Source organism: Eutrema salsugineum, unplaced genomic scaffold (genome assembly GCF_000478725.1).
Source record: "Eutrema salsugineum unplaced genomic scaffold, Eutsalg1_0 scaffold_1, whole genome shotgun sequence".
Lineage (NCBI taxonomy): Eukaryota > Viridiplantae > Streptophyta > Magnoliopsida > Brassicales > Brassicaceae > Eutrema > Eutrema salsugineum.
In genome coordinates this window covers 11728293-11847004 of record NW_006256909.1, presented here as the reverse complement: position 1 = coordinate 11847004, position 118712 = coordinate 11728293, and the positions used below count along the sequence as shown (strand labels likewise).

At 36.7% G+C, this 118712-nt stretch overlaps 20 protein-coding genes, 1 long non-coding RNA gene and 1 pseudogene across 31 annotated transcripts; 17 read left to right on the top strand and 5 right to left on the bottom strand.

Annotated features, from left to right (window-relative positions):
• Nucleotides 1-1336: 1336 nt before the first annotated feature.
• LOC112081962 lies at nt 1337-2065 on the top strand. The gene has a single exon (XM_024149037.1). It carries the CDS (start codon nt 1337-1339, stop codon nt 2063-2065), a length of 729 nt encoding a protein of 242 aa, XP_024004805.1.
• A 10058-nt stretch (nt 2066-12123) lies between these two features.
• Nucleotides 12124-17088, bottom strand: LOC18028816 (ABC transporter B family member 9). The gene is given in 12 exon segments (XM_024149719.1): nt 12124-12768; nt 12863-13126; nt 13212-13478; nt 13557-13785; nt 13883-14477; nt 14564-14837; nt 14924-15449; nt 15545-15783; nt 15996-16217; nt 16295-16495; nt 16497-16616; nt 16813-17088. Coding segments are annotated over 12 exon segments (3846 nt in total). The 5' UTR covers nt 17077-17088.
• A 1991-nt stretch (nt 17089-19079) lies between these two features.
• On the top strand, nt 19080-19412 carry LOC18028815. The gene has a single exon (XM_006414455.1). The coding sequence runs from the start codon at nt 19080-19082 to the stop codon at nt 19410-19412; it is 333 nt and encodes a 110-aa protein (XP_006414518.1).
• Nucleotides 19413-20572: 1160 nt separating this feature from the next.
• Nucleotides 20573-21978, top strand: LOC18028814 (disease resistance protein RLM3). The gene is made up of 2 exons (XM_006414454.2): nt 20573-21079; nt 21166-21978. Exons 1-2 carry the CDS (start codon nt 20769-20771, stop codon nt 21425-21427), a joined length of 573 nt encoding a protein of 190 aa, XP_006414517.2. The 5' UTR covers nt 20573-20768; the 3' UTR covers nt 21428-21978.
• Nucleotides 21979-28096: 6118 nt separating this feature from the next.
• Nucleotides 28097-32151, top strand: LOC18028813 (protein SUPPRESSOR OF npr1-1, CONSTITUTIVE 1). Of its 3 annotated transcripts, none has more exons than XM_024148813.1 (5): nt 28097-29071; nt 29196-29504; nt 29663-30039; nt 30437-31580; nt 31675-32151. In XM_024148813.1, exons 1-2 carry the CDS (start codon nt 28241-28243, stop codon nt 29442-29444), a joined length of 1080 nt encoding a protein of 359 aa, XP_024004581.1. In that variant the 5' UTR covers nt 28097-28240; the 3' UTR covers nt 29445-29504; nt 29663-30039; nt 30437-31580; nt 31675-32151. The 3 variants fall into 3 exon arrangements, with proteins under 3 accessions (XP_024004581.1, XP_024004580.1, XP_024004579.1); XM_024148812.1 differs by having other exon boundaries at nt 29663-30145; XM_024148811.1 differs by lacking the exons at nt 28097-29071; nt 29196-29504 and having other exon boundaries at nt 29665-30145.
• Nucleotides 32152-32426: 275 nt separating this feature from the next.
• On the top strand, nt 32427-34584 carry LOC18028812 (plant UBX domain-containing protein 5). The gene is made up of 4 exons (XM_006414452.2): nt 32427-32996; nt 33352-33646; nt 33824-33919; nt 34034-34584. The coding sequence occupies exons 1-4, from the start codon at nt 32494-32496 to the stop codon at nt 34421-34423; spliced, it is 1284 nt and encodes a 427-aa protein (XP_006414515.1). The 5' UTR covers nt 32427-32493; the 3' UTR covers nt 34424-34584.
• A 306-nt stretch (nt 34585-34890) lies between these two features.
• LOC18028811 (serine/threonine protein phosphatase 2A 59 kDa regulatory subunit B' gamma isoform) lies at nt 34891-37600 on the top strand. The gene is made up of 3 exons (XM_006414451.2): nt 34891-35293; nt 35430-36793; nt 36876-37600. Exons 2-3 carry the CDS (start codon nt 35621-35623, stop codon nt 37251-37253), a joined length of 1551 nt encoding a protein of 516 aa, XP_006414514.1. The 5' UTR covers nt 34891-35293; nt 35430-35620; the 3' UTR covers nt 37254-37600.
• Nucleotides 37601-39117: 1517 nt separating this feature from the next.
• Nucleotides 39118-40522, top strand: LOC18028810 (ribonuclease 3-like protein 3). The gene is made up of 3 exons (XM_006414450.2): nt 39118-39615; nt 39891-40034; nt 40148-40522. Exons 1-3 carry the CDS (start codon nt 39172-39174, stop codon nt 40409-40411), a joined length of 852 nt encoding a protein of 283 aa, XP_006414513.1. The 5' UTR covers nt 39118-39171; the 3' UTR covers nt 40412-40522.
• A 3401-nt stretch (nt 40523-43923) lies between these two features.
• On the top strand, nt 43924-46296 carry LOC18028809. The gene is made up of 3 exons (XM_006414449.2): nt 43924-44193; nt 44571-45842; nt 45939-46296. The coding sequence occupies exons 1-3, from the start codon at nt 44011-44013 to the stop codon at nt 46167-46169; spliced, it is 1686 nt and encodes a 561-aa protein (XP_006414512.1). The 5' UTR covers nt 43924-44010; the 3' UTR covers nt 46170-46296.
• Nucleotides 46297-48014: 1718 nt separating this feature from the next.
• Nucleotides 48015-51965, top strand: LOC18028808 (CSC1-like protein At4g15430). Of its 2 annotated transcripts, none has more exons than XM_024149481.1 (12): nt 48015-48312; nt 48595-48941; nt 49027-49182; nt 49279-49414; nt 49512-49613; nt 49698-49817; nt 49898-49978; nt 50071-50411; nt 50493-50738; nt 50820-51144; nt 51229-51462; nt 51615-51965. In XM_024149481.1, the coding sequence occupies exons 2-12, from the start codon at nt 48628-48630 to the stop codon at nt 51834-51836; spliced, it is 2277 nt and encodes a 758-aa protein (XP_024005249.1). In that variant the 5' UTR covers nt 48015-48312; nt 48595-48627; the 3' UTR covers nt 51837-51965. The 2 variants fall into 2 exon arrangements, with proteins under 2 accessions (XP_024005249.1, XP_024005247.1); XM_024149479.1 differs by having other exon boundaries at nt 49276-49414.
• An 11174-nt stretch (nt 51966-63139) lies between these two features.
• On the top strand, nt 63140-66450 carry LOC18028807 (linolenate hydroperoxide lyase, chloroplastic). Its single transcript, XM_006414446.2, has 2 exons — nt 63140-63653; nt 65279-66450. The coding sequence occupies exons 1-2, from the start codon at nt 63240-63242 to the stop codon at nt 66317-66319; spliced, it is 1455 nt and encodes a 484-aa protein (XP_006414509.1). The 5' UTR covers nt 63140-63239; the 3' UTR covers nt 66320-66450.
• A 1526-nt stretch (nt 66451-67976) lies between these two features.
• On the top strand, nt 67977-69384 carry LOC112081846. Of its 3 annotated transcripts, XM_024148570.1 has the most exons (3): nt 67977-68657; nt 68961-69012; nt 69157-69384. In XM_024148570.1, exons 1-3 carry the CDS (start codon nt 68322-68324, stop codon nt 69354-69356), a joined length of 588 nt encoding a protein of 195 aa, XP_024004338.1. In that variant the 5' UTR covers nt 67977-68321; the 3' UTR covers nt 69357-69384. The 3 variants fall into 3 exon arrangements, with proteins under 3 accessions (XP_024004338.1, XP_024004336.1, XP_024004337.1); XM_024148568.1 differs by having other exon boundaries at nt 67978-69012; XM_024148569.1 differs by having other exon boundaries at nt 67988-68657; nt 68961-69384.
• A 2291-nt stretch (nt 69385-71675) lies between these two features.
• Nucleotides 71676-73703, top strand: LOC18028806 (senescence/dehydration-associated protein At4g35985, chloroplastic). The gene is made up of 5 exons (XM_006414445.2): nt 71676-72375; nt 72756-72868; nt 72960-73126; nt 73208-73292; nt 73392-73703. Exons 1-5 carry the CDS (start codon nt 71749-71751, stop codon nt 73543-73545), a joined length of 1146 nt encoding a protein of 381 aa, XP_006414508.1. The 5' UTR covers nt 71676-71748; the 3' UTR covers nt 73546-73703.
• A 2052-nt stretch (nt 73704-75755) lies between these two features.
• On the top strand, nt 75756-77633 carry LOC18028805 (BI1-like protein). Its single transcript, XM_006414444.2, has 4 exons — nt 75756-76143; nt 76695-76808; nt 76971-77128; nt 77222-77633. The coding sequence occupies exons 1-4, from the start codon at nt 75852-75854 to the stop codon at nt 77426-77428; spliced, it is 771 nt and encodes a 256-aa protein (XP_006414507.1). The 5' UTR covers nt 75756-75851; the 3' UTR covers nt 77429-77633.
• A 119-nt stretch (nt 77634-77752) lies between these two features.
• On the top strand, nt 77753-81149 carry LOC18028146 (F-box/LRR-repeat protein 4). Its single transcript, XM_006414442.2, has 8 exons — nt 77753-78118; nt 78653-78898; nt 79069-79475; nt 79719-79904; nt 79989-80181; nt 80269-80345; nt 80420-80570; nt 80675-81149. Exons 1-8 carry the CDS (start codon nt 77843-77845, stop codon nt 80969-80971), a joined length of 1833 nt encoding a protein of 610 aa, XP_006414505.1. The 5' UTR covers nt 77753-77842; the 3' UTR covers nt 80972-81149.
• Nucleotides 81150-81205: 56 nt separating this feature from the next.
• LOC18028147 (UDP-glycosyltransferase 84A1) lies at nt 81206-82943 on the bottom strand. Its single transcript, XM_006414443.2, has one exon. It carries the CDS (start codon nt 82838-82840, stop codon nt 81398-81400), a length of 1443 nt encoding a protein of 480 aa, XP_006414506.1. The 5' UTR covers nt 82841-82943; the 3' UTR covers nt 81206-81397.
• A 2888-nt stretch (nt 82944-85831) lies between these two features.
• Nucleotides 85832-92871, top strand: LOC112082223. Of its 6 annotated transcripts, XR_002896871.1 has the most exons (6): nt 85832-85982; nt 86402-86590; nt 86683-86931; nt 87384-87420; nt 88635-88713; nt 92813-92871. XR_002896871.1 is itself a non-coding variant. In XM_024149678.1 (5 exons), exons 2-5 carry the CDS (start codon nt 86473-86475, stop codon nt 88651-88653), a joined length of 423 nt encoding a protein of 140 aa, XP_024005446.1. In that variant the 5' UTR covers nt 85832-85982; nt 86402-86472; the 3' UTR covers nt 88654-88913. The 6 variants fall into 6 exon arrangements, 3 of the variants coding, with proteins under 3 accessions (XP_024005446.1, XP_024005445.1, XP_024005444.1); XM_024149678.1 differs by lacking the exon at nt 92813-92871 and having other exon boundaries at nt 88635-88913; XM_024149677.1 differs by lacking the exons at nt 88635-88713; nt 92813-92871 and having other exon boundaries at nt 87384-88117.
• A 609-nt stretch (nt 92872-93480) lies between these two features.
• On the top strand, nt 93481-95874 carry LOC112082224. The gene is made up of 3 exons (XR_002896874.1): nt 93481-93639; nt 93714-94168; nt 95713-95874. It is a non-coding gene; the product is annotated as an uncharacterized LOC112082224 (long non-coding RNA).
• A 255-nt stretch (nt 95875-96129) lies between these two features.
• Nucleotides 96130-96914, top strand: LOC112081961. The gene is made up of 2 exons (XM_024149036.1): nt 96130-96788; nt 96908-96914. Exons 1-2 carry the CDS (start codon nt 96130-96132, stop codon nt 96912-96914), a joined length of 666 nt encoding a protein of 221 aa, XP_024004804.1.
• Nucleotides 96915-98151: 1237 nt separating this feature from the next.
• LOC18028145 (UDP-glycosyltransferase 84A1) lies at nt 98152-99889 on the bottom strand. Its single transcript, XM_006414440.2, has one exon. The coding sequence runs from the start codon at nt 99828-99830 to the stop codon at nt 98358-98360; it is 1473 nt and encodes a 490-aa protein (XP_006414503.2). The 5' UTR covers nt 99831-99889; the 3' UTR covers nt 98152-98357.
• A 10893-nt stretch (nt 99890-110782) lies between these two features.
• On the bottom strand, nt 110783-112529 carry LOC18028144 (UDP-glycosyltransferase 84A3). The gene has a single exon (XM_006414439.2). The coding sequence runs from the start codon at nt 112333-112335 to the stop codon at nt 110884-110886; it is 1452 nt and encodes a 483-aa protein (XP_006414502.1). The 5' UTR covers nt 112336-112529; the 3' UTR covers nt 110783-110883.
• Nucleotides 112530-116713: 4184 nt separating this feature from the next.
• Nucleotides 116714-117563, bottom strand: LOC18028142 (annotated as a pseudogene).
• Nucleotides 117564-118712: the final 1149 nt, after the last annotated feature.

The following is a 118712-nucleotide window of genomic DNA, read 5'->3' as shown; positions in this document are numbered from 1 at the left end:
CAATCGGCGCTGTCCCACCTTAGCGGGTGATTCTTTCCAAGCGGTGGTTCCTCCATTGTAGCAGCTGTTTGTCTTCCCTTCTGGCCATCATTCTCAGGAGTTTCCAGTAGATATCTGTGGTCTTTAGCTCCCAGATCATAAGCCGGTCAGAAATCCATTTGGCGAAAAGGTATTATCTAAAACTATAGATCCTAATCAAAGTTTTGGTTTTTTTTTTTTTTTGAAAACCCTAATATGGATCGGTTCTTTTCATGATTCTTCATCGTCTTTTTCGTTTTTAAAACCATAACCAAACCGATCCTCTTTCTTCTTGTCAAAACCCTAATTGGTTTTATTTTTCCTAATCGGCTTTATCATATAAAACATAAACCATAATGCTTTGTTCAAACCCTATACCGATCGGTCCTAGCATCATTTAAACCAAACACTAAAATTCCTTGCAACCGAAACATAAATCTTTGCAAAACCCTAGATCTAAAATCGTTTTGGTTTGTCTATCGTTAAACCGAGATTAATCGGTTTAAATCCTAAACCGATCGGTTATTTATCTTAGATCCGATCCTTGAAAACCCTAAAACCGGTCCATGCAAGCTCCTAAATCCTAAACCAATCGACCCCGTAAACTCTAAACCAATCGATCCACCTAAACCGTTTATAAACCGATAAATTCTAATCCTAAATCGATAGGGTTTAAGTTTAAACCGATCGGTTTTTCCTAATAAAAATTAAACCCTAGCAAATCCGTTTAGTTTAATCCCTTAACCGATTAATAACCCTAATAACCGGTTTCCAAAATTAAATCTAATTTAACCGGTTTTGTTGTTTAATCGATCAATCCGATCGGTTTAAGCTTAATCGGTTAATTTCAAATTAGTTTCCAAAATCAATTTGGAAAAACTAGTAAACCGGCTAGGTTATAAACCCTAAGGTTCGATTTTAGAGTTCCCTTATATAGCAAGTTTCCTAAAATAGCAAGTTTCCTAAAATGGAAAGTTTTCCCAAGAATACCTTAAATCCCTTATTCCAATGATCATAGTCTCATACTATTGATTATTTAACATAAATTATTATATGTTTCAGATGTCAAACATTCAGAAGGTCGAATATGAGGTACTCACTGTCTCCGGAGATAACTACCTCAAATGGGCCCTAGACACCAAGATCTACCTCAACTCAAAAAGTCTGGGTGAATGCATCAAAGATCCCAACACCGCGACTCAAACAGAACGGTACTCGGCGATATTTATTATCCGCCATCACCTCGCTGAGTCTCTCAAGCAACAATACCTCACTCTTGAGGATCCACTCGAACTTTGGGTGGCACTGAAAAAGCGATATGACCATCAGAAAACGGTCATACTGCCCCAAGCCAAGTTCGACTGGAAGAACCTACGGTTTCGAAGATTTCAAATCCGTCGAAGAATTCAATTCCAAACTCTTTCGGATAGTTGCACTCATAAAACTATGTGGCGAGGAGGTCACTGATAAGGATATGCTAGAGAAAACATTCTCTACTTTTGGCACTCCCAATGTTGTTCTCCAACAACAATACCGTGCCATGAATCATAGCACCTATGAGGATTTGATATCTTGCTTACTGCTTGCTGAGAAAAACAATCAGCTTCTGTTGAGGAACAGTGTCATGCGGCCTCCAGGATCAGCCCCATTGCCAGAAGGAACCAGAAAAGAGTCCAACTTCGTCCAACGTAACAGATCCTCAGATCGTGGACGTGGACGTGGAAATGGACATGGACTGCGCGGCAGAGGACGCGGTAGACCGAACCAAGATAACCGACCTAACCTCAGTTTTGGTCGGGGTAAGGGTCGTGGTATCAACAAACCGACCCAAAGAGGCAGTTCATCTAGACCAACTCCTTGCTCAAGATGCGGAATGACTAATCATTGGGTCAAGATCTGCCGTACTCCCAAATATCTTGCTGAGCTCTACCAGAAGTATGGGAAAGATAATCATGAGGCTAACCTGGTTCATCAAGTCAATGAAGATGACTCAAAGGATGATAAGATTGATGGCATGGATTATGAGCTCTCCGACCTCCTTGATTGATCTCAAAAAAATCTGAATTTGTTTTTCATTACTCCTTAAACTTTTATCTTTTGTTTTTTGGGATTTATTGTCTTTACTTTGGATTTTTAAGACCTTTTGCTTTTACATTTTAATTTATGGAGTAATGTTTTATTTACATCTCATTTTTGCATGTTATTGAATTATAATTCTTGTTTAATAAAGATATGCAAGACAATATGGATATCATTGTGGATAGTGGATCGAGCCACACCATTCTAAAAGACAAGAATTACTTCATAAATTTAGTAATCAAAACCGCAAACATTAGCACTATAGCGGGTAGTTCGAGCCTAATAGAGGGCCATGGCCAAGCTAATGTGCTGTTATCAAATGGCACATATCTAGACATCTCTGATGCCTTATACTCACCCAGTTCTAAGAAAAACCTATTGAGTTTCAAAGACATAAGATTGAATGGTTTCCATATCGAAACTCAGGATGAAGGGAACAAAGAGTTTTTAATTATCACTAAAATGATAAATGGTCATAAACAAGTTTTTGAAACTATACCCGCCGTATCTACTGGCATTTACCATGCTAAAGTCAGTATGATTGAGGCTAATGCTGCTATCAAAGCACGGTTTTTAGATTACACTATTTGGCATGATCGCCTGGGTCATCCCGGTGCGAACATGATGCGTAAATTAGTCCAGAATTCTAAAGGGCACAGCCTTAAACCAAATGGTATTTTCCCTCAGCACCTCAAGTGCACAGCTTGCTCACAAGGGAAACTGATTACCCGACCTTCACCAGTCAAAGTATCTAAAGAGACCTTGAACTTTCTGGAAAGAATCCAAGGAGACATATGTGGACCAATTCACCCACCTTGTGGGACATTCAGATATTTCATGGTCCTCATTGACGCATCGACCCGCTGGTCGCATGTCTGTCTACTCTCTTCTAGGAACCAGGCTTTTGCTAGGTTATTGGCCCAAATCATCAGATTACGAGCCCATTTTCCAGACTTCCCATTAAAGACTATACGTCTTGATAATGCTGGTGAATTCACTTCCCAAGCGTTTAATGAATATTTTATGTCCATGGGGGTAAGTGTTGAACATCCCGTTCCACATGTCCATACACAAAATGGATTAGCTGAATCCTTCATTAAACGAATTCAATGGGTTGCTAGACCATTACTCATGAGGTCACAACTCCCGGTCTCAGCTTGGGGACACGCAGTCTTACATGCCGCTGAACTAATACGCATACGACCATCTAGTGAGCACAAATATTCACCATCCCAATTGCTAACGGGTCATGAGCCAGACGTCTCCCATATTAAAACATTTGGGTGTTCAGTCTATGTACCCATTGCACCACCACAGAGGACTAAAATGGGACCTCAAAGGAGGATGGGAATATATGTTGGTTTTGATTCTCCCACCATCATAAAATATCTCGAGCCAACTACAGGAGATCTGTTTAAAGCCAGATATGCAGATTGCCGATTTGATGAATCGGTATATCCTAGATTAGGTGGTGAGACAGACAAGCTGGTAAAAGAACTTTCATGGAATCAAACATCCACACAATGGCAAGATCCTCGGACTCTAGAATGTGATTCAGAGGTTCAAAGAATTATACATTTACAAAAGCTAGCTAATCAATTGCCAGATTCCTTTGCTGACCCGAACAAAGTTACCAAATCGTACATACCAGCTTGTAATGCACCAGTACGAATAGATGTCCCCTCAGGGAAAAGTCAAGTTGCTACAGAGTCTGACGCACGTAAGAAACGTGGCAGACCACCAGGTTCCAAAGATAAGAATCCCCGGAAATCAAAGAAAAGTGCAATGATTGAAACCGGGATTCAAGAGAACACGGATACAGCCTCAGCTGATACTTACCCTATCGAACCATCTCAAGAGGTTTGGGACGCCAAAACTCAAGGTTCTGAAGGGATTGATAATAATGAGATCTCAATCAATTATATCATATTCGGTTCTCTATGGAACAGAAAAGATGTCGACATGAATGAAACTTTTGCATACAAGGTAGCACTTGAGATTGCGCACACGCAAGAGGATCTAGAACCCACGTCTATAATTGAGTGCACTCGTAGATCAGATTGGCTGAAATGGAAAGAAGCCATAAACGTGGAGTTGAATAGTTTAAAGAAACGGAATGTGTTTGGTCCGATCTTAAGGACACCATTCGATGTTAAACCAGTGGGAAACAAATGGGTCTTTGTGCGTAAAAGAAACGAACTCGGCGAAGTCGTTAGATACAAGGCACGCCTTGTAGCACAAAGATTCTCACAGAGACCCGGAATCGATTATGAGGAGACTTATTCTCCAGTGGTGGATGCAACTACATTTCGATTCCTCATAAGTCTGGCCATAAGAGAAAACTTAGATTTGCGGTTAATGGATGTTGTAACCGCATATCTTTATGGACCACTGGACAGTGAAATCTATATGAGATTACCAGATGGTATTGAGCTCAAAGATAAGCATGCATCTCGTGATAAACACTGCATTAGGCTGAACAAATCCTTATATGGACTGAAACAAAGCGGACGTATGTGGTATAACCGGTTAAGCGAATATCTCATCAGAGAAGGCTACGAAAACGATCCGATCAGTCCATGCATCTTCATCAGAAAATATCAAAACAAAGGATTTGTAATCATAGCAGTATACGTGGATGACTTGAACATCCTCGGAACATCTGGTGAAATCGCCCAAACAGTTGAATGCTTAAAAGCAGAGTTTGAAATGAAAGACCTAGGCAAAACTAAATTCTGTTTGGGATTACAACTTGAGTACGTCAATGACGGAATCCTTGTGCATCAATTGGCATACACTGAAAATGTACTCAAGATATTCAATATGGACCAGGCCCACCCATTGACCAGCCCAATGGTTGTGAGGAGCCTTGGATTGGATAGTGATCCATTCGGTCCAAAGAAGGACGATGAAGAAATCTTCGGTCCTGAAATGCCATACCTCAGTGCCATAGGAGCATTAATGTACTTGGCTAGTCACACTAGACCAGACATCTGCTTTGCCGTGAGCCTCTTAGCTCGCTTTAGTTCGTGTCCAACTCAAAGGCACTGGAACGGTATTAAGCACATCCTTAGATACCTTCAAGGTACTAAGGACTTGGGATTATTTTATTCTAACCATAACAAGGATGGTCTAGTTGGTTTTGCTGATGCAGGATATTTGTCAGATCCGCACTGTGCCCGGTCTCAAACCGGTTATGTTTTCACGCATGGAGGAACAGCCATATCTTGGAGATCCATGAAGCAGACTATTGCCGCTACCTCATCCAACCATGCAGAAATCTTGGCCATTCACGAAGCTAGTAGAGAGTGTGTTTGGTTGCGGTCCATGACTCAGCATATCCGATCAGATTGTGGTATGGACGAAGATAAGGAGCCTACGGTGATGTATGAAGACAATGCAGCTTGTATTGCTCAACTCAAGGACGGCTACATCAAAGGTGACCGGACGAAGCATATTCTGCCCAAATTCTTCTTCACTCATGAGCTACAGAAGGATGGTCAGGTCAAGGTTCAGCAAGTCCGATCAAGCGAAAATTCAGCCGATCTATTCACTAAATCATTACCGACTTCTACACTCCGGAAGCTCATTCATCAGATAGGAATGCGTAGACTTAGAGATCTACAGTGATGCCTAAACCAGGGGGAGTAATGCGTGTTGTACTCTTTTTCCTTCACCATGGTTTTTCCCACTGGGTTTTCCTGGTAAGGTTTTAATGAGGCAACGTTCCCCAGCGCATTATAGAGATACCGGTTTTGTGACAGGCACGGTTACCTTGTCCAAGGGGGAGTGTTATAAACAAATGGACTTCTAGTAACCGGCCCATTAACCATCAGGTTAATGTCTCATGGCCCATTAGGGTTTCTGATACATTAGTTATGTAATGTATATATACACTGTTTATGGAAACAATAAGATAAGAGTTTGAGTTTTTCCCTTAATACTCTTACGTATCTTCTTATTTTTTTAGTAATTGCACTAAAAGTATAGAACCTCTATAAATTAATACTCAATATATTAATAATTAAATTAATAAATTTTGCTGGTATCAAGTCGGATCAATGTAAAAATTCATCAAATTCGATAAAATAATAAGATAATAATTTTTTTTGAAACATTTATGTAAATATATGGTCCCAACAAAAACATAAATTAATAATTATATAAATTTATGCAAATATATGTAAATTTAATATTCTAAAATATGACTAATGTGTTTGTTTTTAGTTAAAGTTAAAATTTCATTAGTTCTCATCTCTCTAATTATTATATCAGTAGTTATTTCTTATTGCTGTTTTACTATATGTACATTCAAAATTTATGATGATTTTTTGATGTGATAATTGATTTTCTTACATGTAAATATTTTTAAATGTATTGTAGTGTTAGCTTCAATTTTATCATCAATAATACTGATAGTATCCATATTTTTTATAAATTTTAAACTTATGAACATGTATTTTTATCTGGACAATCCAAGATGGTGAAAACCTATTTTATTGTGATAGTGATGATTTTTAATCATAATTTATATTATAAAATATAATAAAATTTTAAAATATAACATTATTCCAAATAGATTTTTAGAAAATTATATGCAGAAAGCAATTTTTCTCTATAAATTATTAATATTAATTTATCTATAAATTAATATCACGATAAATTAATAAAATATCATGGTCCCAACATTATTAATTTATAGAGGTTTTACTGTACTTTCAAAATTAAGCGTCCAAAAATGGTACTGTTATAGTAAACTGTTCATATAAAAAAAACTAACAAACCTCTATAGTTGATTTGGTGCTGTATATAAAGTTTCAGAAACAAAACTTATATGTGGGGACCCTCACAGATAATATGTGTCGAAAATCCAGTTGAGAATATTTTTTTTTTGTTATTATATTTTGGAATGAAAATATTTAAATCTGCAAAATACACGAAATATTAAGTCTTATCACTGCAAAATACACTACTATTAGATTTCATCCCCATTTTTGTACTAAATTTTTTAGAAGGATAAAACAAAACCTATCAAAATTTGTTGATTGTAGCATTCTAATCATTCATGAGACTGCAGCTCATCCAGATGAGAGTTTTCACCGTAGATAACTTTAATAAATATTGTGTTGAATAAGTTATCTGTTAACATAAAAACATTAAGTTATGATGATAACTTTGGATGACATTTATCTGCTAATAGACTTGTTTTTTTTAAGGGAGAAATCAGGTTTCTATTTATTGATATTAACTTTACACTTTTAGTTAGTATCCACCGGTAAGTGATATGTTTTTGCAATTGACATTAGTAGCCGTCTCTGAAGTCTATGTACATGGTATATTTGCATTAACATTCGCCATTACCCACCCAAACAAGTTATCTGCACACATAAATACACAGTTATCATTATTTTATTGCCCTCATTATGTTTCTGATGTATGTATATATATTTTTATATTATTCTCTTTAATAATATTTTAAAATAAGAGGGTACTTATTTATATTTATTATATTTTGACAGTTAACATTAAAAGTTATCTTCATACCAGAGTTACATGTTAACAATAACTTAGTTATCACATTTTACAACATAAATGTTAAATAACTTCCTTATACAGATAATCCAGAAATAATAGATAACTAATACAACACAAAAGAATCTCACCTTTCCGTTGACTATTTTAGTTGTTGATAATTGAATTAATTGCCACTATCAAGTTACCCGATAACAAAAGATAAATTCTGTAGTTTTTTTACGTTAATCGAAATAAAATATATTACAGAAATCTATACAGATTTTATCTGCTATAATGGACGGTCATGATCAATTGGCTGGGTGTTGCTAAATATCTTACAAAATTTATATTGTATTTTTTAATATTCTATCACATACATTGAAAAGAGCATTATATGGGCTCTACAAAATCTATTTCTCTCTGCTATAGGGGTATCTTTGTCTAGAATGAAATATCATTATTGTATTTACTTCATTTAGAAACATTACTTCTCATTCTTTTAATTAATAAGTCATCCTGATATTCAACCATTTAACTCTATTTTTTTTTCTTTTAATTTATCAAGTCTTTGGATAATTTTTTTTTTGAGAAAGAGAATTATTATTTTTTCGCAACATAAAGATAATTTAACAATTTTATTCATTACTAGTTCATTGCAACGCTAGTCGCTATATTTTTCAATGAAAGTTTTTCATCCTATCACTTTGTTTTTTGTAGTGCAAGTTTGTAAAGAACCCAAGAGTTCTTCAAAAGCCATAACCTCTTAAAAATTGTTTCTTCGGTAATTACAACAAATATATTATCAAATTTGGGATTTTGAAGATCATAACATAACATTTTCTCCACTATTCTAACATCCTTCAACTTTTTTCCATTTTTTCTTCTCGAACGCGTTCGGTCTACCGTCTGTTTTTTTAGCAAGAATCACTATTGTATTGCCCCGTGTTAGCTAGCTTTTTTGTTTAGGGACGTCAACAGTCTTATGTAAATTTAGTTTAAAAAAAAAGACTCCTAATTAGTAAAATAACTAGATACAACTTTGACGTCCTGTGCATCCTCATTTAAGCCTTCTTTTGTTGTTGTTGTTGTATACAAGTTATGAAGCTGTTCCTATTTCTATTAGTTTCTCTTTTGAAAAGTTTTTTTTTATAAAGAGTGAATTTTGACTATGACGGGATCAAATCAAATTTTAACGATAAAATTGTCTCTCCAAATGTTACACGACGTATTCTGTTTTTTTTTTCTTTGGAAAAGCTAATTTTTGCTTTTTGTTGCCTTTTTTACAAAATAATGATTCATTTTTGGTATCTTACAAAAACTATCATACGTTTTACAAAATATTGACTATTGTTGCCTTTTTCTTACAAAATAACCATGCGTCAATGTTTGTCTCCGTTGATGAAATTTAGAATCTTCAAAAACAAAAACAAAGTCGAGATCAAAAGCAAGTAATAAGGGCTTTAAAAGCAAAACTGAAATTAACCACAATTCAGAAATTTCAAAATTTTGGCATCCTTTACCATTACACTCATCGTTAGCAAAATTTGGACCAACAACTTGGGATCTTGCGGAGTGTTTTAGAGAGTATTTCTAATAGGCATGTGGTTGATCTTAATCAATCTTTAAATTATCACTACATTTTAGTTAAAAGAAAAACAAACATTTCTTCTAATTTAGCTGAGCTAAACTGGGTGATTGCAGTATATTCGGACCTGTAGTTAGTTCACCAAGTCAGGATCCATCCGTCGCAAGGGAAAGGGGATCTATCAAGTGATTTTGTAGTTTTTATTTTCCATTTTTAAGTTTCATGAATATTATGTTAGAAAATTAAGATCTTTAGGCTTGTTTCTTTGGATTGGTTGTGTGTTCACTTATCTTCTTATCTTTGCCATTTGAGGAGCCAAAGAAAATTATTACCTCTGTCATGGCGCCGGCATAGATGGCGGTGAAGTTTTTTAGATCACCTTAAACTCTTCTGCCGTATACATCCGTAAGAAATAGGTGAGTCCGAACCTCACCATTCTCTTTTTTCTAATATTTTTGCAAGTTGGTGAATGTTTGTTATACTCACGAGGTGTGGAATATATAGAGGACCGTGATTCTAGAGTTTTCTACTTACTATGATAAATGAAGATATTTTGATGGTTAAATCTCTGGTAGTTAATGTATATTACTTTACTTATTTCTCTCTGTTCAATTAAAGTCTTCTGCAGCTTTTTTTTGGAGGAGTGTTTCTTATAGACATGTGGTTGATCTTAATTAGTCCTTAAATGATCACTACATTTTGGTTAAAAAAAAAAAGAAAAAAAATTCTTCTGATTTAGCTGAGCTAAGTGATTTTGTAGTTTTTTTTCTATTTTTGAGTTTCCTGAATATTATTTGGGAGATTCTGATATTTAGGCTTGTTTTCTTGGATTGGTTGTAAAATTTTAACATGCTTTTTTTAAAAAAAAAAATTAACATGTGAAGTAGTAATTGTGCGGTAATTGTGCACTTCAAGCAATGTTGTTATCACTAGAAAAACCCACATGGTATAAACGTATTCTAAAATATTTATATTAAATCGAAATAGTATTTGTAATAATCCTACTGAATAACAATGTCAAAACGTTTATAAAACCATAAACGTCTTCGTTCATTTTCTCTCACCCTTTGCTTTTAATCACAATACAGTAATTCCCATTTTCTTTTGAGTTTTTTTGTTTCAAAAATTTCAAAAAGATGGTGAAGTTTGATTTAACAACTTGGCTTGAAACATATACAACTTCAAAATACACCATGATGTATACTTTGGCCAAAGGTTTACAATTTTGCCTTCTTAGGGTGTTGTTGTACATTTTAACATTTCGTTTGTTGTACACTTGTACTTCAACGGAAACCAGGTTTTTACAGTAGTGGGGTTGTACATTTATACTCTCACACCAGAATATCGGTACCTTACCAGTACATTGACGAGGTAGCAATAGACGAGCCCCATAACAATGGATGCCTTGAGGAGATGGAGCTTCATTGCGTGTTCACTTATCTTCGCCATTTAGAGAGCCAAAAATATCATCGCCAACAATGATGTCGACGTTGTTGAAGAACTTGGCTTTATATCTCCTCGCTGTGGTGATGTTTATACTTCAACTTGGATCCCAGTAAGTACATCTCTTCCGTCGACCATACGTGGGCTCGGAGATGTGCTGGGTGGACTGGCATCGTTTTCACGACTTTCTCCTGCATCAATGCTGCGGTAAGACCCAAGCACAAAGGAGTAAGGATTTTTTATGAAATTTTCATGGTGTGTTTGTACACAGCTCTGTAAGCATTGTTCTACTACATGTTTCAGCAGATAAGTATTGTGTTCATGGTGGTCGCTGCTATTGGTGTTGTTATTGCATTACTGGATGTTCTTACGACTCGATGTTATAGCTCCGTGAATGAACCCGAAAACCCAGATTTGTAGGCTGTTCTTGATGCACTGGAGAAAGAATCTGGTAATAACTGTCCAGGTCTTGCTTTGATTCTGATCTATCAATGCAGAGGACCCAGCTACTTTATTTAATTTCCTCATGTCTCTTAGACATGAACATTGATGTCTCTTACAACATCTCTTAAAAATAAATATTATTATTTTAATCAGTGTTTTATGTAAAAGTAGAGAAAACGTCGCTTATATTAGAACGCATAAGAGACGTTTTTAAAACATGTAAATGCATATGATTGGTTCTTCAATATGGAGGAAAAAAAATATTTTTTCCTTCCTCACCTTTTTCCTAACACATGTTTCATCATTATTCTTTCCATTTTAATAAAAAATATTAAAAAAGTTTATTAGGAGATCCAATTGAGTTTCAACGTCTTAATCTTTTCTTTTCCCTTATTAATGTTTTTATTGATGTTTAATTTTGTTATTTGTGTTTAATGTTATTTGTTTCGCTTTGTTTATGGTTTTGACCAAATTTTGTAATGTGTAATTGTCTCGGAATTAATGACATGAGAGGAAGTTTTTACCTTTTTTAAAAAAATGTTTGCAATTATAGTACGTAACATTTTCAAACTCTAGCCAAAAAAAGGAGAAACTTTCCCAATCATTACAAAACATAAATCAACTGATTATCTACATTTATTTTTATAAAAAGGTTTAGTATTGTGAATAATAAAATATAAGAAAGTTATTTAAGTGAGCACAAACTCTCTGATATCAAGATCAGTGGCTCAGAGCAGCAATGAAAAAAAAAAAATAGTAAGATTACGTACGGATTATACAACATCTCTGTTAAGTCTTGTCTAAAACCGTTTCTTGCGATCGTTAAACACTTCCATAACTGAAAACCAGTGTTTTGCTTTCTTAATCAGAATTTTGTTTTGCATATCCTATGATCACTACTTCGCTTCCATATATTACAACTTTTGTATTTTCTGTTATGTGACGCCTATCTTGAAGTTGATTTATATAGGTTCAATGCAAAAGAATTTATTCAAATCAAATGCAGAAAATTGCTAGATTACATTTAGCAAGTACATAACTTAGTTGGAACTCATGTGAAGCGCGACAAGCGAAGCATACGCACCACCTGAAATCTTCATTAGCCTCTCGTGTCTTCCTTTCTCCACGATCACACCATTTTTAACAACTGCGATCACGTCTGCGTTCTTAACCGTACCGAGCCGGTGAGCCACCACCACTGTGGTCCGGTTCACCATCACCCTCTCAAGTGCGTCTTGCACCACCCGCTCAGACTCGGCGTCTAACGCACTTGTCGCCTCATCAAGCAAAAGAATCTTAGGATCTTTAAGAATGGCACGAGCGATCGCGATTCGCTGCTTTTGACCACCTGATAGTTGAACGCCGCGTTCCCCAACCGACGTTTCGTAACCCTCAGGCAATGAGCTGATGAAGTTATGCGCATTAGCCGCTTTAGCTGCGTTTGTGATGTCTTCCTCAGTGAATCCTCCGGTTTTGCCATAGACGATGTTTGATCTAATTGTCTCGTTGAAGAGAACTGGTTCTTGGCTAACCAAACCCATTTGTTGTCTTAACCAGCTCAATTTAAATGACTGAATCTCGACATTGTCTAGAAGTATCTTGCCTAAATCTGGATCATAGAATCTCAAAACCATGCTTATCACAGTCGATTTCCCACTTCCACTCTCTCCCACCAATGCAACGGTCTAAAAAATCCAAAAAAAAAAAACAATTAAACTTGTAAACCGATCGGTCTGACTTAACCGAGAAATACTCTGTTTTTTTTTTCTTTTGACCTACCTTGCCGGAGGGGATAACCAAGCACAAGTCATGAAAAATCTGAATATCTGGTCGCGTCGGGTAACGGAAACTAACGTGTTTGAACTCGATGTCGCCTTTCACGTTAGCTAACGTTGTTCCTTGATCTGAACTCGAGTCGATCTTCGGTTTACTATCAAGAATATCAAAGATTGAAGATGCAGAGTCTTTGGCTTTGGTTGTGTCAGGCGCTAATGCACTAGTATGAGATACTCCTACTGCTGTGACCGTTAGTGCAAAGAAAACCTGCAAAATATAAACCACTCAAAGATCATAAACCAAAAGGATGAAACCAAAACAAGACTAAACCGAATATTTTCTTGGCTCTTACATTGAAGAATTCTTTAAATGTGGCTTCCTCATGCTCAATCATATACGAACCAGCATAGAAAGTTAAGGCATTGATGCAATAGAGTACAAAGAATGAGAAACCATAACCCAAACCGTTCACGAGTCCTAACCGGACACCTTCATTCTTTGCCCCTTTGCATTTTGTTTCATATAAATTCATCAGTTTCTTCTCGGCGCAAAAGGATGCTACCGTCCTTATGCTGCTCACTGCCTCGTTTGCAACTTGGCCTGCCTCTTCATACTTCTCCTGAACCGAAGTAAAACCGGATCACGAAAAACACATCAAAACCGGTTATGGAATTAAACCAAAATGTTAAACACTTACTTTTGCGTCTGCGCTGAATTTGCTGAGAAGCTTTGTCTGAAGGTATCCTTGGAAGACAATAACGGGTGAAACAAAAAGAACAATGAAAGCTAACTTCCAATTAGCCACAAACGCTATTATCAAACCAGCAGCAACATTGGTTATAGTTTCAACGATCAAGGCCAATGCATCACCAACTAGACTTTTTACTGTTGAAGCATCTGTTGACAATCTCGATCCAATCGCACCGCTAAACAAAACGCAACATGTCGAAGAACGTTATATTTGGTTCATCCAAGAATAAAACAAGACTGGTGAGATTTTGAAGATAAAGATCATGTATGTACCTTGAATTTGCGGTATTGTCGAACCAACTAATCTCTTGGTGCAAGACTTTATCGAATGTCATCGACCGGATGCGTTTGATTAGTCTTCCCCCAGCGATACCAAATAAATAGTTCTGAATTGGAACTGATACCAAATTAACCAAACCAAGAAGAACATAAATGATCGACCAGAAACGTGCATCTTTCTTTAATTCATCAGGAGGCTCAAAGAACATGTTGATGGAGCTTGATAGTAGATAACCAAAGATTGGGTACATTGTGCCATGAACCATTGCAGCCACTGAACCGAGCAACAGAACCGGGATCTCTGCCTTGTTGAGGCTAGCAAGTCGTCTCAACGATACTTTCTTGCGCTTCAAGGCCGCTCTGTTTTCGTTAGAGCTACTATCGTGACGTTCATCGTTTAGTCGACTTCTCGAAGAGTGTCTACTCATCCTTCTTGATGAGAGTCTACGGCTGCTAGTTTGACCAACTTGCATATGATCACTCTCGAAACTCGTTTCATTTCTCTCTGATTCTTCATTTGATCCTTCTTGTAGACGGACAAGCTGCGAGTAAGCTCCCTCTGGATCTTGAATCATCTCCTCGTGAGTTCCTATGCCACAATTTCAAAAACATTATGGAATATTGTTATCATTATACATATACAAAAAAATGATTACTTTGGGCAAAAGATGACACCTTTTTCGATTATTTTTCCCTCGTGCACAACAGCTACCATGTTTGCTGTTCTTATGGTGGTTAGCCGGTGAGCCACCACGACGGTGGTTCTATTAGCCATTAAGTTTACTAGCGCATCTTGAACAATGTGTTCAGATTCTGCGTCCAAGGCACTTGTAGCTTCATCAAGAAGAAGGATTTTAGGGTTTTTCAGAATCGCTCTAGCGATCGCAATCCTCTGTTTCTGCCCGCCAGATAATTGTGTCCCCTTCTCTCCTACCATCGCGTCTAAACCCTGTAAACTCACCAAACAATGTTACAAATTCTAAAAAAAAATATGTTTCTTGGTTCTAACTAAAATTAGATGTATAACTCAAGCACCTCTGGGATATTTCTAATGAATTTAGATGCGTTAGCTAGCTCAATCGCAGTTCTAATCTCATGATCAGTTGCGTTTTCTTTTCCATAAGCAATGTTCTCTCTTATTGTGGTCGCAAAAAGTGTAGGTTCTTGGCTAACAAGACCAATCTTGCTTCTGATCCATTTTAACTTAAGCTTCTTTAAATCATTGTTGTCTATTAGCACTTGTCCTGCTTCTGGATCATAGAATCTCTCAATAAGACTAATCACTGTCGACTTCCCGCTCCCGCTTTGTCCCACTAGAGCCACGGTTGTGCCACTCGGTATAAACAACGAGAATCCAGCAAATATCTGCACTTCAGGTCTCGCCGGGTAATGAAAGTAGACGTCTTTTAGCTCGATGTCTCCTTGAATCTCCTCTAAAACCATACCGGTCGGGTCATAAGCATCAATCTTTGGGTTTCTTTTGATTGTCTTGAACATTTTGAAAGTCGCAGCTTGTCCAGACGCAAAGGCGTTAAGACACGGAGATGTCTGCCCTAATGACCTACAAAAATGTGTGAGAATTAAACTTTCCCTTGTGGCGCAAGAACGCTTTGAAGGTAATGTAAATTTTGTGTGATATGAGATGTTTACACTCACATTCCTCCAGCAAGGACCGAAAAAATCACATTCACAACTTGGCCACCATCATAACCTTTCTCGACCATAAGCTTGGCACCGTACCAAACCGCGAAACCATAGCTACTAAAGGTCACAAACAACATCACGCCCATGCCTAGACCCGAGATCAGCCCTTGTTTAACCGTAGACTTGTAGGCAATCTCGAGCTTTCTATTGTATTTGTCTATCGCTTGTTTCTCTCCAGTGAATGCTACCACCTGAAAATCTAGTCTTTTGTTATGAATTCACATGCAAGTGGATCAAATATGAACTCATAAAGCGTTAAACAATGAAAATTAAAAATAATTAAGTCATGTTCAAAATTTCGCTACGCGTTATACCAGGCCACTCAACCAAAATTTTGAACATTGACTTAGAGAAACAGTTTTGAATTACTTAAAACATGACAGTTTCAAATGCGAGAACTTACTGTTCTAATGCCACCTACGGCCTGGTCCACCACGTTTCCAGCTTCCGCATAAGCGGCTTGTCCACTACCAACCATTTTGGACATGGTTAGGGCTGCTATTGCACCTACGGCCACGATCAAAGGGATACACACCATAAGAATCAAAGTGAGTTCCCATCCCCTTATGAAAGCCACCACGAATCCACCAAAGAATGTTGCTATCAGCTGTATAAATTTCCCGACCTGCATAGTAAAAACGATCCATATTTTTTAGTATCTTGCAATGAAAATGAGAATATAAACACACACCAAAAAAAAACCTTTTCTCCCATGGCATCTTGAATCAAAATGGTGTCTCCAGACATTCTTCCAATGACTTCTCCTGTGCTTGTCTCAGTGTCGAAGAAGCCAATCTCTTGTTGTAATATCGTCTTTAGGTATAGACTACGAATTCTAGTGGATTGACGTTCTCCAGTAACCACCCAGCACGAGACCTCTGCATAAGAACCAATAAGATAGGTTTAACTTGGACTGTAAGTTAAGGCAAACCTGAGGGGATAAAATAGTTTGAACAAGTGTGGGCTTACGTAGAAAGGAGAAGACACATGCATAAACCGCAAGATAAAGAATCTTCACTGCAATCTGAAATATATTTTTTTCAGTAACATTAACATTGGAGAAAGAAGAATAACAAACTAATCAGAATATTGGTTTATGAAGGAGGTTAATTGAATTTTCATTGATTATTTTCTAAGTTGAGATGGTTTTAAGCGATTTAACAATCTTTCATCAACTCACTAAGAATCTGAACAAAGCAAGCTTAAGAACCTTAACTAACCTTGGAGACTTCTTTAAAAATTTCAAAGGAGCCAAATGCGTTGACGATCTGGCCGAATAATAGAGTCAAAAGCGGCTGAGTCAGGCCGTTGGCCACGGCGGAGATGGTTCCTACAGTCATCAAAACTACGTCGTTTCTGTCAGCAAACGAGAAAAGCTTGTAAAATGGCACTTTCTCATCTTGCACTCTGCTCTTCTTGCTTTTCTCTTCCTCCATTGCTTCTCTTTCATCTTCCTTTAAAATATCTACCTTGTCTTCCTCCATAATTTTTTTTTTTTTCGAAAAAAAAAAGATTCTACGGATAACTGTAGATTTTGTTTTTCTTCTTCTACCAAATAAAAAATCTAAACTTTAGACCATTTATATGCACATATAATCATAAAATAGTCATAATTGTTTAGCTTTTTTTTTATAAAGAATACAGAATACTGGGGGTCCATTATTATTCTTTTCTTAAATGGGTTTAAAATTAAGGATAGTTGTTTCTTTTCTTCTTGTTTGGGACAGCTAAGGATAATTATTTAAAGGGTTTACAATACAGAAAACATAATGGTATTCTGATGGGAATTTACCCGGAACGGATCTACTCATATCTTACTGCGTGCAGCCCCCATAAGAAAAGTATTATAATTATATAGAAGTATATAAATTCCGGCCAATAACTTAACAAAACTTATTTATGCCCATTGTTAAATTTTAGTCTGCTTCCATATTTCACATGATTTCATGATTTTTTCCTTTTTCATAAGTTTTTTTTTTCTTTTTGTATTTTCGAGTACTTAATATTATTCTAGTTTTTGATTTTCTTATGATTTCTTGACAGTGTAATTTATAACAAAGTATGATTTTTAGAAAATTATTAAGAATATTTACTTTATCTTTTATCATAAATACAATAAAAATCTTCAATTATCTTTTCATTTTCATATATATCAAATAAAATCATATTTCTTATATAGAATAAAAAGATTTTAGGAATTATTTAATCTATTTTTACTGTTTCTTTATTTTTTATGATAACAACTGATTTGGTTTTAGTAACTAAATTTTTATTAAGATTTCACAGTTTTAGCCATATTGATAAATAATTTTAGGGAGATTTTCTTCAAGTTTAATTTCTGTCTCTGTGTCTTCCCTAAACTAACACATACAAATTAAGGGTAGTGTTAACAATCATAGTTAACATTCTCTTAACTTTTTCCATGAATTAGGAAACAAAAATTAGGACATTACTTATAAGTTATAACACAACAGCCCATGTAGTTTTGACTATTTGATAATATTTTTTGAGGACGATGGATTACAAAGAAACATGCCGATTAAGTTATAAACAAAAAAAAGTTGCGGATTACAAGCCACAATGTTACCGTTTAACATTGTATTCTTAAAATTAATCGCTTAGGCGCGACCAAAACCACTAGGACAAAATATGAAATATAATCTCTATGTAATATTTTATCCATAAAATATCTCTTATCTCTTTTTAATTTTGTAAACGTCTACAGTACAATGCAGACATCTGTTATATGAAGAACATCTCTTATAGATACTGCCGATTTTGGGGGAAAAAAATAGGGGTTTAATTGGTTTTATGAAAAAAAAAAAAAATTTAGAAAAATTTATAAGTTAAATTAGACAAAAAAATTTTGAGGATTTAAAACAAATGTTTCAATTGGCTTGGCCCAGATCCGGCCCTGCTTATAGACCTTGTCCAAAATGTTAAATCCTAAACACCGTTTAATCTTTCTCGACATTCGTACAGCGGCGAGTTCATACATCACCTACGTCGACGAGTGCTCGATCAAAAGCTAGACAAAAAAAAAAAGATAAAGCGTCAGATAATAGCTAACTAAGAGCATTTTATCCAATAAATACAAAAAGTATCCTTAAAAATGTTATTTCATATCAGAACATGTTATTTCTTCCAATTATTTCTTATTTTATTTCCACTCTTTGTCCGTAGTCATATACATATAAGAATATCGACCGACGTACGTGATTAATCTTTTATGTATTTAAATATCTAAAAGCGTGTATGAGTACATAAGTATATATCTAATTCAAATACGTACAAAAATAAAATAGGAATTCAAATCTCATACTCATGCAAATGCTGCGCGTAAATCGTGTCTCTTTAATTTGTCTGTCTATGTATACACACAAAAGAGCTTCTGTGCTCATCAACCTCTCTCTCTATCTATCAACATTTCTCTTCTTTCTTTTTTCTTTGAATTAAAACTATATCTGGAGGGTGACAAAAATTCCAAATGGGAAACTGCTTGAGAAGCGACAAGATTCTCGCCGGAAAGGAGAAAATTGATGATCTGAAACCCCAGCCGCTGCATACATCATCCAAAGAGGAAGAAGAATCGGAAAGGGAATCTACTATGATCAAAGTGGTGGTATCAAAACAAGAACTCAGACAAATCTTGGATCACGGGGGAGGGATAAACTCTGTCGAACACTTAGTTCATGTCCTAAAACTCAAAGGTAAAAACATCTCCAAAGTCCATGTACAAGAAGAAGACGACAAAAGAGGAGGTTGTGACGATGGAAAATGGAGACCGAAGTTAGAAAGCATTCCTGAGAATTATTATTGAACTGATTAATACAAATCATCCTTTTGTTAGTGGTATTAAATATATAGAAACTAGCATACAGTATAATGTCATCTATTATGTCATTGTGGTGCATTAGTATACTCAAACCTACGCAAAATCGTGGAAAACGTTATATGAACTTTATAAATTCATGTTTCATATTTATAATTAAATTATTTGACCAAAAAAAAATTATACTCATATTATATTTTATCCCAACTGTTTGTGAAACACAACTAAACATTAAAAACTAACAATTTTGTAAATTAAGTTTAAAAGTATTTTGTAACAGTATATAAATATCATTTTCATATCTAGTACATTATATTATATTTTCTTCTTATTTTTTTAGGATAAACTATCTATTTTTCGTAAAATTTAGCATATTGTATCATATATCTCCTGAATTATAGCTTCTGTCTATAACACACCAAAGTAAAATTAAAAACCTTAACCCCCCTTCTTCTCAAAAGTTAAAAACTTATATCCCCCACAAATTCAAAATTCAAAACTTCAGAACATACAAGTCTGTTTTTATTCGATTAAATGCTTAATTACCAATCAACTATATCAACCATTTCAATTTGATGTTAAACCTAAATTAAACTTGGTTACAACCAAATCCAACATAATTCTCCGGCCCCAAAAAACAACCCAATTAAAAAAAAAAATCTCAAAAAAATCATCTTTCTCCAAATTTTATATCTGATTTGCCCGTAAGATTGATTTCAGGAAGATAATCAAGAAAATTTTTTTTTTATCTATTTTCTACATTTATTTTTCGATTTTGATTTTTATAATTGTTATGAAAATTATTAAAATAATAATTTTAATTAAAATAGTTAATTTTCAAACGATTTATATATGAATTATGAGTCTTGTGACTGTGCTTACTTGGCTATAGGCCTATGGGCCATAGGTTTTATTTATTTATTTATTTGTTCAAATTGCCTACGGCCCATGAATAGCTCTTCTCTTTTCCTCTCTTTTTTTTTGACATCTATTTTCTTTTTCAATTGACGGATAAAAAAAATTTATGGTTTGAATGGAAAGTGGAAAATCAGCTCGAAATTTCCTTAAGTCTTCTTCAACGCGTCAATCAACGCTGCCAAGTTTCTCCTTGAGTCCTTCCTTTCCCACTATGTCTCTGCTACTGTTACAATACTGTCCACACTTCGTCTCTATACGAGTTTCAAAATCTCTTCTCTATCATTTTCCATGGGGCTTCTTCTTCCTCTTCTCGTACCTGGAGATACGATGTTTTCCCGAGTTTCAGCGGTGAAGATGTACGCAAATCATTCCTCAGCCACCTTCTCGAGAAGCTCAATCGCAAATTGATCATTACATTCATAGACCATGGCATCGAGAGAAGCAGACCCATCGCACATGAGCTTTTATCGGCGATTAATCGTTTTCTCAAAGAACTACGCTTCTTCGACCTGGTGTTTGAATGAATTGGTGGAGATCCACATGTGCTTTAAGGAACTGAATCAAATGGTGATTCCGATTTTTTACGATGTGGATCCTTCTGATGTTAGAAAACAGACCGGAGAATTCGGAGAAGGGTTTGAAAAAACTTGCAAAGGCAAATCAGATGATCATAAAGAAAGATGGATCCGAGCTTTAACAGAGGTAGCAAATTTGGCCGGAGAGGATTCTCGGAATTGGTATGTTGCTTTTTAATTGTCTTTGCATAGATTTCGATTGTTCTTACGATTACTTCTTGATTGGGTTTTTCACCATTAATATTTAGGAGTGATGAAGCAAACATGATTGAAAAAATCGCCAAGGATGTGTTGAATAAGCTCATGACATCATCAAATGATTTTGGTGACTTTGTTGGGATTACAGCTCATTTAGAGAAATTGAATTCGGTTTTGAGTTTGGAATCTGAGGAAGTGAGAATGGTAGGAATTGTGAGGGCTTCAGGGATTGGTAAGAGTACCATAGGAAGAGCTCTATACAGTCAACTTTCTGGTAGATTCCACCATCATGCTTTCGTCTCTTATACGTGATACGATCATGGACCCGGAGGACGACCCAGACAAGGGAATCGAGGTTCCGGAAGCACATTTGGCCGTACCGGATGGACCTATGACGCGATCCAGAGCTAAGAAGCTGGCAGGGACGGTTCAGGCTGTTCTTAATGGGATCAAGATCGGACCAGGCGACCCAGCATCACCCAAGATTGTGACCGTGCTCATGAACGCCGTAACTAATCCGGTCCGGGTGATGGCTTAATACTCTTTTTCCTTACACCCGGGTTTGTCCCAATGGGTTTACCGGGTGGGGATTTAATGAGGTTAAGTCCATTGCCCATCTCTCGACCTAGGTTTGTTTGCGGTCTGGTTCATGGATCGGCAGCGCAAGAGTCATTTCGGCTTGGCAATTCAAGAGTCAGTCAAAGGCCAGCCGAAGAATCAGTCATTAGCTTATTTATTTCAGTTAAAGACTTTATTAAATTTTCTGTAATTTTTGAGTTTGTCTCTTGGACTACTCCGCCTGCTATATAAAGGCTTGTACCCCTTCTCATTTTCGCCATTCACTTATCAAATAAAATTGAGATTTCTCCTTTGTTCTTTTTGAACTTTTCGATTCCTTAGGTGGTTAGCCTCTTGAATCATTTCGGTTTATCAAGTTCAATCCATAGAACTTGACGCAGCCTTCGCCTGCAAAGTTTAAGTTTCCGTTAGTAGTAATCGGGGTTTAGGGATTTTCGGGAATCCATTTCCCACGCCCTAACATCCTTTTACCAGCGAACTCTTTCTCTTTTTCCTCCCCCTTGTTCCAAGTTATTCTCCGCGAGTTTGGGCCTAAGGATTTTTGGGATTTATTTCTCACGCCTTAGCATCTGCTCCGAGATCCAGCTGGAGTCAAGGATCTATCCATCTGATACCGACCAAGTGTGTGCCGTTCTTTGGGAATTCGTATCAAGTGGTATCAGAGCCACGCACTTGAAGAAAGCGGTATTATCTATCTTTTTGTCTTTTCAAATTCCGTCTTATCCTTTCTTTCTTTTGTAATTCCAGATCTATCTAAAAAAAAAAAAAAAAAAAAGAAGTTTAAAAAAAAAAAAGATCTGTGGAAAATCAAAAAAATTATTTTCTATCTATCTTCTCTTCATAATTGCTTGATATTCTGAATTGGTTTAGAGATCTACATCGAGTTTTTGATTTAGTTCCCTTAGAACCAAGGAGAGTCTCTTGAGTGTTGTGAGATCCTTAAGAGAGTTGAGTGAAACACCGAGTGAAACACTTTGCGAGAATTTTTTGCTAACTTGTTTGTTTGTTTGTTTTGCGAGGTATTATATGTCTTCTAGCGACGATCCATCCACTATTCGGTCAAAAGAAGTAAGAAAAGTCACTATGAACCATAGGCTGGACCAGATTACTCAGCTGCTGGATCACATGAATCAGTGTATGGAACGGTTGGAAGTGGACCAGCCTAGACGGGACAGAGGAGCTGATCGCAGTGATCAGGAGGACCCAACCCGGAGGGAGAGAAATCATAACCGGAATGAGTTTGTCGGAGACAACCCATTTTACGCTGACGGACATACCTCGGGTGGTAGTCAGATACGACCCAGACGCGGCCGAGAAGATAGATGTGGTCAAAACAATTTGCCGAACCACGGTCGTGAACGAAATAACCCAGATCCAACCCGCGGTCGTAACCGGGACGAGGCTCGACAAGACCGTAATGATCAAGGCCGGGGACAATACGAACCTGAACCAGTCCAAGCCCGAAACGACAATGACCTTGGAGGCATGAAGCTGAGGGTCCCATCTTTCTATGGTACAACCGATCCAGACGCGTTCCTTGAGTGGTAAAAGAAGATCAACATTTTATTTGGTTGTCAGAACTTCTCAGAAAGAAAGAAGATCAACCTGGCCGCCACCGAGTTCCATGGGTACGCGGTAGACTGGTGGGACCAAGTTGTTACCAACCGGAGAAGGAACGGTGACCGACCGGTTGAAACTTGGGATGAGATGGCACGAATGATGAGACGCAGATTCGTACCAAGCCACTACCATCGGGAGTTGCACACTTGACTCAGACGTTTGACCCAGGGATCCAAGAATGTTAAGGAGTATTACCAAGAGATGGATCGGCTAATGCTAAAAGCCGATACGGTAGAACCAGAGGATGCGACAATGGCCCGGTTCTTGAGTGGCCTCAACCGTGATATACAAGACCGTATGGAGTTGCAGGACTATCAGGACATTGGCGAGATGTACCACAAGGCAGTACTAGTGGAACAACAGCTGAAACGCAAAGGCACCAACCGACCCGCATATGGTTCCAGTTCGCGACCAACAGATAAGCCGAGCTACCCATCTCGATCCGATGCTAAGCCCATATCGGATTCCAAACCCAGCTCTTCTACACCCGACTTCAAAGGAAAAGCCGAGGCTACACTGGCTAGACACCGCGACATCGAATGTTTTAAGTGTCGAGGTAAAGGTCATTATGCTTATAAATGTCCGAACCAATGAACCATGTTGCTTCTTGACTCAGGTGAAATCGTGTCCGATGGAGAGGATACTGGACCGATTTATGACGATGAGGAAGATGAGGAACGAGCAGCAGAAGGTGAATTGCTCGTTGCCCGGAGAGTCCTACTAGCTCAAGAACCCGTAAAAGAGGAAGATCAGCGCGAGAACCTATTTCATACCCGGTGCTTGGTAAAGGGTAAGGTCTGCAACCTGATCATCGATGGAGGCAGCTGTACGAACGTGGCAAGCACTACAATGGTGGAGAAACTTGGCCTGGAGACGCACAAGCACCCGCAGCCTTATAGTCTCAGATGGCTAAACAACCAAAGGCACCTGAAGGTCACCAAGCAGGTCTCGGTTTCATTATCTATCGGACGGTACGAGGATGAGATCATGTGTGATGTGTTACCAATGGAAGCTGGTCATATCCTTTTGGGCCGACTTTGGCAGTATGACCGCAAGGCCATTCATGATGGCTTCTCCAACAAATACATGTTCGAACACCAAGGCCGCAAGATCACCCTAGCGCCTTTGTCTCCGCAAGAGGTCTACCTAGACCAGATCAAACTCGAGCAAAGCCACAAAGGAAAAAGCGTTGTGAGTGACCATCTAAACACTTCCACTAAATCTGAGAGTGAGAAAAACCCCAGAAACGGCCTTAGAGAGTTTACCCGTGAGAAAAAAAATCCTTTTTGTGAGGCCAAGTGAACTTAAGCACGCCGTGCTTACGAGACAATCCTTTGTCTTGTTAATGTTTAGAAATGCTTTGGCTAGCCTTACTGACCGTGAGCCGGATCTTCCGAGCAGCGTTTTGCCTCTTTTGCAGGAATACAATGACGTCTTTCCAGAAGAAAGCCCAAGTAGATTACCTCCCATCCGCGGAATAGAACATCAGATCGATTTTGTTCTTGGTGCGTCCTTGCCAAACCGACCCGCGTATCGAACCAACCCTGTTGAAACAATGGAACTACAGTGGCAGGTCGGAGAGCTGATGGAGAAAGGACATATACGAGAGAGTATGAGTCCTTGCGCGGTCCCGGTCTTACTTGTGCCAAAGAAGGATGGCACTTGGCGTATGTGTATTGATTGTCGTGCAATCAACAATATCACGGTAAAATACAGACATCCCATTCCTCGTTTGGATGATATGCTTGATGAATTTCACGGATCTTGTCTTTTTTTCTAAGATAGATTTGAAAAGGGCTATCACCAAATAAGGATGAAAGAGGGGGACGAATGGAAAACAGCCTTTAAGACAAAGCATGGGCTTTGTGAATGGTTGGTAATGCCGTTTGGCTTAACCAACGCCCCTAGCACTTTCATGAGACTTATGAACCATGTCTTGCGGTTGTTCATAGGCGTTTTTGTCGTTGTGTACTTTGATGATATCTTAGTCTATAGCAAGAACTTGACTGAGCACTTAGAGCATTTGCGGTTAGTCTTAGAAGTGCTTAGGAAGGAGCAATTGTTTGGGAACTTGAAAAAGTGTACTTTTTACGCGGATAGTGTTGTGTTCCTAGGCTTTGTTGTAGGTGCCAATGGGGTCCAGGTCGACGAAGAGAAGATCAAGGCGATCAAAGACTGGCCCAGTTCCAAGACGGTTGGAGAGGTCTGAAGCTTTCATGGCCTGGCCGGTTTCTACCGACGGTTTGTAAAGGACTTCAGTACCATAGCAGCGTCTCTCACCGAAGTAATCAAAAAGGACGTTGGATTTAAATGGGGCACGGCACAAGAAGAGGCGTTCCAACTCCTTAAAAACAGGCTAACTCATGCACCTCTACTTTCTTTGCCTGATTTTATGAAAACCTTTGGTGCGGTCCTAATTCAGTGAGAAGCTTGGTGGCGCGACCTTGAACTATTCCACCTACGACAAGGAGCATTATGCCTTGGTCCGTGCGCTCCAAACCTGGCAACACTACCTCTGGCCAAAGGAGTTTGTGATTCATACGGATCATCAATCTCTTAAACACCTCAAGGGCCAGCAGAAACTGAATAAGCGGCATGCCAGATGGGTGGAGTTTATTGAAACGTTTCCGTACGTGATCCAGTACAAACAGGGAAAGGAAAACGTTGTGGCCGACGCCTTGTCCCGCAGATACACCCTGATCTCGACCTTAGACGCCAAGGTCCTCGGTTTTGAAATGATCAAAGAAGCTTACACCTCCGATCCAGATTTCCAGGAAGTTTATCAATCCTGTTCTAAATTTGCCACTGGAAAATATTTTCGGAGTGATGACTTCTTGTTTTATGAAAACCGTCTTTGTATACCTAATGTCTCCCTTCGTGATCTGCTTGTTAGGGAAGCTCATGGCGGCGGTTTGATGGGACACTTTGGAATGGCCAAGACTCTTAGTGTGGTCCAGGATCATTTCTTCTGGCCGCATTTGAAAAGAGATGTGGAAAGAATTTGCGGCCGATGCATCACCTGTAAGTATGCGAAATCCAAAAGCCAATCCCCAGGTATGTACACTCCCTTACCCATTCCTAGCTCTTCTTGGATGAACATTTCTATGGATTTTATGTTAGGATTACCAAGAACTAGGACGGGTCGGGATTCTGTCTTTGTTGTGGTCGATAGGTTCTCAAAAATGGCGCACTTTATACCTTGTCATAAGACTGATGATGCGTCTAATGTGGCTGATTTGTTCTTTAGAGAAGTGGTTAGGTTGCACGGAATGCCTAAGACTATAGTTTCTAACCGCGATGTTAAATTCCTTAGTTATTTTTGGAAAACACTTTGGTCAAAACTAGGTACTAAGTTATGCTTTTCCACCACTTGCCACCCATAGACCGACGGCCAAACCGAGGTCGTTAATAGAACCTTGTCCGCACTACTTCGTTCTGTTATTAAAAAGAACCTTAGGACGTGGGAAGATTGTCTACCACATGTAAAATTTGCTTATAACCATGCGGTTCATTCTACTACATTTTTCTCCCCGTTTCAAATGGTTTATGGTTTTAACCCTCTTACTCCTCTTGATCTTACGCCTTTACCTATGTCTGAGCGTGTAAGTATAGATGGAAAGAAAAAGGCCGAGCTTGTCAAGCAGATTCATGAGAAGGCCAAGCAGAACATTGAAAGGAAGACCGAGGTTTACAAGAAGCATGCTAATAAGGGCCGGAGCCAAAAAGTGTTCGAACCAGGCGATCTAGTATGGGTCTACTTGAGGAAGGACAGGTTTCCGGAGGAAAGGAAGTCCAAGTTATTACCTCGTGTGGATGGTCTTTTTACGGTCCTTGAGCGGATCAATGACAACGCCCATAAGATTGATTTACGAGGTAAGTACTTAGTCAGTACCAGCTTCAACATTTCTGACCTTATTCCCTTTGTCGCAGATGGACCAGACTTGAGGACAAGTCCTTTTCAAGAGGGGGAGGATGATACGATCATGGACCCGGAGGACGACCCAAACAAGAGAATTGAGGTTCCGGAAGCACATTTGGCCGTACCGGATGGACCTATGACGCGATCCAGAGCTAAGAAGCTGGCAAGGACGGTTCAGGCTGTTCTTAATGGGATCAAGATCGGACCAGGCGACCCAGCATCACCCAAGATTGTGACCGTGCTCATGAACACCGGCTGTAACTAATCCGGTCCGGGTGATGGCTTAATACTCTTTTTCCTTACACCCGGGTTTGTCTCAATGAGTTTATTGGGTGGAGTTTTAATGAGGTTAAGTCCATTGCTCATCTCTCGACCTAGGTTTGTTTGCGGTCTGGTTCATGGGTCGGCAGCGCAAGAGTCATTTTCGGCTTGGCAATTCAAGAGTCAGTCAAAGGCCAGCCGAAGAGTCAGTCCTTAGCTTATTTATTTCAGTCAAAGACTATGAATTTTTCTGTCATTTTCGAGTTTGTCTCTTGGACTACTCCGCCTGCTATATAAAGGCTTGTACCTCTTCTCATTTTCGCCATTCACTTATCAAATAAAATTGAGATTTCTCCTTTGTTCTTTTTGAACTTTTCGATTCCTTAGGTGGTTAGCCTCTTGAATCATTTCGGTTTATCAAGTTCAATCCATAGAACTTGACGCAGCCTTTGTCTGCAAAGTTTAAGTTTCCGTTAGTAGTAATTGGGGCTTAGGGATTTTTGGGAATCCATTTCCCACGCCCTAACATCCTTTTATCGGCGAATTCTTTCTCTTTATTCCACCCTTTGTTCTAAGTTATTGTCCGCGAGTTTAGGCCTAAGGATTTTCAGAATTTATTTCTCACGCCTTAGCATCTGCTCCGAGATCCAGCTGGAGTCAATGATCTATCCATCTGATACCGACCAAGTGTGTGCCGTTCTTTGGGAATTCGTATCAATACGAGAACACACCGGGATGATTATGGCATGAAGTTGAGTTGGGAAGAACAGATTTTATCAGAAATTCTATGTCAAAAGGACATAAAGATATCTCATTTAGGTATGGTGGAACAGAAGCTGAAGCACAAGAAAGTTCTTATCATCGTTGATGATGTGGTCGATCTTGAATTACTAAAGACCTTGGTGGGACAAACTAGATGGTTTGGATCTGGGAGCAGAATTGTTGTGATAACTCAAGACAGGAAACTTCTAAAGTCTCATAAGATTGACCTTATTTACGAGGTGGAGTTCCCATCGGAAGATCTGGCTCTGCAGATGTTCTGTCGATCTGCTTTTGGGCAAAACCTTCCTCCTTATGGTTACAGGGAACTCGAAGTTGAAGTTGCAAAGCTTTCGGGTAATCTTCCTTTGGGTCTCAATGTCTTTGGTTCTTCTTTGAGAGGGATGGACAAGGAGGAGTGGGTGGAGATGCTACCTAGGCTCCGAAATAGTTTGGATGGAAAAATTGAGAAAACATTTAGAGTCAGCTATGATGGGTTAGATGGTGAAGATCAAGATTTATTCCTTTCCATTGCATGCTTATTCAGTGGTCGTAAAGTCAATCACATAGAAAACTTGCTCGGAGATAGTGCTAAGATTGGGCTTAGAATGCTTGCTGATAAGTCTCTCATACGTATAACACCATCAGACGAGACTGTTTCTTTTCTATCTATGCAACCAGACAAGACTGTTCAAATGCACAGTTTGTTAGAGAAGTTAGGAAAAGAAATTGTTCGTTCAGAGTCCATTAACAATCCAGGAAAACGTCGGTTCTTGGTGGATGCAGAGGATATTTGTGATGTACTTACCGATCATACTGTGAGTTTTCACATATGCTTTTCTTGCCTGACTGACTCTATTTGAATTTAAGAAAGTCATATGGTGTTCGGTCATTATTGTGATTGTTAAGATGCTTTCTTTTTTGTGTGGATTTTTATTTCAGGGCACAGAGAATGTTCATGGCATATATTTTAACATGTCAGAAATCAACGAGCCGTTGTTTGTAGATGAAAATTCATTCAAAGGAATGCGTAATCTCAAATTTCTAAACTTTTACAAAAAGAGGTCAAGGGAGACTGGTGAAAACAGATTGTATTTACCTCGAGACCTTGTTCATTTTCCTCGTAAAGTCAGATTGCTACATTGGGATGAATATCCATCCAAGAGTATGCCTTGTAACTTCAGGGCGTAGAATCTGGTCAAAATCAAAATGATTGATAGTAAGCTTGAGAAGCTGTGGGAAGGAACTCAGGTACTACATTTAACGTTTATTTCATAGTCTTCCACTAGATTAGTTAGTTTTCCATTCCATTTGAAACAAAAACTTGTAATTTTTCATTCTTTTAGTTAATGAAAATATATGGAGGAGGCACCATGTCTGTATTGTTTTCTCTTTTTTTTTTGTTTCAGCTTCTTCGAAGTCTCAAGAAGATGGATATGCGTTGGTCTGCAGATTTGAAAGAGATTCCAGATCTTTCAAAAGCCATAAATCTCGAGAAATTGAATCTTCGGGGATGCACATCTTTGGTGACACTCCCTTCCTCAATTCAAAATCTGAATAAACTGCGGGTATTATCAATGAAGGGATGCTCAAAGCTTAAGGTTCTGCCCGCTGATGTCAACTTGAAATCTCTTGAAAGCCTCGATCTTAGAGGATGCTCTAAGTTGAAAAAATTTCCTCGGATATCAAGGAACATTTCAGAGCTTTTTCTAAGTGAAAATGCGATAGAAGGAGAAGAAGATTGTTTCTGGATTGAGAATCTCTCTCACCTTGTTGACCTCTACTGGTATGGTGTTCCAATGAGATGTATGCCTACCAACTTTCACCCTGAATATCTCACTGAACTTGAAATGAGCTCTAGCAGGCTTGAAAAGTTATGGGGAGGTGTTCAGGTATTTAATCGCAATTCATTGTTAATGTTGTGATTATTTTGTGTGCTCAGGAGGCAAGGCAACTTTCTTGTATTTTGCCTGTCTGTTATATCATCATTAGAGATTTTAATCTTATCATATAACAAATGATGATCAATCAATCTAATTTAACTACTGCAACACATGCAAGGAACCTTTCTTACCTGTTGGATCATTCTTCTTGTTTGCTGTATATGGGAAAAGATTGTATAATTTATTAGTGCTCTTTTGGTTAATTTCAATTGTTTAAGATGTCTCTTGTTTCTTTTTCAGTCGCTTGGAAGTCTCGCAGGGATGGTTTTGTCAGGATGTGAAAGCCTGAAAGAAATTCCAGATCTTTCAAAGGCCACCAACCTTAAATTGATGGAACTCGACAATTGCAAAAGTTTGGTGATGCTTCCTTCTTCAATTAGGAATCTCAAAAACTTGACGATCTTGAGCATGAAAGGATGCATAATGCTCGAGGTGCTACCAACAGACGTCAACTTGGTATCTCTTTGTGACCTCGATCTCAGAGGATGCTCAAAGTTGAGAATTTTTCCTCAGATTTCAACTAGAATAGAAAATCTCTATCTAGACGACACTGCGATTGAAGAAGTTTCTTCCTGGATTGAGAAGATGGGGCATCTCGCTAAACTAACGATGACTCGGTGCAAGAAGTTAAAAAATGTCTCCCCAAATATTTTAAAGAAGATACGTATTAATGCAGACTTTTCAGACTGTGGAGGAATCACAACAATGCATGATCAGTTACCAACGACTATTACTTCTCAGATTGTGGAGGAAGTTATTCCATATCATCTGAGTTCCGGCATGCCGAATTTCAATAATTGCTTCAATTTGGATAGAGATGCACAGGAATTCATCCTACAATCAGTCTTCTTATGTGCTGTTTTACCAGGTGGAGAAGTGCCTACGTATTTCACATATCGAGCTTGTGGAAGTTCCCTGACTATCCCTTTATCTGAGAGCTCTTTTTCTCTTAAAGCTTGCATTGTGATTGGACCTCCAACTCACCCCGAAGATCGTCATGCAGACATCGGAGTTCGCTGGTTTTTTTCGAGGCAAAAAAGGCATAATTCCTTTTTGCAATGAACTGGCCTCATGTAATATGGATCTTCTGGCTTCGTTCTTGTTTCAGCTCTCTGAACAAGAATTCGTTGAATCGCCATCTGAACTGAACGACAACGGTGTACAACTTGAGTTTTACTACCACAGCTATGCTTGTTCCTGCGACAACTTTGGCCCTGACCGCAACACAGAAGCTTGTTGCCTTTTACCTCAGAGGATTAAAGGATGCGGAGTACGACGGGTCGTGAAGTTCTCTTCCTTAAGGGATGGGATATCAGAAATAGAGGACAACCTAGAGTCCAGAGAGAGTGATGAAGACTGTGATAGAAGCAAGAAGCGGATGCGGGTAAAATTTACCATAAGTTGAACTGAAAACTTCTTTTTCTTTTTCAGATTCACCTAGAAATTAGTGTATAATCACTTGATTTATTATGATGCAGATGACAGTTGCAACATCTCAAGAACCTTCCAACTCTCTCTACGGCCAAACTGCAGTTAACTCGGAACTGATGGCTCCGGAATTGGAGCTTTCCTTAGGGCTGGTTGGAGTTTCTGCTCTGGTATCTTCTAGAAGCAAGGTGCCCTCACGATCAAGGAGCTTCCATGATGATGATGGAGTATCACTGTCTCTTTCCCTTACTCCTTTTGATCCCTGTCTCGAGAGAGAATCTTCGTATTTTGATCCCATGATAATCGAACTACAAGACACAGGAACACCCATCGAGGATCCTTCATTGTCTCTGCAGACTGTAAACTTTTTAAGGTAAATGAAACATTTTACAACTCTGTTTTTTTATCCTATTTGAGGATCAACTTGTGATCATCTCCCATGACTATTTAGATAATCACACATTCACACTATGTTCTTTTGGTTTTGTATAGTCAGATCATATTCCAGTTTATTTCGGATTATTCAATGTAAATTTTTTCATACCACTCGGAACTCGAATTTTGTAAATTTTGGTTTGGTTTTGTTCGGTTTAGTGATTTTGGTTCACTAGTTTGATTGATGTTTGATAAACAAAGAAAATGCCCAACTGAAGAGTGAAAAGGCCAAGCCTTTTGGGCCCATTAGAATTGAAATCGTTGATAAATAATGTGACGACGTCGTTTTCTTACAAAACGTATATAAAGAGAAAAGAAGTTTGACGGTCCCGTAAATAAAAGGAAATATATTCCGATCCCGAAGATATATAACAAGAGAGAAGAAAAAGAAATCAGGAAAAGAAAAACTAAAAGAAAACAAAAATTATCGAACGATGGAGGAAAACAAGACGATGACGATGAACGACAAACTGATCACCTCTTTCCTCGAGATCACTTCTTCATCAAGAGAAGAAGCTACTTTCTTCCTTGAAAGTCACCGATGGGATCTAGACGCCGCCGTCTCCACCTTCCTCGACAACGACGCCGCAGCCGCCGCCGATTTACCAACTGGCCCAAACCCTAACCTTCCTCCTTCTTCGATTCCGGCTGCATCTCCTTCTCAATCTCAATCTCCCGATTACTCTCCGTCTGAAACCTCTCCTTCGAGGTCACGATCTCCTTCGCCGCCTTCCCGCGACGCGCCTTACCGTCTCCGATCGAAAGGCGCCGCCTCGCAGAATCAGCAAGCTGACAAACCGTCGGGTAGCCGGAGTACTAGGAGCCGTCAACACGCTGGGAACATCCGTACCTTCGCTGATCTGAACCGTTCTCCGGCTGGTGGTGCAGGTAGTGATTCTGATGAGGCGCAAGAGTATTATACCGGCGGAGAGAAAAGGTAAATTTGTGTACTCATTGTTTTTCTTCTCATTGTTTGTATCCGATGAATTTTTTTCACTTTTATGAGCATACTTAGCACTGTGAGTAAACCTTAAGAAATTTGGGGGAATGGTCATAAATTAAGCAATGTGCTTCCTGGAGGAGACTAATCTATGCACAAAGATGAAGAATTGTGGTATTGATGGATCAGTGATATTGTAGCGATGGCCATATCTTGTGTATAGCTGAATCCATAGGAGAGAGACATGTTCAGACTATATTCATTTGTTTTGTGTGGGCTTTCTGCTCGTCTTTTCAATTCTTTAAAGTTTCTTTGTAGCTAACAGAGATTTTGGGATTGTGCATGTTTTTAGTGGGATGATGGTTCAAGATCCTAGGAAAGCAAAAGACGTCGATGCACTTTTTGAGCAAGCTAGGATGTCAGCTGTTGACAGACCCGTGGAACCATCAAGACCAGCTTCAAGAAGCTTCACTGGAGCTTCGCGATTGTTGTCTGGTGAACCTGTTTCCTCTTCTCCTCAGCAACAGCAACAGCAAGACCAGCCTCAAGTGGTTATGCACTTCATCACTTTCTGGAGGAACGGTTTCACAGTTGATGATGGTCCTTTAAGAAGGTTTGATGACCCCAATAACGCAACTTTTATGGAGGTAATATCCGTACCATAGAACTCGAATTGATCGGTGTATTCTGCAAGACTGAAATGGACTGCTCCTATAAATCAATATTGTTTCACTGATGATAGACACCTAATACATTCAGTTTCTTGCTCTTATCGCGATTTACTTGGACACCAGGAATCCTTATTATATTCATTGTCTTTGCAGAGCATTGCGAAGTCAGAGTGCCCTCGTGAACTTGAGCCAGTAGACAGGAAGATCCGTGTTCATGTCGATCTCATCAGGCGTGAAGAGGATTACACAGTAAGTCTCATTCTCATTCCCTTCCTTTCAATAATACTCTAGACAATTCCAAGCTTTATTCGATGAAGGCCGTATTGTCAAGGTTTCTTAGTTTGTACCTCTCTTGACACACAGGAGCGGTCAAAGCCCAAAAATCCGTTCCAAGGTTTAGGAAGATTACTAGGAGCCAGCGGATTCGGATCAAGCTCTTCAGCTGCAGAACCACGAACTGTACCCGCTTTTATGAACGTAGCACCTGCACCATCAAGAGGGCTCGTTGTTGACCCAGCAGCACCTACTACCTCGATCCAGCTTAGATTGGCAGATGGCACACGGCTTGTATCCAGGTTCAATAACCACCACACCATCAGAGACATTCGTGGGTTCATCGACGCTTCAAGACCAGGTGGCTCCAAAGAGTACCAGTTGCTAACCATGGGGTTTCCTCCTAAACAGTTAACAGACTTGGACCAAACCATCGAGCAGGCTGGTATCGCTAACTCGGTCGTCCTCCAGAAAGTCTAGTTTTTTTTATTAAGATCTCTTCAATTCATGTATCTCTCTGCTTTGTTTTTTTTAATCTTCTGCAATTGTGTAGCTGAGTCAACTATTTGGTCAACGCTCCGAGGATATGTCTCTGTAGGATTTGGATATTATTGAGGTTCATCAAATCTTTATTTCTTTCAGTATCTTGGCATCCCTTTTTTGCAAATCAATTTTGGATCTTTGGCTTCTAAATCGCATTACTAAACGACTCAACTACCAAATCTTTTTTTGAGACAGAATTAATCGTGTTAATCCAATAAGTTATGTATATAAGTTTGGGACTCGTGAATTTACGAATTGACCAGTTACTTCTTAAACTCCACACACATATACGCTCCCTGAAATCAAGGACATAAAGGTAAATTGACCTACCTGCCCCTGCCCATCTGTCGATTCTCTGGTTTTCATTTTCCCGTCTTCCAAAAACTTCTTTTTTTGTGATTAATTTATTTTTCTCTATGTCTGTTATTCGGAATCCGAAGGAAGCCAGAGATTTACAGTGAAATTCAAGGATATAGAGAAAGAGATAGCGAGTGACCATTTTATTAATTTTTCCTATTTTTGTTTCATTACAACCTTAATCCTCCCTATTCTGTTCTGTATCTTCCCAGATTTCCTCTTGCTCTGTGTGCTTCGTTGCCTTTTTCTTCTTTCACCTCTCTCTCTCTCTCTCTCTCTCTTGCTCGATTCAGTTTGGTGGGAGAAAAAAAAAGAAGCCGTTTTTTTTACAGGGTTTTATCACAAGATCCCTTTTTCCTCGAAGCTGGCATTTTTTTTAGGGTTTCTTTGATTTCATCTCGAGTGCCCACCCAGATCTCTCTTTCTATCTCTCTACTCATCTCCCAATTTGTAAGCTGTTCCTTTATCGTTTAAGTCTCCCAAGTTTACATTTTTCTTATTTTACTGGATCTTTTTGACTTAATCTTCAATTCAATTTGCGAGTTTATGCTTCCGATTTTGAAATTTTTGATTCGTTTGCATGCAGGGATGTTCAATGATTAGGGTTTTTATTTAAGAATCAAGAAACTTGGGTTTTAACTGGTTTAGTCGACAAAAGTGCTGAAAACTCTGACGTATTCTGCTAATTTAGGCCTTTGATTTTCTCGTGGCGAAGTAGACAAGAAAAAAGAGGGTTTTAGCCCAATTTGGAGGGCGATAATTAGGTTCTCTGTAACTATGATCAAGCAGATATTTGGGAAATTACCCAGAAAACCTTCGAAATCATCGCACAACGACCCGAATCCAAACGGAGAAGGTAGAGATAATGTGTTTATGGAATCATCTACATCGAATTCACATGGAGCAAATGGCACTGTTCCTGCTTTTCCACCGTTAGTTAACAACAGAACCAATCAAGCCAATAAACCATCGGGAGCTGGTGCGTTTCCGGTTTATGAAGCTTTGCCAAGCTTCAGAGACGTTCCTAGCTCGGAGAAACCGAACCTGTTCATCAAGAAACTGAGCATGTGTTGCGTTGTGTTCGACTTCAGTGACCCATCGAAGAATCTCAGAGAGAAAGAGATAAAAAGGCAGACTTTGCTCGAGCTTGTAGACTATATCGCAACAGTTTCAACAAAGTTCAGCGACGCTGCGATGCAAGAGATTGCGAAGATGGCTGTGGTTAATCTCTTCAGGACGTTTCCTTCCGCGAATCACGAGAGCAAACTCCTAGAAACGCTTGATGCAGACGATGAGGAGCCTGCGCTAGAGCCGGCTTGGCCTCATCTTCAAGTTGTCTATGAGCTTCTCCTCAGATTCGTTGCCTCGCCGATGACCGATGCGAAGCTTGCAAAGAGGTATATCGACCATTCTTTCGTATTGAAGCTTTTGGATTTGTTTGACTCTGAAGATCAAAGAGAGAGAGAGTATCTAAAGACGATTCTGCATCGGATTTATGGGAAGTTCATGGTGCATCGACCTTTTATCAGAAAGGCCATAAACAACATCTTCTACAGATTCATTTTCGAAACTGAAAAGCATAATGGCATCGCAGAGTTGCTGGAGATTCTTGGAAGTATAATCAACGGTTTCGCTTTGCCGTTGAAAGAAGAGCACAAGCTCTTCCTAGTCAGGGCCTTGATTCCACTACACAGGCCTAAATGTGCTGCTGCTTATCATCAACAGCTTTCTTATTGCATTGTTCAGTTTGTAGAGAAAGACGTCAAGCTTGCTGATACCGTCATTAGAGGCCTTTTGAAGTATTGGCCAGTGACTAACAGTTCCAAGGAAGTTATGTTTCTTGGAGAGTTGGAAGAAGTTTTGGAAGCAACTCAAGCTGCTGAGTTTCAGCGATGTATGGTTCCTCTATTCCGTCAAATCGCACGATGCCTCAACAGTTCACATTTTCAGGTACGAGTCTCGGTTTTGTTAATGTCTATAAATACTGCTAATATGTTCATAAAATCATCACAATGTTGGTTTCTTTGTTCAGGTGGCTGAGAGAGCTCTGTTTCTGTGGAACAACGACCACATAAGAAACCTGATTACTCAAAACCATAAAGTGATAATGCCAATTGTGTTCCCGGCTATGGAGAGAAACACACGGGGACATTGGAACCAAGCGGTTCAGAGTCTGACTTTGAATGTGAGGAAAGTATTGGCGGATACAGACCAAGTTCTGTTTGATGAATGCTTAGCAAAGTTCCAAGAGGAGGAAGCGAAGAAAACCGAGGTTGTAGCCAAACGAGAAGTAACATGGAAGCTTCTTGAAGATTTGGCTGCTTCCAAATCCGTGAGCAACGAGGCAGTTCTTGTTCCAAGATTCTCGTCTTCGGTTACTCTTGCCGCTGGGAAACCTTCTGGTAGTTGAAAGCTTTCTTGCTCTTTTACTATCAACAAGAATACTCTCTCAAAAGAGTTGGTATCGATCCATTTGAGCAATCAGGATCGGTTCTTGAAGGGAGAAACCAAAGCGCGATGATCGAAGAAGAGGGCAGTATCATCAGTGAATACTTTTTCTTAACACTTCTTCAGGTTTCTTGATTCATGATCTTCTTTTTTATTTTTTTTATTTCTCAGCTCTTAGAGGAGTTGAAAAACAGTATGTGGTGTAAGAAAAATGGTCTATAGATATAGTTCTTGAGAGGACGACTAAATATATTTATTATTCGTATTGTATTGTGGAACGAAATTGATCTATGAACACAGTTCATCGTTTTTCTTTTGTTAGCTGTATGCTTTTTTGCATTTTTTTTTACCTCTCTTTCATGCTTGTTTTTGTTATTTCTTAGATCAAATTGCTCATTTTAATGAATTTATTCATATCTGTGTTTTTAGTCAATGAGTTGATGATCAATGTCATACTCGAGGACAACTAAAACAACCCAATATATACTTAATTTTACAAAGTCAAAAGTCACCTTCTTTTTTGTTTCAACTTTCAATTTGAAACTTCTTTGCATGTCGTTTATTCAAAGATTCCTTATTGACTTTTAAATTAACCCAATTTGCAAATACTACATGTCCTTTTTGTATTAAATTGCAAGGTTGAACATGTCCCGAATTTAAAAAAAAAAAAGAAGATTAATTTGGTATTTATGAAAAAATAAAAACATCTCATATGCGTTTAATCAACTTTGAGACGGTCGTCTTAAAATATCCACGTACAAAACTAATTTTCAAGACTATTTAATCGTTTTCCCTTTGTTTTGTTTTTGTTCTTTCTGTTTCACACAAATTAAATACATCTATTAATTATATTCTTTATCACTTAATTATAATTAGAAGAAGTAAGAAATGAATATGATGAAACTGAATATAATTCATATTAAAATTATTAAAATAAATAAATATGATATATCATTAAAAAACAGATATAATAAGAATAAAAATGAACATGATGAAGAAAAAAAAGTTTCATTCTTATTAGAAGAGATGATGTATAAAGTATAATCATTAAAAAATTATTTAAATGTTTACACAACCAACTGACAAAAATATATTTAGTTCACATAAAATCATTTCATATTAACTATTGTTTTGGTTTCCACTATAAATTTGTTGTTAATTTTAAAGCACACATTTTATTTATTAGTTTATTTTTAAATTAATATATCAAAATAAAATTTTTATTGGTTAAACAAGAGAAGAAAAAATATTAAATTTTAAAGTTTATTATTCTCTGTTATTTTTAAAGAACACATATATAATTGGAATAAAAGTTAAAATGATGAAAAAAATATCTTCTTGATTTAAAAAAGTGAATGTATAATATTTTATCATCATGTCAATACTATGTTTAAACAGTATTATTTGATTAATTTATAAAAAAATTTAGTTAGTTTAAATATATTAACTTATAAATGTTTGACCAAATAATACGTTTTTGAAATATGATATATTATATATAAATTCAAAAAAACCGTTAAACCTTATAATTTACATAAAAATTATTAGATTAACACCATAATATTTTTAATATATAATTAAAACCCTAATATATAAAATTTATATATTAATAAATATAATTGATTGCATATAATTTTTTATCAACAAAATATTCACGCTACGCGTGGACACAAAATTTAGTATATATATGATATTAATTAATAATGATTTTTCTTACTTCTGGCTCCTTACAAATTATATAATGACCAACTATGACAATATTGAAGAATTCATAACAAAGAAGACGTGTATAAAAGGGTATTAATTAACAAGAAACAAACACCAAAATCAGAAAGAGACAGATCTTTCTCTCTCTCGCTCTCTCGCTCTCTCCTGTCCCTATGGGAACGCAACTCCCAAACGCAGACGCTGAATCCTTCCAGCGACTGCTGAATTTGAGCCTCGGAGCTAAAGACAACAACAAAATAAACGGATCAGGAGCCGCAAAAATCTCCACCGATCCAGACCAGCCCCCTTTGGACATCGAGTTCGTGGAGAAGATATTGAACTACGAATTCAAAAACAAGAGTTTGCTGCAGCAAGCGTTCACAGACGCATCTTTCGATGATAACTGCGTTTCCTACGAACGCCTTGAATACTATGGAGATACGGTCTTAAATATGGTTATGACCAAATATTTGTTTTCTCGTTATCCGGATTCTGCACCCGGTTTGCTGACCAATCTCCGAGCGGTCAACGTTGATACCGAGAAATTGGCCAGAGTCGCTGTGAAACACAATCTACATCTCTGCCTCCGTCATAAGAAGCCCTTGCTTGAGGACCAAGTAAGTCACTTTTGTTAAAAAACCCTAGTCTTCGTTGACTTTTCTTATTTGCTCTTTACCTTCCATTATTTTTTCTTGGGTTAAACTTTCATCATGTTTAATTTTGATTGAATGATTAGATATATTTACTTGAACGTGTGAAATGACGTGAATTATTTTCTAGGCACGACATTTACTCTTCCAATAATTTGTGTACATGTCGATTGTCATTAATAAATTAATTATAAAGTATATTTACATCATAGTTAACACATATCGCGTGTTGGAATTTGCAGATATTGGAATTTGCAAAAGCAATAGAAAAATATCCATTACATTCTCGTGGTCTCTTGAAAGTCCCTAAATCTCTAGCAGACATAGTAGAGTCTACCATTGGAGCTCTCTTCATCGACTGCGACTCCATTGACACCGTCTGGAAGGTGACTGCATTTTTATTTCATAACTATTCTTTAATTAATTAGAGTGATTAACTATATACATATGATCTTCTAATCGATGAAATTTTTCTTGGTTAAAAATGGTAAAATTATAGGTGGTAAAACCATTGTTGGAGCCAATAATAGCTTTAGATAAACTGGAGAACCATCCAATGACAGAACTCAATGAGATGTGTCAGAAGAAGAACTTGAAACTGAGGTTTGACGACAGTACTTGGGAAGATAATAAAAATGTTCGTGTCTTTATTGAGGATCATTTGGTTGGACGTGGACACCATCTTGTCAAGAAAGATAGTGCTAAAAATTGCGCTGCCAAGAATGCTATCGACAATTTTTCCAATTTCTTTTCAAATCTTTAAAATATATATTTATATGGAAAATCCAGTTCTCTATAACAAATTGTATTGTTGTTTTTGTATTTGAGTCAACTTGAATAAAAATAACCTTTATCTATGAATGATTTGCTTGAACCTAGCAGTGTTGAAAATCATATACACATAAGACTACCCAAGAGTAGATCGTTTATCTAAAAGTTTAAATATTTGTGTACTTAATTTGTGGTTTCTCAGAAAAGAAGTGTTCTTAATTTGTTAATTTATTAATTTTATCTTAACTCATACTGTAATTTGAAATAAACTAGAAAATAATGAATTAGTTTTCAAAACAAAATTACACATGAGGATATCGAAGAAGAAGACAGAAACATTACAAGAAATCAAACATGAAATCCGCATAATATAAGCATTACTGATAAACAGGGCTGTGCCCATGTTAAGAAAATAGAAACACTCCCCTATGGGCCTTTGTAAATATATGTTTTTTGGGATATATATTTTGAAATTGACATTTAGTTATAGTAATAAACATATTCTAAACTATTAGCTAGACATAAATCCAATTCAACATATTTAAAACATCTTTCGTTTCTTCAGTTTTGTTTTTTATGATATCTTTTTTAATTAAGTTCAGTTAATTAGAAGATATTTGTGACTATATATGGTGCTTATTATCATAATTCATTCTAATATATGACTAAGAAATCAAAACAAATTGTTTTTTGATAAAAGAATTCAAATGTACTTTTATAAAAATTTGAAATGTCTTATCGACCGAACAAAATGTTGTACCGATAAGACTTTTTTCAGTCAAGAAGAACGTTACATATATTATGTTATATGCTTAGAAAAAGATAAATGATTTTTCTAAAAACAATTTCCATGTTAAAATAATTTATTTTCTGTATAAAATTTAATACTATTTCCTCTGTTTCAGTTTCTAGGTAATTTTAAAATTATTTTTATTTCTAATTAAGTTTTATTTTTGACTTTTAATGCAGAATTTTAGACAAATTTTCAGTTTAAACTTTATTATTATAATATATTAATAAGAGAGATAAATTATGAAGTGTATAGTAAAAAATAATATTTTAATTTGTGTGAATAATTTTAAACAACCTATAAACAAAAATAGAGGGAGTGGTAATCAAAATATAATGTTAATATGAAATAATAAATTGTTATTTGCACTAAAAGTATATCAAAAAAATATTGAAATTTTAATGGTAATGAATATTTATTTAAATTAGAATGTTATTATGGTTGTTTATGATCTATAAAATGCTAGGAATGATTCTGCTGATAAACATGACAGTGATAATGAATGATACATAACAAACATTTTGTTGGAATACTTATACTGATGATTTTGGATGATTTTGATAAATGAAAATGCTCAGCTTTTACTGCCATATATATATGGAATGTGACAAGCATGTTCTAATGTTATATGATCATTCTTTTCTTATTTTTCAATTAACAAAATAGGATTATTATAAGAAACTTGTATATATAATTTGAGAAAGATATATAGGTACGAGTATAAAAGATCATACTGGTGAAATAATGATTTGTGTTTTACAACAAATTTCTTATGCAAATTGTCCATAAGTATAAATGAGTCAACTCCAAGCGATACATGTGTAATGTATTTTTGTTATACCAACAACATACTATATTTGGTGTATCTTACTTTTGCATTTATTTACTTTTCTTTCATTCATAAATTTATAGTTGGAAAAGATTTGAGCCCCACACTGATTACACAGAAAATATTAACCAAATTTACAATTAAAAAGTTAGTATATTGTTTTTTTGGTTCATAACATAGTTTAATCTTTAACTCTCCTTTCTTCTCAACATTTCTCCTTTATTCTTTTCAACTCTCAACATTTCTCTTCCATCATCCTTCTTTATCTCAAACATGAACATGGCTGAAAGAAAATGTTTCAGAGATTTTGTTAGCACGTGAGCTGATTAATCGTAGATGAGAAGAAAAGATAGTTGGACTCGTTAAAGACCAATATTTTCACCATAAATCACTTCGATTCAAATCACTAAAACATATGATTAGAAGAGAAACAGAAACTAGACGTTTTTTTATTTGGTTTTTGCCATAAGGTTTGATTCAAATCACTGTAAATACTTCTCTTCCTTTTTATTTCTCTATTTGCTTTATTTTTCAGTTTTATGCTGGACATTTGTGGCTGTGGATCTTGTCACCTCTATAAATTTAGAAGATTGAGCATCAAGGAGATGTACTTTCACTCATTCTAGAGCCTCACTCATCCCCAAGCCAGTGTATTCAACGAATTGAATACATCCATGAACTTCTCAACATTTCTCCTTTATTTTTTTCAACTCTCAACATTTCTCTTTCATCATTTTTTATTTCAAACATGAACATGGCTGAAAGATAATGTTTTAGAGATTTTTCTAGGATCATGGACACATGAAAGCCTCCATGAATTGATGATTGATGATTTTTTGAAACTATGTAAATGTTAGCATATCTTTCATACCCCCTTTTCTTTATAATACTTAGTCATAGCGTTTTTTAATGCTTGTACACTTTTTTTGTTCAGAACTCGTGCAATTTTATATACAAATTCTTGAGTGTTTCTAACTAAATTTGAAAGAAATACTAAAAACCATATTGTGTGGTTTTTCTCATCATCAGTTTTCTTTCTTTATTTTCCTCTCTTTTTGGCTAATAACATATGATCCATAGTAACTAAAATCTATAGAAAACAAAACCAAAATAAAAATAAATCTAAAATTGATCTTAAACTATAACTATTTATAGTCATAATTTCTCACACAATTTTTTTCTAAAAAGCGAGTATACTCATCAACTAAAAAATGCAAAGAAAATCATGAACATAGTTATCGATGAATTTGACAATATTTTGTGGTGGATGATAATGACAAGACTAAGAGGAAATGACTTGTCATATGATCATAGTAATTGAAAAGAGATATTCAAATATTTTGATAATCAAAAACATAAAGTATGACTAACTAGTTGACTAAAATATTTTTATAATTTCGTAATCATAGTTTTTAACAATGACTTATAGAAAGAAAAAAATTAGAACATCTAGGATTTATTATTTTTAAAGTGTGTTTTAAAGAGCTACTTAGTCATTGGGTCCTCTATGCTCTGTAATATTTTTATTTTTATGTAATCAATAAACAAATATTTTATCAAAAGAAAAAAGTGTGTTATTCTGGTAAGAATTTTTTTTTATCTCGGCCAATGCGATTATGTTTTTAAGTAGCAGGTTGGTTTTTATCTGTGTGAGTGTGATTAGTATAAATTACATCTGGATTGATTGCTAATTTTCTGCTAAAAACGCATGATGATTATTTTGCATTTGTGACTTGTTGATTGGGTTTCAAAGATTGTAACAGGGCCGTAAAGGACTTCAAGAGTGGCCCAGATCGTTCCAGAAACTCAATTGACTATTAGAAATTTAATAAATTAATAAATATCGTAAGATGTCTCGTCTCGTCTCAGGTATATTTCTTGAAGAACAAGAGAGAAAAAAAGGTTCCTTTTTTCCTCAACTTCATTTTTTTTTTTATCTTTGTGTTTTCACCAACCTTTCGAATTATCAAAGATGGATTTCGAGCTTAGATCGGCGAGGGAGAAGCTTGAGAGAGAGCAGAGAGAGAGGAAAGAAAGAGCGAAACTGAAGCTCGAACGAGAGAAGAAAGCAAAGGATGCTGCGAAAAGGCAACGCGAAGCCATTGAAGCTTCTCAGAGAGCCAGAAGGCTTGACGCCATTGAAACCCAGATTAAGGTCCGTATCTAGCTAGTCTCACGCTGCTCTTATCGTTGGTTTTGGAAGTTAAGAATTCGATTCTCCTAGGTTTCTGGATTACTGGTAAAATTGGGATTTTGTTGATTCGAGAATCGGTTTTAATAATTCTCTGCAATTGGCATTCTAATTTAGATCTTATGATTCGTATTTATAGAAAAAAATGAGTCTTCTTCCTTTGGGAACATAGCAGATTTTGATGCGTATAACTAATTTTTGACATTGACCCATCTTGCTTTGAAGCTCGTAAGATCTAAATTGACCATCTTTTTTATATTTGTTAGCTTACTGCAAATTTTTGGTAGCTTGATAGTTTGTTATTGTGTTCTCTCTGATTATTGAATTGATCCTGTCTCCAGGCTGATCAACATATGCAAGAAAGTTTAATTGCTGGAGGAGGTATAGTGTTTGAACGAGTCTTCCAGGCTGTTCATTTCCAAGGCATTGGTGATAAGATAAAACTGCCTCCATCGTGTTTCACGGAGTTGTCTGATCAAGGAGCTTTCAATAAAGGTCCTTTGTACTTTGAGCTCTCTGTAGCTGACCACACTGATAATCAAAAGACAACACACTCTGGTGTTCTTGAGTTTACTGCTGAAGATGGCACCGTTGGGCTTCCTCCACACGTTTGGAGCAACTTGTTCTCAACACATGAACCAATGGATGTTCCTTTGGTGCAGATTCGTTATATCCGTCTTCCTAAAGGCAGCTACGCAAAGCTTCAACCAGACAACCTTGGTTTCTCAGATTTGCCAAATCACAAAGCCATCCTCGAAACTATTCTTCGTCAACATGCTACACTTTCTCTAGACGATGTTCTCTCTGTAAGTTATGGTCAGGTCTCTTACAAGCTACAGGTTCTTGAGTTAAAACCTGCCTCGAGCATTTCGGTTCTGGAGACTGACATTGAGGTTGATATAGTTAGTCCAGATATAGTTTCGGATCAACCGAATCAGCATGTGTTGAAGCCGCTTCAGTTTGGGAAATCCGAGTCCGGAACAGTTGAGGAAGGACGATATGATTATTATAAGTTTGCAATTGACGAGGCTATTGTAGAGAAGGTAGTTGCAGGAAACATCAAAGTTATTGTAAAGATAGATGTGGAAAAAGATGGAGCGGATACTGATCTCTATGTATCAAAGCACCCAGTTTTATTCCCTTCTCTTAATCAACACGAGTGGTCTTCACACGACGTGGGTTCAAAGACCTTGATCTTGGGATCAAAGGAGAGAGCTTTAAGCTCAGGGACTTACAGTATAGGTGTTTACGGCTTCAAAGGAACAGTCGAGTACAAAGTTTCGGTCCTAGTTCAAGAAAGCAGCGATGGAGTTAAGGTTGGGGAACGGGCTTTATCATCTTCATCAGATGTCGATACAGTAGAGTGTAGGAACTGTAAGCATTCAATTCCAAGCAGGAGTATTGCGTTGCACGAGGTGTATTGTAGCAGACACAACGTTGTTTGTAATCATCCGGGATGTGGAATCGTTCTCAGAGTTGAGGAGGCGAAAAACCATTTGCATTGTGAAAAATGTGGGCAAGCTTTGCAGCCAACAGAGATGGAGAAACATTTGAAAGTCTTCCATGAACCACTCAGCTGTGGCTGCGGGATAGTGCTGGAGAAAGAACAGATGGTGCGTATACTAAATGGTCATATACACGAGTAGTTAACATTTTACCTTTTGTTGTGTTTCTGTTTTTTTAACCTGAGATTTGCGATTTTGATGCAGGTTCAACATCAAGCAAGAGATTGTCCTCTTCGGTTAATCGCGTGCAGGTTCTGTGGAGATATGGTGGAAGCGGGTAACTCTGCAGCTGATGCTAGAGACAGGATGAGAGGAATGTCTGAACATGAGAGTAATTGTGGTTCAAGAACAGCTCCTTGTGACTCTTGTGGTCGATCTGTGATGCTCAAGGAGATGGACATTCACCAGATTGCTGTTCATGGCAAGAGTAGCTAATTCGGTTTCCGCCATTGATATGGAGAAGAAAAATGCTTGTAATGATGAAAAATTGTTAGTTGTTTGAACAGGGAAGCAAATCCATTTGTAAGCAGTTTGTATTATTTATGATTCTTGAGAGTCAAAATCCGAAACAAAAAGGTCTCTTTCACTTACGGATGAGTAGAGCCCAGAGACCTCAAATGTCTAGTTTCTTTACTTACCAAATATGTCGAAAATTTGTAGGACACCCCAAAAAAAAAAAAAAAAAAGAGACAATGAAGCTTAGTATGTAAGTATATATACCACAGTGGGACAATGATTGATAGTGATTGTTTACTAAATTATTCGATCGAGAGACCAACTTTGCTTGGTGATAGTTTCTTGATATATCTTTCAGTCCACTTTTTTCTGTGGTTGAAAATAGAGCAATGACGAAGAAGAGCTTTTGTATTTTGCAAGTTATCCAAAGGAAGTTTGAAACAAAATAACTCTCTTTCCGTTTCAAAATTTGACACGCAGATTACTTTTTTTTTATATAAGAAATATACAAATAAACAATTTTTCATATACCAGTAATTCAATGTAAATAATTAAATTTTAGAATTGTTAGTTTTGAATAAGGGATAAAACATTAATTAAGTGAAAATTCAAGTAAATTAATTTTGAAATAAAAAAACCAAGTGTAAACTGATTTTTTTTTTTGTAAAATGATATATTTGTTAAAAGAAGAAGTAAAAAATTGTTTTTAAAACGGTATTCTTTGTAAAGCTGAAATTTTGCTTTCAATTTCAGATCATCTTTTGACCACGCATTCTTTCGTTCTTCGTTCTGGAATTTTTTACTGGTTTCCATTAGTACGTAGTGTAATAGCTATTAAACAAATATTAATTTCTTGGTTTTATTCAAGTGGATCCAGATCTTTCTTTCTAAAAGGAGTAAACGCATATTTAATTAATATTATATTCCCCTCAAGGCCTCTACCTTTATTATAGCTCGAAACATATTTAATTAGTAGTGGTAGTTATAGAAATGGCAGTAGTACATTATTAGAGTAGTAAAGAACATTATACCAAATTTGTATGAGTGGGAATATAGCGACAACATTCATATAAAGAAACTAATTTTGGTCTAGTAGTTACTTGCATTTAAAATTTATGATAATAAAAAACATAGAAAATAACATGACACTAATTTGAAGGTTATTATTCTTGACGGCAAGTTAACAGTTTAACACACTCATAGTTAAGAACATTAACTGTACCATTCAAAGATTTTCTTGGAGAATAGAACCAAGAGAATACGTACAAAAAAAATATTTAAATAATCGATATCTTAGCAGGAAAATTCTGAATTCTATACAGTATTTTGGCAAAACCCACCCCACTAAAATACGGGAATGCAGTTTGGCAATCCAAAATCTTTATATATTTGGATACCGACTTTTATGATATTGAATTATCCACCGAAAAGAACTATTTAAAAAGATAGAAAATCTCAATATAGTGGTTGTGACATTTTGTAAACTAGTTCACACTTGCTAAAAAGTACTAAAAACTAACCGTCTTTCTTTCTCTTTATGGCGGGTCCATAAACTTTGTATTATCCACGTATTTTTAACAGTATAGCTTTAATCAAGAAAGCCAATAAATGATCATAGCCACTTGTTTTATGCACTAGAAACAAACGAAAATCCAATAAATCATTATTCATAAAAAAAACACGGAAAAGAAACGTTGGGAGACGATTCCAAAACACACTCCAAATTATGAGTGCTTACTATTATTTTCTTGTCATTTTTCTTTTGGTCACGGTTTTAGTTTACTCTTGAGTCTCTTTCATATCAAAGGGCATCTTAATTTCTCAAGGAAATCTCTTTTTCTTTCTTTTTTATTTCCTGTAATAAATACAGAAGGCTCACGTTTTGCCAAGTGCGCAACAGTTTCTTCACGGATTTAAGCAATTAATTCGCAGTAATCTTTAGTCGAACGAATCTTCAGACATATTTCCTAAAACCCGGCAAGAAAAAAACTGATTTTTCTCAGTAAATCTCCAGATACACGACCTTCTTCTTCTTCTTCTTCCTCTGTTCTGTCTTCGCCAATTTGGCCTGAATTCTTATTACAAGAACACGAGAGCTTTGTCTTTTTAGCTCTTTCAGAAGGTAATGGAAGAGAATCTTGTTTTTTTGTTGTTCTTTTTTATTAAAGCTGGTTTCTTCACTTTACTTTTAAGCGAATCTGGTTTCTTCAGTGTTCTTGTGACTGTGACCTATGGTTCTCCTGTTTGTTTCGATGCTCTTTGGGTCAACCACTAACAGAGAAAGTTTAGATTTTTTTTTTTTGTTTTTTTTTTAAATTTATTACATCAACTTGCAAAGTCTATGATTCCCCAGTTTTGTCTGATTCTGTGTTTCTTCCTTTGAATCCATTTCTTTCTTTTTCAGGTAGATAAAGACAGTATTTATCTTCTTAATCTCATGGCTACAATAAACGATATTGGAGTAGCAGCAGCAATCAATATAGTCACAGCAATTGCTTTCTTAATAGCTTTTGCAATACTCAGGATTCAACCAGTAAATGACAGAGTCTACTTCCCTAAATGGTATCTCAAGGGCTTAAGAAGTAGCTCTATACAAACCGGTGGCTTTGGAAGCAAATTCATCAACTTGGACTTCAGGTCCTATGTTCGATTCCTAAACTGGATGCCTGAGGCACTTAAAATGCCTGAACCCGAGCTTGTCGATCACGCAGGACTCGATTCTGTTGTCTACTTAAGGATCTACTTACTCGGGTATATATATTTTTTCAAAGCTCTTTTCCTAAATTTCTCTAAAGCCTTTTACTTGACGACATTGTTTTTGATGGAAATTTTGCAGGCTCAAGATCTTTTTCCCAATAGCTTGTGTTGCTTTTACAGCAATGGTGCCTGTTAATTGGACAAACAAAGGATTGGATCGGTTAAAGCACTCTAATTTAACTTACAGTGATATTGATAAACTATCTTTATCAAATATACCAAATGGATCAGCGAGGTGAGAGATACTTTTCCCAATTTGGTGAAATTTTCTCTTTTGTTGCAAGAGTGTAATGTTAAATATGATAATTTATTGGTCTTCATGTTCCAGTAGATTTTGGGTGCATCTGTGTATGGCTTATGTCATCACATTCTGGACATGCTTCATGCTGAAAAGAGAGTACCAGAATATAGCTTTGATGAGGCTACAGTTTCTTGCAAATGACCAAATGAGACCTAACCAGTTCACTGTAATGAAACTTTGAATCTTTTGATCCTCTTGAGTTTGGTGTCTGATAAAATCACTCCCTTCAAAGCTGAATGCCTGGTTGTTTCCATCAATGTTAGGTGCTGGTAAGAAACATTCCTACAGATCCTCATGAATCAATCTGTGAACTTGTTGAACATTTCTTTAAGGTCAACCATCCAGATCAGTACCTCACTTTCCAGGTAAAATCATCTTTTTGGATTTTCTGATATCTCCATCTCTGACTTAATTTCTGGTTTGACGATTCTCCATCTGCTTTAACTCAGGCAGTCCACGATGCAACCAAACTCTCAGAATTGGTTAAGACGAGGAAACAAATGCAGAATCTGCTCGATTACAATAATAACAAACACATGAGAACGCTATCTAAAAGGCCAGTAATAAAGGTAAACTCACATCTGCAGAAGCTTTAAGTTTCTCCTTTTCTTGTTTCTTTTTAAGACTCATTGTCAATGTCTACAAGCAGATGGGATTTCTTGGCTGTTGCGGTGAAGAAGCTGATGGAATCAAATACTACACATCAATGGTTGAGAGTCTAACAAGAGAAGTAAAGCGTTCATCTCAACTACTTAATTCTGTTGCTTCTAATCTTCATCCTCATTTGAAACATTTACTCAAACTTGCTTTGGATGTTTTCAGATATCTGAGGAGAAAGAGAGGTTAAGGACTGGCACAAAGTCCATAGTGCCTGCTGCTTTTGTATCTTTCAAGAGCCGTTGGGGAGCAGCGATTTGTGCTCAAACTCAACAGTCAAGAGACCCAACAGAGTGGATAACCGAGTGGGCTGCAGAGCCACGTGACATCTACTATGACAATCTGGCATTGCCATATGTAGACCTTAAACTTAGGAGGATCATAGTCGCAGTAGCATACTTCTTCCTCACCTTCTTCTTCATGATCCCAATAGCATTTGTACAGTCACTCGCCAACATTGAAGGGATAGAGAAGGCTTTTCCTTTCTTGAAGCCCCTTATTGAAGTGTATGTCTCTGTCTTAATCTCCATGGATATGCCTCTGTTGATAGAATCTCTTACGCTTTTTTTCTGGTCATCCTTGGACAGGAGATTGTTAAAGTCGATCATCCAAGGCTTTCTTCCTGGTATCGCCTTGAAGATATTTCTCCTTTTCCTCCCAAGAATACTGATGCAAATGTCCAAGTTCGAAGGTTTTGTAAGCACATCCTCATTAGAAAGAAGATCCGCAAGTAGATTCTACATGTTCCAGTTCATCAATGTCTTCCTCGGAAGCATAGTCACGGGGACTGCGTTTCAACAGCTCAACAGCTTCCTTAACCAGTCTGCAAACGAGTATGTTCTTTTAAAAACTCTTCTTGGCTCTATGTTACACCAAGAAAATCTCATATCTTTCTGACTTGCTTTCTTCTGCAGTATTCCAAAGACAATTGGCGTCTCGATTCCAATGAAAGCTACCTTCTTTATAACATATATAATGGTGGATGGATGGGCAGGTGTTGCTGGGGAGATACTGAGGTTGAAGCCGCTCATAATCTATCATCTAAAGAACACTTTCCTCGTGAGAACCGAGAACGATAGAGAAGAAGCAACTGATCCTGGAACCATAGGATTCAACACTGGTGAGCCTCAAATACAACTCTACTTCCTTCTTGGTCTCGTTTACGCAGCAGTTAGCCCCATCCTTCTTCCCTTTATCATCGTCTTCTTTGGCCTGGCTTACGTAGTGTACCGTCATCAGGTGAGAGATAACTGAATCGTCCTGGTTCCTTATTCCTCCAGAGTTTAAGCATTGTTGACTAACAATGAAAGGCTTCATTTGCAGGTTATAAATGTGTACAACCAAAAGTATGAGAGTGCAGGGAAGTTCTGGCCTGATGTTCACAGGCGTGTCTTGACCGCACTGATTGTTTCTCAGCTTCTCTTGATGGGTCTTTTAAACACCAAACAAGCTCCTAAGTCCACTCCTTTGCTTCTTGTGCTTCCGGTGCTGACCATTGGGTTCCACATGCACTGTAAAGGCCGTTACCAACCTGCTTTTGTCACATATTCTTTACAGGTCAGTTAAAACAACAAACGAGGTTTAGGGTACTAGAAAAGTGTCCGGCATATTATTTGATACGTCAGGAAACAACCTGCTTTTGTCACATATTCTTTTTGAGTGAAAGCAGTAAAATCTTAGCTATCTCTTTTTACCTTTTGTCTTATCAGGAAGCCATGGTCAAAGATACACTGGAACGCACACGTGAGCCAAACCTAAACCTAAAGGCTTTCTTTCGAAACGCGTATGCACATCCAGAGTTCAGGGTTGGAGAAAACTTAGAGAAAGAGATGGCCGTGGAGAAGCCTCACACAACACCGGAGCTAGTGGCCACTAAGCGTGGCTCATGGAGGAATACTTCTTTGCCTAGCAAACATAGCTGCCCTGCCTGATGCTTTTTTCTGTTGTACATTTACAGGTGATTCTTTTATGTTCTGAAAGGAAGTTTTCCCCTCATTGGAAAAATGTACATATGAACGAGTGTATATATCATTGGAATAGCACACGAGAAATTACTGTCAGAATTGTGTCATAGGATTACAAAAAGGAGAAGAAAAATTACTGGAATCTTACATACTTGGATATGGCATGATTGCTATAAATCCTCAGGTTAATGACATCTATGATTACATTGATTTCAATTCACTCGAAAATGCTCTTCCTGTACGTGTCAAGTAATGGTTGAAGGGCTTTACGACCACCAGCACAAGCAAGAACTCGACGCAGTCTGCATTTAACCCCATCCTCTGGGGTGAATTTCATATCTAGCATGCTCTCAAGAAGCGGGACTGCATCTTTAACCTTGCTCAGTTGAAGGAAGCTGCATATAATAGTGTGGAACAGAACAGAATCAGGTGAACAACAATTTAGCTCTAAATCATAGAACAATGCTCTGGCTCTTCTGATAGCATCTTATGTTTGCAGAGGGCATTGATAAGTATGTTGTATGTTACAACATCTGACACCAATCTCATGATGTGATTCTGGTAAAGATCTGCCCTTGATCGACACTCTAATGACTAGAAATGAGAAGGATAGGCCTTGCAATCGAACAAAGTTTGAATCAAGGGTTAGGGAAGCGAATGGACACACACAAGAGTTGCTGAATACACTTTCTACGCCGGCTTGAATCTCCTAAGTGATATGATGCACACAAAGTTGATTCAAATTGTTTGATGGATATGACACACCAGCAAACACGATTTTATTCTTTGAAAAGAGTTTGAGAATAAAAAATAAGATAGTTTGATACAAAGAGATACAAGAGAAATAAAGAAGAAAGAAAGAAGAGATGAGTCTAGCAAACATTAAATACACAAAAACACAAGCTCGCAAGTTTGAATTTGATTTAGATGCTTCTCTTGTTCGACACAGTTTGGGTTTCAAGGCTTTGTGGACTTAGAAAATATGAGATCCATTATTGTCTCATTAAAAACCAATCTCAAGAAAACCTATTGGGACAAAACTTGAGATAGGGAAAAAGAGTACAAGCCTGGATTTCAAATCCACTAAGCCGTCTTGGACTTGCATCACAATCAAAGTGCTTGTGACCGTCTCTTTTTCCTCTTGGACCGGATCAAGACCTTTGATGATAACTCTAATGGTTCGCTTAAGTTTCCTAGTCCTTTATCGAGTCATTGGGCCGTTTGGAACAACTAAAGCATCTCCTTGATCAGCTGCTATTTCTTCAGCTTCTTGCTCTTCATCTTCTAGTTCTAACTCCAAATCTCTATTGCTTTCCAGAATCACATCATCCCCCTCTTCTTAATAAAGATTTATCTTCAAATCTGGATCATCTGCATAAAAAGGAGCAAAGTCAGAAACATTGAAACTAGGACTGATATTATACTTACCTTGGAGATCAAGTTGATAAGCGTTGTTATGAATCTTCTTTGTAATCTTGAATAAACCATCAACCCTCGGCATAAGCTTTGATCTCCTTTCGGCTGGAAATCTTTTTTTTCTGAGATGAACCCAGACTTGATAACCAACATCAAAGATCATCTCTCGCCATTTTTTATTGGCTTGTTCAACATAGAGCTTAGTTTTTTCCTCTATATTTTTCTTGGCTTTCTCGTGAATCTGTTTAACTAACTCGACTTTCTTATGCCCATCAATGCTAGCTCTTTCACCCAAAAAAATGGGAGTTAGATCCAAAGGAGTTATAGGATTAAAGCCGTAAACAATCTCATATGGGGAAAACTTAGAAACAGTATGCATCGAATGATTATATGCGAATTCAACATGAGGCAAACCTTGTTCCCATGACTTAAGATTTTTCTTAACTAGTGCATGCAGTAAAGTAGACTAAGTCCTATTGACTACTTCAGTTTTCCCATCGGTTTGTGGATGACATATAGTAGAAAGCAGAAGTTTAGTACCTAGTTTAGACCACAATGCTTTCCAAAAATAAGTATCACGATCAGAAACAATGTTCCTAGGAATGCCATGTAAACGAATCACTTCTTTGAATAACAAGTTAGCTACATGAGATGCATCATCCGTCTTGTTACATGCAATGAAATGAGCCATTTTTAAAAATTTATCCACTACAACAAATATGGAATCTTTTCCTGTTTTAGTCCTAGGCAAAACAAGCACGAAGTCCATAGAGATGTCAACCCACATATGAGAAGGAATATGTAAGAGAGAGTACAAACCGTGAGGCTTAACCTTAGACTTAACCTGTTTACAAGTTTCACATCTCTTGCAGATTCTCTCCACATCTTTCTTCATGTGCGGCCAGTAAAAGTGATCCTACATTACTTTCAAAATCTTGGTAATACCAAAATGACCCATAAGATCTCCTCTGTGTGCTTTCCTGACTAAAAGATCTCCTCTGTGTGCTTCCCTGACTAAAAGATCTCGAATAGAACAGTTAGTGATGCATAAAAGGTTGTCATAGAAAAGAAATCCATCTTGCCTAAAATAATGGTCTTTGGCAAACTTTTCACAAGACTGGTATTTCTCTCTAGAATCAGAATCAGATGCATATAAGTGTTTGAGTTGCTCAAATCTATGAGCTTAGCATCAAGAGTAGAGATCAAGGCTTACCTCTGAGACAATGCATCGACGACCACATTGTCTTTACCTTGTTTGTATTTGATCACATATGAAAATGTTTCTATAAATTCCACCCACCTTGCGTGTAATAACCCATTCAAGAGATCAGAACGCGGTCAATGAAAAAGCTTAGAAAAACAAGGAAGCAGCTAAGGTTAATGGTCAAGAGCTTTAAGTTTTAGCTATAGAAGTTAAGTTTTCATCTAAGGAAGTCAAATATTTAGTCGCGCGGGTGGATTGGTGGCTCGTTTCGATTCGATCGGAAGGTAAAAAATGGTTTGGTCAGAATAAGCTGCTCGATGACTCAGCAGCTTGACTCAGCAGCCTGCTTGCCTGCTTGCCTGCTTGCCTGCTTGAGCAGCTTAGACACACACCAGACACGCGCCGGGAAAAGCTTTTCACGCAGCGGGATAAACCCTGCAAGCATCGGGATACGCTCTCCGCGCGCCGGTACACGCCAAGCACGACACAGCAGCTCCGTGTCCTGCTTCACCTGTTTACGCTTCCAAACGCAAATACGACGCAGCTGCTCGGGAATCTTTTCTGCAAGCACGACACAGTTGCTCCGGAATATTTTTAGAATCTCCATATTTCCCTATAAATAGAAGCTTTAGGATTTAGTTTCTAATATAGAAAATAGCAGCAAAGCTCTGATAGAAAAGTTCCGGCGACCGTGACCGCCGTCGACCACCGCGAACCACCGTGCGAGTCATAGTCGGGTTGCTAGTCAGGATCAGTCAGGTATGTCATTTTAGTTCGAAGTCACCTGTCTAACCTAGTTTTTTGTGTTGAATCCAAATCTGACCTCTGTTTGGCTCGGTTCTGGTCGGATCTCTATAAAAATTAAGTTATGTAGGTGAACAAAGAGTTTATCCGAAACCATAAGAAACTGTTATTGTCTGGAAAGGCCAAGGTGAGTCTCGGTGTGGGTTTGCTTGTTGTTTTACTGCAAAGCAAGTAGAAATATATATATATATATATATATATATTGCGTGTTGCATTTGCGATATGAATCCACGGCACGTGCACTAGCACATATTTTAGTGTCGTGTGGATGAGAGATGTGAGTTTGATGCCATGTGACGCTTCCCTCAGCCATGTGATGTGATGAGATATCCGGCCTTGCAAGACGGATATAAGAATGTTGTAAAATCTCGGGTTTATGAGTGATGCATGAGAGAAGACAGTCGCGACTTTTTAGCTTGTGTGGCTGGAGTCCGATTTGTGCAAAATGTGAGATTTTTCTTTGTGCGGGATCCGGTCAATAGCATCTGAGAGATTTGGCGTTTGAGTGTATGTTGGGTGTATGCATGTATAATAAGTATATATTATCATGCATCTGATGTGAGATTATTATTGTTGTTGTGTGATGCATGTTTTGCGTGATGTTTGGGGTTTTTGGGTTATTGCTTGAACGGTTAGGGGGAACCGAACTCACTGAGCAATAAGTGCTCACGACTCTACTTATTTTGCAGGTGACCATAGTGGGTAGCCAATTTGGACAAGAGAAGTTTAGGACCGTTGGTGTAGATTTTGTGCCTTTTGCAAAACCAAGTATGATTTAAGTTGTTTTCGTTATAGTGTTTTCTTAGGGGCGCCCATTATATAACAAACAATGTAGTAAAAGTATGTTTTATAAAAGTTCGGGATTTCGAATGATACTAGTCTTCGTCCGGGACGAACCAACTATCGGACATGTCTCAGGTTGAAAAGCTGGGAGACGCATTTGGTAGGAACAGCGTGTGCAAACGTCGACCTTAGGCTCTTGGACGTATATGTTCTTGTTTGATTGGTGCACGACTAAGAATCTCGGGCCATCAGTCTGTGCGCACAACAGTAGCACCATCGATCCGGTTTGGATTCGAACTGTCGGCCGTGCATGTTCTTGTTTGATTGTTGCGCGGCCGGTCATTACACTCGGATCTAGACCGAGTCGGCGGTGTTACATTGCGTGTCTCTTGTTGAGCTTTGCTGCCCCTTTAAGTGTTTAAGAGACTCATGATCCGTGAGTATGGCGAACTCTTTAGGCCATAAGTAGTGTTACCATGTTTGTAACGCTCGAACCAAAGCATAGATCTCTTTGTCATATGTGGGGTAATTCATGGTAGCACCTCCAAGCTTCTCACTAAAATAGGCTATAGGCTTTCGATCCTGCATCAAAACAGCACCAATACCTATTCCAGAGGCATCACATCCGATTTCAAATGTTCTAAGAAAATCAGGAAGGACTAAGAGGGGAGCATTAGTTAGCTTATCCTTTAAAGTCTGGAATACCTCCTGTTGTGCCTGCTCCCACTTGAATCCTACTTCTTTCTTGATGATCTCAGTAAATGGAGCAGCAATAGTGCTAAAGTCCTTCACAAATCTTCTATAAAACCGGCCGATCCGTGAAAGCTCCTCACCTCACTCACGGTTTTAGGACTTGGCCATTCTTTGATTGCCTTTACTTTCTCCTCGTCGACTTTGGTTCTATCTGCGCTTACAACAAAGCCTAAAAACACCAGGTTATCTGTACAGAATGTGCATTTCTTAAGATTGGCATACAATTTCTCCTTCCTAAGCACATCTAAGACAGATTTCAAATGCAAAATATGATCGTTTAGACTTTTACTATAGGCCAATATGTCATCAAAATAAATGACCACAAATACACATATAAATGTCCTAAGAACATGATTCATTAACCTCATAAAAGTGCTAGGTGCATTTTTAAGCCAAAAAGCATGACTAACCATTCGTATAGGCTATGCTTAGTTTTAAAAGCGGTCTTTCACTCATCGCTTTCTTTCTTCCTAATTTGGTGATACCCACTCTTAAGATCTATTTTAGAGAAAATGTTAGACCCATGCAAGTCATCAAGCATGTCATCATATCTAGGGATAGGATGTCTATACTTAACAGTTATGTTGTTAATTGATCGGCAATCAACACACATGTGCCAACTTCCATCTTTTTTCGGCACAAGTAACACTGGCACGGCACAAGGGCTCATACTTTCTCTGATATGGCCTTTCTCTATGAGCTCATTCACCTGTCTTTGCAGCTTTTTAGTTTCTACTGGATTAGTTCAGTAAGCGGGTCGGTTGGGCAAAGAGGCTCCCGGAATGAAATCTATTTTATGTTCAGCCCCTCTTATTGGTGGAAGTTCTTTTGGATTATCCTCAGGAAACACGTCCTTGTAAGCCTGCAAAAGATCAGCCATTTCCCTCGGTAGCACCGGTGTAATGTTACGAATACTAACAAGTGGTTTTTTAAAAACAAAAAAATAAGACTGGTTGCTTGGATATCAAAGCTCTACATCACCAGCTTTTAAAAAGAAGTTTGATGGCTTAGCTAAGGATTTCTTCTTCTGTTTGAGTTGAAGCTGATCCTGATACACTTCTTGAAGTGTCAATGGCACCAGAGTACTTTTCCTGCCATTAAAAAGAAATGAGTGTTTGTTAGTGAACGCATCATGTATTACCCTCCTATCTGATTGCCATGGTCGGCCAAGAAAGATATCTCCAGCCTCCATAGGCAACACGTCACAAAGAATTTCATCTTCATATTGGTCGATGGTTATAGGAACCGAAACTTGACTGTTCACTTTCAGCTCTCCATTTTCAGTAAGCCACTGTAGCTTGTAAGGTCTTGGATGCTTCTTAACACTCAATCCTAACTTTTTCACCATAGCTTCACTTGCAACGTTAGTACAGCTGCCCCCATTGATGATAAGGCTGCAAATTTTGCCTTGGAAAAGGCACCTAGTTTGGAACAAATTCTCTCTTTGCTCTTGTTTCTCAGTCTTTGATTGAACACTTAGAGATCTTATGGCAACTAACAACAATCCTTGAGCCGGCAGCTCCTCATATTCGGTCATAAGTTCAGGTTCGGATCCCTACTCTTTGGATTCAATATCTCCATTATCCCTTAGCATCATGACTCTTTTGTTGGAGCACTCGTTGGCATAATGACTTTGCCTTGGAATTTGAAGCACTTGACGTCTTTGGCACGGTTTGTGGATGCTTTGGTTTTGCCTTTGTTGTCTGGTTGAGACACATAAGGTTTTGTTTCAGGTCTTGGCACTGCAAGTTGCTTTCCTTCTCTTTGGTAGGAGTTTGGCTTTTTCTCCTTCTGATAACCCGGTCTAGAAGTTGTAGAAACAGCTCCATAACTTGGCTTCATCACACGCTTCCTCTTGAGTTGCTGTTTGATGAATATGGTCTTATGCAACATTTCCTTAATCTCCACATAGTCCTGCATCTCAAGTCGGTCTTGTTTATCTCTGTTTAGACCTCCTAGAAATCTTGACATTGTGGCTTCTCTATCCTTGGTAATATCAGCTCAGCATAAGGGTTTCCATCTCTTGAAAGTACTCTTCAACCGATCAATTCCTTGAGTTAACTTTTTGATCCTCTGATGCAAATCCCTATGGTAGTGACTCGGCACAACCCTCTTCCACATGATAGTTTTCATTTCTTGCCAACTCGCAACAGAATATTCTCCATTCCTTCTCCTAAAAGTAACCAACTGATCCCACTAGTTTAAGGCATATTCGTAGAATTCTCTAGCCGCGACCCTCACTCTATTGATCTCGGTGTAATGTTAACAGTTAAAGACTAATTCGATCTTCTTCTCCCTCTCTAGATAAGAGTTTGGATCATTTTTGCCATGAAACGAAGGGATTCGCAGTTTGATTCCACCTAAATTATCTTGGGGAGGTATAAGCTCTTCTCTTGCGCATCTTTGGCATCGATGATGACTTCTGAAAGAACTACTATCTCGGCTGTAATACGCCTCAGCCGCATCATCTCTTGGTGGTCTAAGTTGCTCTCTGGTTCTCTCAGGAGATTGCATGTGGTTCCTTATCCTTGTTTCTCTATCGGTTTTCGCATCTGACTGTTGCTGCATCTCTTGTTTAAACAACTCGAATTGAGCAGCCATCAGTCCTTTATCTTTGCGGTCATGGCCTCCATCAGAATCTTGTTGTCTCGCTGTTGGATTGTCTCTTCTTCTTCTGTCATGATTTTCCTGAAACCACAACACAAAATAGATCACTATCGATTGGTTCTGTTTGATGATGACTATTCGTGATCCCCACGAAATAAACCAGATTCTATAGATTTACTCAAACTAAGAATCCTAATAGTCACTTTAAGCACTTAGAGAACAGATCAATGATGGAAGTTGAAAAGACAAATTGAAACTGATGCAAATATGAAATTATCAGTCAGTTTATAGTACAGAACAGTTAGATTTATATGTTTTGTGATGCAAGCAAGTGAATACTCAACTGATCTAACATAACGATCATAAATCACGGTTGTAACAAAATTTGTAGTTTTCTCGTAATCGAAATGATAAATAAAACAGAGAGAAAACACAGATATGAATCGACACAATGATTAGAATGGTGCTCTAATACCACTTGATGTGATCCTGGTAAGGATATGCCCTTGATCAACACTCTAATGACTGGATATGAAAAAGATATGCCTTGCAATCAAACAAAGTTTGAATCAAGGGTTGGGGAAGCGAATGGACACACACAAGAGTTATGGAATACTCTTGATACGCCGGCTTGAATCTCCCAAGTGATATGACACACACAGAGTTGATTCAAGTTGTTTGATGGATATGACACACCAGCAAACACAATCTTATTCTTTGAAAAGAGTTTGAGAATAAAAGATAAGATAGTTTGATACAAAGAATTATAAGAGAATATAAAGAAGAAAGAAAGAAAAGATGAGACTGGAAAACATTAAACACATCTCGGATATAAACAAAACACAAGTTGGCAAGTTTGAATTTGATTTAAACGCTCCTCTTGTTCGGCACAGCTTGGACTTCAAGGCTTTGTAGACTTAGATAATATGAGATCCATTCTTACCTCATTAGAAACCTATCTCAAGAAAACTCATTGGGACAAAACTTGAGATAAAGAAAAAGAGTACAAACCTGGATCTCAAGTCCACTTAGCCGTCTTGGACTTGGATCACAATCAGAGTACTTGTGACCATCTCTTTTCCCTCTTGGATTGGATCAAGACCTTTGATGATAGCTTCAATCGTTTGCTTAAGATTCCTAGTACCTGATCGAGTCATTGGGCCGCTTGGAACAACTAAAGCATCTCCAAGATCAGCTGCTAGTTCTTCAGCTTCTTGCTCTCCATCTTCTAGTTTTAACTCCAAGTCTCTATTGCTTTCTAGAATCACATCATCCCATGTCTTGTATGTATCACTTCTCAGTCTCATCCCCTCACGTCTCATTCGTCTTATGAACTGTATGTTACAAACATCTGGCTCCAAGCCCTTGTCCGGGATTTCAACAAATATTCTTGCTTCTTCTAAATTTTCTTTTTGAATAAGACCATCAATGAAAGAGCACTGTAATGATTTATGGTTGGAGAGCAATCAGACTTGTATATTACATTGATGACTTCTTTGGCAACTTCTGAATCTCCAGCTTGGTTGAAACGCGGATTAAACCGGTGTATAGAAAACTATTTTGTTTCAACCATTTATAACTGTTCACATTATTAGGTCAATTAGCCTGGACCGAGCCGGGTTGAACAAAAAAAACAACGATTGACCTAATAATGAATTAGTCTTATAACGTAAGCAATGTTAGTTAGAACCGGATTTCAGATTTGGCAGCTCGATTGTTCAATGGTTTAATCTACCTTTGTTGTGCAGGACAACTTTAGCTCAATAATGTAAGGTACCTTGATACTGATAGAAAGTTGACATGATATGGTCCACTTTTTTTTTTTTTGTTATACCTAATTCTAAACGATAGAAAATCTCGTGATGGTGTGAGTATAAATGTGTCAGTTGAGAGTGAAGTTAATTCCTGACTTGGGACCATAGGTTTGTTTATGTCCATGTTACCTCTCTAGAAACTTTACTTGGTCTTCTCTCTCAGGATAAAAGCTTCTTAAAATCCAATGAGTCTTGAAAGCCAAATTTTATCTATCGAAAGAAAGTGCTTCAATTCAGGTTAACTTTTGAAAATGGGTATTGCTTCTAGTTTCTAAAGGGTTAAATCTTATGATGAAAATTGCAATTAATTTATGCTAATTCGGCAGGATTTTTTTGTTTTTTGCATCGCGTTAAAAATTTCCTGTAATTTGTTTCTTTTTATTTTGGTATTCAAACCCTTGACCAACTAGAGGGAGCTTCCACATTCAGCTGGATTTAGTATTTTTTTTTGTAACAAATTTAGTATTTGTTTTGCTAGTAGAATTATAGTTATTCCAAATTTTCGAATAGTTCTCTCCATTCCTTTTTATATGATGTTCCAAAAAAAAATTTTATTTTTTTTGGTACTAGTGTGTGTAGTTGTCACTGTGCATGTTGACAAAACTTAGAAAAAAACTAGACTATCGGTGAAAACGAGCATGGAGCCATCCTGGACCTCTTAGTGCGAGGTACGATTGAAAAGTCGTGGTAGTTAAGAGTAAGATATTTTTTTTGTCGTCAAATAGACGACATGTGTTTCTCAAAATTTTCTTATGATTTCAGTTCACACAAAAAGTTGAAGGAAGATCTTCGATTTGTTACAACTTCCAAACATGTGGTAGCTAGAGCGTACTCCAAGCAAAGCCGAAACAGGTACACACGTCACACGTGACGCACTCTGATCTTTGTCGTTAGAAACTGTCTTCTTCTGTCTAGCTACTACATATGTGATTGCTAATGTTCACTGATTAATAGTGATTATATCTTTCCTGTGCATTTTCGTACACATAAAATATTGTTATCAAACTTTCGACCCATTATACTTGGAATCTCTAATCATGAGCGTAAATAATCTCCTACGAAACATAACAAGGAATGTGACTTAAGTCTGAAAACATTAATATCTGACTTTTTCAATCTCTAATCTATGAGCGTAAATATATAAAATAAAATAGGCTCTCTTCTCATGATCTATATCATCAACTCATGACTCATAATTGTGCCATATCATGATCCACATCATCAACTTATAGTAATATTTTGTTTTTTGTTCAAATATCTCGTAATATTAGCAATTAACATATTATGATAAGCAAATTGTAGATATCCCAAAATATTAATTAACATTTTGAAAACCAATATTTAAGAGGATGAATGGGTGAGGTTCTCAAAAGTTCTCGAAAATTGAAAGAGTAGACATTGAGAATGGCAGAAACATAATAATAAAAATTATATTTAAACGTGTTTTGTCTATGGTTTAATTATCGCATTGATAAGATAAAATACCAGAGAATAAAAAAAACTCTAGAAGGATTATATAACTAACTACAATATGCATCTATACTTAACTCTTATAGTTCTGAAATGGTTGAGTAGATTCTTAGCCCAACATTTAATTCATGAACAAGTTTTGGTATCTTGGCATTTTCTTCTAACCAAAGTAAAAAAAAATAATACAAAATTTTGGGCGAAACACGGATCAGTTAACAAATAATCTTGGAACGCACTAACAATAAAATCGGTTTACATTGAAACATTAAAAATAAACTATTTAAATTACAGTTGGACGAATAAAAATAACTTTAAATACTTTTATAGATCCTTTTAAGTTTTAACAACAATAAACAAACCAAAAAAAAAAAAATGTACATGCAAATGCAAACAAACAATTCAGGGAAATATCCATAATGTTCTCTTTGTTTATTTATTTCTCTCCCCATAGACAATAGAAGCTATATCTCAAATAATTTCCCAAAAACTTCAAAGCTCAAAAAAATTTTCTTGAGGACAATGGCTTCTGCTTCACCGCCACCACCGTCAACATCCCTAACATCACAACAACCGCCTTCTCAGCTTCCCCTCCGTGCGATGCCGGGATCGTACGGTTGGCCATTGGTGGGACCGTTATCGGACCGTTTAGATTACTTCTGGTTCCAAGGACCTGAGAAGTTTTTCAAGACAAGAGCAGACAAATACAAGAGCACTGTGTTCCGTACAAATATCCCTCCGGCGTTTCCTTTCTTCGGCGACGTTAACCCTAACATCGTCGCCGTCCTCGACGTCAAATCTTTTAGCTATCTCTTCGACATGGATCTAGTTGATAAAAGAGATGTTCTCATCGGCGATTTCCGTCCTAGCCTCGACTTCTACGGCGGCCTTCGTGTCGGAGTTTATCTCGACACCACCGAGCCTAAGCACGCCAAGGTCCGTACATACCTTTGCGTTGCTAATTGCAAGTATTACGAGTTATAATAGTAATATCATCTAACGTTATTATTATACAAATTTTTTTGTATAAGATTATACTATGAGTGCTACTTTTTTTTCAATAACTGATACATATTTTTATCCATAATATTTAATTTTTTAAGATAAAAAATGTCGCCATACAGAATTTTAAGAGGGAATTTATTTAATATTTTTATATATATTGTAATAATTAACCTATGTTTTAAAAAGTTTGAAAACTAACTTAATATTTATTAGACCATCATTAAATTTGAGTATTTTACAAATACAATTTAAAAAAAAAATTCAAAAATTAGTAAAATTGCATAGGTAAACAAAAGAAAAAGACAACGTCTCCTGAATATACTTAGGGCTTGTTGATAATCACTTTTACTTTTAATTTTTACTGTAAATTTTTAGTTTTAAATACTTTTACAGTAAAAACTGTAAAAATTAAGTAATTAACTGTTATGTTTTAAATTACAAATAATGTTTTATTAGTCAAACATATAATTTACGCTAGATTTAAATCTTGTTAATAACATTAATAAATTATCAAATACTTATATTAGTATATGTAATCAATACAAAAAAAAATAAAAAAATACAACATAATTGAAATATTTTTTTTTATAAAAATAGATCTAAAAAAAGCTGAAAAAGAAGATTAAATTAATTAAATTTAATTCATAATTATTTTTATATAAATGTACAAAGTCTTTTGAATAATTCTGGGAAAAGAAGAAATATAAAAATAAACTAAATATATTTCTTTTATTATTTATTGTGTAAAAGCTCCTCTTATGAAATTTTTAGAATTCATGACTAAAAAGAAAAAGTCTGGTTTCTAGAATTTCAAAACTAAAAAATATTTAAAAGTCTATTTGATAATAAAAAGACTTTTAAAACTGTGAAATGAATTCCACAGTTTACGCCAAGCAACCCCTAATTTTTTCTATAACTTGTTTACCTTCCAGCATAACATGTTACCTTTTAAAAAATTATTTAGTTTTAGAATACATATATACCACACTATCAAGAAAAAAAATACTCTCAAACTTTGACTTGCTTCTTCATCACCTTCAAAAGAATTATTCTCAATAGTCTGCAGCCTGTAAACATATATATTATCAAGTTCAAAATGATGTCATAGATTGGAATGGTACTTTTATGTCTCCTTGGTATTAAATTGATTAGTTTCTAACAATGATAAGAGAAACCATAGTACATAACTCTACATATGTAGTTATTTCAATTACAACATTTTTAGTGAATCACCTTATCATACTCTTTTGCTGCTTATTGATTTTTTTTTGCTGTTAGCAGCTTCTATTTTCTCTTCATTATTCATCTCTCATGATTTTTTTCTCATTTTTCCCAACAGAACAACAAAAAGTTCTGGTCTAGAAAATTTTAAATAAACCTTTTCATGTTTAGAAATATTCTATGTGTAATATATATATATATGATCTTTTAGTAATTTTAAATGCAAAATTTTAATTTTTCAAACTTTTCAAATTTAGAATTTGTTTTTAAAATAGACAAAAAAAAATTGGAATATTAAACCAAAAACATTTTGAATTTTTGAAATATTTAAACAGGTAAAAAGTTTCGCCATGGAAATACTAAAACGAAGCTCGGAAGTATGGCTACGAGAACTTCTCTCAAACCTCGACAAGTTCTGGGAAACAGTGGAATCCGACATTTCTAAAAACGACGCTGCTTCGTACATGTTCACTCTCCAACGCTGCATCTTCAGTTTCCTCACCATCTCCCTCGCCGGCGTAAACCCCTCCGTATCGCCGGACATCGCCGAGAACGGGTGGAAGATGCTCAATAAATGGCTCGCGATTCAGGTCATCCCCACCACCAAGATCGGCCTTCTTCCGCCGCTTGAGGAGATCTTTCTCCATTCCTGGGCTTACCCTTTCTTCCTCGTCGCCGGAGATTACAAGAAGCTCTACAATTTCATCAGCGAACACGCTGGAGATGTTCTCCGGTTAGGTGAAAAGGAATTCGGGTTGACCCGAGACGAGTCGGTCCATAATCTCCTCTTCGTATTGGGTTTCAATGCATACGGGGGCTTTTCCGTCTTTTTACCATCTTTGATCGGGAAAATTGTCGGGGACAATACCGGCCTCCAGGAGAGGCTGAGATTGGAAGTCAGAAAAATCTGCGGGTCCAGGTCGGGTTTGAATTTCCGGACGGTTAACAAATTGGAGCTGGTGAAATCTGTGGTTTATGAAACGCTGCGTTTAAGTCCTCCAGTTCCTCTTCAGTTCGCACGTGCCAGAGAAGCTTTCAAGATAAGCTCACACGACGCCGTTTTTGAGGTAAAGAAAGGCGAGCTTCTCTGCGGCTACCAACCGCTTGTGATGAGAGACGCTAACATCTTCGACGATCCGGAAGAATTTAAACCAGACCGGTATATTGGTCAAACAGGATCTGAACTGCTTAATTATCTCTTCTGGTCTAATGGTCCACAAACCGGTACGCCTAGCCAGTCCAACAAGCAGTGTGCAGCCAAGGATATGGTCACGTTCACAGCTTGCTTGATCGTTGCCGATTTGTTTCTCCGGTACGATAAAGTTACCGGTGACGTCTCGAGTATCACGACCGTTGAAAAAGCTAAATTAGTATGATTCATTAATGGATTATATAATTAATCTTCACCTGTTTAATATGTTCGTAGTGTATAATCAGTTTATAAGCTAAAATAATGCGAATTGAAACACAAATTACCATGTCATGTCAGTGGGATTATTATTTAAAATTCTTTTATATATTAGGGATTTTATAATTGCCAAAAACAAATGTGGTCAGGTTGGGTCCTTGTTGACAGCAAAATATATCGCGCCTCGATTAGCACCGAATTTGAAAAACTGTGTAATCAATAACTACTGACCAGACCCATTGAGAATCTTAACCATGTTACGAGCAGATAATAATAATTTTACTCTTTAATTCTATTTTTAATGGAGTATCAAATTAATATGTTTTTTTTTTCAAATTAATATGTTTTGTGTTTTGTTTTTGTTTCTTATCTTCAAATCACAAATTATGTTTATGATGATCATTCCCACTATCCTAACTTTAATTAAAGTCTTAAATGAAGAACATAACAATAAAAAAAAAACAGAGGAGGGAGGCTCTCAATTACTTTTGACATGTGATCTGATGGACTCCATCACTTCAAGGTACTTTCAAATGTAAAATAGATCCTACATAGAAGATACCGTATATGAAAAGTTGTGTGGAATAGGATGAGTATTGAGAATCAGAGAGTTAATGAGGGTGGTGTTAGAAGATGGTACAGTCCCCAAGGCTTACTCTAGATTATGGTCTATATTGGAGGCAGAGAGTACGGCTCTTGTTTGGGCAATGATGTGGTTGGGCTTTGAGAGTGATTCAAATTTTATTCAGGTTATATAGCCTCACCTCAAGACTGGCCATGACTTCAAATTAAAGACTTACTTATTGAGATCATCAAGACGCAGCGTATAGGTTAAAGGAAAAAAAGACTAACATATACAGTACATAGGAGAATATTAGAGTGTGCGAGTAAATCAAATAATTTGATGGAGGAGACACAGCACAACAATGAGTTTCTCGGTGGTCTTGTTCCACAATCCTAACTCTACCATTACCCACTTACCATCTTGGGTCCAGAAAGAAAACAAAGTTTCTTTGTATGAAAACCTGATGAAAGTTTCTATGTTTTCTTTCATTTTTGTATTATTAACAATTAAATGATTTTTTCTCAGATTAGTGTTTTAGCAATATATACTTTAATTTAAATACTGGAGAAAACGACGTATTTCCCCCTCTATAGTTTCATATAGTAACAGATCTACACGAAGTTTTGACCTCGTCATATATCTCCTTCTTAAAAAAGTTGTTAACCTATTTTCCTCTAATTCAAAAGTTTGTAACCATAATTGTTGGTTTGATTTGTTTGTGGCTTAACCGTATATGAAATCGTATTTTCCAATTCTAAACCATATTTTAAAACCCAACCACATTAAAATCAATTTATAACCCGACCCAACATGACATCCTCTTCTCGTTACAATTTAAAAAATCCCCAAATCAGGAAACCCTAAATCACCTTTAGACAGTGATGTTTACTGGGCAAATGTTCTTCTTCTTAATTTCTTGACGTGAGTAATGACTTCAAAATCGAATCCCACTAGTAAAGTCAACGCATTGATTACTTTTAGTTATTTTTGGTCACTATCATCCGTGAAATCGGATCGAGATTTAGATGAGCAGCATTTGTGAAAATTATTGAATAGAGAAAAAAGAGTTGCTTGCAAGATGAATTCATTTCCATTATTATAAACTAAATTAGCAATCTAGTTATGAAAATTACAATTTTGATCATTCAAATATGATGTTCGCCCTAAAAACTCTCTCGGGCACACCTCCCTAGGCGCCTCCTTCCTTTGCTCAGATCTAGCTTCTCCTCCTCTCTCACCGGCCGTTTGTCGACGCTTCGCCTCTCCCCTCCTCCTTTACTCAGATCTGCCTCCTTGCGTCGAGCCTTTCTCCGGCCTTTGGCCGTGAGAAAGGGCCGACACCTTTCTCCTCCGCGTCGTCTCGTCTTCAGTCTCTCCCATCGTCTCGTCTTCAGTCTCTCCCATCATGTTGCTCCTTTGCTTCTCGTCGTCAAGCTGTTTTCACACATCATCTCGCCGTCTTGCCGTCTCCATGACTCGTTGGATGGTTGATTTTAAAGCGATGCGCCCTCCTCTGCTCTCCTCCGTCATATCTGGCTTGTCGTCGCCAGTGAGTCTTCCTCTCCTCCCTGCAAGGCTGCCCCTCATTGTTTGTCATCTGTTACCCAAAAGATGCCTTTCTGCAGTTGGTTTTGGAGATTTCGAAGCTCGCTTCTGTCGGACCACCACCATGATCGCTTTTCTCAGAGGGTTTAGCTCATCCTCCGACAATACCATCTCCTTTCCTCTCCCGGTCCTCCAGGTTTGCTCCTGCTCTTCACTCTCTGTTTCCTCTGCTTTGGAATGTTATCGGATGATTGTTGAGTGGGTAGCTCTGGTTTTGTGGAATCTGGGTTTGATTTGTTATGTCATGATGGTTTTGGTCTCCTTCGGTTCCACTCTTCTGCCCTGTAGTGGCATACTTGTCGCCTTGGTGAGATCTTTTACTGCGGTTTGCAGTGTCTTTACTGTGGAATACAGTGTCCTTACTGCGGTATGCAGTTTCTCTATTGTACTCAATCCGGTTTTTGGTGCTGTGAGTTTGTTTTCTTTCTTTTGGTGGCAGATTGAAGATGAATCAAACATTACGTCTCCTCCGGTGATTCAGGTTCCATCGGGTATTTGTCTTCCCGTCACCTCCTTTATGGAGAAGTTTCTCTTTCCAATATTTCCTCCTTTGTTGAGTGGTTTGGATGTTCAAGCATCGTCGGTATTGCAAGGTTCTTCCTCCCGGCTGATGGTCTTCTCTGCTTGTGATGCAGTGTTTGTAACCCTTTGGGTTGCATTGGATGCAGTCTTTCAAGAAGTTCATGAGATCGTTTTAGTTTTTCGATTTCTTATGGCTTTTTATGAGTTGTATTGTCAATCTATCTTTCGGCACTTGTTGCCTTGCTTTCATGTATTCTCCCTTTTGTTGGTTGTACTTTTTACTCTGTCGATAGAGTTTGAGGCTTCTAAGTAATGAAAAAAGTATTTGTTTGACCAAAAAAGTTATGAAAATTACAGATCGCGATATTGTGCTTACACAATACCAATACACTGGAAAAATCCAAAATCATATATGGGAAAAAAGATCTAATCATCTCTAAATTAACAAATTAGATACAGATTTACAAAGATCAGAGATTTAATTCGGGATTCGGGATTGAGCAGTCCATAATCTCTGGATTTGAGAATTGAAATCTCAATCACTTTGACTAAGGTCTCAAACCCTGATCAGACGCGCATCTGCTCCGGACTGTGAGAGAAAGGTTGAGAGGTAAACAAATCCAAGAGACGGAGAAGACAACAGAGATCCAGCGAGCTCTGGAGAGAGAGAGAGAGAGTTACACTATTTTTGGTAAATAGTAAACCAATGTAAATTTTGGTTTAGGTGTTTATTAGTTTTGAACTTTAATTTCACGGCTATATACATTTAGAACTTTTGAATTGGAGGGAAATAGCTTTACAACTTTCTTAAAAAGGAAGGAGATATATAACAAATTCGAAATTTCGCGTGGATCTGTTACTATATGAAACTTTAGATGGAGAAATACGTCGTTTTCCCTTAATATTGTGAACGAAAAGTATTTGATATATCATTTAAAAAAAAGTAAAACCAGTATGCAAAACTCTAATATGTATTATGTTAAAATTACTTTTCGTTTAAGCTCAGTAAGCAATGAACAAAATACAAAGAAAAACAGGAAGAAATTTAGATAGTTAAATCATATATATATTATATATATATATATATATATTAACCCCAATAAAAAAGATCTTAAGACTCAGATTATGGTCCAACAAGATGTTTGACGTTTTTATGTCTCTGTTTCAAGTATTCAGCCTCGCTTCTTCATGGATATATGCCAACTCTCTTGCTATCACAAGGCATATTTTCTTGATTTCTTCTTTGTTTTCCAGTCCAAACTGATTTGAGTTTGCTGGAGACCTATATATTCTGAAAATAATTATTCAAACAAAATTTGATCTCTAGATACTCATTATACACTAAACGAATTACTTGTAAATATATAGATGTTTTTAAAAATGACTAATTAAAAGAGTGTTCTAGCAAGAGTTCCCTAGCAAGACTGTGATTCTAGAAGAAATAGTTTAGATGAGGATGCTACAACACAGAGAATCCCAAGATATATCTCTTTCAAGACCGATCCCTATTCGCTTGCTTTGCCTTCTTTGAGATTCACAATGATAATAGTTCTGTTGCTCAATATTTTCTGTAATCAGATAAACATTTCTTCTGTCATCTTATTATGTATTGTTATAAATTTGTTGGTTTATGAATGATCTAAATCTCATCTTAAACTTTTGTGCATAAGCCAATTCTTTCACATGCATGGTATTTTCCCTAACAAGTTTTATATTTCAGTTTCATACTACGATTGTGTTTAAATCCAAGTTATTTAGGTCCCTTATGTAAGATTAAGAGTTTTCTTTTGTCTAAAATCCGATTGTCGTTGTGTTTTTAGTTTCCTCTAGTTTGATAACGGAACCGAATAGTGAAATTTGATATATGAGTTTTCTTAGAAATAAATAATTCTGATTTTATTCAAAAACAAATAATGATAAAATTGAAGTGAATTTTGTAATTGATTTTAGACCTGAATTTCTAAATGGTGAACAAATTAGAGTTAGTGAAATCCATGGTTTACGAAATGCTACATTTAGGACCTCCCGTTTATAAGGTATAAAAAGGCAAGCTTCACTGCAGCTACCAATTGGTGATAAGAGACTCACATATCTTCGATGATGTGGAGAAATTTAGACCAAACTGATATGTTGGCTAGAACGGATCTGACCTGCTTAATTATATCTCATGGTCTAAATGTCTGATGGTCCACAAACCGGCATGCCTAGCCAGTCGAACAAGCAGCAAGCAGCCAAAGACATGGTCATCGCTGATTTATTTATTTGGTACGATAAAGCTACCGGCGACATTTTGATTATCACCACAATTGAAAAAGTTAAAAATGTATGATTCATTAATGGATTATGTAATCAACATTTTAACTGTTTAATATGTTGGAAGTGTATAATCAGATTCTAACCTAAAATAATTCGAATTGAAACACAAATTGCCATGTCAGAGGGATTATTAATTAAAATTCCTTTATATATACGGGATTTTATAATTGCCAAAAACAAATGTGGTCAGGTTGAGTCCTTATTGACAGCCAAAAAAATATCGCGCCTCGATTAGCACCGAAAGTGAAAAACTATGTAATCAATAATTTCTTGTTTTTAATAATTCACTCGATAAACACACAAATGAAAAAACCCGATAAAGCCTTAAAGAAAAAGAAAAAGCCAATCTTGAAAATATCAGAAACCACAGAGCAAGAAACAAGAACGCGATGAGATGTTTCAGATCAAAGACTCCAAGAACCGAAACACCACCACTTTCGTACGGACAACAACAACAAGAAGCCGTGTTCTCATCTCACCGAACCGCGAGAGAAGAAGTGCTGTTGCAGATTCAGGGATGCAGAGCCCATCTCATCGACGGATCCGAAGCGGTGGAGCTAGCCGCGGGAGACTTCGAGCTCGTACAGGTCTCAGACAACGGCGTAGCTTTAGCTATGGTCGTGAGGATTGGAAATGACCTACAATGGCCGGTGATTAAAGACGAGCCAGTGGTGAAACTCGACTCTCGTGACTACCTATTCACGCTTCCGGTCAAAGACGGAGACCCACTCAGCTACGGCGTCACGTTCTTCCCCATAGACCAAAACGACGTAGTTTTCGTGAACAGTGTCGAGTTGCTAGACGATTTCTTGAGAGAGAACTCTTGTTTCTCTTCTTCGTCTTCTTCTGCTTCTGCTTCTGCTTCTTCTTCTTCGCGTGGTAGTAATGGAATCGACTGGAAAGAGTTTGCGCCTAAAATCGAAGATTATAACAACGTTGTGGCTAAAGCCATTGCTGGAGGGACAGGGCATATCATTAGAGGAATGTTCAAATGTAGTAATGCTTACACTTATCAGGTTTATTTTTATAATCACTCTCATTAAATTCCCCCTGAATTAAGGCTTTTAGATTTGGGAGAATTAGAAAAAAAATGACGCATTGACCATATGTTTGGGGAATTAAACTTTCTATAATCAGGTAATAGCAGCTACAAGTTAATTACGGGATAATTCGGGTATCTAAAATTATTATCCAAAGTGTATTTTTAGATATAACTGGTTGGATAATTTAGTTAATTCGAGTATTTAAAATCACTATCTTAATCTCACTAGATTTGGTAAGAGCCGGCTTTAGACTATTGGCATCATTTCAGATGATTTTGAGAAATTTTTAGTTTGAATTTTTTTTCATTGTTCACAAATTCTTGAATCTTGGGTTTTGTTTTATGAGAGAACAGGTTCACAAAGGTGGTGAAACTATGATTACAAAGGCTGAGAAGAAGGGTGGTGGTGCGTCGTCACAAAGAAATGCAACCAAAAACAAGAATCAAATCAACAAGAATCTTCAACGGTGAGTATTATAATCATTTTATTTCCCATAAGAGTGATTCTTTTTGATATCTTTTTTACTCTTATGAAACCATATATATATGCATATATAGAGTGAGGAAACTTTCGAGAGCAACCGAGAAATTGAGCAAGACGATGTTGAACGGTGTGGGAATAGTGAGTGGTTCGGTGATGGCTCCCATTGTAAAGTCGAAACCAGGGAAAGCTTTTTTCTCAATGGTTCCAGGGGAAGTTCTCTTGGCTTCACTTGATGCTCTTAGTAAGTTTAAGATTATTTAGTTACTGGCTAGCTCCATTTTGATGATAATACTAAAAACACTTTATTTGATTTCGATATTAGATAAGATATTAGACGCTGCTGAAGCTGCAGAGAGACAAACTCTTTCTGCTACGTCCAAAGCTACTACCAGAATGGTTAGTGAGAGGTAAGTTTTCACTTTCAAAGTCATCAATTTAGGATCACATTTTTGATTACATCTTCAGTACATGTCTCACATGAAGTGAGGATTATATGACATGGACAGGTTAGGCGAGAACGCCGGTGAAGCCACGAGAGATGTGCTAGGCACGGTGGGTCACGCAGCTGGTACTGCGTGGAATGTGCTCAAAATCCGCAAAGCTTTTTATCCTTCCTCTTCACTCACATCAGGAATCTTGAAAACCGCTTCAAGAAAGTGATCTGTGTTCTCTACTCTTATTCGCCGAGTTACATTTGATCAGTACTATGTATGTCTTTATGTTTGGATTGATTTTGTGGGCAGAGATTGTAAGGTTAAAAACCAAAATTTGCAAACGTGTAAAAGTGAATCTTACTCAAACTAAAAGATCTCTTTTCTTGACCAATTGTCCGTCATGCATGTGTGTTAAATAACACTAAGTGTTAAAGATGAATCTTCTTGAAACTATGATTAAACATACAACTTACCTACCAAAATCCAAAATAATCAATGTAATATGCCTTCTGTTTTACAAAGAATGCCATTCTAACATTTTGTTTTTGTTTCATAAAGAGTGTCATTTTTGTGTTTTCAATGCAAACTTTTTCTTTAAAGTCTAATTTTAACCCTATTGTTTTTATGTATTAATTAGAGAAATAACTTTTGTTTAATGTATTAATAAGGGGTAAAACAGAATTTTTATTAGTTTTCTTAATTTATGTGAAATATTTCAAAATGATACTATTTGTAAAACAGAAGGAATACATGTTTAAAATTGAATAATATGAGTATATACCAACAAATAACATGAAAATTAACTTATCCTGAAAAATACTATTCAATCGACATTGTTAACTGAGAAATTCCTAATAAACCCCTAATGCATTTATTTTTTCATCTCTTTTCTGTCTCATGATGTGGGTCCAGATAGAAGAAAAAATTGTCAGGAAAATTTATGTCTCTCTCATACACAATCGATTGCGTTTTCGATAGATAATTGGTAAAATAGAAAACGACCGCAAAAGAGAAAGAGAAAATCAATGACTAAAACATTTTTTTAGGAAAAATCACCTCTAACTAAATTTCGCTCTATAATTCGAAAGTGATATCCTTGTTGTTTATCTGATGATCATTTTGATTCCGGCATTCTCTATTTTGTTTCTAAACTCAGACGGTCTCCATTTTGATGTGTTCTTCCATTTTTGTTGAATTGGTATCTCGATATTTCTTTTTCTTCTTTTTTGGATTTTCTCAAAAAATTGCAGATGCTTTCGTGTTACATTACTAACTAGTATGTTAACATATTAACAATAATATTGTACTTATAACATTTGGACAATACTTGTTATTATTGTTACCACGCTACCAAATATCGGATAACACGCCAACAAACACTACCTATTATTGTTAACATCTCAATAAATCTATGATATTTTTGTTAGCACGTTAATACGTATCATATAATTTATTGCACTATAGTAACATACTATGTTAACATGTTACAATATTTAGACATTATTGTTAACTAGTAGAGATATTAACATATATCATTGTTAACAAGTAGAGATGTTAACATATATCATTGTTAACATGTAACAATAAGCATTATTAACATGTTAACTTGTATTACATATTATAATCCGGACAAACGATAATACTCAAATGTAGTTATCGGATATATATATATATATATAAGTTAGCAAACGATGACCATAATACATAGACCATTATGTCGCATCTACCACATATGATACACTATATCTTATGGCATGTGACATGTGTCATTATCCAGAAGATAGTTATCAAAACTATCTCTAACCCAACTGACGATCATTAAATGTTACTGTCAATTAATTTTTTTTATTTACAGTTATAAATTATAGTGATGTCAATTGGATATAGAGATAATAATGTGAAGTTTTGCTGATATACCATAAAGCACTTAATTTTTAATTATTTTTTATTATATATTCAATTAAGTTGTAACTTTTGGTATATACCAAAATAATCCTTTAAAATTTTTATGCGACCTAAATTTTGGAACTATGGAGTTTCAGTCATGTGAGAAATATATAGTCAGATATGAAATTGTCATCAGATCAAAAGAAAATATAAAAGAAGGCAAATAACAAATTTGATATTACGTTAACTAGTAAGACTTTTCAGATCTTACTATCGTCAAAAGTCAAAACAGTTCTTTGATTTTATTATGTTTTGGAAACTTTAGTTATGTATCTGATTGTATTTCATGTTGTCTATTTCCTCCTCTAATCTGTTTATTTCGTTCATTAAAAACTTTAAAATTCTAAAGCTTAACAGCGACGTAAATAAATAACATAATGGTATTATGACTATACGCGTTATCGTAACAAATCTCAACCGCTCATCTTGCCACGTGTACATCATCTTGTTGGAGGAGGAGGGAAATGACTCGGCTCCTTCGGGGCAACGACGGGAATATATAATTCTCAAAAATCCGAAACTCAATTTATCCCAAGTCCATCAGATCTGCTTCTCGAAGACCGTTTACCGAATCTGCTTTGAGCCATGGAGAAGCCGTACGGATACGCGAGCGTGAGCATGAGCGGCATAGATCGCGCCGGCGGGAAGGATATTGACCTGGAGATGGGAGTCGGAGAGGCGACGCTTTACCCAGGGCTTAGCTTCGGCGAGAATCAACTCCGATGGGGATTCATACGCAAGGTCTATGGGATTCTCTCAGCCCAGCTCCTCCTCACCACGCTTATCTCCGCCGTCGTTGTCCTTAATCCTCCCGTCAACGATGTCTTGACCGCATCTCCCGGCCTTCTTCTTTTCCTCTGCATCGTCCCCTTCGTCTGTACGTAGTTTCCTGCTGTTTTTTCCTCTAGATCTCGCTCTTTCGTTGCATCAGATTTCCATTTCGTCCTCCTCGTTTTTTGTTGTATATTTTCGATGCGATGCGTTGATTAGAATTCTCACGGTTTGATCTGCGTTGTCGGCTTAGGGTTAAGTGAATCTGGATTTACGCCTAGATTGTATAATTCAAATGTTACTTTGTGCTGCCTGAATTTAGGGATTAAATGATGTTGTCGATATGATTCGTTGTTCATAGATAGTTTCTTTTAGTCTTGATTGCTAAGTTTGGTCGACCTGATTCTTGCACTAAATGCCTTCATGTTTCTGCACTTCTTATCAATTTCTCTTAGTTTCTGTGTTGAGTGGCATCATGTGCTCATATAGTAATTTGTTAGTACCTTGAATTTGTATTATTATGCGTTGGAAGAATTTGTCTAGCACAGATTCTGGAGATGAGCTGTGTATTATATGCACATTAGTTCATCAGCTATTCATTTTATTTTTCATTGTGTTGAGAAGGTTTATTGTTGATTTGGTTGACAATACTTGCAGTAATCTGGCCTCTGCACATTTACCACCAGAAGCATCCTATTAACCTGATACTCCTTGCCCTCTTCACTATCTCATTGAGCTTCACTGTTGGTGTCAGTTGTGCTATGACAGAAGGTTAATATCTCTTCCCTTTCAATATCATCATCTGGGATTTCGTTGCAGTTCTAGCCGCTTGCTTTTTACGCACCATATTCTCAAAGAATACATTTTTGCCTAAAACTTGAAATAGCAGTGTGTTAAAAATCCATTTCTTCTTCATTGTACGTGGTTTATCAGGAAGAATCGTCCTTGAAGCCTTGATATTGACTCTATCTGTGGTTGGGTCTCTAACCGCATACACTTTCTGGGCGGCAAAGAAAGGAAAAGACTTCAGCTTCCTTGGACCCATTCTCTTCACCAGCCTCATCATTCTTATAGTGACCAGCTTCATCCAGGTCTGTCTCTTAGAATCCTCCCTCCTCACTAATAAAACACAACACCCAAAAGAAAAAACCTGAAATGTTTGTTTGGTTATCATAATATTGCAGATGTTCTTCCCTCTTGGCCCGACCTCTGTTGCCATATATGGAGGAATCAGCGCATTGGTATTCTGCGGATACATAGTATATGATACCGACAATCTCATCAAGCGTTTCACATACGACGAATACATTCTCGCATCAGTGGCTCTTTACTTGGACATCCTCAACCTCTTCTTGACCATATTGCGTGTGTTGAGGCAAGGTGACAACTGAAGAAGAAAGCACACCGATGATGGATGATGATGCTGCTTCAGTGATGAGATTTTATAACTATTAAACAGAACCCCCAACAATGGCTTTATGTGATTTACATTTGTGTGTATAATCTGATTTCTGTTTTTGAGAATTTAGTATATGATGTTGCTATGTGGTTAAACGTTTTTGGTAAATCATAATCAAGCAAAAGTCGATTTATCAACTTGAAATAAATTTGGTAGTTTTGGTGGAACATTCGTTACCTGTCGTATACATACACCCATAGATGGAATCTTATCCAATAAAAATTTATTTACCTTACAGAGAATATCCTCTTTAGTACAGAACAAAAGGCATAACGCGAAAAAAGAAAACGACCGCATCATCATCAACTGCTGAATTCTCTCTCTCTCTGGAGTCTGGATCATAATCATGAGAGGGCATGATCGGATTAACAATTGCTTGCCGGAGGAACTGATAATCGAGATATTCCGGCGACTTGAATCAAAACCCAGCCGCGACGCTTGCTCTCTCGTATGCAAGCGATGGCTATCTCTCGAGCGCTTTAGCCGGACCACCCTCCGTATCGGTGCCTCTTTTTCTCCAGACTTCTTCGTTGACCTCCTCTCTCGCCGCTTCCTCCATATTACCTCCATTCATGTCGACGAGCGTCTCTCCGCCTCCCTTCCTTCCCTTTCTCCCCCTTCCGTATGTTTTCTCTGATCTGTTTTTTATTGAGATCGAATTCTTCTGTTGAATTTGAGATCGGATTAGGCATTTCTATATAACTTCTGCAATTCAATCGAATGTTGATATTTATAATGCATCTGGATTCGAATTGGGTTGAAATTAGGCGTTATATTGGATTATGGGCACTGTTTCAGATTCATCTCTGATTAAATTCATACTGGTTTCGAGTTTTTTTTTTTTGCTCTACATTGATCTAAATTCTGGAAATTTAGTCAATTTTGTAAGGATCTTCATTTGAATTGGTTTTGGGTTTAGTTGAAATTAGGCTTTATTTGATTCTGGGTGGAAACTGGACACTGTTTATAGACTCAGTTTCTAAATGAATTCATTTTGATTTCAAGTTTTTGCTGGCTCTACATTGATCCCATTTCTGAAAATTTATCACTTTCTTTAGGAGAACCTATTTTTAGGGAAACTTCAGCCACTTAGGTATGTGTTGTTTGGTATTTTAATTCTTATCATAGAGAGGACTTAAGAAAACTCAATATGCAGAAAAGGAAGCGTGGGAAAAACAAGTCATCGCCTTCCTCGAGTAAACGTAAGGATCTGACTGATAAGACGAATTCTGAAGCTGAGAACGCCGAGTCTTGCAGCTTGACTGATGCAGGATTGACTGCTCTTGCCAATGGATTCCCAAAGATAGAAAACTTGAGCCTTATATGGTGCCCTAATGTTTCAAGTGTTGGTTTGCAATCCCTTGCTCAGAAGTGCACTTCTCTTAAATCTCTGGATTTACAGGTAATCTAGTTCTCTTATGTTTCAGGTAGCTATTGTGGTTGAAGTTGTATAAAGAAGCTTTAGTTTGATCTGCTAATATACTTGCTGGCTTATGTGGAACTGTTACCATTCTTTTTCAATATCCTCTTGATGAAAAATATCACCTCATATGCTTAGGATGTGGTCTTTAGGGTTGCTATGTTGGAGATCAAGGCTTAGCAGCTGTTGGAAAGTATTGTAAGCAGCTCGAAGAATTAAACCTGCGTTTTTGTGAAGGCTTAACTGATGCTGGGGTTATTGATCTTGTTGTTGGTTGTGCAAAGTCCTTGAAGTCCATCGGTGTTGCTGCCTCAGCAAAAATAACAGATTTGTCTATGGAAGCAGTTGGTTCTCACTGTAAACTTTTAGAAGTATTGTTTTTGGATTCGGAATACATCCATGATAAAGGAGTGGTGGCGGTAGCTCAGGGATGCAACCGTTTGAAAAATCTGAAGCTCCAGTGTGTTAACGTGACGGATGAGGCATTTTCCGCAGTGGGAGACTCGTGTTCTTCGTTGGAGCAATTGGCTTTGTATAGCTTCCAGCAGTTTACTGATAAGTTAGTGATCTTGTTCCTTTTTGAAGTACCTTTGGCTTGTTGATGAGCACAATCTATATTTTTCCTGGTGCTTGCGTTATCTTGTTCCTTTTGAGTGTATATGGCACGTAAACTCAAGATGCGCTCAGCGTTGGTTTGAGGATCTGAAGGACACTTGCCTCTGTGATCTTGATTGTCCTTTTTGTATCTTTGTGATGGCCTTGTGTAGGATGATATTTGACCTGATTTGGTTTTGTGTTTCAGGGGCATGCGGGCCATTGGTAAGGGATGTAAGAAGCTGAAAACTCTTACTCTAAGTGATTGTTACTTTGTGAGTTGCAAAGGTTTAGAAGCTATTGCTCATGGTTGCAAGGAACTTACGCGTGTAGAAATTAATGGATGCCACAACATTGGTACTCATGGACTAGAGGCAATTGGAAGATCTTGCCCGTACATTTTCTTTCTCGCTTTCTTCTACTTGTTTACAGCATCTGAAATCACAGACTAAAGCCGTTCTTTTTCGGATGTATGCAGGCGCCTAAGTGAGTTAGCTTTATTGTATTGCCAAAGGATTGGTAACTCTGCTCTTCAAGCAATTGGAAAGGGTTGTAAATCCTTAGAAATACTTCACTTAGTAGACTGCTCAGGCATAGGAGACATCGCTATGTGCAGTATTGCTAAAGGCTGTCGCAACCTCAAGAAACTCCATATCCGCAGATGCTATGAGGCATAATCTCACATCTCTTCTTCATTTCATATAAAGTGTTCTCCTAACCTATTGACATAGAAACCCTTATTTGCGTTTTTTTTTTAGATTGGAAACAAAGGAGTTATAGCTGTTGGAAAGCATTGCAAATCACTAACCGAACTTAGTCTCCGGTTTTGCGATAAGTAACTCCTCCAACTCTTTTGAATCTTTTTCTTCATCAGTACCGAAACAAAAGCTAATAGTTTGATTTATCCAGAGTTGGAGATGTAGCATTAATCGCCATTGGAGAAGGTTGCTCCTTACAACAACTAAACGTAAGTGGCTGCCATCAAATTGGAGATGCTGGAATCTCAGCAATAGCCAGAGGCTGTCCTCGACTCACTCACCTCGACATTAGTGTACTTCAGGTAAGTGAAAACCAAACCAAACCTCTTCGTTTTCCCTATCTTTTCTTTAGACTAAAGCGTTTTACTGAGGTCTCAAGCTCGGGTTTGTTTGATCACAAACTCAGAACATTGGAGACATGTCCTTGGCTGAGCTTGGAGAAGGATGTCCAATGCTCAAAGACTTGGTCTTGTCCCATTGCCATCATATAACAGACAATGGTCTGAACCATCTTTTACAGAGGTGCAAACTACTGGAGACTTGTCACATGGTTTACTGTACAGGGATCACTTCGGCTGGAGTGGCTACTGTCGTCTCGAGCTGTCCACACATCAAAAAGGTGTTGATAGAGAAATGGAAAGTGAGCGAGAGGACGATAAGGAGAGCTGGATCGGTCATCTCTTACCTCTGTATGGATCTCTAGATCGTAATTTCAAGGTCAGTTCTAGAAGAAACTGTGTTTCTGTTTTCTTAATAACAACTATACGTTAAGTCCAAACTTATGTTGTTTATGTGAAAAAGTTTGTAATGCTGTTATTTTCATGTTGAGACATAAGCTTGGTTGGGATCCATTTTGTGTCACTAGTGTGATTCTGTAACTTCTTGCACGTGCCATCCAATTTAAGAAGAAAAAACAGAATGAAAAGAAACACAGAAATTGTGTTCTTGCTATATTGGGAAAATTACGTAAGTAAGAACAAAAAATTAACAAAAGGATACATATGAAAGTTCTAAAATAGAAACAAACGTGCGCCAGACTTGAATTGTTCAATTATTCCATGGAAAACAAACAATTGCAAACCAAATAAAGCTTCTTATTACAACAACAATAAATAAACATTTATTTTGTCTATTTTCCGTTATCCTTCACCCCGATCTTCTCCATAAACTCCCGGAAATTCTTTTCCGACGAACCTCCCGGAGCCACCGCAGCTTCCGACTCCAGTTTCCATTTCAAAGCATTCTTCCTCAGCTCCACCGCTTTCTCCCCAACCGTCGCTTCCAAAAGCCTCTCCGCCACTTCATCCCCCGGCACAACTCTCCCCTCCGCAGCTCCACGGCCAAGCCTCACCGCCGTCTTGAAAACATCAACCATATAAGCCGCGTTGGTCACTTGATCTCCCCATTGAGGAAAACAAACCACCGGAACTCCCGAAGTCAAAGCCTCCGTCGTCGAGTTCCATCCACAATGAGTAACGAAACACGCCAACGAAGGATGAGCCAAGACTTGATCTTGCGGACACCATTCCACGATCTTTCCTTTCCCTTGATCACACGCTTCTTTGAGTTCTTTAGGCACCACGTGTGCCTCGAGGTGTAGATCCTCCAATGGAGGTCTAATCACCCACAAGAACGATAAACCAGACTTCAAAACCCCTTTAGAGATCTCCTCCATCTGTTCTTGCTTCAAATACGCGACCGTCCCGAAAGAAATGTAGACAACGGAAGATCTCGGCCTCGAGTCTAGCCACTCGAGACACTGATCCGACGGTTTGCAGAAATCGCCGGTCACATCAGTGACCACCGTCTTAGCGACTTTGAAAAGCGGCCCAACAGTTTTGATCGGACAGAGCTTCGACATGTAATCGATCACGTCTTTCTCCAATGCGTCGAAAGAACTGATGAGAAAACAGAAGGGCTTATCAAGATTTTTGAATATTGCTAGAGCAGCTTCTCGCAGTGCTGTGAAGTGAGAAGAAGAAGGATGGAGAAAAGTTGGGATCTCGTCGTATTTCAAGACAGGAGCGCAAGGGAGCTTCACGTCGAGCTTAGGCTCTGTTTTGGTCGGGAAAGAAACAGAGCCGTTTAGGTAATGGTAATAAGCAGAGAAAACGGCACAAGACTGGATCCAGAGAACTGCGTAGAGAATGTTGAACTCTTCCGCCACGTGTCCGACCCATGGGACAAACGGGTTATAGATCAGAGCAGAGACAGGGTCGTTGTTTTCATTGTATCTCCTCACGAGTTTGGGCAGTTCTTGTTTCCCGGCTTTTTCGAGCTGTGCGAGGTAGAGATCGAAGTCACCTCTCCTTACGTCGTCTTCTTCCCATCCGTCGTCGAAAAACTCAAACCGGATTGAACCGGAACCAACCGGTTTAAGCTCGCCGTCGACGATCTTGTTGGCTTTTCTCATTTTCTTGCCCCAAAACTCTGTAGTGACGAAGGTGACGACTGTTCCTTTCGATGCAATTAGCTTGCCGAGACGAAGAAGAGGACTGACGCTGCCTTGTCCTTGAAATGACACGAGCATTACATGAATTGGTTTTCGAGGTGAAGAAGAATCCATCTCCATCTTCTCAACAATGGTAATAAATATGTGACAAGAACAGTCTTTTGCTTTCTTGTTTTTGTGAATTTCACAGACAACGTTTCTTGATTATATAGAAGCGTCAACGCATTTATTTCAAAGCTACGCACTCACTCTCTCTACCACACATCTTACTTACTTTTTTTGTCTTTGTGTTTTTGTGTACCACACATCTTACTTACCACTCTAGTCTCTCTCAATCTACAGTATCATGGGTCAATATTTTATGAAATACAAGACCAGAAAATTTCGTCTAAAACGAGAAGTATGATAATTAATCACTAAGTGTGCAAAAATTAGACATGGGTATTCGGTTTTTTTATAGATCGACTTTTTTTTCGGGTTAAGGAACCTAATTTATTTATATTTTAAATGTGTTTTTGATTTATTTTTATGTTTAAGATGAAATATGACATGTTATACATGTTATAATTATATTATTTGAAAATAGTAAATTTTGGGTTTCTTCGATTGAATATCTATTTTTGAAATTCGTTTTTATATTTTTGAATAATATTCACCAAACAAAAAATTGATATTAATATAAGATTTCTAGAAGTAGTCATGTAGACATCCAAAGATTATTGATTTATAAAAGCTTCAACACATTTGTTCAAATCCTACTTATTTATTTATGGAGGCAACATATGGTATGAAATTGAATTGAAATAACGCTGTTCCATCAAAAATGAGCCAACTATATTCTGCCAAATAGACAGTGTCGTCATAACAAATGCGGTTCATGCCTAATAAAAGGGTATTCGCAAAACCAACAAGTTGTAAACTGTCGAGGCAGATGAAACCAAAAACATTGAATGCATGCATAAACGTAACGTATGTATTTATTACTAGACAGTTGTACAAGGAACCCTTATCATTTACTGGACATTTGTACAAGGAAGAGTCCCTACAAGGAATCCTTTCTTTTTCTTTTGTTCTTTAAAGAGTCCATACCTTTACTGGTCATGGTTCAGTTTCTTCCTAGTCTAATATGATATCCATCTCTCATCCAGTTGGTCTTTTGTGTCTTTTCCTTTTCATCTAGACTCAAATTTATCCACTCTAAAGTCCAAACAATGTCTATGTAAAGGAGGAAACCAAAACAAGATTTATACAACTTAATTAACCTTAACCCAAAAAAATAACAGACCCGGTAGTCATTAATCGGTAAGTAGTTACAATGCAATATGAAAAGTTGCGGTAATCGAAATCCTACAAAAACCATCAAGTTTAGCACCAAAGTCTATAGCAAACCCAAGCTTCGGATTCTTATCCTCTTCGACGGTTTTTTATGTAGAGCTGATGAGCATATAAAAAAAACAAAACCTTACCCTACTAATTAACGTCCTTAATACAACTTCAAGCCGTTGGATGTATAATTTAGAAAAATGGTTGGGCTTTACCTATTTTTCAGAAATATATATATTATGGTATTTAACGAGTATGAAACGTTCATGATACATAGAAATGTGTGTTTATGAATCTATCTTGAACGTTAGGAATCTTATAAAGCTATACTTCAACAATATTTAAAATTTGTGGTCATTTTGAAATTTAAAACCGTTTTGTAGTATTTTAAGATATTTTTTCTGTGATGCTGATTTTGAATTATTTTTCCTAGTTTTATATAATCATATATACATGAGATCCAATTAAATGGTCAAGTTTTAGGCAATGCAATTTTTTTTGTTTGACGTTTATACTAAGATGTGATTTTTTTCCATGCACTAACTAAAATGCGATTATACTAATGGTTTATGGTTGAATAATATGTCTGACTAAAATATAAAATTAAATTTATAAAGATTTTAATCTATATACTTATTGGTATAGTGATTTGCTTAGGTGTCACGCTCACGGCGAGTTTCAAATTCTTTCGCTTATGTGTCAGTTCCAGAATGAGTTTCGGTAGCAAAAAGACTGTTTAGCTTATTTTACAACTATGTGTCATTTTTTTTATTAGTTCTTATCTGATGTGTAAAAAAACAAACTTAAAACAAATCAGTCTTAATTATTATGGTTTAATGCTTAATTTCATAGTCAATCAAACCATTTTTAAATTATATTAAACCAAATTTTTTTAAAAAATTAGATAAAAACGTTTTTTTAAAAATAGAAATTTACCATTTTTATGTTTCTAAAATTTAGAAAAAATCTAACTAAAATGTTAAAAGAAACAAAAATTAGAATAAAATTTAGAATGTCGTTTCAAAACAAAATAAAAAACAAAATTTATGCTAGAATATCGCTAATTATTATAGTGTTTACGATTTCTTATGTTTATAAAAAATTTTTGGTTTTTATAATTTTATAAAACTAAAATTTAGTAAAAATCTAAGAAAAAAGTAAAAAAAAAACAATAAATGAAATGTATATGTCTAATGAAATATTGTTAATTATGATATCTAGAATAGAATTTTCGATTTCTTATCTATATACTTTAATAAGATTTTTTAACCATATTGTTAAAATCAAAAGTTTATTTGTAAATTTCAGATTCGTCTAAATAAAAAAAAATTAGTGTTCATAAAATCATTTATTTATAAAATTACACTTACTAGACATATATAATCTACGCGAAACGTGGGCAAATTTACTAGTTAGTAGGTAAAAAGATAAGAGACAGAGCAATTTCTTTTTGCTCATTAATGGTAATTTTAAAACAAATTCAATAAAATAATTGCAATAAAATGGTCAGTGGTAAAAAAATACTTAAATTAACCCTCAAAAACATTTAGAATTCACAACTTAAAACGCTTGCTTCCTAGCGGTAAGACCATCTTTATCCCAGAAACGGGCCCGTCTCTTAACTATTATTTTACACTAAAATAGTTAGATTCAGGCCCAAATAAACTGAAGACATCTCTTAATTGGGGACAGGTAGAGACGTCTTTAATGACAGGTGGAAGTGTGCAATAGATCGAGAATTATTGGACATAAATAATATTTCTCTCGATTATTTTTTTGGTCGAAACATTTCTTTCTCGACTCTTACTCGGTGTATCCGTCGAAAGCGAATTCGACGAGCCTGATTTTTCTGACGGCGTTTCACCGCGATTTGAGGTTCTTCCGGCGGCATCTGGGTCCTCTGGCATCAGAGTATCGGTAATCAAGAACGGCGACGCAGGTATACTTTCAAAACCCTAATCGATTTAACTTATGTTCCCAAATCGATTTCATGTTTGTTCGAAAACGATTTTTGTTTGTAAAGGGTTTTATTTGTAATGATGATGGGCTCTTTGGTTAATTTGATTTCGGATTGTGTTTAATCGCATAAATCCGGTTTTTTTTTGCAAACGACATCGATTGAAAATTTTGGGATTTGTGGGTTTGATCAAACTTTTGGGGTTTCTCATGGGTTGATCATTTGTCTGGGTTGATTCGGTGGGTTTGATCATTAGTTTGTGTTCCTTTATCCGCAACATGGTTTACGATTGAACAAGTTTTTGGGTTTGATCATAGTTATCTCTTTTTATTCGGTGCAAAGTAGAATGGCTTCTCAACTTGAATTATGATGCAGCAATGGTTTTGTTGTCTCTTTTGCAGGACGATGCCGATCAGCTACACCAACAGCAGTACCTCGGTAGCAAGCTACGACAGCGGATGTGCTAAAGCCGATGGGAATTTTGGGATTCCTCAGCGATGTTACTGTGGCTGAAACATCATCATTGAAGAGTCCACAGCTCCTGCAACAATGGGAGGAAGTTTTACACATGTCCTACAATCTTGGGAGAGGTAAGGTCGATTTGTGAGTATATATGTTGTAGCTCGTTTTGATAGTAATTTTCTAACTCAAGTTTTCTTCTACATTGTGTAGGATAGTCCAGATCACATTTGGAAATGGTGGGATGAAGCTGTTGAAGAAAATTTTACAATTCTACAAATCAGGATTGATCAAGTGAGTGGAAGGATTGACCCCTTCCATAGGACTGAGCTGCTGCAGTCATATGAGAATCGGATGTACATCATGGAGCCTCTGATCGATAGAAACACTGATGATATAGGAGAATTGAAGGAAGTAGTGGTGGAGATTCAACAAAAGGTGGCTCGGATGAAAGAAGCAATGAAGTTGAGAGGTTCTGACTTTCTCCTTATCCTGTTTATGGTAATTTTTGGTGCTATCTCTTTTCTCTTTATGTGTTGGGAATTAGTCTAGAAGACTAATCAACTTTGTAATCGTAGAAACTGGTTTAGGAACTTGGATTGTTGTTTGTTGTTTTTTAAGAACTTGATTGATAGTTGCTCATTGATTGTTCTAGTTTGAGAACTTCAATCCTCAAGTCTGTAATCCTTTCTTTTTAAGACCTTGAATGATGTTTGTAATGATTTTTTTTTTTTATTACTTCGGTGTTATGTTGTTGTTCTATATTGTTGGGAAACTATGTTCCTTCGGCCTATATGTGCCTATGCAGGAATGGGATAAAGACAAGCGTTGCAGATTTGACAATTTCTGAGAAACTATTCTCTTCTTTAATTTTTATATCTCTTGAACGACTTGGGTTTGATGAATGTTTATGCTTTAATGTAGGGAAAGCGGCCGATACATGCCTTAACCGCAAGAATTGGTACCATTTAATGCCTATACTTTGATGCTGTGCCTATACGTACCTGAACTCTTTAAAATGTGTAAATTCATTCCCGAACTAGAACTTTTATGGCCAAATCATGCATTGACTTTTTATCTGTTAGTCAACTCCGTCAAAATGTTAACGGGGCTGACTCACTTGCCACGTTGGAATCTCTGAGATATGATGCTATGTCGTTTTGTATATTTCTGGGGAAAAAAAAATTTGCAAGCTCAAAGATTCAAACCCTGCACCATCCCTACTTGTCCGAGCCCGAAAACCAGTAGACCAGATGTAGTAATTAATAACGTATCGCACACTTAAACAATATAAACTACCCATAACCATTATTTAAAAAAAAAAATACGACGTCGTATTGGTTTGGTTATTCATCTTTTTTTAATGAAGAATCTATCTTCTTCTTCGTCGAGGTCTGTGTTCAAATTTGGGGAAAAACTGAGCAAACGGATCGAAATCTTCATTGTCGTCACCATTAACCGATTTCTACTCTTAATTCTTCTTCTGCTGCTTCTCCTTCTTCCTCATGTCTCCTCGTGAATCCTCCTGTTAACCCTGTGGCCGATTTGTTTTTATTTCACCAGATCTAAAACAACAATCGTTTAATGAATTCGATTCATAGGAGTATTGAGAATCGAAAGAGAACCCAGCAAAGTTTAATTCAATTGTTTAAAGTTAAAAGCAACAAACAGCTGATTAGATTTGATAAAAGGAAGACCCTTTCGAGCATTGGTGAAACTCACAAATGTCGTGACTTTCAACGACTTTAGATTTTTCATTTTTCTAATGATTGTAGGAATAGTAAAAATATTTAATGGTGCGAATTACAACTAATAATTGCATTTGGTCTAGTGGCATCAAGGATGTTTTATAGAGGATGTCTATGGTTCGAATAGTAGGATGTGCAAAAAATTTTACTTTTTTTTTTTCTCGACTTAAAACGACGTCGTTTAGTATTATCGTTCCAACACAGATTTCACCGTGGCAGCTGACTCATTTCTGTTAATAATTTAACAGAGTTGACTAACAGAAAATAAGTCAATGCATGTTTTGGCCAAAAAAATTGATTTTAGGTATGAATATTCAAATTTTCAATAGTTGAGGCATGTTTGAGCACATCATAATTGTACAGGTACTAATCGGTACCATTCCACTCGGTTGAGGCATGAATTAGCCACTTTCCCGCTTTAATGTAGGTTAAGATTACTCGATTGAATGCTGCCTACGGCTAAGTCTACTGCTGTGTAATCACATCACTCACCCATTGTTAAAGAGGTCAGTCTTATCCTAACACTATGATAAGTAGTGTAGTAAATGCTTAAGTATTTAAGTTGTATGTACGTAAAGAGATATAGGTGAATAAGGAAAGAGATATAGGTGAAGTAGTTTAAGACTTGGTCGTAAATTCTTTGTGTAGTTTAGATAACGGTCATAACTTGTAACACTTTGATAAGTGTTAAATTGTTGTTAGGTTGATGTATTGTCTCTCTTTAAACTCTCTCTCTTATCTTTTTCTTTAATCATCTCGGCTTCAAGCTCTCTTTTTAATCTCTCTCTCTTTAATCCTCTAAACTCATCCCTCTCTTTAATCCTCTCTACTCATCTCTCTTTTTAATCCTCTCAACTAATCTATCTCTATAAACCTCTCGGCTTCAATCCTCTTATATCTCATTCCTTCTTCACTTTCTTTCTTTCATTTCTTTCTTCCTTTGTCGAAATGGATTTGCATTCGGGTTTTCCATTTTCACAGACCTCCAAATTCGTTGACTTGTTGAACAGTCAACATGATGATGAAGCTTTCGATCATGTTCCCTTGTTCAGTGCTCAGTGTACTCAGCCTTCACAGATTGGTGATACGCATATGACTGCTGGAAGAAAGTCTTGGTCACCGTACGAGGATGTTCTCCTCATCAGCTCATGGCTGAACACCTCAAAAGACCTTGTTGTGGGAAATGAGCAACGTTCATGAGCCTTTTGGAAGCGGATTGCTTCATATTATGCAGATAGTTTGAAGCCAAGATGTGAACCACGCGGTGCTGGACAGTGTAAGCAAAGGTGGCACAAAATGAATGACTTTGTTTGCAAGTTTTATGGCGCGTATGAGACGGTTTCAAGAGAGAGAACGAGTGGGGAGAATGACAACGACGTCCTAAAGGTGGCGCACTAGATATTCTTCAGCGATCAGAAAAAGAAGTTTAATTTGGAGCATGCGTGGGAGGAGTTGAGGAACGACCAAAAATGGTCTGAGCTTTCCACAACCAAAACTGATGCAAACTCTAAAAAAGAAGGGCAGAGGAGAGTTCACAGTCGCCAACTGGGAACGAGAAGACGGTCAAAGAAGGTCTGAGGATGGTCAAGCGAAAATACGGCCACCTGGTGTCAAGTCTGCAAAGGCAAAACAGAAGAAGGTCACAGCAGAGGCCAACAACTCTGTGATGACTGAGTTTGAGAGGATGTGGGCCTTCAAGGAAAAAGAACTTGCCATGAAACGAGATGTGGCAAAAATGGGGCTGCTTGACTTTCTAATGAAGAAGGAAACGTTAAATGAAAGGGAAGAAGGCCTGAAGCAGAAACTACTTATAGATTTGATGTCCACTTAGGTATGTTTTTGAGTTCACTCCCTTTGTGATGTTGGGCTTGCTTCGAATACAATTATCTTCTACACTTATCTTGATTTTGATTGGGATATTTCACTTTTTTGCAGGCACATTCGAATAGGATTCTCACCACAAGTGTAGTCGGCAGAAGAAGACATGAATGGGCCATGTCGTGTTTTTTTTTCTGTGTGGACAAAGCTCACATGTTTGATTCTCTTATCTATTATTTGTACTTGGTGTTCTTATCACCACAAGTTTGTAATTGTTTGTAGAACCACAATATTTCTACTTTCTTGTTCTATTTATATGCTTCCATTTGTATCATTATAATGTATCCGACTTGGTGTTTCCTTTGCTACTATCTTCTTCTTATTGCTACTCTTTTCTTCTTATTGCAACTCTCTTATTCTTATCTTTATTGCTACTCTCTTGTTCTTATCTTGTTCAACCTTGTAATCGTTTTTAAACTCTTCTCTTGTTCAACATTTTAAACACCATGTTCATTTTTCTAGTTTCAAACACCAAACATATATAAAAAAAAACATATGGCATCTTCTTCTTCCAACAACAATTTTGATGGATCTTCTTCAAACATCAATTTTGATGAATCTTATGAAGAAGGCTATTTTGATGGATCTTCTTCAAACATCAATGTTGATGGATCTTATTCAAACATCAATTATGATGGATCTTATTCAAACATCAATTTCGATGGATCATATTCAAACATTAATTTTGATGGATCTTCCTCAAACAACATTTTTCATGGATCCATTGATGAAGCTTTTGATCGACGGTTTGATCAAACTTTTCATTAAATATGGAAATCGTTTGGAAGCACCAAAAACAAGGAAAAAACGAGCTTACATCGAAAGAGATCATGAAGAAGGGCACAATCGGTTATGGAACAATTACTTCAGTGATGCTGCAACGTATCCTCCTAATTTATTCTGGCGACGTTTTAGGATGAACAAGCATTTATTCTTACGTATCCTCGAGAAACTATCTACTGAATTTCAATACTTCCGTCAGAAAAAAGATGGTCTAGGAAGGTCTAGAGTCTCTCCACTCCAAAAATGTACAGCCGTCATTCGTCTACTGGCATATGGAACAGCGGCGGATACAGTGGATGAATATCTCCGACTTGGTGAAACCACCGCTCGTGCATGTTTAGAATATTTTGTCGGCCAGTATTAATTTGTTTGGTGATGAGAACTTAAGGAGACCCATACCAGAGGACCTTCAACGCTTACTCTATATTGGAGAGGAACGAGGATTTCCCGGAATGATAGGCAACATCGACTGTATGCATTGAGAGTGAAAGAATTGCCCTACCACTTGGAAAAGACAATTTTCTCGTGGTGCGGGAAAACCAACAATAGTGTTAGAGGTAGTAGCTTCATATGATCTTTGGATATGACATGCTTTTTTCGGACCTCCAGGTACCTTAAATGATATAAATGTTTTTTTATCGTTCACCCATTTTTGATGACATAATTCAAGTTAAAGCACCAGCAGTCAACTTTACCGTTAATGGAAGGAAGTATAATTTGGTATACTATCTCACAGATGATATTTATCAAAAATGAGCAACTTTTATACAATCTATTCCACTTCCCCAATCTTCGAAGGCACATTGTTTTGCGGAGCGTCAAGAAGGTGCCCGAAAAGATAGAGAGCGAGCATTTGGAGTCTTGCAATCTCGCTTTGCCATTGTCAAAAATCCGACACTTTTTTGAGATAAAGAGAAAATTGGAAAGATTATGAGAGCTTGTGTCATCATCCTCCATAATATGATTGTAGAAGACGAAAGAGAAGAATACAATCTATTAGATACTATTGCAGAATTTCAACCAGGAGACGGAAGCGGAAATTCTAATATGGATATGTCGTTTTCCACAGCTATGACTTCAAATATTACCGATATGCTGACAGCTCGGAAAAAAGTTTGTGATAAACAGTAGCATCATCAATTGAAATCAGATTTGGTCGAACATATATGGCAACGATTTGGACATTATTATATAACAACTAGAGTTTATAGCAAATTTTATATTTTATTTGTATTAATGCATCGTATTAAATCAAGTTTTTTTTGAAGCCTAATCTGGTTTCTAGCAATGTTCAGCAAAAAAACAGTCTTTACAGCGTTTCTAAAATCAGTCTTCAAACAAAAAAAAATGCTGAAGAGACCCATATGGATCTTTGGGATGAGGATGCTCTAAGACCATCCGCAACGCTCGTCTTCAGGGACGTTTCTTCTGAATATTTGTAAATAAAAAAATAAGTTTACATAAACTTTGGACAGAGACGTATCTTAATTGAGAACGATAATATACGTCTCTTATGTCTCTTCTGCCACGTGTTCAAGTTTAATTGCTTTCATCCATTTTTAATATTAAAATATTAGAATAAGAGACCAAAACTCAATCCTTGCTGCTCTAAAGTTTTCATTCATATGTCATGTCTTATGTTCCAAAGTGGACATAAACCAAAAAAGTTTCATTTATTGACCCAAAAAAGTCAGCTGCGTACTTGACACTTAAGGCCATGTCCATTGGGGGGTCTTCCCGGTTTTTGGGCTCGGGATCATATGTGGTTTGCATTAAAAAAAATGAAAATGAGCCCAACACGGAAGACTCGGGTCGTCCGGACGAACCCAACGACTCCGTGTCGGAGCCACGTGGCGTTTGCTGATTGGGAGAGAAAAATGGGAATTTCGCGTGAAAAAAAAACATTCGGGGTCGAAAATCATTTTTCACTTTCCCCGAGTTTAGGGTTTTCTCGTGAGTCTCTGCGGCGATTTTGGCGATTCCGTCACCGCCTGTGTTTCCCGTCGCTAAATCCCGGTGAAGCTGCCATCCGAGCATCGTCCTTCCGTCGATATAATCCCGGTAAGCTTCTACACTTCGATTTTTCTTTTTGTTCGTTTGGATTTCGAGTTTTTAGGGATTGGGATTTATTGGAAAAGAAATCAAATGAAATCTGGGTTTTTTTTAGAATTTAGGGTTCATTACTTGTACATAGGTACGCTTTCATGGCCGTATTCGAAATTGCATGTCGAATTTGGGAAAAATCTACAAAGTGAAATTAGGGTTTTTACGATTGGGGAAAAAATTTGGGGGTTTGTTTTGGGGTTGCAATTGGTGTGTAATTCAATGAATTTAGACACTGATTAAACTATTTGTGAAATGATTTAATGGTTTTAAGCTTTCAATATGAGTTTTGGTTTCGATGTGATTCGGGTTTCACTTGATCTATTACCGAAATGTTTAGATTCGGAATGTTTGGTGCTTTTTGAATAGATTCAAAATGTTTAGATAACCGTGTGAACTGAAATGTTTTTTCTGATTTACATTGTCTGTTGTGCTAAGTATATGAGATTAGTTTAGGGTTTAGTTGTATAGTACTGATCAAAATCTTGTTTTGTGGACAGAGTATGCCAAGTTACAGTAGCGGTTCGTCAGAGGAAGAGGTGCCTTATTGGGTTTACGCGGATGCCACGTATGGCATCCCGGAGAAGTGCTTTTGTGGCCTGGTTGTGAAACTCAACCAAAATGAAGCCGGACGGAAGTATTATTCCTGCCCTAAGTGGATTGATGAGGTAAGTTGTGTGAGTTAACTTGTAGTTTGTTTTGGTTGTATCAATCGTTTCCTAATAGTTTGTTTTACATGTAGGGCTCTTTTGACCACATTCACTAATGGTGGGATCATGCGGTCACAGAGCAGTGTGAAATCCTCGCGACAAGGATAGAGAACCAGCATGCAATGATCGTGAGCGTTGATCGGGGAAGGATTCAATCGGTAGATCCAGCCATAGGAGAGGTCTGTGAGGAGCAAGCAAGGCGTAATGAAGAAGTTCTTGAACAGTTAACCAGGCTGGAAGGAGAAGTACGGTTTTTGAAGGACCGCATTGGTGCTCAAGGTGATACCTTATCAATGCTGTTATTTTTTTGTGTGATTGGACTGCTCGCATATATCTGTAGGGTTTACGTTTCGGTTAGCATTGAGTACTAAACTATTTAACATGGTCTCTTTTAATCTTTTTTGCTGAGGATCATTTTGGACTCTACGTGGACAAGGGTTGGACTGCATGGCATACGGGCCTTCATGGCATATGGTGCAAAGTGAAGGTTAGTTCTCTTTAAACCGTATCGGTTGTTTAGGTTTTGTTGGAACAAGAATTGTGTGAGTGTTTGATATATAGTTTAGGTCTTTTTAATGGTTGACATGACATGGTAGGTTTATGTAATTAATACCTTTTCCGAGAACTCAAAAACTTCTTTACAAAGTTAAAAACTGTCTTAAAAACTCTCACCCATAAATTAAACGAGACTCAACCAACACTTAAAAGACAGATAACCACTACAATAAAGACACTTAAAAGATACTCAACCATAAATATAATAACTCTCTTTTTAATTAAACCTCTACTATGTTTCACTCTTTCAGTTGCTTATTTTCCTTCTTTCAAGCGTCCACTATCTGATACTCTAAAACTTCATTCGATTTCTCTTCACTCATTTCACTCTTTCATTCAATCTTGTATTCGGTGACTCTCTTTATTTTCTTTCTGTTAACTTCTGAAAACTCCTTCTTTCATTCACATGGACTCTCACAACTCCTTTACGCCCTCTGAAGGGTTTGTTAATCTTTTAAGTAGTCAGTTAACCCCTGAAGCTTATTCTCCGTGCATAGACTTAGGATCATCACAAGTTCCCTTGTTTAGCACACAAGGTTCTGATGATCCGTCTGATAATGCGTTGAAGAGAAAAGTCTGGAGTCCGAAGGAAGACGTCCTCCTTATCTCTGCGTGGCTCAACACCAGCAAGGATCCCGTTGTGGGAAACGAACAGAAGCTCGGTGCTTTCTGGCAGAGGATGCAGCTCTATTACAACGCTTGTCCGGAGCTTGAAGGTCTGCCAAGAAGAGAATGGTCGCAGTGTAAGCAACGATGGAGAAGAATCAACGATCATGTCTGTAAATTTGTGGGTTCCTACGCAGCTGCAGAGAAGCAAAGAAGTAGCGGTGAGAATGACAATGATGTAATGAAGCTTGCACATGAAATTTTTGTCAATAACTATGGCATTAAGTTTACCCTCGAACACGCCTGGAGAGAGTTGAGGTTCGATCAGAAATGGTGCACGACCAGCTCAACACAGGAAGATGCATCCGTAAAAAAAAGAAGAGTAGAAGACTCGGCGCAGTCGTCATCGTCAATGCCTGGAAGCGTGAACGATATTGAAGTGGAGCCTCGGCCTCCCGGTGTGAAGGCGTCGAAAGCCAATGCGAAGAAATCAGGAGGCTCGAAGGGTGAAACCAAAGATATGAAGGACTTTTCTTCCATGTGGGACATGAAACTAAAAGACCTCGAATTGAAAGAGAAGATCAGGGACAAGAGGATTCTTGAGAGCCTTTTAGCAAAGAATGAACCCCTAACAGATGTTGAAATTGCTTTGAAAAACAAGTTAATCCGTGCTATGTATGATCTCTAGGTTAGAACTTAAGATTTCCTGTGGCTTGGACTTTTGTGTTTTCATTAAGTTTGAACTTCTGCTTTGTATACTTGAGAGAATATGTGTTTATGTATGATTGTTCCTTATTTTCAGTGTACTTTGCGTAGCTTAGCTTACATTGTGATCTTTTGTTGCTTCTGACGTTCACGTGTTTTGTGCAGGGTGTGTCATAGCAAGTTGCTTTCCAAGATGCGTCCGTGACCATATGCTCAACTTTGGAGGGGCCAGATGCTTTTGTTGTTTTCCCTTGTAACCCCAAATTTAGAATCTTGTAATATGGACCATATATTTGACCAACTAGCTTTGTAGCCACAGCTTCTATCTATCGGCCATGTATTTATATGTGTTTAGACATTTATGTTTTCATTCAAACCTCTTTGCAAATTTTAGTCATATTGTTGTTTCTTTTTTCCATCTTCTCGGCTAAAAAAATAAAATTCATCAACCTTTGCCAAATTCCATCTTCTCTTCTCAACCAAACTAAAAACACTTTGTCAAACACTCTTTCACTTGGCCAAATTCTATTTTCAAATTTTTCCTCTCCTTATCTCTAATCACCAATATCTAAAAAATTTATAATGGCAGCATCATCAAGCCATGATCGATTGGATGATGCATATGATGATCGATTAGATGATGAATTTGATGATGCCTTTGATGATGCTTTTGATCAGAAGTTTGAGGCAATGTTCAATTCTATCGTCAACGCAGAAAAAAGGAAAAAGAAAAAAAGAGCATACATTGAAAGAGAGCGTGAACAAGGCCACGCTCGGTTATGGAACGATTATTTCAGCGATGATGCTACTTACCCGTCACATATATTCCGTCGCCGTTTTAGGATGAACAAAGATTTGTTCATGCGTATAGTTGATCGACTTTCCAATGAAGTACCGTACTTCTGGCACCGAAGAAATGCCATCGGAAGATTAGGTCTATCTCCTCTCCAAAAATGTACTGCGACAATTCGTATGATGGCATATGGTACCGCAGCTGATGCAGTTGACGAGTATCTCCGGCTCGGTGCTATTACAGCGTTGTTATGTTTGGAAAATTTCACCGAGGGTATAATATCCTTGTTCGGTGATGAGTATCTGAGAAGACCCACAACTGATGATCTTGAACGCTTACTGAACGATGGAGAGGATAGGGGCTTTCCCGGGATGATAGGAAGCATCGATTGTATACATTGGGAGTGGAAGAATTGTCTGACTGCATGGAGAGGGCAATATACACGGAGGTCAGGAAAACCAACAATCGTTTTAGAAGCAGTTGCATCACACGATCTTTGGATATGGCACACATTTTTTGGACCTCCAGGTACATTAAATGATATTAACGTTCTTGATCGTTCTCCAGTTTTTGATGACATCTTGCAAGGCCGAGCTCCAAAAGTAAGATATTGGGTAAACGGTAACGAGTACCGTTTGCCATATTATATAACCGACGGTATTTATCCCAAATGGGCTACATTTATACAATCATTTCATCTTCCACAAGGAGAGAAAAATAAGTTATTTGCAACAACTCAAGAATCCATCCGAAAAGATGTGGAGCGAGCTTTTGGCGTTCTGCAATCTAGATTTGCAATAATAAAAAATCCAGCTCTTTTTTGGGATAAAGAAAAAATTAGCAAGATTTTGCGGGCTGCTATCATATTACATAATATGATAGTAGAGAACGCGATTGGACATATTCTACAAATAGGCCTACAAATATCGCAAATTTGATGATGGCAAAACGAAACGAGGTCCGTGACAACCAGATACATGAACGTCTAAAAGCGGATTTAATCGAAAATCTCTGGAATAAATTTGATACTTCTTATATGTTTTTAAGTATTTCTATATTTCAAATGTTGTATGTTTTGTAATTTTCTTTCAATAATTTGTTTATTTCTGTAATAGATGTATTTCTCTTTGCTAAATTGTATTTCTTTTTTAAATAAAAATGTGTTTACTTTTACTTAAAAAAAATTATATATTTATTTGGAATGAACTCGAACCACGGGTTCACTACTGGAAGCACTTTTCCCACATGAGTTCTTCCCAAACTTTAACCAAACTAAAAATTAATTTTTAATTCTAATGACCCCCAATGAGAGGGTCACTAATGGACATGCCTTAAGTACTTGGACATTGTGTGTAAATAACCACTGACTTCTTCGACACAAATATCTAAACCACCCCGCCCAAACATTTGAGCTATTTGTTTAGATACACAAATCACAAATCTTCATCATTTATTGAAACTGTTTCCATTTGGCCATTACTCATGTTGTACTTTACATTTAGTAGAAAGCTCGGTGATAAAACTATTCGACGATTCATTTATTAAAAATATTCCGTTAAACCTACTCACTTGTTCTCTCTAGTCTCTACCACACGTCTTACTTACCACTCTCCTCTCTCTCAGTTTGCATTATGTGAGATTATTTTATTATTAAATTATAATTATTATATGTATTTTATCGATTTTAATTTCATTCTTAATTTGTTTATGCGATGGAATTTTTGAAATTTGTAGATTTGATTACTCATCTAAATAAAATACAACATGACTAAAATGCATCAAAATATAATTTAAACTTGCAAGGAGATTAATATCAAAGAATGCTTCGATTCATAGAATTTTAACACAAACAATAAAAATTGTGCGGAAGATTGAGCTAATCAAATAATACAATGATAAACAATTACAAAATCCATATTGTTAACAAAAGATCCCACGTTATCTTCAAACCACAAAAATATAAAACAAAGAAACTTGAAAACACACACCAAGATTGAGATCATGAGAGTATGAAACACTAATGTTCGTTCAACGCAACTTTGTTTACTCCCACACCTAACTTCTCCACAAACTCCCGGAAATTCTTATCCGACGATCCTCCGGGAGCCACCGCAGCTTCGGCCTCCGCCTTCCATTTCAGAGCATTCTTTCTCAGCTCCTCCGCTTTCTCCCCAATCGTCGCTTCCAAAAGCTTCTCCGCCACTTCCTCCCTCGGAACAACCCTCTCCTCCGTCGCTCCACGGCCAAGCCTCACTCCCGTCTTGAAAACATCAATCAGATAAACCGCGTCGGTCACTTGATCTCCCCATAGCGGACAACAAACCACCGGAACTCCCAAAGACAAAGCCTCCATTGTCGAGTTCCATCCACAATGTGTGACAAAACACGCCACGGAAGGATGAGCCAAGACTTGCTCTTGTGGACACCAATCCACAATCTTCCCTTTACCTTTACCACTCTCTTCTTTAAGTTCTTGTGGCAAGACATGAGTCTCCACCTTTAGATCATGCGGTGGAGGTCTAATCACCCACAAGAACGATAAACCGGCTCTCAAAACACCGTGAGCGATCTCCTCGATTTGTTCTTGCTTCAAATACGCGACTGTCCCGAACGAGATGTACACAACGGAGGATTTAGGCCTCGTGTCTAGCCACTCGATGCATTGATCCGCCGGTTTGCAGATGTCGCCGCTTACCTCAGAGATCACTGTCTTAGCCACTTTGAAAAGCGGTCCAACGGTTTTGATAGGACAGAGATTCGACATGTAATCGACCACTTCTTGTTCCAATGCGTCGAAGGAATCAATCAAGACGCAAAAGGGCTTGCTCATATTCTTGAACTGTCCAAGAATCGCTTCTCGGAATCCTGCGAACCGAGAAGAAGGAAGGAGGAAGCTAGGTATCTCGTCGTATTTCAAGAGTGGAACGCAAGGAAGCTTGACTTCGAGCTCAGGCTCAGTTTCTGTCGGGAAAGAAACAGAGCCGTTTTGGTAATGGTAATAAGCAGAGAAACAAGCGCAAGACTGGACCCAAAGAACAGCAGAAGGAATGTTGAACTCTTCCGCCACGTGGCACACCCATGGGATAAAAGGGTTATTGATCAGACACGAGACGGGCTCGTTCTCTTCCTCGTACCTCCTCACGAGTTTCGACACTTCTCGTTTCCCGATTTGCTCCAGGTGTGAGATGTATACAAGGAAATCAGCTCTCCGGTCATCTTCTTCAGCCCATTCTTCGTCAAAGAACTCAAACCGGATTAAACCAGAACCAACCGGTTTAAGCTCACCGTCGACGATCTTGTTGGCTTGTCTCATTTTCTTTCCCCAAAGCTCTGTTGTGACGAAGGTAACGAGTATTCCCTTTGAAGCAATTAGCTTGCCGAGACGAAGAAGTGGATTGACGTGGCCTTGTCCTTGAAACGACACGAGCATTACATGAATTGGGCTAGAAGATGAAGAAGATTCGAACTCCATTTTCGAAATGGATCCCATCTTCTTTGGAGGATAAACAAAAATAGAGCTAAGAAGATTATCGTATGATGAGTTTAATTTTAAGTACATGAATTCACATGCAAAGATTCTTTATTTATAGAAGCCTTAACGTACATATTCAAACCTTCTCACTCACTCTCTCGACCACACATCTTACTTACCACCCTCGTCTTCTCTCAATTTGCATTATGTGAGATTTTATTCTATTTGCAAATTGACGTGTTATTTTCTTTCCCATACTCGACCATATATTATTATATCATATTAATAAACTATTGTACTTGTGTGTATTTTTAAATGTTCCAAAAACGGCGTTCGAAGAGGGCCTCACACCTAACTAATTTTGTTGGAGAATAATCAGAGATTTTTCTTCTTCATATTATCATATGTTTTTATATTTGACTAGTGTGAAAACTGAATATATTGGCTTTTTATTGATTGATTTGGTTACCTGGACGAACGTCTATGCACCCAATTTTTAGAATTGTAGTAATTTTTAATAGTTTGAATACGTTGAAAAATTGATGTGTGATGTTGCATTGTAATCTACTCCTTTTGTCTCATAATTATCTGCTTAATTATATTTTTTTTATTTTATAAAATATTATACAAGTTTCCATGCAAATTTTAGTGTTCTTTGATAATTGATACTCCATCCATTTCACAAAGAGTGTCATTCTGACATTTTTCACACTTATTAAGAAAACTATTAAAAATACTATTTTGTCCTTTATTAATGCATTAAATAATTTTTTTTCTCTAATTAATACATTAAATCAATAGGTCAAAACTGGAATATTGTTTAAAATTCTGCATTGAAAATATAAAACGACACTATTTATGAAACAAAAATAAAACATTAAAAAAACATTCTTTATGAAACGGAGGGAATACTTTTAACTCTTTGGATTCTGCAGTTTTTTTTAACGACTGGCTGAATTATGTTTTTAATTTATAATGAAATGGTGTTTTGTTTTTAAAAGTATAATTTTGTAATTTCTGCATTTTTATCTAAAACATCTTATTCAGAGACAAAGTGAATATAATATATGGAAAAACCTGAAAATTATCTTCGACACACTTATATCATATAACTAAATGTAGGACAAGACATGAAATTGAACCCAAAAAAATCGCTGATTGCTACGTCCGTAATGAGCAAACCAGATTCGGCGACTTGTGGTTCACACCTCGATGCTAATCTATTTTGCTAATAAAGGGCAGACGCAAAACCACCAAACTGTAATCAATTTGAGGCAAATGAAACAAAAAAACATTGAATGGATGCATATACGTACGATAAGGGTGCATTTATTACAAAGAACCCTATCAATTGTTCTTAGCAGGTCCCTACCTTTATCCATTTTTTATTCATTTTTCTCTTATCCAGCTAGGTTTTGTGTCCTCTTGCTGCTTTTGCCTCTCTCTCCCTCTCTCTAGCTAGCTAGCCAGCTAGGCACAAATTAATTCACTCCAAAGAATGGCTCTAATAAACAAGATTAATACCGCTTAACTATAATCTAAAATAAAATCAACCCTAAGTACAAATGTACAATGTAGTTTATGACATGAACCCAACAGTGATGACCTAGTGATGGTTTTTTTTAGTTAAAGTATGACCTAGTGATGGTTGATTAGAGGCAATGCGTAAACTCGTTATTCTTTCAGATTAGTTTTTGCTAAGAGAAATTTACTGCTGTTTAGTATTGTTGGGCTAGTTAATTCTGGGATTCGGCTCAGATGTTGAACATTATGTGTTTGTCACTTTCGTCTCCAACGAACTTTCACACCTTCCAGATTAGTTGGTAATCGTTTGGTTCAATTTGTGTAGGATTTACTTGAGTTATTAAAAAAAAACAAAAAATATAGATTGAAAAGATAAGAGATATGAATGATACTTTTCTCACGTCTTGAGAATGTGATTAACTGATTATGCTATTTTTAACTATAAAATATATTCATCATTTTTTTTACATTTCACATTTTTGAAAAGTGATTCTGTTTGGATATGTCAAAAAATATAACTAAAAACAAAAAAATTAAGTCCTTAATATATAAAGAGACCGATTTTAGTGTTTTATGATTTATGTTGCGGATAATTTACGAAAACCCGATTTAATTCAGATAATTTTATTATTAAATCATTCGTTTATGCTTGTATTCTACTATTCATCTAACCTTTATAGCAACTGATTTTTTCATCATTGTTTAAAATTTAAAGTTCAATAATAGACATGCGATAAAATGCTCAATGGTCTTATTTAGTTATTAAGCAAAAAAATTGTCAATGGTCAAAGGTCAAAATTATCCCAAAAAGTTATATAATTTGAAACGCTTGAAGATTTCAAGTAGTTGAGCCTTAGGGGATTCGATTCTAATTTGTAAGAGGTTTAACCAGCATTTTATAACCGGTCTAATTTGCAAGAGGTTTCACACACACAAAAAAAGTCAACTGCCAAAAGACACGCTCTCGAATGCCTAACACAAGTATGTAGTTGACGTGTAAGTATGTACCCAGTCTATTCAGTAACCACTATCTTTAAGACACGCTTTGGAATGTCTAACACATAAACCCGGGTGGTTATATCTTGTAAATCATACGAATTTCGGGAGACCAAATCACTTTACAATCCAGCCAAATTTAACAATCGGAGACCAAATCACTTTAATACTTAAGTTTTCTTCAGTTAATTATAACCATACAAATTTGACGTGTTTAACTATATAGGTACTATACTTATTATGGAAATGCTGTTTGAATCCAAAAAACTTCGTTAAATTTGTTTTCTTCAAACTGTAATCTTAACCAAAAAACTTCAAAACTTAACCGATCCCTAATTTGTTCGACCGGAAAGAGATCAAATTACATATGTTTTGGTGTCTCTTGCTTAACTAGACAGATGAAAATAAGTGAACAAAAGACAACTGTCTGCGAAATTTCTTGTGTCCTAATAATATGAGAAGGTCACAACCAGAATATACATCAATTTTTGAAAGATATTTGCACGACTTGGAGAATATGCAGACTTGGAGGCTACGCTTAACAGCAAGTTCGCCTACGGTTTAGAAACTTGAATGGAATGCTATATACAGCAAGTTCACCTACGGTTCAGAAACTTGAATGGAATGCTATAGACAGCAAGTTCACCTACGGTTTAGAAACTTGAATGGAATTCTCTATTTTTGAATTCTTGTAGGTGTTCTCCTGTTTTTAGCCACCGTCCAATAATACTCTTTTTCATCGCATAAGAAAGTTAACTGCATGTACATACACTGGTGATTGATAACTAAGATTTTTAGGCTTTAAGAAGGGTTATCAATCCCCTTTCATTGTAGTAATGAAGAGATATCAATCCATGCTTGTGGTTAGACACTAGTTTATGATGTTATGTATCTTAAGTCAAGCGGTTCAAGAAATGGGTTTTGGTGTCTAAAACTACTTAAGAACAAGCAAATGAACAAAGATAAGAAATTAAACTAAGCAAAATGCAAATAACAAACAAGAATAGCAAGATAGATAAGCGGTTGATGTATGAAATGATGAGGCAGAGGCTTTAGACATGATAATGAACTAGGGTGCTTCTACACTAAATCAGCGAGTTAATGAACCAAATGATCAAGAAACTTCATTTAACATGAACTCAAAGACAAGATAATCCTCTCATAAAGGTATTAAACTTCTATGCTAATCCTCTTTCATACCAAAATCCCTTTTGAGAAGCATGAATCAGCAAACATTAAGAATCCGTTCAATAAGTCATTTAAGAGAAGCAAACTATCATTATCATGATGAAAGACTCTTAAACCTCTACTAAACCTGGTTCAGGTATTTCAGCGAATACTTCTCAGGCGTGAAAGTACCTCAGATCTAGATCACATGTGATGTTCATGGATCCAACATAGAGATCGGTTTAGTAGAGAATGAATGATGCAGATCTAGAACCTAAACTCACTAATCTAGCATTTCAGCACCATAATCTAACTATCTAAAACCTCATAATGGAACTACTCACTAATCATGAAGAACACACTTAATATTTTGCAAGAAGTGATGCTAGACATGATTAGAATTTTTGTGATGATAAAAAATAAAATAAAAGAGAACAAGATCTTTAATGAAAAAACGAGATATCAATTAAAGCAGCAAGTTTTCACAAAAGAGGCAAGTTCTATAAGATAAGATAAGATAAGATAAATAGATAAGATAAGTAGGGTTTTAGTCTCAAAAACTATATATAGTGAAGCTAAGTGATGCGGGTCAGCCCGGAACAAACCGGGTACTGAACTGGTCTTTTTGGGTCGTTGGGTTCAATGCCGAGGTGTAGACGTCGAGGGGTGCACGTGAGCAAAGATTGAAGTGAAGAACTCATGAAGAACTCACCAAGAACATACATGAAGCCTAGTCTTTGATTCATCTCCACGTGCACTCGTTATATCAGCCTTGTTCTTGATCTGGGTTCGTGACAAGGGACCTCGGCATAGATACACCAAGGGGTCAGGTGGCCGAGGGGTCAAGGGAGATGAGGTCCGACGTGCAATGTCGAGGTCTTAAGGCCGACGTCTAGCTTCAACACTTAGTCATTTTCAGCTTCGTTTCTTCAGCATGTGTGCCTCGGTTTTGATACACCGAGGGGTTAGCACGAGGTCTAGACCAAAAAGCTTCAGGGAATATGCCTCGGCTTAGGCAATGTCGAGAAAACGACACCGAGGCCTGTTTAAACACTTAGCACAAATCGTAACTCTTGAAGCTTGTATCAACCCGCTTGTCTCCCGGTCGTAATAACTTTCAGCACATGACTCCAAATGACTTGAAAAAAACTCCACAATCAAGATTACTCATTCTGCTCAAACTTTGAAGAAGAAACCATCAGCGCTTGGGAAGTGGAAGGCTCCCCGGAGAGCTCATCTTTGCATTGCATCAGAATGGTAAGAAAACAGCTCCTGGACCTGTGTTCACTCCGGAGACGATATCTTTCAGTCTATAACTCCAACGGATGATTTTAGGTGTTCTGGAAATAGAACTCAAATAAATTGAATATTTATGAAGGATCTGTAAACTGAATCGGCCTGGAAAGGCATAGTCTCACGTAACCTTTAAACTTCATCGAATCAGCTTAGAATGCATGCGAGACAGGTGTGTCTCCCGGTGGCGATATCTCTCTGCTCACTGCTCCGAATTCAGTAACTACAACTGTTATGGAATCTTGATTCGATCATCTCCAACTTTGATGAAGACCCTGTTAACTGATTCAGACCAGAAGCTTCCCCGGATTGGAAATCTTTGATGCGCGCAGGTGCAAACAGGTTTTAACTCTTTTCTTCACCGTTTCAACTCCTGATCACACCTCTTGAACTCCAAACAACTTCCAAAACACCTGATAAAGACTCCAAACCATGCAAAGACACATTGGGATCTAATGCAACCCCTAAGGTCTAAAACGATGCCTAAGGACCTAAAATGCATGAGATAAGACATGATTTGAACTCTAAAATGCGATCTAAATGATGTAATTTATGAACATATCAACTCCCCCACACTTTTCCTTTGCCTGTTCTCAAGCAAAAAGATCAAATGAGAGAAAGAGGTTGGATGCAATGGGCGTTCATATTCCTTATGAAGAGAGAAACGATCACAAATTAAAGAGACTCAGATTCCAAGTTGCCAATTCCAAGTGCAATGCAAGACTCTACTTTGATGCTCAAAATTCAACAACGATCTCCACAAGTTCTCTTCATTCCTCAGATTTTTGACATTCATTAAGCGTTTACCAAGTGAATCAAGTGATGCAAGTTCAAGCAAGCAATGTTTGGCTAAGGATTAGGCTATGAGATTAAAATGATCTCATTCAAATGCACAAGCAAGGTTCAATGCAATTAAGGATCTCTCAATGAACGATCAAAGCTTTGACAAAATGCTAAAGGTAAAGAGCAACCGATGCATACAAGAGCAAGACTCAACTCACTCGCGTTACCCAAAGATACCTCTAGCTCACACGCTCACAATGAACCTCACAACTCTTTTCTCACTCACTTTCATCTCTCAAAAGGGTTTTCTTTTCTTTTAGACTCTCGGCTTGGGATCTTCTTTTCACACACATAGCTCTTTTTCAAAACTTGGGCTATCCTATCTAACCTCTTACTTTCTCTTTTTAAACACATGAGCCGTTTTGGCTTCTTTTCTTCTTCTTTTCACTCAGAGGTTACATACCTTCTTTTAGAAACTTAGAGCTCTCTTTCTTTTTTAAAACACAAGACCCAATACCGATTTCTTTTCTTTTCAAACCCTCACTTCTCATCACTCTCATTTTTACACACTCACTCTTTCCTCTCTCAAAGATATTTTCTCTCAAAACTTCCACTCAAAGACACCTCACCCCCACACTTATTCACAGCCTAGACCTAATAGTTCCTTAATGTTGGAACTAGACACTCATGAGACTTGTATCGCTCTAAACCTAACACTTTCTGTTAAGCTTGATCCAAGGTGGCCTCACAATACACACACGAAATGCTTTAGGCGTGAAAGAAAGATGGGTTCAGGGTGTGGAGAACTGATCCAAATGCGGATTCAGCTACTTGAGCTAAGGAAAAGAGTGGTAACAATGGGTTCTAGCTCAAATGTGTATACGTGAATCCACAATGCTCACACAAACAATGCATCACAAGATAATTACAAGTCAGGTTCAAAGGTTTTCACTTATTAGAGCTGAGTTCAAATTCAAAGTTGTTTCACAGATTCAGATCGTTTCAAGCCTCACATGCACTAAGGAATCAACAAGCATGGAAATCAAGATTCTCAAGGTGATGATCTCTCAAGGAAAAACCTATCATTACTCTCGTGCACTAATGCAGCCTATATGATGCAGCTAGACTTGATCCTAAAAATGTGAAATGCAACTAGAATGATATTTTTTGTGAAAATTTTTCTGATTTTTTGATTTTTTGGGTTTTTATATGCACTTAGACTAAACTATATGAGACTCAAAATGCAAAAGAGAAAATAAGAACACAGAAAACGTGATCAGTAGACACAAAGCTCCTCCCCCACACTTAAATAACGCAGTCTCTTGAGTTATAAAAGCGTGAAAGAGAAGCAAAAGCAAAACAAAAAAGATGCTAAATGAAATGATATGAACAAAATGCATATGTACAAAGGTTTGGAGAAGTTACTTTAATCACTGAAGTCGGATCCCACATAATACGAGGGATAGGAGGTGGAGCAAGATGGTGTTGGCTCCCTCGGTGAACTGCTTTTGGGTGAATCCGGGAGAAATGCGGTGGCTGGGTTGATCCAATCCTCCTTTCCCGGTGGGAACTCAGGATCACGTGCAGTGGAGCTCTCGCCAATTTCTTCTCTTGTAACTGGTGCAGGTGAAATGGCCGAGTCTTTATCTGGTGAGGCAGATGCTGTGAGCTTCTTCACCAGTGCGATCCACTTGATCAACTAAAAGACTTTCGAACTTGATAAATTGTGATCTTTGCATGTACGAAAGTGAACTGAAGATGAGATCAAATAATTTGCTGCAAATTTTTTTCATTTTCATTTTGATTTTGGTACATACATAGTTTTTTTTTTAAGTACAAAACCGAGATTTAACCGTTTGGATAATGGTTAAACTGAAAGATATAGTTTTGCATTTTTGGCAGAAGAATGTAATTTTGCGGTTTTGACAGGATTTTTTTTATGATTTGGAAGTTTTGGCAAAAAGTAAAATCGAAGTTTTGATGAAAAAACACAAATTCCAGTGTTAGTGAAAATTTTCTGCAAAGGCTCATTCAAATGCAATATGAATTTTTGTTTTGAATCACAAGGCTAACTTCGTTTTAAATTGTAGTGGTGCTTACAGGAAAAAAAATGTGGCGAAAGAGATGTGAAATTAGTGAAAATTAAGAGATCATCCACTTTTTGTTTTGGCAAAGAATCATCTACTTATGTTCATTAGTAACACTTTTGTTTCACCAAATCATTGTATTATATACCTTATGTTTAAGAATTCTGAAAAATTGAAGTTATGAAAACACATACCTATATAGACAAAATAGATGAAAAGTCCTATAAACAAACATTAAATCATAAATATGAGAACAAAAAAAAATAGTTTGCTTTAAAATTTTTGTTTTGTCGTTTTATCTATGGTAAAATTTTAAACTAAATTGATTTTGAAGAGGTTGAAGAAAACAAAACAAGGATGTTTTAAATCTCCTCATGTAGAGGGGAGCTTTGAGCACAACAGAAGGTGTTATTGAAGAACATATATGCCGCCTTCTAACCTATCGGCTCAATTACACTGATATTTCAATAAGTACCATTAATAAATAAAAAATCTCGTCAATGTATTATTGGTCAGGCTTTTTACTAGTATCTTATGCTTCATCATTTTTTTACAAGGTTTTCTTTTTCTTTCTCTTAAGCTCAGTTAAGCCAACTCTTGCGGTTGCGTTTACAATCGCATGCATGCACCATAAATCTGATTCAAAATCTACCAAAAAAAATGTATGTGTGATATGAGTAACCCTCGCTATCCAAATAAAACTTAAGACTTACTGTGAATGGTAAGTTATTTTGGCGTTAAAAGGTGGGAAATCAAGTAGAAGAAATAGTAATGAGATCCGAAGCGTTCAGTCAGCTTATAAATCGAACTGATGAATATAAAAAATAAAAAATAATGATATTAGCATGAGATAAGATCGATGTGATTTTTTTCTCAAAAAAAAAATAGCAAAAACAAAAAGAAAACATTATATTATAATTAGGAAAGAACCTGCGCATATGCGCAGATTTTGTTTTAATTTATATTTTAAATAATATATATTTAAAGAATTTGTATTGAATTTTATGTTTACTATCAATGTTTTTGCGTTTAAAATTTTTATATTTTCTTCGGGTTTTTCTTGATAATATATTATTTGTAATTTCTTCTACACCAGTTATGTCAAATAGTCTATTTTTTCCCTAAAATAATCAGAAACTAAAATCTATTATTTTATTTTTTGTATGAAAACGTAATAATTCACTTAAAAATATACGTTGAATATCAGAGAGAAATATACATTTTTATTTTTTTGGTTAAATATTTTTGATTGATTCCATTTTTTTATATTTTTAAAAAACCATGTATAACATTTTTGTGTTGATTAACCATGTAATTACATTTTTGTCATTATTCTACAAAACAATGCAAACTACAAAAATGCATGTGCGTCAATTATTTTATGTGATACAAGTATTGCAATCATTTTTGAAAACTGATATTAAAGTTAAAATCAATTAAGTACAAATGATATAAAAATAACATCAGTTGTTTATAAATGATATAAATGTTAGCATCAATTATTGAGAAATGATATATACATTGACATCAGTTACTATAACCGAAATAAATGTTAGCATCAGTTATTGAGAAATGATATATACAATGACATCAGTTACTATAACCGAAGCAAATATTAGCATCAAGTATATTAATTGATGTAAATGTAATATCATTTCTTATAATTGATACATATTAACATTGATTATTAAAACTGATGTAAATTTTTTTATAACTGATGCAAATTATTTGCATCATCACTTTCAGAATCATTTATTTTAGTGATCTAAATTTTTTTTGCATCATATATAACTAATACAAATCTAGAAAATAAGTGATGTAAAATGCCTTTTTTTTGTAACGATTCCATCTTTTTACTATTATTTTTAATAACTTTTATTCGTTTATTAAATATTCTTTGTGTTTTATAATTTTCTTAGTTGTAGTTTTATATAAGATTCTTTTAAACTTCTTAACTTATACTACAGTCACAATATTTTTTTCACTTGAATTAAAATTTAATTATATGTTTAAATCACTTGAAAAAAGAACATAAAATGATGCATTTAAAAGTTTTGTATTATACAGTATTTATAAGTTTTTATATATTAAAAGTAGATTTAAATTTTATTCTAATATATATACATGTATATATTAATTTTTATTTATGTTTTTTAATTTAATTGCTTTAAATTTTAAAGTAATATCAATAAATAGTAACAGATAATGTTATAATTAGTTATCTTTCATCGTCACTACTCATCACTACAGTTTACTATAAAAAATCCATTTTACCCTTATCTATTTAAAGTAATTACATTTTCTGTTTTTCTCTCTCATCAAATAAACAACAGTGAAGAAGAAAAAAAAAAGAGGAGAAAGAAAAAGAAAAAAGAAGAAAAAAAGGAGAAGAAAAACGACGAAGAAAGGTGATGAAAATGAAAGTGAAAGCTGATGATAGTGTTTGTGATGATATGAATGATGGTGAAGACTGTAACAATATGATAACTGAATTAACATGATAAACATGTCATAAGCATGTAACATGTTAAATTAATTGATATTTCATATATCATATGATATGATAATTGAATTATCATGATAAGTATATAATTAGCATGTAACATATAAATTTATCAAGATATCATAATAGTTATCGTGAAATCAAATAGTTAACAATCAGATAAACAATATTGTTGGATAATGTTAACGATACAATATACATGCTATCATTGTTAGCACGTTAACATTCAATATAAAACGTTAACAAAATAATAGTTATCATGTATATTAATATTAGTACGTTAACAATATTTTTTAGTGATGAACAGTGGACATCGATTTTTGATGAACAGTAATATCTATCTTGTGATGAATAGTATTATCACATGTTCTGTCAGAAAATAAGTTTTTTGACCAATGGCATTTTTAGTAATTATTAAAAAAAGAAAGATATACTTGGTTTAATTATGTTTTCTCTTTCATACTTACCTAATTTATAAATTATCATTCCTACTTAGCTAATTTATGAGTAAACCATTAATATTAACCAAAATCACTCTAAATTTAATTAATTATTTATTTTATTAAAAATGGGACAGGTGTCACTTTCTCGACTGCTGAGGTGTCATTCAGCTGGAGAAAGTTGATTGTCTTTTATATATAAAATAAGTGGAGAAGAAGTTGTGGTTTATGTAATTTGGAGTTACATCAACACTTTGGAGTCTTACGAGACATTATCACTAGCTTTTTCCTTCCTCTTTTCTCACCACAGGTTTCGTAACTAACTTGTCCACACACTCTTGAAAGTTCCTATCAGATGATCCACCGTACGCCACGGCGGCCTCCGCCTTCTCCTTCCACCTCCGAGCATTTTCTCTAAGCTCCACCGCCTTCTCCCCAACCGTCGCCTCAAGCAGCTTCTCGGCAACAACTTCCCTCGGAACAATCTTCTCCTCAGCCGCTCCACGGCCAAGTCTCACTCCTGTCTTGAAAACATCGACCAAGTAAACCGCATCAGTAACCTGATCTCCCCACTGCGGAAAACAAACCACAGGAACTCCAGCAGACAAAGCCTCCATAGTCGAGTTCCATCCGCAGTGACTTAAGAAGCAAGCAACCGCAGGATGTGCCAACACTCTCTCTTGTGGACACCATTCAACGATCTTCCCTCTCTCTTCGAGCTCTCCAGGCAAAACATGTGGTTTCTCGGTTGATCCTTCCATGGGAGGCCGAACCACCCATAAAAACGACAAGCCAGATCTCAAAACACCATGAGCGATCTCCTCAATCTCCTCTTGCTTCAAGTGGGCTATAGTCCCAAAGGAGATGTAAACCACTGAGGATGGTTCTCTCGAGTCGAGCCACTCCATGCAGTCACTCGCTGGCTTGGCGATGTCTCCCTTAACGTCAGAGCTTATGTTTTGAGCCATCTTGAAGAGTGGACCGACAGGGCTGAATTTGACTTGAGGGCAAAGGTTTGACATGTGGTCGATGATGTCTTTTTCTAGTTCTTGAAAAGTGTCAATGAAAACATAGAGAGGCTTGTGGGTTTCAAGTCGCTTGAACTGGTCTAAAATGACTTCTCCGTAAGGTACATAGGGAGAAAAAGGGTGGAGAAAGCTTGGGATCTCATCATGCTTCAACAATGGTAAACAAGGGATTTCAACGTTAATCTCCGGTTCTGTTTTGGTCGGAAAGTTTACTAACCAGTGGTGATAATAGTAATACGCGGCGAGGCAAACGCAAGACTGGACCCATAGAACAGCCGAAGGGATTTGAAGCTCATCGGCCACGTCACATACCCAAGGCACATAAGCGTTGTTTATTAGACACGTCACCGGTTCCTTGTCTTCCTCGTATTTCTTGATGAGATTCTTGATCTCTCGTTTTCCGACCACTTCAAGGTGTGGTCGGAAGGCATGGAAGTTGTTTGCTTTTCTTTTTTCATCGTCGTCGGTTAGCCCGTCGTCGAAGAACTCGAACCGGAGGAAACCTAAACCGACCGGTTTGAGCACGCCGTCTTGAATCTTGTTGGCTTGACGCATCTTCTTGCCCCATGGCTGTTCTGTGGTGACAAAGGTGACTAGTAAGCCTTTAGAGGCTATGAGCTTTCCGAGACGAAGAAGAGGGTTTATGTGACCTTGGCCTGGGAATGATACGAGCATCACATGAGCACGAAGAGACGGTTCCATTGTTTTCTATTTTCTTTAAGGAAACAAGAAACTGATTTTATTCTTTTTTTTTTTTTTAACTATGTGGAAAGGTGGAGACAGTTTTATATATATTGGAGAAGCGGTGTTGTGCCACCCATTGTAAACTATTCACTTTTAATTTTCTTTTATTATAGTTATTTTATTTTTGCGAAAATCATTTCTCAGTGATTCTTACATAGACAACAACCATTTCTCTGTTTTTTCCTGAAATTTTTCAACATGACTACCTATCTATCTTTTTTGATCTTGAAGTTGTCCAGCGTCTCCTTTTTTTCTGAGCAATGAAATAAATCATGGCTAAATTATCAAGCCATGATTAACCTACTGTTCATATAAACATGGACTCTCTCCAAGTTTACATTCCAACCTTGTAGATCTATGTGATATCGGGCACCAAGGGAACATTTTTACCTTGACACACTGGAACATGATGAAGGACTTTACTTGCATCATGCTGGAAAGTTCATATAAAATGGCCTCTTTAAATTGGCATTCTCCGATAATTTGAACTACTTCTTAGTGTAAAAGAATTAATGAACCATTTGTCAACCATTAAAGTAAAGGGTTTCTACTAAAATTAAATCATTTTAAGACAAGACCAAGCAGAGAAAAGTCTATAAAAACAAATAATAAGATGATATTTTGTATTAATTTCTTACAATTTTAGTGTAAATCTAATTAAAATGTAAAAATAATTTAGAATACCTCCGTATAAAATCTATTATATAAAGAGTGGGTTGTGTCTCACAAACTTGACACATCAGCTCCTATTATTTTGACACATCAGCTTGAAAAAAAAAACACTCAAATTCTTATTCATTAATTGATGGTCAAATGACTCAAATTATTAATCAGATTAATTCAACCTCAATTCTCTATGTCGTATTAATTTTGCAAAAACTAATTACTAGCATCAAAAGTGGAGTAAATAACCTGACTTGAAGCGCAAAAAGAGAAATGTCGCAGGAGAGAAATTTTTTACAATCTATTTGTTGGATTTTCACATATCTTTGGTAAAAACAAAAGAAATGTCCACAGCTCAAAACAAGAAAAAGCTTTGAAGTTTCATGTAAATGAAGTTTTTCTTTCTCTTCTGATTCATCGTTAATGATCATAGTTTCACTTTTTTGATCTTTTTGAATCTGCAGCCTCAGGTGTATAAGTCTTTATTTCTTATGCTTCTGTTGATGATGTAGTAAGACTAGATTAAAAGATCTGATCACTGGCAAATATGACACTGAGATAAGAACAGCATTGATTTAGGGAACAAAAATGACGTTAGAATGGAGAAATACTAGCTTTTTTAAATATCTCGAAGCACGTCAAGTTATAAAAATCTCTTTTAAGCTCATCAACTTTTCTGAACTGATTCATTTTCATGTAAATTTATCATACCCCAGTTTATACCAACTTCATACAGGCAACACTTCAATTGCTCTTTTGAATTTCTGGTTGATATTTTGGGAGACTAAAGCCTTTATAATTAAAATTTAACAACACCATGAAGTGAATGTACAATGATCCAAAAAGGGTTAACAAAGAAAGGTGAGAGATTTGAAAGCTATGAGGAAGGAGAGAGGTTGAGGAAAGCGAGAGCTGAGATTGAGAAGAGAGTTAGGGATTTAGAAAGAAAATGTGCGGTTTTGGAAGTGAGGGAAATGAAAGAAAAACTGGAATTGGAGGTTTATAAATCTGAGAAGAAATCTCTGAGTAAATCACAGAAAAGGGAAATGGAGGAGTTAAAAAGAGACGAGTTGTATAAGAAAGTTGAAGAAGCTAAGAACACACTAGCTATGTGGAATGAGAGGATCATGGAGCCTACTAATAGAGTGCATGTTGACCAAAATAGTTCGTTGGAAGAACAATTATAGTGGCCAGTGGTTTAATTCAAATGGAAGATATAGATAAATTTTTAAGAAAGTCGACTTAGTAGAGAAATAGAAATTATTTAAAGATTACCACATGTCGACAACTACAATTGAAATTTTATCAACAATAATGAATTCATATAATTAGTTCTCTCAATTTTAGAATTAGCATGTTAACTTTTTTATTCTGTAAAAATGTTATGCACATATTAAATAAAACATTGAATTTAGATAATCACAACATAAATTTCTAAAAAATTAAATTAAAATTATTAATTGAAAGAAAACCCGTGTGTATACACGGGTATTCATCTAGTGACGAACTAAAAGTCACTTTAATCACTACCAATTCACCATTATTCTACCGAATTAGAATATTTCCATAAGGATTTTTTAATTTTTGACTAAAATCTGCACATTTTATCAACAAATCTGCAATAGAATGTATTAGTGATTTATTCTTAACAAAACCAATCTTAATATATCACACTTAAAAAGCAATATTATGTTTTCTTTTACCGTATGTGCTTACATTGATGCATCTCATAAAGGAAACACAAACACGTCATTGATGCATCCCATATATACAAAAGTCAAACCTTGACTATTTTTTCTAAAAAGTACCAATAATTAAATGTGACCTCATAATTATTTTCTGTATAAATTCGCACATTTTGTCTTTTCATTTAGATACATCTTACCCCTAACAAAATATACTAAATCGATTAATCAAAGCTATGAATCACCTCTCGTGCATCTTGTTTGTCATGACATTGTGTGTTGGGTTAGGTAACGCGAAGCTGTTTGCTGAAAACGGCTTACATTTCAAGAATTCTCTTGGTCCAAATGACAATGCCGATATTTCTTGTAAACTCAACGGAGAACAAATGGGCGGCTTCGTTTTCTTGACCCCTGGACATAGCTACGATTTTATGTTTCATGCTCCATATAATCCCAAGAACAAAATTGATTGTTTCATAACAAAAAAACTTGGAGCGTTGAGCAAGGCAACGATTAGAGCGTTCGAGTCTGGCAGCGGCGCATTTGATCATGGTAAACAGAATTTTTGGGATCTTCGAGAGGATGGGATTTACTTCACACATGGTAAAGAAACGCCTAAATTAGAATATAATTGGAGCTAATATGTTGTTATTATACTTATCTTTGTTTAAACGGCAGTTTCATCTCGTTTGTTGTTGTAATGGATAGTATTGAATAAAAGATTGCAATCCTATTTAGTTTATTTAATTTTGGTGGATTTAGAAGTGTTCTTTAATATTATACAGTATGGATATGCACATTTTATCTTTTATATCACCCCTAACAAAATATACTATAGCGATTAACCAAAGCGATGAATCACCTCTCGTGCTTTTTGTTTGTCATGGTATTGTGTATTCTATGGATAACGCGAAGCTGTGGGCTAAAACTCCATAAATTTCAGAAACTCTCTTGGTCCAAACAACAATTTCAGGATAAATAATTTTACAAAGAACAACTAGACGTTGTTTATTTGAGTCGCAGACAAACCTTCGATTTTGATTTTCATGATAGTTAATTGCAAGAACAAAACTGATTTGGACTTATGGCAAGGACCTGGAACTCACAAGTTTCATGCAAAAATTAGGGCATATGAAAATGGCATTTGATGATGGTTAACATAATTTTTTTGATGCTAGAGAAAATGAAATTTACTTTACACTAATAATGATAGAAATGTTTTTTTTACTCTGGATGAAGTTTGAACTCAAGTTGTAAAAAAAATCTTTTTTATCTTTGAATATAATTTAACATTAGATTTTTTTAAAAAAATTTACTTTACACATGGTAAAGAAGTGCCTAAGATTTTGGTTATTGCTGCCAATTCAACATAAATCATTCGGTAGACTTTTCCTAAAGTTCTTGAAATATTTTAGCTATATTAAATATAGCCAAATCCACATTGTGGATCCACATTATGGCGACCACACAGTTTATAATTTTTTTTTGAACTATATCGAACAATCTCCTTTGTATTTTTTTCTTGTTAGATCCATTGTCATAGGCGAAAAAAAAAAAAAGATCCATTGTCATAGATGAGCATTTGAAATTTACCCAAAATTACGAGTTATAGGTATGTCAAATAAATAGCAAAATAACGGAATAATTGAATAATTGTTAACGAGAAGAATTGAATTCAAGTTTCTGTCGAACAATTAGAAAACGCTGAAAAAATCTAATTTTAGTATACTAATCACTTTTGTGTTTACTAGTTATACTTGTAACACTCTAGTTAAATTGTAGAATCACTTTTCAAAAGCATGAAAACATGTTATATATCAATAGTAAAACATAGGAAAATATGAAAACGTAAACAAGTGGTATACCATTCATCACCATAGTTTGAAAATGTTTTATACAATCCATACAATATAGTGAACAACGTTGTATAAACAACGTTAAATCGTCATCGTCATATTAACCGGTATCAATAAGATATTTACGAGACCTTACTTTTGTTTGATGTTTTCTTTAGACTTTACTGCAATCAATTTCTCCACAAACTCTTGAAAGTTCCTATCAGATGATCCACCGTACGCCACGGCAGCATCAGCCTCTTCCTTCCACATCCGAGCGTTCTCTCTCAGCTCCACCGCCTTCTTCCCAACGGTGGCCTCAAGAAGTCGCTCAGTGATCTCCTTCCTTGAAACAATCCTCTCATCAGCCGCCTCTCCACGGCTAAGTCTCACTCCTGTCTTGAAAACATCAATCATGTAAACAGCATTTGTCACCTGATCCCCCCACTGCGGGAAACAAACCACAGGAACTCCAGAAGACTGAAGACAAAGCCTCCATTGTGGAGTTCCATCCGCAGTGACTTAAGAAGCAAGCAATCGCAGGATGAGCCAACACTCTCTCTTGTGGACACCATTCAACAATCTTCCCTTTCTCGCCAAGCTCTCGAGGCAACACATATGGTTCTTCGTTATACCCTTCCATGGGAGGCTGCGCAGTCCATAAAAATGACAATCCAGAGTTTAGAAGGCCGTCAGCGATCTCTTCGATCTGCTCTTGCTTCAAGCGAACTACAGTACCAAAGGAGATGTAAACAACGTCAGAGGATGGCTTTCTAGAGTCAAGCCACTCAATGGATTCATCCACGTGCTTGGAGGTGTTTCCCTTTATGTCAGAGCTAATGGCATGAGCCATCTTGAAGAGTGGACCGATGGGGTTGATGATGACTTCAGGGCAGAGACGTGACATGTGGTCGATGATGTCTCTTTCCAGTTCTTAAAACGTGTCCATGATGAGAACAGAAAAAGGCTTGTGAAATAAATTTCCGCTCAACACGCAGGACATAAATATAGTTATTTATATGTTAGGTTATGGTGGTAAATTTTACTAAACAGAATCAGAGTTTAATAATTGAATGATTGTTAAATTATTAGGTGGAAGAGAGAAAAGATGATGTAGAGTGTTAAAAGATAAAAAAAAATATGGTGTTGAATATTGAAATAAATGTAAGTAGTGAGAGGTTTTATGTTGGAAAAAAACACTAAATAACAAAAAAGAAATTTACTCTGGTTTTAAGGGTTCCATATTAACATGATTTACTCCATTTGATGCTAATTTTTTATCATTCAAGGAAAAAAATATAATATGGATTATCATTTGGCTGATTGTATATATCCAAAATAGTCAATCATAGTGCAAACTATTTATGAACCAAGGGACCTTAAGGAAAATATTTTGCTACACAACAAGAAGCATGTAGGAAAGATGTTGAGCATGCCTTCGGAGTTCTCCAATCACGTTTTGCAATTGTGAAAGGTCCGGCTCGTTTTTGGAAAAAAATGTGCTATATGACATAATAACTACATGTAAAATATTACATAATATGATAATCGATGATGAGCGTGATCTGGATGCACCAATTGAAGTTGAAAGAGAAGCTCCACCTCCAGAAGTTGAAATAGCGACAGATGAAAATTTCTGATTTCAAGAATTTCTTTGTCGATAGACAAATCAAAGACAAAGAAGCTCATTTCTCACTTCGAAATGCATTAATTGATCATTTGTGGGAGAAGTATACTAATGGTGATGTTTAAAATATGTATTATTTATTAGTTTTTTAGTTTATGTGGTGTAATAGTATTTTATAATAAATAAATTTTTAAAAATGAAATTATGTTAAATTATTGTTAAAATTAAAATAAATAGGGTTTTTAAAAAAAATTTAGAAGTAAAAGGTCTGATAAGCAATTAATAGTAATATTTAGAGTTAGATATAGAGGCAATCATTATAGTAAACCCCATTTCTATTTTTAGAGATCTCTATTTTTAAAGTAAATATAGAAGCAACCATTGTAGATGCTCTTAGAGTGTAGAAAAACATTCAAATAAGAGTCTTAAAATAGAAATCTCGTTTCACGAGTTAGCATATCTAATTCCAATTCCATCTTTCTCTTTCGGTTTACTGATTTTTATATATTCCATGGCACACTCGAT

What these genes read in the sequence shown, in the direction of transcription:
- LOC18028146 (XM_006414442.2), top strand. Translation starts at nt 77,843, where the DNA reads ATGAGAGGGCATGATCGGATTAACAATTGCTTGCCGGAGGAACTGATA. An exon ending in CTTCCCTTTCTCCCCCTTCC is followed by an intron (nt 78,119 to 78,652) that starts GTATGTTTTCTC and finishes CTCAATATGCAG; the next exon opens with AAAAGGAAGCGTGGGAAAAA. An exon ending in ATATCCGCAGATGCTATGAG is followed by an intron (nt 80,182 to 80,268) that starts GCATAATCTCAC and finishes TTTTTTTTTTAG; the next exon opens with ATTGGAAACAAAGGAGTTAT.
- LOC112082223 (XM_024149676.1), top strand. Translation starts at nt 86,473, where the DNA reads ATGGGAATTTTGGGATTCCTCAGCGATGTTACTGTGGCTGAAACATCA. An exon ending in GTCCTACAATCTTGGGAGAG is followed by an intron (nt 86,591 to 86,682) that starts GTAAGGTCGATT and finishes AGGATAGTCCAG; the next exon opens with ATCACATTTGGAAATGGTGG. An exon ending in TTCTCCTTATCCTGTTTATG is followed by an intron (nt 86,961 to 87,383) that starts GTAATTTTTGGT and finishes GCTTTAATGTAG; the next exon opens with GGAAAGCGGCCGATACATGC.
- LOC18028814 (XM_006414454.2), top strand. Translation starts at nt 20,769, where the DNA reads ATGGCATCGAGAGAAGCAGACCCATCGCACATGAGCTTTTATCGGCGA. An exon ending in GGAGAGGATTCTCGGAATTG is followed by an intron (nt 21,080 to 21,165) that starts GTATGTTGCTTT and finishes ATTAATATTTAG; the next exon opens with GAGTGATGAAGCAAACATGA.
- LOC18028810 (XM_006414450.2), top strand. Translation starts at nt 39,172, where the DNA reads ATGGGAACGCAACTCCCAAACGCAGACGCTGAATCCTTCCAGCGACTG. An exon ending in AGCCCTTGCTTGAGGACCAA is followed by an intron (nt 39,616 to 39,890) that starts GTAAGTCACTTT and finishes TGGAATTTGCAG; the next exon opens with ATATTGGAATTTGCAAAAGC. An exon ending in CCATTGACACCGTCTGGAAG is followed by an intron (nt 40,035 to 40,147) that starts GTGACTGCATTT and finishes GTAAAATTATAG; the next exon opens with GTGGTAAAACCATTGTTGGA.
- LOC18028807 (XM_006414446.2), top strand. Translation starts at nt 63,240, where the DNA reads ATGGCTTCTGCTTCACCGCCACCACCGTCAACATCCCTAACATCACAA. An exon ending in CCGAGCCTAAGCACGCCAAG is followed by an intron (nt 63,654 to 65,278) that starts GTCCGTACATAC and finishes ATATTTAAACAG; the next exon opens with GTAAAAAGTTTCGCCATGGA.
- LOC112081846 (XM_024148568.1), top strand. Translation starts at nt 68,322, where the DNA reads ATGTTGCTCCTTTGCTTCTCGTCGTCAAGCTGTTTTCACACATCATCT. An exon ending in GGTGATTCAGGTTCCATCGG is followed by an intron (nt 69,013 to 69,156) that starts GTATTTGTCTTC and finishes CTTGTGATGCAG; the next exon opens with TGTTTGTAACCCTTTGGGTT.
- LOC18028815 (XM_006414455.1), top strand. Translation starts at nt 19,080, where the DNA reads ATGGGAAACTGCTTGAGAAGCGACAAGATTCTCGCCGGAAAGGAGAAA.
- LOC18028809 (XM_006414449.2), top strand. Translation starts at nt 44,011, where the DNA reads ATGGATTTCGAGCTTAGATCGGCGAGGGAGAAGCTTGAGAGAGAGCAG. An exon ending in CCATTGAAACCCAGATTAAG is followed by an intron (nt 44,194 to 44,570) that starts GTCCGTATCTAG and finishes TCCTGTCTCCAG; the next exon opens with GCTGATCAACATATGCAAGA. An exon ending in TGCTGGAGAAAGAACAGATG is followed by an intron (nt 45,843 to 45,938) that starts GTGCGTATACTA and finishes ATTTTGATGCAG; the next exon opens with GTTCAACATCAAGCAAGAGA.
- LOC18028145 (XM_006414440.2), bottom strand. Translation starts at nt 99,830, where the DNA reads ATGGGATCCATTTCGAAAATGGAGTTCGAATCTTCTTCATCTTCTAGC.
- LOC18028806 (XM_006414445.2), top strand. Translation starts at nt 71,749, where the DNA reads ATGAGATGTTTCAGATCAAAGACTCCAAGAACCGAAACACCACCACTT. An exon ending in GTAATGCTTACACTTATCAG is followed by an intron (nt 72,376 to 72,755) that starts GTTTATTTTTAT and finishes ATGAGAGAACAG; the next exon opens with GTTCACAAAGGTGGTGAAAC. An exon ending in ATCAACAAGAATCTTCAACG is followed by an intron (nt 72,869 to 72,959) that starts GTGAGTATTATA and finishes ATGCATATATAG; the next exon opens with AGTGAGGAAACTTTCGAGAG.
- LOC18028812 (XM_006414452.2), top strand. Translation starts at nt 32,494, where the DNA reads ATGGAGGAAAACAAGACGATGACGATGAACGACAAACTGATCACCTCT. An exon ending in ATAACGCAACTTTTATGGAG is followed by an intron (nt 33,647 to 33,823) that starts GTAATATCCGTA and finishes TTGTCTTTGCAG; the next exon opens with AGCATTGCGAAGTCAGAGTG. An exon ending in GGCGTGAAGAGGATTACACA is followed by an intron (nt 33,920 to 34,033) that starts GTAAGTCTCATT and finishes CTTGACACACAG; the next exon opens with GAGCGGTCAAAGCCCAAAAA.
- LOC112081961 (XM_024149036.1), top strand. Translation starts at nt 96,130, where the DNA reads ATGGCAGCATCATCAAGCCATGATCGATTGGATGATGCATATGATGAT.
- LOC18028808 (XM_024149479.1), top strand. Translation starts at nt 48,628, where the DNA reads ATGGCTACAATAAACGATATTGGAGTAGCAGCAGCAATCAATATAGTC. An exon ending in ATCAGTACCTCACTTTCCAG is followed by an intron (nt 49,614 to 49,697) that starts GTAAAATCATCT and finishes GCTTTAACTCAG; the next exon opens with GCAGTCCACGATGCAACCAA. An exon ending in TTGTCACATATTCTTTACAG is followed by an intron (nt 51,463 to 51,614) that starts GTCAGTTAAAAC and finishes TTGTCTTATCAG; the next exon opens with GAAGCCATGGTCAAAGATAC.
- LOC18028147 (XM_006414443.2), bottom strand. Translation starts at nt 82,840, where the DNA reads ATGGAGATGGATTCTTCTTCACCTCGAAAACCAATTCATGTAATGCTC.
- LOC18028805 (XM_006414444.2), top strand. Translation starts at nt 75,852, where the DNA reads ATGGAGAAGCCGTACGGATACGCGAGCGTGAGCATGAGCGGCATAGAT. An exon ending in CTGCATCGTCCCCTTCGTCT is followed by an intron (nt 76,144 to 76,694) that starts GTACGTAGTTTC and finishes CAATACTTGCAG; the next exon opens with TAATCTGGCCTCTGCACATT. An exon ending in TAGTGACCAGCTTCATCCAG is followed by an intron (nt 77,129 to 77,221) that starts GTCTGTCTCTTA and finishes ATAATATTGCAG; the next exon opens with ATGTTCTTCCCTCTTGGCCC.
- LOC18028813 (XM_024148811.1), top strand. Translation starts at nt 29,684, where the DNA reads ATGGATATGCGTTGGTCTGCAGATTTGAAAGAGATTCCAGATCTTTCA. An exon ending in AGTTATGGGGAGGTGTTCAG is followed by an intron (nt 30,146 to 30,436) that starts GTATTTAATCGC and finishes TTTCTTTTTCAG; the next exon opens with TCGCTTGGAAGTCTCGCAGG.
- LOC18028144 (XM_006414439.2), bottom strand. Translation starts at nt 112,335, where the DNA reads ATGGAACCGTCTCTTCGTGCTCATGTGATGCTCGTATCATTCCCAGGC.
- LOC18028811 (XM_006414451.2), top strand. Translation starts at nt 35,621, where the DNA reads ATGATCAAGCAGATATTTGGGAAATTACCCAGAAAACCTTCGAAATCA. An exon ending in TCAACAGTTCACATTTTCAG is followed by an intron (nt 36,794 to 36,875) that starts GTACGAGTCTCG and finishes TTCTTTGTTCAG; the next exon opens with GTGGCTGAGAGAGCTCTGTT.
- LOC112081962 (XM_024149037.1), top strand. Translation starts at nt 1,337, where the DNA reads ATGACCATCAGAAAACGGTCATACTGCCCCAAGCCAAGTTCGACTGGA.